Here is a 123656-nt window from a genome sequence, read left to right on the forward strand (position 1 = left end):
AGTCTAAAATGGAAGAATGCTAAAAAATGCTGTTTTTTGTATACTAATCATAAACATGAACTTACTGCTCCAGAAGCCTAATTAACCCTTTAAGTGCCAGCAGAATTTCACATTTTGGTTACGCGAAATGCCAGCCGTTTTTAAGCATTTTGTACTTGTTCAGATTAACAAGGTTTAATTGTAGGAAAACCTCCACGAAACTAGGAAAATTATATATTGTTTTTTTCGTTACAAATTGGGCTTCGACATGCAAGTGGAATTTTGTGACTTTTCAGGAGATTTAATGTATATTTTGGGTGAAATATGTAAAAAAAATAAAAATTTGTTAAAAAATTGTGTATATCTTGAGTTTTTTTTCCACAGAAAAGTTAATTTTACATGAATTTTTTTTCTGTTTCTAAAAGCCCAGATCCTGCCAAGTCCAACGATACCAAATATGTATCAGTAACCCACTTTCTTTGTCCAGGAGTAACCCCCAAACTAAAACAACAGTTTGTATAATTTTACACCAGAACAAAGTAGATAAGCACACGTGACAGTTGATGCTGCATAACTTATATGTAAATCTAACTTATCCCTTCATGTTTGGTATTTTTAAAAACTACAGACCTTCAGGTTTCTAGGGGTGGTGTAGTTTTCACTCAAAATTCAAACACATTTTACCAGTGCATCATGATATTTAGAGCTTTTTTGTTGCATTTTTAGTTTTTTTCTAAAATGCAAACTAAGACGCAGGAACAAATGTAAATCTGACAAAATAACACCGTTCTAAATGCTATAACTACAGACAATTTGAAAGACAAACTTCTCTTGAATAAAACGATACCCCATATGTATGGATACACATAGAGACGCAGCCCCCAAATACCCCAAAACAGGAGCAACGCATAAGGGCAATTGCAGTTGAAAATCTGGGGGCTGCGCTCTATGTGTACTACTTGCAGTTCTTCAGTCTAAACACCCCCAAACTGTGAAATAACCCCCACAAACCATATATGTCCTAAAAGTGCACTTCTTCAGCTATTCAAAGATGCGATTGTTGCTTTTCTACACGGAAAATTGTGGGCGCAGTCATTCGGAGAAGTCAGCGATTTGGTCTGAAATAAATGAAAAAAGAGTTCCAAAGTTAGATTTCTCCCTAAGTTTCCATGGCAACTAACAAAAACCTGCTCAATAACAATCTGCAGGTTCCCCTGAATAGAACGATACCCCATATGTATGGATAAACATAGAGAGGCAGCCCCCAAACACCCTAAAACAGGAGCAACACATAAGGGTAATTGCAGTTGAAAATCTGGGGGCTGCGCTCTATGTGTACTACTTGTAGTTTTTCAGTCTAAACACCCCCCAAACTGTAAAATAACCCCTACAAACCATATATGTCCAAAAAGTACACTTCTTCACCTATTCAAAGATGCCATTCTTGCTTTTCTACATGGAGGATTGGGTCCGCAGTCGTTCATAGAAGTCAGCGATTTGGTCTGAAATAAAGGAAAAAAGAGTTACAAAGTTCAATTTCTCCCTAAGTTTCCATGGCAACTAAAAAAAACCTGCTCAATGACAATCTGCAAGTTCTCCTGAATAGAACAATACCCCATATGTTTGGATAAACATAGAGACGCAGCCGCCAAACACCCCAAAACAGGAGCAACGCATAAGGGCAATTGCAGTTGAAAATCTGGGGGCTGCGCTCTATGTGTACTACTTGTAGTTTTTCAGTCTAAACACCCCCCAAACTGTAAAATAACCCCTGCAAACCATATATGTCCGAAAAGTACACTTCTTCACCTATTCAAAGATGCCATTCTTGCTTTTCTACATGGAGGATTGGGTCCGCAGTCGTTCGTAGAAGTCAGCGATATGGTCTGAAATAAAGGAAAAAAGAGTTACAAAGTTCGATTTCTCCCTAAGTTTCCATGGCAACTAAAAAAAACCTGCTCAATGACAATCTGCAAGTTCTCCTGAATAGAACAATACCCCATATGTATGAATAAACATAGAGACGCAGCCCCCAAACACCCCAAAACCGGAGCAACGCATAAGGGCAATTGCAGTTGAAAATCTGGGGGCTGCGCTCTATGTGTACTACTTGTAGTTTTTCAGTCTAAACACCCCCCAAACTGTAAAATAACCCCTACAAACCATATATGTCTGAAAAGTACACTTCTTCACCTATTCAAAGAAGCCAGTCTTGCTTTTCTACATGGAGGATTGGGTCCGCAGTCGTTCGTAGAAGTCAGCGATTTGGTCTGAAATAAAGGAAAAAAGAGTTACAAAGTTCAATTTCTCCCTAAGTTTCCATGGCAACTAAAAAACACCTGCTCAGTGACATTCTGCAAGTTCTCCTGAATATAACAATACCCCATATGTATGGATAAACATAGAGACGCAGCCCCCAAACACCCCAAAACAGGAGCAACGCATAAGGGCAATTGCAGTTGAAAATCTGGGGGCTGCGCTCTATGTGTACTACTTGTAGTTTTTTCAGTCTAAACACCCCCCAAACTGTAAAATAACCCCTACAAACCATATATGTCCGAAAAGTACACTTCTTCACCTATTCAAAGAAGCCAGTCTTGCTTTTCTACATGGAGGATTGGGTCCGCAGTCGTTCGTAGAAGTCAGCGATTTGGTCTGAAATAAAGGAAAAAAGAGTTACAACGTTCAATTTCTCCCTAAGTTTCCATGGCAACTAAAAAAAACCTGCTCAGTGACAATCTGCAAGTTCTCCTGAATAGAACAATACCCCATATATATGGATAAACATAGAGACGCAGCCCCCAAACACCCCAAAACAGGAGCAACGCATAAGGGCAATTGCAGTTGAAAATCTGGGGGCTGCGCTCTATGTGTACTACTTGTAGTTTTTCAGTCTAAACACCCCCCAAACTGTAAAATAACCCCTACAAACCATATATGTCCGAAAAGTACACTTCTTCACCTATTCAAAGATGCCATTCTTGCTTTTCTACATGGAGGATTGGGTCCGCAGTCGTTCGTAGAAGTCAGCGATTTGGTCTGAAATAAAGGAAAAAAGAGTTACAAAGTTCAATTTCTCCCTAAGTTTCCATGGCAACTAAAAAAAACCTGCTCAATGACAATCTGCAAGTTCTCCTGAATATAACAATACCCCATATGTATGGATAAACATAGAGACGCAGCCCCCAAACACCCCAAAACAGGAGCAACGCATAAGGGCAATTGCAGTTGAAAATCTGGGGGCTGCGCTCTATGTGTACTACTTGTAGTTTTTCAGTCTAAACACCCCCCAAACTGTAAAATAACCCCTACAAACCATATATGTCCGAAAAGTACACTTCTTCACCTATTCAAAGAAGCCAGTCTTGCTTTTCTACATGGAGGATTGGGTCCGCAGTCGTTCGTAGAAGTCAGCGATTTGGTCTGAAATAAAGGAAAAAAGAGTTACAAAGTTCAATTTCTCCCTAAGTTTCCATGGCAACTAAAAAAAACCTGCTCAGTGACAATCTGCAAGTTATCCTGAATAGAACAATACCCCATATATATGGATAAACATAGAGACGCAGCCGCCAAACACCCCAAAACAGGAGCAACGCATAAGGGCAATTGCAGTTGAAAATCTGGGGGCTGCGCTCTATGTGTACTACTTGTAGTTTTTCAGTCTAAACACCCCCCAAACTGTAAAATAACCCCTACAAACCATATATGTCCGAAAAGTACACTTCTTCACCTATTCAAAGATGCCATTCTTGCTTTTCTACATGGAGGATTGGGTCCGCAGTCGTTCGTAGAAGTCAGCGATTTGGTCTGAAATAAAGGAAAAAAGAGTTACAAAGTTCAATTTCTCCCTAAGTTTCCATGGCAACTAAAAAAAACCTACTCAATGACAATCTGCAAGTTCTCCTGAATAGAACAATACCCCATATGTATGGATAAACATAGAGACGTAGCCCCCAAACACCCCAAAACAGGAGCAACGCATAAGGGCAATTGCAGTTGAAAATCTGGGGGCTGCTCTCTATGTGTACTACTTGTAGTTTTTCAGTCTAAACACCCCCCAAACTGTGAAATAACCCCCACAAACCATATATGTCCGAAAAGTACACTTCTTCACCTATTCAAAGATGCCAGTCTTGCTTTTCTACATGGAGGATTGTGTCTGCAGTCGTTCGTAGAAGTCAGCGATTTGGTCTGAAATAAAGGAAAAGAGAGTTACAAAGTTCGATTTCTCCCTAAGTTTCCATGGCAACTAAAAAAAACCTGCTCAATGACAATCTGCAAGTTCTCCTGAATAGAACAATACCCCATATGTATGGATAAACATAGAGACGTAGCCCCCCAAACACCCCAAAACAGGAGCAACGCATAAGGGCAATTGCAGTTGAAAATCTGGGGGCTGCTCTCTATGTGTACTACTTGTAGTTTTTCAGTCTAAACACCCCCCAAACTGTGAAATAACCCCCACAAACCATATATGTCCGAAAAGTACACTTCTTCACCTATTCAAAGATGCCATTCTTGCTTTTCTACATGGAGGATTGTGTCTGCAGTCGTTCGTAGAAGTCAGCGATTTGGTCTGAAATAAAGGAAAAGAGAGTTAAAAAGTTCGATTTCTTCCTAAGTTTCCATGGCAACTAAAAAAAACCTGCTCAATGACAATCTGCAAGTTCCCCTGAATAGAACGATACTCCATTCGTATGGATACACATAGAGACGCAGCCACCGAACACCTCAAAACAGGCACAATGCATAATATTGGGGCTGTGAATTTATGTGCAGTTCTCAACTCTTTTCATTCTAAACTGCCCCTTACCTGTGAAATAACCCCCACAAGCCATCTATTTCCTAAAAGTACACTTCTTCAGCTTTTCAAAGATGCCATTCTTTCTTTTCTACACAGAGAATTGTGGCTGCAGTTCTTTGTAGAAGACAGCGATTTGGTCTGAAATAAAGGAAAAGAGAGTTACAAAGTTCGATTTCTCCCTAAGTTTCCATGACAACTAACAAAAACCTGCTCAATGGCAATCTGCAAGTTCCCCTGAATAAAACGATACCCCATATGTATGGATACACATAGAGACGCAGCCACCCAACACCCCAACACAGGCACAATGCATAATATTCGGGCTGTGAAGTTATGTGAATGCATCCATATTTTATCCTAAACTGTCCCTAAACAATAAAATAACCCCCACAAACTATAGATTTCTTGAAAATAAACACCTTCAACTATTCAGAGATGCCATTCCTGCTTTACTACGTGGATAATTGTGGCCACAATCCTTTGTAGAACTCAGTGCTTTGGTCTGAAATAAAGGAAAAGACAATTTACAAAGTTAGATTTATACCCAATAATTTTGGGACTACTCTGATGGATCTGCATCTGGGCCCCACTACCCCAAAAATATATTTCACTCACCCTTTTCGATTTAGTGGAGCGTCTGAGTTTCATCTGTCCTGTTGTGCAACGACTTCATCTGTCCTGTTGTGCTTCTTCCTACACTTCACCAATGACAAAATCTGTACCACATTTGCAAATATATTTACCAACAGAATCCATAGTAATCATGCAAAAAATGTAGGATAGGAAGGAGCATTACAATCCGCAGACTTGGCTGCAAAATACCTTTATTGTCACAACATGTTTCGGATCATCATGGATCCTCACTTGAAAAAGGATCCATGATGATCCGAAACATGCTGTGACAATAAAGGTATTTTGCAGCCAAGTCTGCGGATTGTAATGCTCCTTCCTATCCTACATTTTTTGCATGAGTAAAAGTTTGGCCTGGCTGGTGTGGCCTGAGTAGGAAAGTGAGCTACACAGGTGGAGATCGTTTGGACAAAACTTAATTTTTGCAAGAATCCATAGTACATTTGACCCATAAATTATGCAAGTGTCCTAAGAAGTGCACACCAGAAGTTTGTAAAAAAGCTGGTGCCCTACTGGTGGCAGACATGGCACGTGATCAAAGTACTATTCCTATTCAGAGAGCCACTGCAACTTGTCCAACCTAATTACTGCATAAATATTCAATGTGCGCTACAAGTACAAAAAAAATGGATTGTTCCAACCACAACTTTCGGGAAAAAGATTCTGAATGCCTACACTATAAACAATTCTAAATGGAAGACCATAGTGTTCCGCCACCCTGTGCTCAAAAACCGAAAACTGAAGACATGCTACCCACAAATCCAGAGATGCCTAAATCTACAAAAACAAATGCAAATGTTGCCCAGAAATACAGACAAAACTATAGATAAATGCGCTGATAGAGGAGCTTTTGAGGTGCCAGTAAAAAAAAAAACTTGTGGCATCAGCATTAGAGATGCACATCATCCCATGTATTCATCACACACCACAAGTTCTATCGTGCGCCCTCTCGACCAACCAGCACCTCAGTTTGCTATAGCACCAGCGCAATACAAATGCTATCCATAAAACTACAACTGGCCTAAAGCACCATAGCTCAACACAAAAGCTGAATGCATAGACTAAGAACAAACCTACATACAATTGTTTTTACTGCTACACTGCACAAAAAAATTGCTCACCCTGTGCCAAATTCTACACCATAAATCACTACCAAGATCACTACTATACAGAAAAAAAAATGCCAACTTTTGCATCGTCAAACTTTTTTTATCAATATCTATAGATTACCAATATCTATAACCTAGTTATAAGCCAAGTAGGTACCTGCCAAAATGTTAAATCTCAAGGGGGGCTTGAATCTGAAAAACCACTGCACAAAACAAAAGAAATGCACATCATTTTGCCAGCACATATAACCAGTTATTGCTAGTTCATGCATAAAAACCTAGAGCGTGAAATGTTAGAACTCGATGGGGGGCTTGAATCCAAAAAACCACTGCACAAAACACAAAAAAGCGCATCATTCTGCCAGCACACCTAACCAGTTATCGCTAGCGTGTGCATAAAAACCTAGAGCGTAAAATGTTAGATCTCAATAAGGGGCTTGAACCTGAAAATAAAGAACAAAGAAGGACCGCTACTGCTCACCGCTCTTGCCTATATCCAGGTGCTCAGTCAAACAGTGTCCCCACTGTGGACGCTACAAAACTCGACAGACAGGCGGCACTTCTGGAATAGGTTTATTGGGGTTGCTGCTGTAAAAACCTAACGCGTTTCGGGAGTAGATCCCTTAGTCATAGGACCTATGACTAAGGGATCTACTCCCGAAACACGTTAGGTTTTTACAGCAGCAACCCCAATAAACCTATTCCAGAAGTGCCGTCTGTCTGCCGAGTCTTGAACCTGAAAAACCACTGCACAAAATACAAAAGAAAAAGCACATCGTTTTGCCAGCACACCTAACCAGTTATTGCTAGCGTGTGCATAGACACCTAGCGTGTGAAATGTTATATCTCAAAAGGGGCTTGAACCTGAAAAACCACTGCACAATCACAACTTCAAAAAAACACGAAATAAAAAGCATCACTTTGCCAGCATGTGCATAAAAACAGAGCATGCCAAGTTTACTACATCCTTTTACCACCAACAAACCCAGAGAACCCTAACCTACCAACACAACTCATGGCCTCTCGTAGTGTACCACAGTGTGGTACACCTCAAAACAGGGTTGGAAACACAAAGCAGGCTTGCTAGGACACTTGGGACAAAAATATCGCACATCTTTTCGAACACCCCTGGAACGGCAAACCTTACAAGTTCTCTGGGCATATCTTTTATTAGGAGTTGGTGGAATTTGTGCAATGAAATGCTTACCCACCATTCGGGCAACATTGTCATTGCCAGGCATTTCTGGAACCTCCTGTACATCACCAAACAAAAGGGCAGGGAGCAGTTGCAGCAGATAATTGTATAAAGACAATTTTGGGCCTGGTACTGCCGCCTTGTAAACGACATAGGAATTATAAAGGGCCATTTGAATCATGTAAATTGCTGCTTTTTTGTACCAGGCCCTGGTTTTTCTGGTGGCGTCATAGTAAGTTTGAATTTGGTCTGTTTTATCAACGCCACCCATATGCTTACTATATTCTTTACAACAGAGTGGCTTTGATTTTGCGGGCCTGCCACGTCTGTGTTGGACAACTACACTCTCATTGTGGATAGTAGTAAGCATACAAACATTTTTTGTGTCTGCAAATTTTAGTGCCAGGAGCTCATCACTTCTAACAGCATAAACTTCTCCACGTTTTAATTTCTTTTGCACCAGTTCCTTAGGCAGTCCTTTGCGGTTTTGCCTAACGGTGCCACAGGCTGGGGTGTCCAACCAGTAAAGCGTTCTAAATAAGGGGATGCTAGTGTAGAAGTTATCCACGTATAAGTGGTAACCTCGGCCCAACAGTGGAGATATGAGCTCCCAGACAATTTTACCACTGGCAGTCAAATCAAGGGGACAACCGGGGGGGTCCAAATTAGTGTCCTTTCCCTCATAGAACATGAAAGAATTAGTATAGCCCGTGCTGCTTTCGCAGAGTTTGTAAAATTTCATCCCATAGCGAGAACGCTTACTAGGGATGTATTGGCGGAATCTTAGGCGCCCTTTGAAGAGCAAAAGGGACTCGTCCACACATATATTTTGGGAGGGGGTGTAGACCTCTGCGAAGCGCTGAGACAGGCTATCTATAAGGGGCCTCAATTTGTAAAGCCTGTCGTGACCGGGCTCATTAGGGGGAACAGCCGCTGCATTGTTGCTAAAATGAAGAAACCGCAGTAAAATTTGGTAGCGGTTTCTTGGCATAACGGCTGAAAAAAGAGGGATGGAAAGGACTGTAGTGGTATCCCAGTATGAAGCTAAGGTATTGCGTTCTACGAGTCCCATTGCCAATGTGAGCGCCAGGAATCTTTTGATTTCATTTACAGTAGTGGGATACCACGCCTGGGCTCTTGAATACCCTGGTAAAGGGTGGCTGGCAAGATACTGCTCAGCGTATAAATTTGTGTACTGGACCATGTCCTGTAGGATGGCCTCTGTGATAAAAAGATTGAAGAAATCTATGATTTGAAAGTTAGTGGTGTCCACCTTGACGCCCGCGACTGCAGTGAATGGGGGAATTTCGGGGGCATAATTACAGGGAGGCCCCCACATAGGCGCTCCAACTGCTGCATCATCACTACCCTCACCCTCTTCAACCTCCATGGGTGCATCTGGCACACTGCCACCAGCCTCTGCCTCTGCCTCTTCCTCTGCTTCTTCAGCAGTAAGCGTGCCGCCACTACTAGCCTCTGCGCTAATAGTGCTGCTATCACCAATCTCTGATTCCTCACTAGAGTCATCAGATGGGACATACTCAGAATCGGAATTACTAAATTCCTCTGAGCTGGAGTCCTCGCAATACCTAGCCGCTTCCTCAGCGGTATAAAACCGTTTGGCCATTGTGCCAGAAATTTACAGACAACTACAAAGCTAAGAATCAATAGGCAAGTCAAACAAATAAAAAAAAAAGCTAATACAATCAACCACAAGAAAAAAAAAAAAAAAGCAAGCCAGCAAGATGACTGAGACCCCTGCTAATATAAACAACCAGAAGAAAAAAAAAAGCAAGGCTGCCAGATATGACCAACAGTTAACCCCTGCTAACAGAAACAACCAGAATAAAAAAAAAAAAAAAAGCAAGACAGCAAGATGACTGAGACCCCTGCTAATATAAACAACCAGAAGAAAAAAAAAAAGCAAGGCTGCAAGATATGACCAACAGTTAACCCCTGCTAATATAAACAACCAGAAGAAAAAAAAAAGCAAGGCAGCAAGATATGACCAACAGTTAACCCCTGCTAACAGAAACAACCAGAAGAAAAAAAAAAAGCAAGGCAGCAAGATATGACCAACAGTTAACCCCTGCTAATATAAACAACCAGAAGAAAAAAAAAAAGCAAGGCTGCAAGATATGACCAACAGTTAACCCCTGCTAACAGAAACAACCAGAAGAAGAAAAAAAAGCAAGGCAGCAAGATATGACCAATACAAACAAGCAGAAGGAAAACACCTTGAGCTTGAACAAATGAACCTTATGGAATGCTATGGAATAAAGATATGGCACAGTTTACAATCCACGTAATCCCTGACTTTCTGGAACAATCACCTAAAATCAGAAAACAGAATAAGACCACTAAATGGTGTCACAGCAAAGGGAACTATCTTTTGGGGCACTAAACAAGCAATAAAGTGTGCAATAAACAGTGCAAAGAAAACTCCTGAAAAATCACTAAAATGCAACACTACTCAAAGCAATAAAAGAACAGCGAATACACTAAAATCAGCGGTCAAGGGTCCTAGATTCACTAGTGACCTACAAAGGGAACTTTTTCGGGGGAACTAAGCAAGCAGTAAAAACAGCTAAAGCAATAAAAAAACTGTTATTGGAGTGAAATTGGTGGTCAGAACTATAGATCCACCAGCGTCACTGCAAATGGAAAGTTTTTTGGGGAACTAAACTAGCAGCAAAGAACAATGCAAAGGGTAAACGTAATAAAACCACCAAAAGCAATACAGTGAACAGTTATTTGGGTAGGGGAAAACTTTTCTAGAAAACTAAACCAGCAGTAAAGAAAAATATAAAGAATAAACGTAATAAAATCACTAAAAGCAATAAAATGAAGTTATTGGAGTGAAATCGGTGGTCAGAAATCTAGATCCACCAGCGTCACTGCAAACAGAAACGGATGAGAACAAAACAAGTAATAGCGCAATAAAAGTGCAATAAAATCACAAACCAATGATGAAAATGGCCAAAAAACAGTAAAACGCAATCAAATCAGAGCAGAAATAAAGTTTGAGCAACAAATAAAGACAAATGACTAAAGAAATCAAAGTAAAAAATAAGTAGAGATAAAAAGTAAGAAAGTAAGTGTGTAAGTGTGAGTGTGTGTGTGTGAGTGTGTGTGTGTGAGTGTGGGAGTGTGGGAGTGTGAGTGTGAGCTTGGCAAAGTTGCCTGTAAGTGTGCTAAGGCCAAAGACAGAAGAAAAAAAAAGAAAAAAAAAAGATTTTTTTTTTTTAGAGAGAATATGTAAAGTAAAGGGTGTAGAGAGGTGCAGTTCAGCTCACAATGTTGAATCCAGGCAATCCAGGCGACCAATCCAGCGATCAAAGCTCAGACAGGCAGCAGGGGGAACTCCAGCAACCATAAGTGCGCAGCAGGAGGGAAGGTGTGACAGTTGGGGGGAGTTATTTATAGGGGGAGCAGTGGAGACGTCATCAGTGTGCTCCTCGTGGTCTCCACTGCTCCCATTGGCTGCCTGCGACGATCGACGAAGGGATCCGGTAAGTGGACTGCCTCTGCTCGTTGCCTAGGGGGATCTGTGCCTGTTAGAAGCGATGCGCCGGTTTTTTTTGCGCATCGCTTCCTGGCCTGGGGGAAATGCTGCAGAACGTAGAATCTACGTTCTGTGGCATTTCAAGTTACTTTGCCTCAGAACGTAGATTCTACGTTCTGTGGCACTTAAAGGGTTAAACACATGATTTACGTTTTCAAGGTTGGCAGCAGGGGGTCACCATCTTGTAACTTTGTTATACATCTTTGCAAGACATGTCGATCGGGCAGGTTTAAATATCCCATCGGATTGCAGCCCCATCTGTTCGTAGGTGCGGTCCTGCAATCCGACTGTCCATTTTCCCATTTTTTTTGCCCTAGGGCCCAAGATCGGATCAGAGCGATATCGCCCACCTCAAAGTGGGCATGTCGGGGAGAGATCCGCTCGTTTGGTGACATTGCCAAACGAGCAGATCTCTCTGTGTATGGCCAGCTTAGACAGGATAGGAATTAGTTGGTTCTTATATAAACTGACTAGTTTCTATCCCTTTACTTGACCTGTCAGGTATTTGGCCAATACAGATGGTCCCTGTACTGTTAGAGAAGGTCCTTAGATAGGAAATAACTTGCTCATATATGAACGGACTAGTTTCTATCCCTGTACTGGACCTCATATGAAGCAGAGGTAAAACAGCTGAACACAGGATGATGGATTTCACACATCTTATATATGAATAACTAAGTACTAACTCTAAAAATGGCAGAAATATGTCCTTTAATGAGTTTCTATCTATTTAACATACCAAAAGGTTACTATATAGTGAGGTCCTTTACAAGGATGGGAAATAGCCAGCTCTATTAGAACAGACTAGATTCTATCCTTATTTGCGACCTTACTTTGTACTGGATGGCATTTAGCTTTGTTAGTGTAGACTGGACTAAAGGTGGCCATAGACGCACAGATAATATCGTACAAAACAAATTTTCGGCTGATATTCGGTGCGTGTATGGTGGAAAAAGAGCCGACCGATATTAGCAGAAGACTTGTATATCGGGCTGGACGGAAAATTTTGATAGGGTGCCTTTGAAGGGACTTAAACATCGGCCATTGTTAGTGCTGAATCATCAGATACAGGTAAAATTGTATTGTTTCTTCCCGTATATCTACCGGTATATCTGATGATTCAGCTCTACACGTCTGTATTGAAATGAACGTTCTATCTTGGAAACATCTTTTCCAAGAAAGATCGTAATTGTTAAGTCTGTGGCCACCTGAATTCCTGTCCTTTACTGGTACCTCACCACTAATGGCATTAGGTCCTTTCTGAGGATATAAACTAGCTCACTGCCATGTGACTCGTCTATTTCCTATAACTACTAGACTATAGGGACGGTCATTTCCAGGGATAGAAACTAGTCGCTACCACACAACATATGTAACGGCACTGCAAAATATTGCAAAAAAAAAAAAAAACCCCCACTGTGGAGATACAAGTACGCTGCGTTCCAGACCCCACGTAGTTCAGGCCAGATCACATGATTGTCTTTTAGCGCCTGCTGTCAGACCGAAGTCCAGAAATGCAATACTCGGTCGCGCCCTATAGCTTGCGCATGCGCCATAGCTTCCTGCAAGCCGCCGTAATCTTCCCGAATGGCTGCGCGTTGACGTAAGCTCTGCGGAAAGGAGAGGGTGGGAGAAGTAGTTCGCCATCTTGGGCTCTGTTCTGAGGCGCTGGGAGAGAGTGAAGGTAACCGGGGATCTTATTATGCACTGAGAATGAGTGGTAGTCCGGCTCCGGGCATCTGTCACGGTGTTTTCCTTATTTTTACCTTGTTCCCATGAGCAAGCGGAAAAGCTCCGTTATTTTAGTGATCATGTTATTCTCTCAGCAGTGTATCATTGTGTTTCTGTCCAATTCTGAATATGTCTTGTACGGCTCGGCTATAATTTCTATATGAATGTTATATGGCTGCAATGTGTCCTTCTATAAAGTAATGTATTTCCTATATATATATTGACTTATGTATTATATGCCCATTGCTACAAATTATTATTCGTCATACTAAAAGTATTGTTACTAAGTCAATTCATTGGTGGTGTTTCCAGTAGTGCCATCATTTTTCTTTGATTGTTTTGTGGGTGCCTCTGTTTATATGCAGTAACTGAGCCAGCTGTAACATCTGTATGTCAGGAGGATCTTTAGACTTCCACATTTGTATCATTTGTACATGCTTTTATTATATCAGGATTGTACAACCTGATGTCCTCAATTTGATGCCGGACTGCAGATCTCAGAATCTCTTGGGTCGGTGCTTGTAGCCTTCCTGAATTGGCCTTTCGTCTATAACAGTGCCCCTGACTTCTGCACCAGCTTCATCATGGCCTTTCTAATAAGGTAGTTGAAAAGGAGCTAAGGGGTCTTAAGTCTGGCTCAGGGGTGGGCAGATGTGGAGTCTTAAGATCGCACTGTGATGAGAGCAGATCTACTGCCTAGCCCTATATCCTTCATCAGAGCAGTATTTGCTAGAATATTAGTACCAGGTGCATTTTTGTACTGTTCTGTTTGAATGTACTTTTGCCATCTGTCTCCATTTTGGGAGCACTGTTTTGTTTCGGTGTGATGTGGGTTTATAGCTATACAGTTTCCCTGTACTGCACAACATTTCTGTACTGTAATGCTGACCATATATGTACCAATATTATCTGTTTGTGTATGGTGACACACTGAATCTGGATATTGGATATGTCCTTGGATTGAACATGGTGGAAAATCTTATCTGCCAGTTTACTATCTGTCGGTGTATGGTACATTGACAGATGAGGAAGAACCACAGCTCTCTGCCAGAACACTCAAAATAATAGAAAGGTGACCATCCAGCATATGGCCCCTTATACCATACACATCTATTAAGCCAATGAGCGAGATACTTTTGGGATTGAGTAATAGACCAAATTGAGTAACCTGTAATAGCCCAAATGGTCATCTATACCAGTGTATCCCACTTTTTTATTTATTTTAAGCAACTGGCAATTATTGATCCTAGCTTGTCTGTACTACATACATTTCTAATAACACATCAGCCATTCACATAAAATATTTTATGTAAGTTCAAGGTATATGCAGTGTGCTGCTCAGAATTCAGGCACATCTCTTTGCACTTTTGGCCAGATCCTTTAATCTGAAGCCACACCCTTAAGGTCATGTGACTTAAGCACTGGGCAAGTGAAGGTCACAATTTTTTTTTTTTTTTTCAGGTAATGCAATTATTTGGTTGAATTTCGCTTATTATATTCAAGATGGGCAGCAATATTGGGCATCCCTGATCTGGCCAGTAATACACTCTCATATGATACTTTAAGGATTCTAGTATTTAGTTAGACATTTTCTACAAATACGAATATACCTGCACCTTATTTTTCTTTAAAAATGGTGACCTTTCGGTAGTTTTAACCTTGGGACATCTCAGGGGTCACTTGGCCAGCTTGAATATTTTGCAGTATACAGGCAAGCAATCCTGTTTGTTTAAAAGGAGAGGATATTTTTAAGTAGCATTTTTCACAAAATGTCTTTATGTCATAGTTATATTAATATGGCGAGAATATAGAATCTCTCTTTTTTTTGACACATTCTGTGTTCACCCCCTTATTTTATCCCTTTTAATACACCATGGTTTTTGTTCATAGTTCAGCTTTGAGTCCCTAAATATTTATTATCAGGTCTTCATGTATCAGCCATTTGGCTACAAAGAACCTAGTAAGTTTTTTTTTTTTTCTGATGCATTGTTAGAAATGTTTATTTTTTTAAACAAAAATATCTAAGCATCGCCATCATATAAAATAAAATGTTTGACATTTTAAATTTAACAATGTATCACAATATTTAGACAAACCTCGTGAAGTTCAGTCATTGCCAGTAAATCAAATGAACGACATTGGTTAAAGTATCATAGAGGTAGTTTATCTTAAAAGTAATTGTTCTAGAATAAATATATCCAAATATATGAAGGAATTGTCTTTCTTTGCTGATGCTTTTCAACAGTCGCCTGAAAATGCCTCGCCAGGCTTTTTCAGGCGACTGTTGAAAAGCGCATCGCCTCGTGTGGTTAGCACAGGCGTTTTTACATAGGCGCCCATACAAAACTGTCGCCTGCGCCGGTCGCGGCTACTGTCGCGGCGCTTTGTCGCCGCGACCGCAAACGCGTCGCTATCTCCCCGTGTGGCCTAGCCCTAAAACAGGAAGGTCCCTGTCCCTTTAAGATTTAATCCTGTTTGGTGGCAAAAAATAGAAGTGTAAAAAGTATGCATGTGAATAAGGTTATTACTTGATTTCTAACACCCCTGGTGACTTTCATCTCAGATTTACCTCTGCTCTTTCCAGTTTGCTGCATCTGGAATGACTTAATCCTGCTTTACCCCCATCTGTCTGTTATTCTAACAGTTATTTGCATCAATTTAACTATTTCGTCTACCATTTTAAAGTTTATTGCCATGCGTATTTAGGTGCAAGGCTAGAATGTAAAATCTGGTACATTTTCAAGTAAAAAGTGGTGGTTGCTGATATTTCATGTTCAGGTCTTTGGGGTCTGGGGGCTATGGTTTGCTGATGTGCTTTTTGTGTACTGTACACCACCTTTTCATTCTGTACACCACCTACATTAAAAAGTTTTTCGCCAATTATATTCAATTCAATGTATATATTAGTGAGCAAACTATATATTGTGCAAGGTAATTGCCAGGAAAACGCCTTCGTGGGGGTTGACATCCTTTCTAATTTCCTGTTAAGGAAAAAGTCAGCAAATTCCAGTGGTTTCTCGTTCATCAATCAAACTCTTCCTTCCTCACACAAAATTATATCCATGAATAGTGCTGACTCCATTCATTTGACCCCTGAAGCACTTCCATCTTAAATTTCCCAAGTCACCCATGGCAGACAATTCACCAACATGGGTTAATCCCGCCTATCAGGTCACTGGACAGGAAAGTGTTAACGATCGGTTTAAATACCTTGCTCCTCCCAGCAATCCTCGTCTTTTTTCCTGTCCAGGTCACGACAGGCTGCTACAGACTGCTACAGGCTGCTACAGATAGCTAAAGGCTGCTAAAAGCTTACCATACCAGAGTGGGTCTCTCTCTCTCTCTCCCCTCTGATGCCTCCAAGTGCACCCTATACGGGTTGTGGTGAGAAGAACCCGTTGGGCAGGGTTGTGTGCTGGAGCTGCTGTAGGAATTCCCTCCTAAGGGTAGAGAGGAGGATGAAGCAGTCCAGAGGATCAGCCGTTTCAGGTGAATTCGAGGCTGTGTAAATTGTTTGTTCCATGTGGAGAGCACACGCGCCAATACTGACGTGGACGCGCGTCGAGTACGGACGCGGAAGCGCGTGGAAGACGCGCGCCTGAGTTGACGCGAACGGAGTGACGCACGTGGTAGACGCGCGCTCAAAGGGGACGCGCGCCCGGAAATGGACGCGCGCCGGGAATGGCGCACACGAAAGACGCGCTCCCGGAAGTGACCCGCGGGAAAACGGCGTCAGGAAGTGACGCAATGAAGACGCTGGCAGTATGTGCAAGACTGGCGTTTTGGCTGGATGTGATAGTACACTTCGCTGGAAGTTGGGGAGCGTTGGTTCACTCGGCTACAGATTGTTACTATGGATCAGCCTGGCTCTGGAAAAGGATCTCAGCCCAAAGGTCCTAGGTAAGCTGGCTGTGGATATATGGATGTAATGAGAGAGAACGATAATTAGTGGCTGATGGTTGTCTTTCCTTTTTCAGCCTACATGTGTCAACTGAATTGCAGAAAGGGGAGCCTACTCTCTCAAGGAAAGCGGCTTCAGCTACGGACCCAGTAGCGTCTGCAGACCCTCAGCCTTCAGGAGCCCCACAATTGGATGCTCTGGTCTCCATCATCAAGCAAGCTGTGGTACAAGGCATGCAAGAGGCTACTGCTTCTACCTCTGGGGTACAGAGAAAAGCTAAGAGGGTCAGAGATTTGCCATATGAGTCTCTATCGGATGTTTCAGATGAAGAATTATATTCTCCTGGGGGGGCACATTCAGAACTCTCAGAGGAAGGAGAAGTGTTTTCTGAGGAAGAGATTGCATTTGATCCTACAGCGATAGAGAATCTGGTAAAGGCAGTAAGGAAGACGCTATGTCTTTCAGAAGAGCTACCTAAGTCTAGTTCAGCAGATAAGTTCTTTCCATCGGTCAGGAAAAGACAGGTGACTTTCCCGGTGCATGATTCAATTAAGGAAATCATCAGCTCTGAATGGAAGAGAACAGAGAAAAAGTTTGTTATCCAGGGGAAGTTTGCAAAAAAGTATCCGGTGGAGGAGTCTTTCTCTAAATTGTGGGACAATCCGCCTAAGGTCGATGCTGCAGTGGTAAGGTTGGCAAGAAAGACGACGCTGCCAGTGGATGGTGCAGCAGCTTTCCGTGATCCAATGGAGAAACGGATCGAAACTAATCTTAAGAAGACGTTTATAGCGGCGGGAGCAACTTGTAGACCGGCAGTAGCTATGACCTCCACATCAAGAGCTATGAAGGTGTGGTTAAATAACCTGGAAGATGCCATTTCTTCTAATGTCAAAAGATCAGGGTTACGTGAAATGTTGGAATTGAAGCTAGCGGTGGATTTCATGACAGATACCTCTCTAGATCTGGTACATCTAGCTTCAAGAACTATGGCACTTTCGGTGTCCTCAAGAAGGGCTTTGTGGCTGAAGCCATGGCTGGCGGATTCAGCCTCTAAGGGGAACTTATGTCAGTTGCCGTTTGAGGGAGAGATGCTCTTCGGTGAGAAACTCGATTCCATCATTAAGAAGGCTTCCGGGGGCAAGAGTGTATTTTTGCCGCAGGAAAAGAGATTCAGGCGTCAAGGGGGTAGGCCTAGTTCCCCCATTAACAGGTCCTTTTGAGGTTCAAGACAGCCTAGGTATGGAAGGACTGCCGGAAGACAGACGAATTGGAAGCCCACAAAGGGGGAAAGTAGGCCTCCCAATAGGAGAAGTTCTACTTTCAGCTCAAGCCATACAGAGAAGAAGCAATGAGATCAGGCCGGCTCAGACCAGCAGAGTGGGGGCACGTCTAACATCCTTTTATGCGGTCTGGGCCTCAAAAATCAGAGACCAATGGGTCCTGAGGGTGATTCAGGAAGGATATCGGTTGGAATTCCACAGGGTGCCGTCTCGCAATGTGTTCAAGATGTCTTCAGTCCCGCAGGTACCAGGTTCGGACCAAGTGTTACAGGAGTATGTAGATCAACTCCTGAACTCAGGGGCAGTGGAATGGGTTCCGAAGTCCCAACAGGGCTTAGGTTTCTATTCGAAGCTCTTTCTAGTCCGGAAGACCTCGGGGGCATTCAGACCGGTACAGTGCTACGCAATATGTTGGCGCTATATAAATACATGTTAATAATAATAAAATACTGGATTTACGCCCTCTGAATCAGTTTGTCAACTGCAGGCGCTTCAAAATGGAATCACTGACGTCCATCCTACAAGCAGTTCCGCCACAGTCACGGCTAGTAAATCTGGACTTGAAGGACGCATATTTCCATGTACCAGTGCACAAGACACACCGGAAGTATCTTCGGTTTGCTTTCAGAGGTCAACATGTCCAGTTTACCTGCCTTCCCTTTGGCCTCTCAACGTCCCCAAGAACATTCACGAAGGTCCTGGTCACGGTCGTGGCTTTTCTAAGAGTAGAAGGTGTGCCTATATTTCATTACCTGGACGACATTCTGTTGGTGGCTTCATCAAGAGAGGAAGCTCTGAAATTCAGGGACAGAACAATCCTGGTACTCCAACAGTTCGGTTGGATAATAAATTGGGAGAAGAGCAACCTACTTCCGTCACAAAGGATGGTCTTCTTGGGTGCACACCTGGATACGCAGGAAGGCATAGTTTGACTTCCTCAAGAAAAGATACAGCATATATTGAGACAAATAAGACAGTTCAAAGAACAACAAAGAGTCTCAGTAAGGTCATGCATGTCGGTCCTAGGTCTCATGGCATCTACGATCCAGATGGTGAAGTGGGCCAGGTGGCACATGAGGCCTCTCCAACAATTCTTCCTGAGGGAGAATGCTTCAAGACAGTTGAGACTAAATTCACGGATTGTAGTTTCAGAGGACGCCAAAGACAGTTTAAGTTGGTGGCTGGTTGTAGGAAACTTGACTCGGGATGGTCCTTGCAAACCCCCCGTATGTGGTGATCACGACAGACGCTTCAGAGAGAGGCTGGGGTGCAGTACTGGAAGACCGCAGTGTTCAAGGTCATTGGAACCTGCAGGGTGTCTCCTCAAACATTCTGGAACTACGGGCCGTGAAAGAGGCGTTGCTGGCCTTTTCAGAAGAAATTCTACATGCCTGGGTAAAGATTCAGTCAGACAATGTGACAACGGTATCTTATGTGCAGAAGCAAGGCGGCACCAGAAGCGCCCGACTGCTAAAAGAACTGGCCCCAATAATGACGTGGGCAGAGGGAAATCTAGAAGGGCTGACAGCCTTACATATTCCAGGCAGTCAAAATACGGAGGCAGACTTTCTCAGTCGCAACACCTTGCAACCAGGAGAGTGGAGTTCATGTCTGCTAACCTTTCAAGGCGTAGTACAAAGGTTCGGAAGGCCAGAAATCGATTTTATGGCCACAGACAAAAACCACAAGTGCAGCAGGTTCTTTTCCAGGGCACCATGTCCTCTGGCAGAAGCAGTGGATGCACTCCTCCAGGATTGGAGCAGGATATTTGGTTATGTCTTTCCGCCCTTTCCAATGATTTGGAGGGTGTTGAAAAAGGTGGATGTCGAAAAAGCCTCAGTCATAGCCATAATTCCGTATTGGCCGAGGCGCCCTTGGTTTCCGCTCCTGCAGAGTTTGGCAGTAGAGCCACCTCTGAGACTGCCTTTTCGGCCGGATTTGTTATCCCAGGGCCCAGTGGTCTACGAGGGAGTGGATTCCCTGTCACTGACGGCATGGAAATTGAAAGGCAGAGGCTAGCAGAATATGGTTTCCAGGACGATCTGGTGAATTTCTTATTGAAGGCTCGGAGGGCTTCTACCTCGGCTCAATATTACAGGGTCTGGAAGTGCTTCGCAGAATTTGCAGTACAACACAAGTTTGACCCAAAAGATCCTACTGTCCAACAAGTGGTTCAGTTCCTGTTTGTGGGTTTCCAGAGAAAACTTAGCACAAGCACTCTGCAAGGTCAAGTCTCCGCATTATCTGCATTGTGTGGCCATTCCTGGGCGGAGGAGCCTCTGGTTAACCGGTTCTTCAACGCAATGAGAAGAGTGTGCCCTTTCAAGAAATCCAGAGTTCCACCTTGGGACCTTACGATTGTCTTACGAGCCTTAATGTCTTCGCCTTTTGAGCCTTTGCGGAAAGCCTCGGACTGGCATGCGACGTTGAAAGTCCTGTTCCTGGTCGCTATTACCTCAGCTTGCAGGGTTGGAGAGATTTCTGCTTATCAGCAAAAGAGCCGGACACAGTTGTCTATCCGGACAAAGTGATTATGAGACCATCTTTCGAGTTTCTTCCAAAAGTAATCTCCCAATTTCATGCCGATTTTGGAAGTTACACTACCTTCCTTCTGCCCTTCTCCAAAGTCTGACAAGGAGCGAGAATGGCATACTTTGGACCTGGTGAGAGCCGTTTCGCATTATCTGACGCGAATGAAGGATTGGCGAAAATCTGACAAGTTATTCCTGATTCCGAGGGGCCCTAGAAAGGGTATGGCGCCAGCTAAGTCTACGATTGGCCGCTGCATTGTCTCCTGCATTGCTCTAGCTTATCAGTTGACAGGCAATGAGATTCCTAGGGACCTGAGGGCTCACTCTACAAGAGCCATGGCTACTTCCTGGGCGGCGGAAGCCAGGGCCCCGCCAGACCTCATCTGCAAGGCTGCTAGATGGACGTCTTCCTGTACCTTCATTCGTCATTATAGACTGAATGTGATGTTGTCTCAAGATGCAAAGTTTGGAAGAAAGATTTTGCAATCTGTTGTTCATGCTAAATAAAAGTTTTTGGTTGATCAATATGGTCCCTCCCTTCTTTAAGCTTGGGGAAATCCCATGTTGGTGAATTGTCTGCCATGGGTGACTTGGGAAATATAGAAATTTTTTCATACTCACCGTAATTTCTATTTCCAAGTCACTTCCATGGCAGCATTCACCAACTTCCCTCCCTTCTTCTGGAGCTTGTTACTAGACGAGGATTGCTGGGAGGAGCAAGGTATTTAAACCGATCTTTAACACTTTCCTGTCCAGTGACCTGATAGGCGGGATTAACCCATGTTGGTGAATGCTGCCATGGAAGTGACTTGGAAATAGAAATTACGGTGAGTATGAAAAAATTTCTATATTTGTGACATCACAAAGTTCTCTTAAAGTGATATTGAAAGTGATAATTTAGAAATACATTTTCAAAATGATGCAGTAGTGCTATTCCCATGATCTGATATCCTGGAGTGGCAGTTTTTAAAAGTGACAGGCCTACATTAGCCAGAATATAGAGTCCCGGCTATCTTCAGTGCAGTGGGGTTGCTGTGCCTCCCCCATAAGAAAGAATAACAAGCGGAAACATTACTTTTTGTTGTGCTCTGAGAAACTGTAGCTTTAAAATTACAGTACTTTGGGGCCAAAACAAATTGCCGTCCTTTGGATCAGATTCTGGGGGGGGGGGTCTACTGCATTATTTGAAATACAATTTGACCATGTCAGTAGCCTGTTATAGCTTTAAAAGCCCGTTCTTTACTAATAGAGTGCAGGCTCTCTGGAAGCTTATTTTGACAGCTGCAGTGTACAGTGCAAGGCCTCCTGGAAACTAAAGGTTATAGAAATTGCTAAGTGGAAACATGGAATGTTGCACAACTATGCTTTGAACTGCAGATTTAGAGACACTTGGACTTTGGTTTAGGCCAAATCTTTGGCTGTAGAGGGCCAATTTCTTTTAATACCTTATGTTTGAGGGGCAGATTAGTTTAAAACTATAATGCCATACACAGAAGCATTCATTCTTTTGCTGATAAAATGCATGAAGCAAAGTTTTTATTTGTACTTGAAAAGCTGTATCCTTTTGTGTTCTAGATCTAGCTTTTTAAGCATCATGGGAAGGAAAAACTAAGAATAATTCACCATGATTGGAGGACTGTTCATATATAATCATAAGGGCGAGGTCCTTATCTCCAGGGTGTACCGAGATGACATTGGGTAAGTAGTCTAATATGGTATAGTTTCATTGAGTACATTTGTAAAATGAGCCAGCTTCTCTGTACCACGTTTGTTTAACTTTCTGAATGTGTCATTTGCACCAAAAAAGCACAATATTTTTAATTAAGCATAGTAATGGGGGGGATAACCACCTACTCTTCTCAGAAAGAAGAGACATTTGTACGCAGAATAGTTATTTATGGAATTATTATTATTATTATTATTATTCTTTATATAGTGCTGGTATATTCTGCAGTGGTTACTTATAGTGTGCGCAGTTAATTTGATTGTAAAGCAAACTGTCCATCAGTTTGAAACCTTCACTGTAAGAAGACATGAGAAGACATCCTAGACTTTTTTTTTTCTTCTTTTCTGTCATAGCACCACTGGCAGCATTATACAGCCTCCCTTTCCATAGGGCAGGGCCACATGGGGAGATTTAGTCGCCTGCCGACTAATCGCCTCTTCTTCGGGAAGACAATATTCCCAAACTGCCTTCCACCTGTTATAATGAGAAAACTACAGCGCAAGGACACTCGCGGCACTTCGATTTCCGAAGTGGCGTCATATGAGAAAACTTTGGAAGTCGAAGCACCGCAAGTGCATTGGTGCAGGCGATTTTTCTTTTTAACCCGGGGGAAGGCAGTTCGGGGAGATTGTCACCCTGAAGAAGAGGCGATTAGTCGCCAGGCGACTAAATCTCCCCAAATCTGCCCGTGTGCCCCTGCCCTAACAGTGAAGAAGCATTTGCATTGCTTCTGGTTACAATTCCATTCCATTGTTTTGTTTTGTGTAAAAAAAAAAAAAAAAAATTAAAGACCCCCTCACCACCACAATATCGTGTGCCATTTAATTGTAAAGGGATAATACCTTTTCTGAGAGAACATACCAAACTGAGTTTTCCCTGTTAATTTAAATGTACCTTTCACCTGGCCATAGACCCGCAGATATTATCGTTAGCCGACAGAAATCTTCTAACCTTTCCAATCAACTAAACAACTGATATCTATGGCACAAAAAATGCCAAGACAAGCCAGACACACAGTCTAGAAATCGCACTAAACAAAGATTCGTACAACTTTGTTTGAATCTATGGCCAGTGTCTCTGTAAGCTAGCTCATATCTATTGGCACCAAAAATTTTAGTTTTACCAAAAACCAATTGGCATTGCTTAGAATCACAAAGCCTGTCTGCAATATCCACAATAATCTCTATATTCTTCATTAAGGAGGGCCTTATTACAAATATGTTATGTGTATAAATCACACTCATGTTTTGTGCAAAGTGCATAACCTTGCATTTAAGAATTGTATCCGTTTTTTGGTCTAAATCTTTCAGGGATCGGTCAGTAGCATTATTATGTGTCTGCTTAATCCGTGGTACCTATACTGTAAATAATTGAAAAAGGAGTGACAAATAAAGATGATGTCCACAGAAGTTTATGATTTAAGAAACTGCTGGCTTATAGGCCATCAAAACCATTGGAGAGCCATTCAACCCTAGTGCCCCTTGCTGGGCATCCCAAATATATGACAAGTTATCGAAAATGTGCAAATATTCACAATTTTTATGACTGTATCCAGGGTTATTTAGCAGAAGTCTTTTCTGGATTGTAGCTGAATGTCTTTGGTTTTCTCTTATAATCCAGAAATATATCTTGTGCAATCAACCCACTACCAACAAAATATTGAACAGTGTTGTGCAGACCATGCAAACCTATATGGCTTCATTTTCCTTTTTAATTTTTCCTCTGACCACTTTTCCTGTATAACTGATTTGCACTTGGCGAATAGCTTAAACAGAAATGTTTCTGTACACCATCTGCCCTTCCTGTTATTTGACTGATGACTATGCATTGCGATTCTGCAGATCACGTGTTCTCAATGGAATCGAATTAATGTTCATTCGGCACAAAATGTGGTTGTTTGTCTATACCTGCAGCAAAGGCATCCATTATATGTCATACTTATTTATGAGCATTAGATGATTTTGCAATGGCGCAGTACAAAGCAATCCATAGTAATGTAAAGACGAGAGTTAGGGGTAGGTTTACATTGGGAAAAATTAGTTACAATTTATTCCTTTTAAGATTGCATTAATCCTGGATAGGAAAATGACATTAGTATCTGATACCAGGGGTTACTGAACTGATAATCTTTAAAAAAAACTTCGACTTCAATACTTCGCCAAATTAAACCTGCCGAAGTGCTATGTTAGCCTATGGAGACCTTCTACAACCATTTTCTAAATCTTTCAATTCGAACGATTTAATCGTGCAATTGAACGATTTTACTTTGATCGTTCGATGGCCAAATTCGGTGAAAAATACTTCGATATTCAAATTTAATGTATTTTGAAGTATTTTACACTACGAAATTCGACCCTTGATAAATCTGCCCCCTAGTGTTTAAGACAAAGTAAGATGGTAGCAATGATGTAGCTTGCTTACAGATACAAATGTAATGGAGATTTAACACTAAAAAGGAATGACAGACATGAGAATTAAAGACAGACATTAGAATTTATAGAAGGTGTCATGCAGTTTGTGACTTTTTTCTCTAATATTCTTTATACTATTTGAGTTACTTTTTTGTGTTTATATACATTTTAACTGTACCGGTAACCTAATTATGAATAGATTATGCTTCAAAATGATGCTTGCGGTATAGCAAGCAGATTACTTTTTACTACATTTTCTCTGTATTGGTGTCACTCTAGATAAACTACAATACCCTGGAGCAGATGTGGTGTTTGCCTGTGCAAATCCAATATCTGCACTGTGTCCTCTGTGATTGCATTGCCATTTAAGTCCTTGGCATGGTTGCTGTCTGGCAGCATTGGCATTATGCCAGCTAAGAAAGCATATTGCGAGCCTTAAGATCTTACTCATTATCCGTGTTATTCTTCCCTACATTCCATTAAATCAGAATCAGTGATGTTTAGACAAGGCACGATCGACAGTACTGTCCATTAAAGGAATTGTTCAGTATAAAAATAAAAACTGGGTAAATAGTCTGTGCAAAATAAAAAATGTTTCTAATATAGTTAGTTAGTCAAAAATGTAATGTATAAAGGCTGGAGTGACTGGATTAGAACACGACTTCCTGCTTTTTTCAGCTCTCTAACTCTGAATTAGTCAGTGACTATAAGGGGGACCTCATGGGACATAATTGTTCAATGAGTTGCAATTGATCCTCAGCATTCAGCTCAGATTCAAAAGCAACAGTTATGACCAATGTGCCCCCCCCCCCCCGTCAAGTCTCTGACTGGTTACTGCCTGGTAACCAGTCAGTGGAAACCAAGAGAGCTCTGGCTATTATGTTATAAATATGTTATATATGCATCAGTTTACGTTTATCTAGCAATTTGTTGCTTGCTTTAGTGAATAGTTTGGTATGTCCATTTTATTGCTATTGATGTCTGTTAGATGACCAGACTCAGAGATTCTTCTGTCTTTAACTTGTCTTAATTAATCAATTGCTGGCCCTCACCCATGTGACCCTCTTGCTGTATATCAGGACGTTCATTCTAGGGGAAGCATAGCAGGGGTGAGCATGGCAGGAGAGCTATGGCAGATTTAACAACTTAAGTCCATCAAGTTAAAGTACAGAAAGTTTAAGTACAACATATAGAGTTAGACAGAGTTGGACAGCAGTTGGATCAGAGTTGAATTGGAATCTCCAAGCAAACATTGGACATCACTGCTCAACAATTCTTCTATCAACAAGATAAACCGGATTATACTGTCCAACTATGTTTAATCTGATTGCCTTCTTTTTCTCTCTCTCCTCTATACTTGCATATATCCTCTGCACTCCAACATCCATCAAACTATCCTGAAATTGAAATCTCCTCTTCACTGCTCCCATCACCCTCTCTCAATCTAAGCACACTATCTTGTATTGTTAAATCTATTATCCCCTCTCATCCCATCAAACAATACACTGCTCGCACTGTCAAATCTAGGTCACACCTTGTCTCACTCTCATTATTACTGTTACTTGCAGCTGGGGATATCTCCCCAAACCCTTGTCCAACTCACTCATTTGTACCCTCACTTATTCCTACTCTCAGGCATTCAACAAGGTCTTTTCCAGTGTCTCAGACTTTACGCACTTCTAATATTGCAAACCTAATTCACATAAAACCAGCACCCTCCCTGCCTTTCTCATGTGCCCTCTGGAATGCACGGTCAATCTGCAATAAACTAACAGCAGCCCATGACCTCTTTATAGCTAAATCCCTCACCTTCTTGCAATCACTGAAACATGGCTCTCCCCCTCAGACACTGCTTCACCTGCTGCCCTCTGCTATGGAGGCTTCTCACTTACTCACACTCCTAGACCGGATGGCCGTCATGGCGGTGGGGTGGGATTTCTTCTCTCCCCCAAATGTAGGTTTCAAAATCTAACTACACCGACTTCGCTCTCCTTCACTTCTTTTGAAATCCACAGCATACGTTTGTTTTCTCCAATCTCTCTGCGTGTTGCTGTCATATATCGCCCCCCAGGTCCCTACTCCACCTTCTTGGATCACTTTGCTGCCTGGCTTCCATACTTTCTCTCCAGTGAGACACCTGCTCTCATTTTAGGGGACTTCAACATCCCCATTGACAACTCTGTTTCTGCTGCCACCTCTAAAATTCTCTCTCTAACAGCTTCTTTTGGTCTCTCTCAGTGGACCGACTCACCTACCCACATCGAGGGTCATGCTCTTGACCTTATATTCTGCCACTCATGCTGCCCATCCAACTTTATTAACTCTCCCTACCCTCTGTCTGACCATCTTCTACTCTCCTTTCAGATACTGCTTTCACCTGCACCTTCACAACCATCTCTCTCTACCCACACGTACAGAAACCTTAATGCCTTTGAACCACAACAATTATCAACAGTATCAGCACAATCCATATCTCATATTAATACTCTCTCCTGTCCCAATATGGCAGCTTCTCTCTACAACGATGCCCTTTCAACAGCAGTTGACTCCCTTGCACCTTTTACCACCCGTCACAGCCGGCCAGCTAAACCCCAACCCTGGCACACTAGTGTAACACGGTACCTCAGAAGATGTAGTAGATCAGCTGAGCGACGGTGGAGAAAGTCACGAACTGATCCTGACTTCATCCACTTCAAATTCATGCTCTCCTGCTATAACCGAGCTCTATCATTAGCCAAAGAACAATACTTCTCTTATCTAATATCTACTATGTCCTCCAAACCACAGCAGCTGTTTGCCACATTTAACTCACTCCTATGCCCCCCTCCACCTATTAATGTTACCGCCCAAGACCTTGCTCATTTCTTTAATGAAAAAATCGATCTCATTAGGCTGAGCATACCGTCCGACAACAATCTCGGACCAACGTGCAGTCCACTCAGATCTACTTTGCACTCCTTCACCCCTGCAACTCTAGATGAAGTTAGCAAACTTCTAGCCAGCTCAAAACCCACCACCTGCTCCCTTGACCCCATACCCCCTCGCCTTCTCCACCCAATCTCTGATACACTCTCTCCTGCACTTACCCACCTATTCAATCTTTCACTCTCTAGTGGTACCTTTCTATCATTATACAAACAAGCACTAATCACTCCTATCCTCAAAAAACCTTCCCTTGATCCCAGCTCTCCCACTAACTATCGACCGGTCTCCCTTCTTCCATTCGCATCCAAATTACTAGAAAGGCTTGTTTACAAACGCCTGATCCAGCATCTCACTCACAACTCCCTCCTCGACCCCTTGCAATCTGGCTTCCGCCCATCACACTCGACTGAAACTGCACTCACCAAAGTAACCAATGATCTTCTATTGGCAAAGTCTAAAGGTCATTATTCCATTCTAATCCTTCTAGATCTCTCTGCAGCCTTTGATACAGTTGACCACACACTCCTCCTTGACATTCTACACTCATCTGGCATTCGGGACACTGCTCTTTCATGGTTTACATCTTATCTGTCTGACCGTTCCTTTAAAGTTTCCTTCTCTAAAGCTGGCCATAGATGTACAGATTTTCAACAGATCCAATCCACATCGTGAGACCAAGATCTTCTGAGAACCATCGTACGAACGTTCGAACTGTCCATCAACTAAAACGACCAATTTACCAGGAAAACAAAGGGGAGCTGCCTGCTTGGCCCTGCAAACATCCATAGATTGTACTGGGACCGACAAAGATTTTTTAACCTGGCCGATCAATTTCCTGGCAAATGTCGGACGAAAAATCGTAAGATGTTCGATCGTTTGAATCCCACTAACCGCACGATAATTTGACGAATCGGTCGGGCTGCGCTGAAATCGGTCGTTTCGCAAAGAAGAATCGTCGCGTCTATGGGGGCCTTTACTCTACTTCTACTACTTTCCCACTCTCTGTTGGAGTTCCTCAAGGCTCTGTTCTTTGCCCCCTGCTGTTCTCGCTCTATACAACTTCACTAGGAAAACTCATTCAGTCATTTGGACTTCAGTATCACCTTTATGCTGACGACACCCAACTCTACTTGTCTACTCCTGATCTTTCTAATTCTGTCCTTTCCCAAGTCATAGACTGTCTATCTGCTGTCTCCTCCTGGATGTCACAGCGCCACCTGAAACTGAACCTTTCTAAAACAGAACTCATCCTATTTCCTCCAAGATCTTCCCCTGTCCCTCAGATATCACTCACCGTAAACAACACCACCTTTCATTCCACCACACAGGCACGCTGCCTAGGAGTCATCTTAGACTCTCATCTGTCTTTTTCACCACACATTCAAACACTTGCAAAATCTTGCCGTATTCAACTGCGCAACATTGCTCGAATACGGCCCTATCTCAGTTCAGAATCTACTAAAACACTGATTCAGTCTCTCATCATCTCCCGCCTTGATTACTGCAACTTACTCCTCACAGGTATTCCAACAAGTCACCTTTCACAACTCCAATCTATTCTAAAAGGTGGCTGCTAGACTCATTCATCTAGCTCGCCACTCAACATCAGCTGCTCCCATATGTATGTCCCTTCACTGGCTCCCGATCTCTTCTAGAATCAAATTCAAATTACTTACACTCACATTCAAGGCCCTTAACAATGAAACCCCTCCCTATATTTCATCTCTAATCTCCAAATACACTCCTTCGCGAAACCTACGCTCTGCTTCTGATCTTCGCCTCACTTCTCCTCTGGTCACTTCTGCCCATTCACGTCTACAAGACTTCTCTCGGGCTTCTGTTTTTCTCTGGAACTCTCTGCCACAAGCTGTCAGACTTTCTCCTTCTTTCCAAACTTTCAAGCGCTCCTTAGACCCATCTGTTTAAAGAGGCCTATTCGATGTACCTTAATTAATCATTGCTGTATCAAAAATAACAAATTGTTTATACAATCCTAATGTCTCAATTGTACCTTAACCTTTTAGTTTGTAAACCCTATTGTACGCTGTAATCCTTGTCTGTTATCCACCATTTATTCCCTGTTTGCTATAACTGCAGTAAAGCACTGCGTATCTTGACAGCGCTATATAAATTGATGATGATGATGATGTTAGACAACCAGTCACTCCAGCCGTTATACATTACATTTTTGGCTAACTAACTATAGTAAAACATTTTTTATTTACACAGTTTTTATTTTTATACTAAACCATTCCTTTAAATAATCAGATTTAAATTAAGGTTAGAAAATAGGGCTGATATTTCTTAATGGTGTTTTATAGCGGTGAAAATAGGTTAGTTGATATGTTTCTCAAATTAGAGACTTAGTTGAGCTAGTATGACAAATCCATAGGGAAAAAAATGTTCCTTATTGCTCAGTGTTTCCATGTGGCTACGTGCTTGTGGAATACATTATGTCTGTGTTGCACAGAGTTAATCCATATCAACAAGTAAAACAAAACTGAAAAGCAGTCAATCGGGCATGCATTTCTGTGTTTTAGTGTTTATATTCTGGGTGCTGTCAAAAGTCTAAAAACCTCTACCTTTTTGTGTGTGTTGTGTTTATTAAAATCACTCTTAGAGCACTTTCTCTCCTGTCCGTACAGCCATATCACTTCTACATAATTTGCTTTGATTGAATAAATATAAACTATATTTCTCTCTTTCCAAAAACCCTGTGACCCCCATGATGGCAATAAAATGTAGAGAGAGTGAGAGCATAGCATTCAGAAACTACAGTCTTTGCAACACAATATATATAGCAACCAGCAGATTTGTATGATAGGGAAGGAATTTTTGCAGCTGCTAGGGTTTTGGCTGTGACAGACACCAATCAGAACTCTGCTACCCATTCCCATTCCATAGGTCACTTTAGCTCCACTGACAATTTATAGGAATTGGAGCCTCTCAGCATGCTTTGCTTCTTATTCAAGTGTATGAGAAGTGAATTAGGCGAGTGTAGAATATGGTAGCTATACATAGATATTTCCTAATCTTTCTTGAGCTCTGTTGAAAATAATGTCACATTAAGGAAGGAGCATGTGCTGTGGTCATGTGTCCCTGACTTTTGACAAATTTAGTCAGTGATTGGTGACCGCAATTTCCTTAGAATGCAACCTATATTCTATCCTGCTGTCACTTCTTATTTCCCACACTGGGCTCTTCTGTTGTGCTGTGTTATTGTTTTACTGTTTTATTTCTAACCCTTTCTTTCATTGCTGTCACTGTCCTTTTCCTTGCTGGTACCATCTCTTTCCATCTCATCCTCCCATTGGCTGCTGTAGCAATAGGTAAGATCACGGTTGCACATAGATTCATAGCGACTGCTGTATGCTTGTGCCAATTCTACTTTTATATTTTGAGATGTTCTGTTTTCAACCAGTGACAACCATTCTCTATCCAGATACTATATTTAATTTCTGTATATTGGCCTTCGAAAGCAATACACCACATTGTAAATATCTATTAACTGCTAAAATGTTGTAGAACCAAAATCAGTATAAAAGGTTTTACCACAGTTTATTTCAGCTGCAGCAAGTTATGCAGCTGGGCATTCAGGTTGTCAGAATTTTTTTTTCCCCCCCCCCCCCGTCTGTTTTCTCTATTTTGCACTTTGATACAGAGCATCTTGCTGTTCATAGTTGCCCGCACTGCAGAGTTCTCTGGCAGAAAAGGGTTCTTTTTCTTTAGCAACAACTACAAAATATATATTCTATCATAACAGACAACCTGCAAATTTTGCCCCTTTAAAGTTTTGGACCTTTAATTCAGTTCATGTTTTAACAATAACCCATGCACAATACTTATACCCAGAATCATCACAAATTATAAACCCATTTTCTTATGGTTAACCTTTTTTCACCAGAAGAGCTATTAATGTGGTGCACAGTTTCACAATTATTAAAAAAAAAAAAAAAGAAAAATTCCATAGTTCATTTTAATTCTCTTATCTGCAGGCGGAATGCTGTGGATGCCTTCCGTGTTAATGTCATCCATGCCCGGCAGCAAGTGCGCTCGCCTGTCACTAACATCGCCCGTACAAGTTTCTTTCACGTTAAACGTTCAAACATCTGGCTAGCTGCAGTCACCAAACAAAATGTCAACGCTGCCATGGTCTTTGAGTTCCTTTACAAAATGTGTGATGTCATGACTGCATACTTTGGAAAGATCAGCGAGGAAAACATAAAGAACAACTTTGTGCTGATCTACGAGCTGCTAGATGGTAAGCGAATAATGGCAACCAATTCATTGAAAGGGGGAAAAACAGTTGCCCTTTGGCAGCAATTTACCCATTGTAATAATTGATGTCAGTCGTGCTAATGATTAAAATGCTAATTTTAAAAATAATAGGGATGCCCTGAATCCACTATTTTAGGATTCGGACAAATTCTTTACAAAAGATTTGGACAAATACTGAACCAAACCCTAATTTGTATATTCAAATTAGGTAAATGAGGGGTGAAAAAGAACTCCGCACACATCGACGGTTTACAAATTCTTTTACTTACTTGGTGTGTGACACAGTGTCACATGATTTTTTAGGATTTGGATTCAATTCGGCCGAATCCTGGATTCAGCGCATCCCTAAAAAAAATAGAATTTAATAAGCGGGGAAGACAGGATTTTGTTACGCAAAAGGTTTACAGTTACTGCATGACAGCTTAAAGGAGGTCTTTATTTACTCTAGCATTTCCAAATCACTGCCATAGGTGAGCAAGCAGCATAGTTAGCTGTTAACTTTTGTCCAAATAAAGGCCCATATCTCATATGGTCTTCACTATTTTGCAGAAATCCTAGATTTTGGTTACCCTCAGAATTCTGAAACAGGAGCACTAAAGACTTTCATCACCCAACAAGGGATTAAAAGTCAGGTAAGAGCATAAATGAATAGCACTCGGATATCTGTACTTGTCTTTATATGACTGCCCTTGTTTTCTGGCAATCTTGATGTATACAAAAATCTATTTCAAGGTATCAGATTCTCCTTAAAAATGCACCCTATTACATGGAAAGCAAAAGATAGGGTTGATTACAGATGCCTTTAGTAGCCCCAGGCTACTCCTTAAGAAGTAGTATTTGAGTTCTTAGGAGAAGGAAAGTCCTTTTATACTTTTATACTCACCCCAAGTGATTGCATTTACTTACCTGAACCTCGGACCGATGCTCCTATAAGAGGATTTTTCCAGTGAGCACCACAGATATATCATCTTCCTGCATTTTCTTTCTTCTCGTGGCTGTGCATGCGATGTAGATTGAAACACTGACCTTAGCAAAAAAGCCAGCTATTTCGTTCTACTGGGCATGCGTATGCCCCGGGAAATTTGAAGAAAGAAAAAGCGGGAAAACAATCGCTCCGTGGTTCCTGCTGGAATAACCCCGGGGCGGTGCAGTTTTATCCTGATAGGTGCACCGGCCCGGGATGTTGGGTAAGTAATTGCAATCACTTAAAGTTAGGCACTCCCAAGTAAAAATGGCTTTCCTTCTCGTTTAATACAACATTAATATTCCAATTCACTGTAGCCAATGCAGTTTTAATCAACTTTACATATAAAGAACTATTATGTTAGTAGTCCACTTTCTACAAAATTGGTGTTGCTTTTCTGTGCTATGTAAATGGTGCTCCTTCCTGTTTTTAAAATGTCTCCACTAGTTTTACTTAGGAACTAATTGTGCCTTTCAGCCTTAGTAGTTTCCAGTGACTCTAACTGGACTTTTCTTGTTTTTGTTCCTGTTTAACCTGATGCGCTTCTCTGCACCCCTTACATATTCATCCTGTTGCTTCTTCACCTTTCTGCGTGTGGCTGGACCTCTGTAGCATCAGGTATGCGTAGTTCTTATGAAGTGCATTTGCAAGTTCATATGTTAGATCTGTTATAACCATCTTCCTTGTTATGTTTTGTGTGTTGTTTTTTTGGTTAAGGTTTGCGTGTAGGCATCATAGCATATGCATTACTGACTCTTTTTCAGTGTAGTGAATTGTAACAGCTACTGTTGATTTTTTTTGATGTTGGTACTACATAAGGAGACTTGTTAATGACTACATTTATGGATGGCAAATGTTCCTGCATATTTTTACTTTCCAGTAATGTGGGGAAAATATTTCACTGTAAGATCACCCATATAGCCCAGTAGCTACTAGTTATTAATTGTGCATTTATCCTCTACTGGTTGCTGAATTCAAGAATATACACAGGACACACCAGCACAACATGGATACTCCTAGCAGGCTTCAACCTTGCTCGTTTATTTGCGGATGCAACGTTTCGGGGCGTGACCCCTTTCTCAAGTCATGCTTGCATCCGCAAATAAACGAGCAAGGTTGAAGCCTGCTAGAAGTATCCATGTTGTGCTGGTGTGTCCTGTGTCTACGCTGAATCTGAGGTCGTCCAATTCCTCTAACACTTAGCACCTGGAGTTCCTGCTATTACGGACGGCCAGGGTGTGCGAGTGTAAGTTTTTCTTCTTTTGAATTCAAGAATATAACTTTTCTTTCTGTTTTTTCAGACCAAGGAGGAGCAGTCTCAGATTACCAGCCAGGTGACTGGTCAGATCGGGTGGAGACGTGAAGGAATTAAGTATCGTCGAAATGAGCTGTTCTTAGATGTGTTAGAGAGTGTCAATCTGCTAATGTCTCCTCAAGGTGAGACTGAAGTGTTGTGGCAATTTTGTGTCTATCTGAAAGCCAGCATCTAGACAAGGCCTGTAAAGAGTGCTTGTAACTCCTTAGTTCTTTCGCAGTAAATTATACATTTGGGGCAGACTTAGTAAGGATTGAGTTGTGTTTTCTTGGTTATTTTTTTGGTCAAAAATTCAGGTAAAAAAGGAAGGCTTAAATTTTTGGAATTTATTATACCCTAACCCTGGAAATAGCTGGAATTGAAAAAAACACATATACTGCCATTGACTTATACATGACCTCAACAGGTTTCAGCTGAAGTATTTTAGGATTCAGGCTTTTTGGAGCTTCAGGGCATTATAAATCGAGTTTTTTTTTTTATAATCCCCAAAAATTTGAGTTTTTACTGAACTACCCTTGAAAAACTCGACCTTTAATAAATAACCCCCTGAGTGGTATGCTAAAAGTTTGCCTATAGTAGAACAGAATTTTATAGGTAATGGGTAAGCATTATAGCAGTTTACTATCAATTTAATGAGAACCTATCAATAAAAAATGCCCTTTTTCTGTGCGGGTGGGTTACCAGATTAATTTAAAAAGCAGGGAATGGCTTATTTGCCTCTCCTTGGATTTGTTAATGTGATTATTTTTGAATTACTTTCCATTTTGTGTTGTACATTTGTGTGCGATATGGAGACGGCAAAGAAATGTAACAAAGCAAGACACTTAGGGGCGGATTTATTTGTTTTTTATGGTCCAAATTCGTATTGTGAATTATCCAAACTCAATTCGAATTTCGAGGTTTATCAAACTCTGGCCCTTTAAAAATCGATTTAGTCTATTTGCCACCTAAAGTTTTCGAGTCGGTAAAATTTGTGTGAGTTTTAAATTAGATTTTTTTATTAAATAACCCCCCAATCGAATTTCAATTATATTCAAATTTATTTTAGTTTGAAAAAACTCAATGAATTCGAAATTCGACCTTTGATAAATGTGCCGCTTACTGTATGAAGGTATTGGCTATGATAATAAATCATTCATAATCTGAGTAAATTTATAAAATCTGATGTCTAAAATGGTATTTAATAGAGACTAGATAAATAATTCACAGAAATCTACCGAGCTCCACAGATATTTGTTCTTATACAATAAAGTATTAAAAGTAAGTCAAATTGTGCACACAGTACCATCTGAGTAATGGCAGTTTCTTTATTCTATGTAGCAAAACTATAATGTCTAATCCCTACCCTCTCATGGTTACAGGGCAGGTACTTAGCGCTCATGTGTCTGGGCGTGTGGTGATGAAGAGCTACCTCAGTGGAATGCCAGAGTGCAAGTTTGGAATGAATGATAAAATAGTAATTGAGAAACAAGGCAAAGGAACCGCCGATGAGACTGGCAAAACGTGAGTATTAATTGGTTAGGAAGGTGAATTTGCTCAGTGTGATACTTCCCTCGTCTTTACAATGTAGATGGGTAGAGTGCATCTTGAGCTGTCTGTGGTTTGCATGTATAGGCTCTTTAATTCAAATCCGCATATTTCATGGAAGTGCCTGAACACCTTTGAAACACTGGAATGAAAGCTGACTAAAGGGATACTGTTATGGGAAAACATGTTTTTTATAAAATGCATTCATTAATAGTGCTGCTCCAGGAGACTGCTGCACTGAAATCCATTTTTCAAAAGAGCAAACAGATTTTTTTTTTTTTTATCTAATTTTGAAATCTGACATGAGAATAACATTTTAAATGGTAGAATGAATTACTTGCAATATACACAGTGTAATTTAGTAATAAAAACTACCATAAAAATCATAACCGAATCCCTTAAACCTTTTTTTTTTTTGTAGAGGACACTCTATTTTGGAAACATTGCCTTAAACCTTATTAAATTATTGTAAGTCCTTCTTATGAGAATGTATTTTATCCCTTGCCCAATGTGTAATCTCTAATCAGCCATGGTGTAAAACCTGACCAATTTATTCCATGGCAACGTCAGTTGATTTTGAAAAGGCTAATGCCATACGAAGCTATTTATTTTTCTTTGAAATGTAGTGGCAAACAAACATGAAATATTCTTCAATTATTTCCCATCTTGGACTGTGTAAACTGCCACAAGTACAGGTTACATGCATACATGTTGCATCAACAAGTCTCACTATACTGGACCTGGTCAGATTGTCTATGGTGTAAGCAGTGGCTCTAGACCCCAAAAATCACTTAATTTATTCTTATTCTTTCATATTTACATTAATATTCAAATGTTAGCAGTTTCTGACGATATCTCAAATACCACTTAAAGGGCTAGTTCACCTTCAAATAACTAGTTGTTTTCTGACAGATCACTAGAAATAACGACTTTTTCCAATTACTTTCTATTTTCTATGCGTGACGGTTTTTCTAATATTGAAGTGTAAAGTGTAATTTTTCACCTTCTAAAGCAGCTCTGGGAGGGGGGGGGTTGCCGACCCTGTACCAAATGGATACATTTAGTTGATACATTTAGGGACAGATTTACTAAGCTCGAGTGAAAAATTTGAATGGAAAAAAATTTGAATTTCAAAGTATTTTTTTGGGTACTTTGACCATCAAATTGGTCAAATTTGATCGAATCGAATGATTCGAACAATTCAAAGTAAAAATCGTTTGACTATTCGACCATTCGATAATCAAAGTACTGTCTCTTCAAAAAATACTTCTACTTCCTACTTCACCACTTTAAACCTACCGAGGTGCAATGTCAGCCTATGGGGACACCAGCACTTTTCTAAGTTTTTTTTTTTTTTTTTTTGGTCGAATAAAAATCCTTCGATCGAACGATTTGTGCTAAAAATCCTTCGAAATCGAAGGATTTTACTTTGAGGGTTGAATTCGAGGGTTTTTAACCCTCAAAATCCGACCCTTGATAAATCTGCCCCTAAGTTGATACATTTCTTATCATTGTCCCTGCTGGGTAGAATCTCTGGGTTTCATTACAGGCAGCTGTTAGAATTGATACAATAGTTACTAATACTCCAGAGATGCTCCTGAGAAATGTATCAGATAAATGTTGCAAAATTGTAACAGTTTAGAGTCTGCACCTGAATTACTGAGCTGCCAGACTCAAACACCAGAGACACGAACATTCAACTTTAAGCTTAGATTGTGGAAAAACAGAAAAATATAAATAATGGAAAGTAGTTGAAAAAGGTCATTATTTCTGGGGAGCAATCTGAAAACAACTGAACTGAAAAAAGTGTTTGGAAGGTGAACAACCCCTTTAAAACAGAAAACTGCTCAGTGGACTGCTATGATCTATAATTTACAATTCATTTTTGGGTCTTAAAATACCCTTAAGCATTGTAATGATTTGTCCCTGTGTTTTTTGTCTTTGTCCCTTTTTATTTTTTTAATTTTTTTAAATTGTCAACATAGGCGACTCTGGGTTGGTTTTCTCTGGTAAAGTGCAACAGGAACCACATTTAATGAGAATCCATGCAATCAAAATGGCCTTGCTCCCCCAAATGTTATATGTATTTTGCATATTTAGATTTGGCTTATATTAAAGGAACAGTAACATCAAAAAATGAAATTGTTTTAAAGTAATACAAATATAATGTAGTGTTGCCCTGCACTGGTAAAACTGTTGTTTTTGCTTCAGAAACACTACTATTGTTTATATAAATAAGCTGCTGTGTAGCAATAGGGCAGCTATTCATAGAAGAAAAGGCTCAAGTTACACAGCAGATAGCAGATAAACTCTGTAGAATATAATGTTATCTGTTATCCACTAGTTATCCTGTGCCATATAGCCCTTTTTCAATTTCTGCCATCGCTACTCAGCAGCTTGTTTATATGAACTATAGTAGTGTTTCTGAAGCAAACAGATCAGTTTTACCAATGCAGGGCAACACTACATGATATTTTCATTACTTTAAAACACTTTTATTTTTTGGTGTTACTGTTCCTTTAAGCATAGGTATATATTCCCCTTTAATAATCTCTCATGGGTTATCTGAGCGTTAACATATGTAATATGTGAATCTTACCTATACTTCAATTGCAGGGGAAAACAATCAATTGCCATTGACGACTGTACATTCCACCAATGTGTCCGGCTTAGCAAATTTGACTCTGAGCGCAGCATTAGCTTTATACCTCCTGATGGAGAATACGAGCTTATGAGGTTGGTCTTTATTGCTATCCATAAATTTTATTTTTTTTGAGACAGGGTTGTCATTGCCTTAATTTAAATGCTTTATGAATATAATGTTACAGATATCGAACCACAAAGGACATCATCCTACCATTCCGTGTCATCCCTCTTGTTCGTGAGGTGGGACGTACAAAGCTTGAGGTCAAAGTGGTCATCAAATCTAACTTTAAACCTTCACTTCTGGCTCAGAAGATTGAGGTGAGCAGTAGGAGAGTAAAGTGGGCATCCAGTAATCTAAAGAGGCTTGGCTAAATTGAGCCCAAGTTTTATACAATTGTATGTTTAACACTACTTGTGTATGTTGTCCTTTAAACCTAATGGTAAAGTAAAGGTGCAGTAGCATGACTACAGTATGTATGCATTTTTACTACCAAAGTAAGTGAGTGAGAAAAATAAATTCATACAACGGGGCCAGCCTATAATTAATGTAACATTTTGTGCATTTTTCTAACATTATGGTTTTGCTTGAATTAGGAAATAATAATAATAATAAAAAAAAAAGATTCATATGGAAGAATAATACTGTTGGATCTATTTGACATGCCAGAGCCTGTTTTGAATTTCAGTCCTTAAACATAGCCATTCACTTGTGTGATCAAAATATAAACATTAAATGGGTTTTATATGTTTGAAGTCAGTAATTGTACTAATGAAACAGTCTCCTCCAATTTATATTTGGGTGTGTGTGTCCATAAAATGTCCTTTGTATGGACTCTGTGTATGCAGAGAGGTTGGAAGCCTTCAGTAACTACTACAATAAATTCGGTGTGCACTGGTCTCAATTTCTGCATATAGATGTGGCTTAGATGAAAGATGGTCTCCTCTAGTGGTTAGATGATTATAAAAATGACTTGCACTACCCTGTCTTGGGTGTAGGGGAAACTAATACATAGCTTGAATGAGAGACTGTCATATTAATAGGAGAGAGACTACATAGGATGATAAGTAATAAAAAGTATTAATAACTGACCCCCATTTTCAAGGTGGAAAGAGACAAGAGGAAGACACATAAATCAAAAACTACAAAAAAAGAAATAATGAAGACTTGTTAGGACTAGGGCATTCTAAGATGACCCACCCTTTTAAAACCTGTACAAGGTTTCTAGCAATACAGAATTGTAAAGTTGACGGAAGATTGCATTATATTGTACCTCTGGTTGGCAGGAAAAGGGAGAAGAACTTATAATTTATAACCTGGTTCAAATGTTTTTATACATTTGGGTTATGCATTTTTGTGTCTTTTCACTTTGGGTAGAGGATTATGGCATTGATAAAGGGCTGAAAGATAATGTGGTTATCTCTTTTGTAGGTGAGAATTCCAACTCCACTCAACACCAGCGGAGTACAGGTCATCTGTATGAAGGGAAAAGCAAAGTATAAGGCCAGTGAGAACGCCATTGTCTGGAAGTAAGAATCTCTAATGCACTTTCTGACTTTACAGATCAGGTTTGGGGATGTGAGTGTATGGAACGATGCAAAACAGGTCCACATTGATGGTTCATGCCAGACATTTGCTTCCAACCCCATTTTATGATTTAATACTTTGTAGCAGTGACATGATTTGCCATTTATTTATGCTCCCTTGAGTAGTGTGATAAATGTAAGGACATAGACATAAAAAAGAGGCAATGGATGCCGTACAGCTCCAGAATTATATTTATATAATAACAAATATATATTTGTGAGATTAAAACTTCATTTTTGTTCTCTGGTTAAAATACAGTTTCTCTGTCGTCTTAGGGGGACACAGGGAACCATGGGGTTAAGCTCCATCCTCCAGGAGGCAGGACACTTGAAAATTAATTAATTAAGGGGCGTGCCCTTCAGGCTTTACCCCCTACACTGTACCTTCCTATTCAGTTTTTTAAGTGTCCTGCTCCCGGGAGGTTGGACCGACGTGTGATTCCACGTTCAGCCCATGGCTGATACCCGGGGTGAGGCCTGAAAGCAGGGTTACCTGTCTTTTAATAGGAAGCCCCCTACGAGGTGAAACGCACCGGGGTCACTCTCTAGCTATTGCTATATCGACCACCCAGACGTTGCCTGCACTGACTGATTCAGGGCAGAAGGTTTGGCCGGTGTGGGGGTAAGTGGCACATCTCCTGTATTCTGCAGTAACGTTGCCTTATGGTTTGGGGGCCCCCCCCCTACTGGGCTACCCCCACCCCTGGGGGGGCTACCCCCCTCCTCTCCCCCCCCTCCCCCCTGCTCTCTCTCCCGCTCCAGCACCTGCTCTGCCTGCTCCTCGGCTCCTTCTGCGTCTATTGCGCACTCTGGGCTTGACTCTGGAGGGAGGTGGACGGGTCCGTCTATCTGCGCAATGAAGTGGAACGCAATGCGTTCCACTTCCTCTGTTCGCCGGCGGCCATTTTCTTGGGCGCGAAAGTGAGCGCATGGGCGCACGGGTTGGAACGCAACTTGCGTTCCAGCGGCCATTTTGGAACGGAGATCCGAAGGGAGAGCAGCAGGCAGCTACTCTTTCTGTCTAAAAAAGTCTGGAGGTGATTTAGGCAGTGCCCCTTTCTCTCTACCTTCCTATTCTATGGCAGAAGGTAGGTCAGTGGGACTGTTCACAAGGGCAGGGGGGAAGAAGCCCTTAACAGCACAGGTGAGATACCTTGCTTGCTCAAAATGCCAGAAAAAGTTTCCAGGGGGCCAGGCTGAGCCGCTTTGTGGGTCCTGCTCCTTGGAGCAGGGGGATACTACTGCTCATGGGGGCCTCTCAGCTGCGTCAGCTATGACTGCTCCGCAGACGGTTTCTCAGGATTTAGACTCTGGAGCTGCAGCAGAGCCTCCTCCCCCTCTTTGGGCAGTCCAATTATCTCAATCTCTGGCATCATTACAAGGGTTGCCTGCCATTGCAGATAACCTTGGAAAGGTTCTTGTTCAGCTTAGCCATAAAACTGGCGCCAAGCGTAGACGGGTGAACGACGCAAGAGGGGACACTGTCAACTCTGCTGTGTCTGACGAATCTTCCCCTGAGCTCCACTCTTCTCACTCTGAAGGTGAGGTTGGATCTTCTGACTATTCATCCGCAGATGAGGAAGAACATCAGGATGAGGGAAAGGATCGTGACAGTTTTCATGATGTAGACGGGATTATTAAGGGTGTCCTTGAGGTTCTTAATATATCCCAGAAGCCCAAACAGACAGGAGAGGCATCTAGCCTATTCCAGAGGCAACATAAGTCAGCTGTATGTTTCCCAGAAAATGAACAACTTCAAGGTTTAGTTCAGAATGAGTGGAATTCCCCTGAACACAAGTTTCAGGCGACTAAAAAATTCTCTAAATCATATCCCTTTCCAAAAGAGCTAGTTGATACTTGGTCTAATCCACCATCAGTTGATGCCCCAGTGTCTAGACTGTCAAAGTCCACCACATTACCAGTTACTGACGCAGCAGCATTTAAGGACCCTTCTGACAGAAGGCTAGAGGGGTTCCTTCGTGCAATTTACACCTCTGCAGGGTCAGCTCTACGCCCTTGCCTGGCTTCAGCGTGGGTCTCCAGAGCCATACAGGCATGGTCTGAGTCGCTGGCCAAGGACATTCTAGACGGGGTTCCCCGACAGGAGTTGTTATCGTCGGTACAGACTATTGCTGAGGCATCTAGTTACCTTTGTGACACAACCCTTGATACTTCACAAATTACTGCCCGGACTTCAGCATTGTCCGTAGCAGCACGCAGAACATTATGGCTCAAAAATTGGTCTGCGGACCTTAGTTCCAAAAAGTCACTCACTTCTCTGCCGTTCAAGGGACATCGTCTGTTTGGAGAAGAACTGGAGAAGATTATCTCCCAGGCGACGGGGGGGAAGAGTACCTTTCTCCCACAGACCAGAGGCCGAGCATCTACCTCAAATAGAAGGGGGAAATTTTTTCGTGGCCAAAGTGGCAGATTTTCAAGGCGTAACAATTCTCCACAAAGGTCCCACTTTCGGGCCAAAGTCGGTGAGAAAGGCCGGCCCGCTTGGAAAAACAACAGGCCTCATAACAAACCCTCAGGGGAGAAGCCCGCCTCAGCATGACGGGGCATCACCTCCGGAATCGTTGGATTGGATAGGGGGCAAATTACTTCGATTCCGGGAGGAATGGATGAAGCATTCTTCAGATGCATGGGTCACAGAAATAGTGACAGAGGGTTATCATTTAGATTTCTCAAGCACGCCACCCGGAAGATTCCTCATGTCCAGAGTCCCCCACTGTGCTCAGAAGGCTCAAGCCTTTGTACAATGTATAGAAAAGTTGGAGCGATCCGGGGTAATCAGTCCAGTACCAACCAAAGAGAGATTCTCCGGTTTTTACTCGAACCTATTTACAGTACCAAAGAGGGACGGTTCTCTCAGACCTGTGCTCGACCTCAAGGGTCTCAACAAATTCATCCGATCAGTACGGTTCAAGATGGAAACGTTGAGATCTGTCATTCGAGGGATGGAACAGGGGCAACTGATGATGTCCCTGGACATAAGGGACGCATACCTGCATGTTCCAATTTGGCCCCCCCATCACCGCTACCTACGATTTGCCTTCCAGAACAAACACTATCAATTTGTGGCTCTCCCATTCGGATTGTCGTCCGCTCCCAGGGTTTTCACCAAGTTGATGGCGGTGACAGCTGCAACGTTGAGACTGCAGGGGATTTCCGTGACCCCCTATCTGGACGACCTCCTGTTAAAGGCCAATTCAGAAACGAGGGCCAAGGAGCATCTAAACCAAGCAGTTCGGCTACTCCAGAGTTTCGGATGGACCATCAACTGGTCGAAGTCCAGCCCAGATCCCAGTCACAGGATGATATTCCTCGGCCTGGAATTCGATACGATCACACAGACTGTAACATTACCCATGGACAAGCAGGCCAGGATCAGAGATCAAGTTCAACATCTTCTGTCCAGTCAAAGCACGACAGTACACAAGGCGATGCAAGTACTGGGAACAATGGTTTCAGCCATCGAGGCAGTTCCATTTGCGCAAATACATCTTCGGTCTCTCCAAGCCAACATTCTAGCAACGTGGAAAGGGGGACCTCTATCCCGCCCCATGTCCTTGTCACGTCAGGCGAGGGCGGAATTACAGTGGTGGATGAGATCGGAGAATCTAGCTGCAGGTCAATCGTGGGCAACACCGGAGTGGATTGTGATATCAACAGACGCCAGCCTCCAGGGCTGGGGGGCAACATGGGACGAGCAGTCTGCCCAAGGGCTTTGGTCTCCAGAGGAAGCCAAACTACCAATAAATATTCTAGAGCTGAGAGCGGTAAAATTGGCCCTCGTCCAGTGGACAGACCGATTCAGAGAAAGGCCCATACGCGTCCAAAGCGACAATGCTACGACAGTAGCGTACATAAATCGTCAAGGAGGAACAGGAAGTCGGGCGGCCCTGGCAGAAGCCAGACAGATTCTTCTCTGGGCGGAAAACAACTCAGTGAAATTATCTGCAATACACATTCCAGGAGTGTCCAACACAAAAGCGGACTTTCTCAGTCGGAATCAGCTGGATCCAGGAGAATGGGAACTGCATCCAGAGGCGTTCAATCAGCTGACAGACCAGTGGGGAATCCCCACCATAGACTTAATGGCTTCCAGAAACAATCGAAAAGTACCAAGATTCTTTGCCCGCCGCAGGGATCCGTTAGCAGTGGGGGTGGATGCAATGACTCAGAGCTGGCACTTCAATCTAGCATATGTCTTCCCACCTCTTCCAATGCTACCAAGGGTCCTCAAAAAGATAAAGCAATCTCAGTTGATAGTCATTGTAGTGGCACCGTATTGGCCCCGGAGGACCTGGTTCACCGACCTGCAGGAGATGTCAATAGAACAGCCGATCCGGCTGGACAGCAGACCAGATCTCCTCCTGCAGGGACCCATATTACATCACAATCCCGGACTCTTCGCTTTGACGGGATGGCTGTTGAAAGGTCCATCTGGCGACGCCAAGGGCTAGATGAAGAAGTCATTCTCACTATGATAAAAGCTCGAAAAGCCTCGTCTTCCAAATCATACCACAGAGTGTGGCAGTCTTACCTCAATTGGTGCAAGGAGTCTCATTTTCCATTCCTTGAATTGCAGCTACCACGGATCCTTTCCTTCCTACAAAGAGGACTACAATTCGGTCTTAAGCTCAGCTCGCTCAAGGTCCAGGTGTCAGCCTTGTCAATCCTGTTTCAATCTCGTTTGGCGAATGAAGACTTGATACGCACGTTTCTGCAGGGAGTGGCCCATATCGTGCCGCCATTCCGTACTCCGGTGGCTGGCTGGGATCTCAATGTAGTGTTGGAAGCTCTGCTGGATCCACCATTCGAACCATTGTCTTCTATTTCCGATACATGGGTCACCTATAAGGTAGTGTTCCTCGTGGCGATATCATCGACCAGACGAGTTTCTGAACTTAGTGCCTTATCGTGTGCTCCTCCTTATCTCATATTCCATAAAGATAAAGCCGTTCTTCGTACGCTTCCAACCTTTCTACCCAAGGTAGTTTCAGACTTTCATATGAATCATGAAATTGTGGTTCCTTCTCTATGTCCGGAACCCAAGAATGATAAGGAACGCAGACTTCATAATTTGGACGTGGTCAGAGCATTACGATGGTATGTGGACAGATCTAAATCTTTCCGAAAGTCGCAGGCCCTGTTTGTTATACCATCGGGCCCTCGTCGGGGCCAGGCAGCCTCAAAAGTGACAATATCAAGATGGATCAGAGAATCAATCAAGCAAGCATACTCTGCGAAGGGAAGATCGGCGCCTGAAGGACTTCGGGCTCACTCCACCAGAGCAGTGGGAGCCTCATGGGCTGTGCGAAACTCTGCTTCCTTGGAGCAGATCTGTAAGGCGGCTACCTGGTCTTCTGTTCACACTTTCTCTAAATTTTACAATGTTGACACCTTTTCCTCTGCCGAGGCTGCCTTTGGGCGACAGGTGTTGCATTCAGTAATTAAATAATTTTGCAGTACTCTTGTACATAGTTATAGCTCGCTCCCACCCTGCTGTTTGGGACTGCTTTGTTAAGTCCCCATGGTTCCCTGTGTCCCCCTAAGACGACAGAGAAAACAGGATTTTTGATACTTACCGTTAAATCTGTTTCTCTGTAGTCATAAGGGGGACACAGGGCTTCCCACCCTTGTCGAGCTATTGACATTTGGTCTAGTTTTGTTCAGTTTCACTGTTTACTTTCTGCCTGTGTATTTTCAGTGATTACGTTCGCAGCTTTGGGACAAACTGAATAGGAAGGTACAGTGTAGGGGGTAAAGCCTGAAGGGCACGCCCCTTAATTAATTAATTTTCAAGTGTCCTGCCTCCTGGAGGATGGAGCTTAACCCCATGGTTCCCTGTGTCCCCCTTATGACTACAGAGAAACAGATTTAACGGTAAGTATCAAAAATCCTGTTATCAAATACAATTATAAGTATTATGGAGTATCATCAGGAAGCATTTTGAGGAACCAATGTTAAATAAAGAACCCATGTAGAAAAATGCATGTTAAAAAAAAAAAAAAAAAAATGTGAGAAAATGCAACATTTGTTAATACTGCAACAAAGCTAATATAAAATGTGGCCCAATATTTTTAGGGTCATAATTTGTCGAGTAGCTCAGAGTTACTCAAGCCTGTCTCTGTATTAGGTACCATAAAGGAGAACTAATGCACAACTAAAGAAGTAGGCTAGAAATGTTGTACATCTTTTGGGTTTCTGTAAACCGCACAAGGAAACTACAGCCCTTTAGTAGTAAAGATCTGCGTGCCCCTGTAGCCCCCATTTTCTTTTCTGCTGATTCACTACACATGCTCTGTGCTGCTGTCACTTACTGAGCTTAGAGACCCACTCACAATATACAGTACACATAGAATAGAAATGTCACAATATAAGGCTGATTAGTGATTAATACAGATAATTACTACATGGCAGCACAGAAATCAGTGCAATTAGCATCAGAATTTAATAATCAGCCTTGTAACAACAGCTTATATTACAGGAAAACATAATTTTCTGCTTGATAATTTGCAATGACCCTTAAGCTTAGCTTCTCAACAGCTGCTCAGAGCCCACTGAACATGTGAATGTCACAGACACTTTCCAAGATGGTGATCCCTGTGACAAATTTGAAATCCTGGATCATTGCTGCTATTGAGAAGCTGAAACATTGGGCTGGTGCAATAAGTTCAGTAATCACATTTTAGCCACATTCATTTAGGGTTTAGTTCTGCTTTAAGGCAATACATCTGGCTTGCTTTCTTGTGTTTGCAAAAAGGGAAAGAAAAGAATTGGTTTGTCAAAACTGACCCCCCAGAATGACATGCAAGCCCAGAATGGTCATTATCGATGACCCCTCATAAGTATGTGGAGAAATGTTAGCCACTCTAAAAATTAATATATCTGTTTTAACACTTATTTTGCAGAATAAAGCGCATGGCTGGTATGAAGGAATCTCAGATCAGTGCAGAGATTGAGCTGCTTCCTACCAATGATAAGAAGAAATGGGCTCGGCCTCCGATATCCATGAACTTTGAGGTGAGCAAGCTAAGCTTCTTGCATGTGAGCTACAAGTATGGATGCTAGATTCCAATTAAAGAATGCATATTCCTCATCTGGGGACCCATTGTCCAGAGTGCATTTTAAGCAAAGAATTCTCTTTATCTCTGTAATAATAAAACAGTAGCTGCTACTTGATAGTAACTAAACTGCATGAATTCATATTGGTTGAAAAACAAAACTATTGGGTTTATTTAATGTTTATTTTTTTAGTAGCCTTAAGATATGGTGATCCAGATTACAGAAAAAAATCCCTTATCTGAAAAACCCCAGGTCTCAAGTGTGGATTATAATAGAACTGGTTCCTGAATTTTGTTGTATCAGGTAGTTTTAGTCTCACAAGGTTTACCTGCATGTCTGTAAAGCAATTATCTGTTTCTATTTTAGGTCCCATTTGCTCCATCTGGCCTCAAAGTGCGTTACCTGAAGGTGTTTGAACCAAAACTAAACTACAGCGACCATGATGTGATCAAATGGGTGCGATACATTGGCCGCAGTGGGATCTATGAGACACGGTGTTAATGCTTCACAAAGCTGACAACGGAGTGGCCCCAGCTCTAAATCTGAATTCCTTTCATTCAATAAAGGAAGTCAACACGCTAACCAAGGGGTCTGAATGGGCAGGATTTGAAGGTGTCAGATAGCCCTTCCTTTATTCCCACCTGAACATAATAACAACCTTTGCTCCATTATACTTTTACTTTGTTCCATTGTTTAGCATTGGAGGGCATCATCATTTATAAGGTGTGCTCCCTTTGATATGGAATATCCTCTGGGCCATAGTTTCAGCCTGGTGTGTCAATAACCACCTGACATGCTGCCCAGTCCGTATCTTCTCTAATGCCCATCTGTGAATATTGATAACAGATAGTATTCTTGTTTAGTCTAGTGCTTTCCACTACCATCCCAACCCTACTCATCATGGAACTGGCAACCTTCTTGGGTTGACTGTTCCCTAGTATTTCTTTCATATATACAATTTTCACACTGTCAAAGGCCAGCAGAATCTTTCCAGAGCAGCAGGAACAACTGAGCAGAAGTTTTAGAGCATTCGGCTGAGTATGTGGCATGGAAGGTTTCGCACTGTTTTTAAATGTACCGCGCTATTTTATGTGACCAAATAAGAGGTGAGGGATACTTCTACAGGTGCTTATGTTACTGCTGAAGGTTGCATTAGAAAGAATAAATTGTGTACACATTGCACTTCTGTGTCCTTTGGCTCCTGCAGTAACGGGGAGTGAATGGATTTAACCATATCATGGCCAGAGTTGCACAGGAATGGTTTTGCTATTTGTGGCAGTGTGACTTCCCCTCACATTTCTGTGCTCCTTGTGTTGTGATTTGCTCTGTTTTTCTTTGTGACTCTCAAACTGTACAAGTAATAAACAGTGTAGAACTCATCTGTCTGTCTAGTGGTTATTTTGGTAACATTATCATATGATCCTGGCCTATCGTGAGATTAAACAATACGTTATGTGTACACGAATAAAACATTTTGTATAAAAGAGAAGACTCCTCAGATTACCATTCAGAGTAAAATCTGATTTACACAACATAACTTATTACAAATATAATATAAACACACTTCTCAAGCACCAACATCTTCTGCAGTGATGTTCAATAAATGGGATTAATAAACCGAACATACTAAAATGCATACAAACAAAAGCTGGGTAAAATGGGCCCTGCCCCAAAAGACCTTACAAATAATTTCGCCAGCTATATGTGTTATTTTATAACTAACACAAATCAAATGTACAGCTTTACATCTCACACATGCTCTTGGTTTCAAATACTATATTCCAGATCCAAAATCTAAAATATTTATTGCAAACAGTTCTGGAAGTTGGTCTGGGTGTGATGAGAGGCTTTTCCTCCACTTTTCTATCATTTTACATACCCAGGAGCAATTGTGTTTGTGTGTCTGCTTGGGGGACAGTGGGGTATAGCTAGTACCACTAGGAGGCAGGACACCCCAAAAAGCAAACTGGCTCCTCCTCCACTGGCTATACCCCCAGCAGGCAAAGCCCAGCTCCGCTTTAGTTGTGTCCTCAGGAGGTTAGGACTTGTTTTTTGTTATTTTATTCAAGAATTCTTATTGTTCAATTAAACTGACACCAGGGGATGGCCCAGGGCTTCTACACTGAGTATAAAAACCTTTTAGGCATCCTTCAGTGTGGGACTTGTCTCTGGGGACTTGTAAGTGCTGCATGCACAGACCAACTCCCTTACAGGAGAGTGTGCTGGCCAGAGGACAGATGAGAGCGGTTTCTTCACTGGTAAGTAGCGGTTCCCCCCCCCGTTCCCCAACTGGCAAATACCTCCCTCTTGCTCCTTCATTGGAAAGCCAACCGCCCCCTACTCTAATACTGCATGTCTGTGATCAGAGAGGACAGAGCCATTTTCAGCCAAGCGCTGTCTATGCGACTCCGCTCCTGGCTCAGAGGAAGGAGGCGGTTGGTGTTCCACAGTGCGCAACTATGGTATGGGCACCATTCCTCCTTCCGTCTCTTCCCTGCGACGCTGCTTCCATAGCAAAGCACCGGCTCAGAGGGAGGAGGCGGGCATTGTTCTGCCGTATGCAGCAACTTGTATTGGTGCTTTTCTTCCCTCCCCGTCTCTCGCTGGTTTCATTCCCATATGCGCGCATGCCATTTTGGGAGAGCTTCCTGCACATTCTCCCGATACCAGTGTCCAGTGCAGAATTCTGCTACGCTGAGATACCATCACTCCAGCTCCCGAAGCAGACATGCCCCCCCCCCTTTCCTGGCTTGTACTACTGACACAACAGGCACTCTCAATTAGCCATAAGGATTCCAAGTCTGGCACAGTCTTTGAACAAGCTATACTCTGTTTTCTCTTCAAATCGAATAAATCTTTTGCCTTTTACTAAAGATTTCCATGGAGAGGAATGACCATGAGTTTCATTAAATTTTTTGAAGCCTGGTTCACACCAAGCTAAAACCTGTCCCGCCTCGATATTCCCAAGGGAAGGGCCTCAAAATGCAGAGCACCCTCCCCGTCTGACGAAGACAGTGATTCTCCATCTAGAATTGCCTTTCCACCCCCCACTAGATTCCGGGGATGAATGTGATCGCTCCGAGGACGAATTATCCTCTGCTTAAGAGAGGGAGCAGTCATCTAGAATCTCTTCTGAAACAGTGGCTATCTTAATCTCATTGATTCTAGAGACTCTTCACCTTCAAGAACCGGAATTTTGCGGCTGACTCTTCCAAAGTACCTTCAAACATCTCAACAGGACGTCACCAGTTTTCACTTTCCACTCCCAGATCAACAGATCGTCCAACAAGAGTGGGACGAACCTGATAGACAGTTTCAGAAGTTCTATCCTTTTTCCAACAAACTTAGGGAAAAATGGTCGGTACCACCCTCAGTGGACGCGCCTGTATCTTGGTTTCCAAGAATACAGCCCTCCCGGTCCCTGACGCCTCCTCCTTCAGGGACTCTATGGACAAGAAACTTTAGTCATCTAGCACTTCCCCGCACCCCGTGTTAGCCACAGCATGGGTTAGCAGGGCCTTCCAATCCTGGTCAGATTCCCTCCTCAATTCAATTCTGCTGGGCTCCTCGCCATGAACTTCTCAGGGGGCTTCTCAGATCAAGGAAGCAAATGACTATATATGTGAGGCCTCATTAAACGCAGCTCAAGTAATCAGCTGATCCTCGGCACTCGCAGTGGCAGCCCGCGGGTCCTAATGGATGAAATTATAGTCAGCCAACTTTTCTTTCAAAAGATTTCTGACCTCCATACCCTTCAAGGGTATACTTCTCTTCGGCCCTGATCCAGATAAAATCATCAGCCAAGCTACAGGAGGTAAAGGAACCCTCCTACCGCAACCAATAGCAAGCTCCTCCTTTTGTAGAAGTACTTTTTTTCGTAGCTCGCAACTTAAGAACACGAGAACATCCCCTCCAAAACAACCCTTCGCTGCTCAACATTCACTCAAGGTAACCACGGACATACTCCAGGAACTAGGCTGAGTCCTGAACCTGAACAAGGCTTCACTGACGCCCAGCCAAATCCATGTTTTTTTTTTTCTCAGCATGCAGTTCAACACACAGACTCAGAGGATTTCTCTCCCACAAAAGAAAATCCTTCACCCTTGATCATTGGTAAAATCGCTTCTGCAGAAACCACTACAATGAGGATGCTGGAAGTCATGGTCTCCACCATAGAAGCGGTGCCTTTCGCCCAATTCCACCTCAGGGAGCTTCAATGAAACATCCTGGCGTCCTGGAAATGGAAATCCCTACTTCAGGAGATCCGTCTCACCCACAGGACGAGGACGTCCCTTCTCTGTTGGCTATGGACCACCCATCCTCACAATGGACGGCAGTCTGTTCGGCTGGGGCGCAGTCCTCGAAGGACGCACAGCACAGGGAATTTGGAACCCAGCCGAAAAGTAAGTTACCAATCAACCTTCTCGAAATCCGAGCCATCCGGTTAAGTCTTCATTGGCAGTGAGAGCTGACAGGTCAGGCTGTGAAGATCCAGACGGACAATTCCACACAGTATCCTACATCAACCACCAAGGCGGCACAAGAAGCAGAGGGGCCCTAAGCGAAGGACGCACAGCACAGGGAATTTGGAACCCAGCCGAAAAGGAAGTTACCAATCAACCTTCTCGAAATCCGAGCCATCTGGTTAGGTCATCATTGGCAGTGAGAGCTGATGGGTCAGGCTGTGAAGATCCAGACGGACAGTTCCACAGCAGTATCCTACATCAGCCACCAAGGTGGCACAAGAAGCAGAGGGGCCCTAAACGAAGTCAGGCTCATCTTCTGGTGGGCAGAAACAAAGTGAACCCTTCTGTCAGCCATCTACATAACAGACTTGCTAGACTAGGAAGCAGACTTCCTAAGCAGGCAGTCCATATGCCCAGGCGAGTGGTCACTGATGGACGAATTTTCCAAGAGATAGCACAGAGGTGGGGCGTCCCAAAGGTGGATCTCATGGCAGCTCGACACAATCGCAAAGTGACATTTGCTAGCTCGCTACAGGGATCCTCTAGCTCTATAACCAACGACGCTCTCACAGCCGTCTGGCATTTACGGCTAGTGTACGCTTTCCAACTTTTTCCACTTCTGCCCACTCATACTGATAGCATCAACGTGGCCTCGGCACTCTCAGTTCACAGACCTCCTCAACTTGTCAGTAGCAAGGCCCTGGACCTTGCTGTCACTTCAGGACCTTCTTTCCAAGGCCCTATCCTACATGCAAAATCCAGCAAACCTAACGGCATGGCTCTTGAGACCCAGAACCTAACTCAGAAGGGATTCTTTAGGGCTGTGGCATACACGATGTGTGCCGCCCGAAAACCGGTTTCAGCCGAAGCTTATCATAGAGTCTGGTCCATTTACCGTCAGTGGTGCGACCGTCACAAAGCAAGATTTAGAGTGTTCTCAGTTCCCAACTTCCTCGAATTTCTACAAGAAAGTCTATCCATGGGTCTGTCCCTTACTTGTCAGGCCTCAGCACTATCGGTACTTTTCCAGAAATGCCTGGATTTCCTGCCCAATGTCAAGACTTCATACAGGGAGTTGCACATGTGGCTCCCCCAGTCTGAGCACCAGCTCCCCTCTGAGACCTCATACTGGTGCTACGAGCTCTGTAAAGCCCACCTTTTAAACCATTGGGGTCAGTGCCCTTCCAATGGCTCATCTGAAAGACAGTAAGTCTCCAGGCCATCACCTCAGCAAGGCGCGTCTCGGAACTCAACGCCTTGTCATGCAGATTGCTTTTTCTCGTCTTCCATCACGACCGGGTGGTCCTCCGTACAGTTCCATCCTTCTTGCCCAAGGTAGTTTCAGAATTCCATCTGAATCAAGAAATAACAATTCCAACCTTCTGTCCTTCACCTGCCAATCCTAAGAGGCGGCACTGCACACCTTGGATCCTGTCCGAGCTCAAAAGTTTTATCTGCACAGAGTTCACGATATTCGTAAGACCGACCGTAAAACTTCCATTCCCGATGGATTAAACCAGCAATTCAGTGAGCCTACATCGCACAGAGACAGACTCCTCCAGCCAGACTCACTGCTCACTCCACCAGAGGAATAAGTATGTCCTGGCCGTTCAGAAACTAGGCAGAACAGCTGTGCAAAGCAGTTATGTGGACCTCTGTCCATTCCCTTTCAAAATTCTACCATTCTCTTTCAAAATTCTACCATTCTGACACCTGGCGGCTTCTGACACTCACTTTGGCAGAAGGTGCTTCAAGTGGTTACTTCCACGTAGGCCTCATTCTCCCACCCGGGTTTTAAGAGACAGCTTTGGTATGTCCCCACTGTCCCTGTGTCCCCCAAACAGACTTGGAGAAAAGGAGATTTTGTGTACTCACCGTTAAATCTCTATCTCTTTAGTCGCTTGGGGACACAGGGCTTATCTCCCTGGATTGAGGCTCTCGTTGTTTCCGTCAGACATGAAATTTCTTTTTCTACAGTTACATATTATACTGTTTATGGACTTAGTTATTATTCCTGTTGACTTTATTACAAACTGAGCTGGGCTCCGCCTGCTGGGGGTATAGCCAGTGCCGGAGGAGCCCGTTTGCTTTTTGTTGTGTCCTGCCTCCTAGTGGTACCAGCTATACCCCACTGTCCCTGTGTCCCCCAGGTGACTGAAGAGAAAGAGATTTAATGGTGAGTACACAAAATCTCCTTTTTTTTTAAATTAATTGAACCAGGAAGAGGAATCAAAGTGTAAAATGTGTTTTGAGGTTTTTTTTTCTCGTTCTTTACATATCGTGCTCTGTCCGATGACCGGGTGCTGCTCGACGCAAACAAGCAGAAAACAGTGCAGTGATAGTGGAGGGAAATACAGAGATTAGAACAAGACTGCCTTCCTTGACCCTCACTATAGGTGGGGCTCCCTTTCATCAGACTGCTCTTGGCCCTATTTATTAGCATTTCCCAGAATATTAGTACCAGCCCAGATATGTTTAGCTTATCCTGACCGATAACTGTGTTCTCAAATGCTGAGGTTTTGTCAACACTGTGTCATAAATAGTTTTGTGGCATATATTTCTAGGGCAACTGTGTCTTACAATGCAAGTTCATACTGTTGTGACATTCTGGGGCCACTATTTTATAAGATATAGGGGCTATAACCTCAGACTAACTTTCTATATGGGAAAAAAAGCTATATTGGGCCTTCTGATACTGTGAGCAGATTTCAAGTTCTCCTGCTGCACAATGCATGCACTACACTGCCTTCAATTACGTCAACCAATGTTTGCAAATAATATAACCCCACAAAGTAGGGGTTAAAAATGAACCCTACTTTGTTTCATGTTTCTTGAAAGCGTCTGTAAAGTACAAATAACACTACAAATTATACAGTCATGGGCAAAAAATATTGGAACCTTTACTTTTTCAAATGATTATAAAATTAATCTACAGAAAAATATGTTTGTAGTTGAAAACCAGGTTTTCATTCTGTGTTTTACCGAGGTCTGAACATACAGCTGGCCACTTCAGAACACTGCAGGCTTTAACCATCGAGACAGTCACGATTTTGACATATCAACCCACAGTCCAGGATTATTACTGAAATGTCCCGATTATCTCTTTGATCTCCTGCACTGAACAGCCAGAAAAAGATACAAAGTTTCTAACTTAATTGGCTTTTGGCAGAGAGCCAAGAATATGTGGCAGGTGCACTTGGATACTTTTGTAACAATTTAAGATAAGCAAAGATTGCCTGAAGTGTCATGGGCCTTAAACGTTTTGGGCGAATTTGACCCGTTTCGTTTTGCCTAAAATTCGCTGCTGGCGAATTGTCGCAGACGCCCATTAAAGTCTATGGGCGACAAAAAAATTTTGTCGCGCGGCGAAATTTTTTTGAAGCGCGTCTTTTTTTTTGGACGCACACTGCCATACAAGTCTATGGGCATCATTTTTTCGGCGAAACGAGGCGAAAAAATTCGCCCATCCCTAGTTTTAATAACTTTGCATATGGTAGACACGGGGACATTTAGGATTATGGAGATGCACTTGTAGCCTTGAGGTCCCATACCTGTACCTAGTTCTTGATCCTAACTAAGTTATAATTGATCCTTAATGGAAGCAAAATCAGCCTGTTTAGTTTATTTAATGTTTAAATGGTTTTCTAGTAGATTTAAGTTATGGAGATCCAAATTATGGAAATATCTATTATCCAGAAAACCCCAGGTTCCGAGCATTATGGATAACAGGTCCCATACCTGTGCAAGATGCAATTTGTTTTATCCAGTCCATTTTAAGATTTTTGGGTGGATTAAGATATTTAGTATTTTTTTCCAGCATAACAGATGCATATATCGTAGAACCCTCATTTTATATTTTTAATGTGACCAGAAAAAAACGTGTAAAATCAGGGCAATGTATTATATATTGGTGAGACCAAATTGAGAGAAAACTTAAAATCAGGAAATTTAAAACTGAGGTTAAATCAAATTTTTTGAGTTTTTTTGAAAAAAAAAACAAAAAAACACAAGATTTATTATACCCTGACCCTGGAAAAAGCTTGAATCCAAAAATGCACCATCTAAAACCTGTCAATAGCAGAAGTCCCTTGAACGATTTGAAGATGTTAATAGCCTTCATCATGTTCAGGTGTTGGCAATGCGCTGCATTTCAAACACTTAGGGCGGAGACACGTGGTCAGATTCGGGGAGGTTAGTCGCACGGCGACAAATCTACTCTTCTTCGGGGCGACTCAACTCCCTTCCCGCTGGCTAGAATGAAAATTGCCGGCGGGATGGCAATCGGATCACTTCGTTTTCCGAAGTCGCCTGAAGTTTCCTCATGAGTCAACTTTGGGCGACTTTGGAAAACAAAGCGATCCAAGTGCCATCCCACCGGCGATTTTCATTATAGCCAGCGGGAAGGGAGTTGAGTCGCCCCGAAGAAGAGTAGATTTGTCGCCGTGCGACTAACCTCCCCGAATCTGACCATGTGTCTCCGCCCTAAGTGTTTGAAATGCAGCGCATTCCCAACACCTTCTAAGAACTGAGGGCTATTGGGTGATACATAGAGTTGTAGTTCAGCAACACCCGGATGGCCGCCACTTACCCGCCTTTTATTTTCCCTCCCCCAGTGTTGTGAAGAGGTGAGAGGAGGGGAGGTATGTGTGCAGTCTCACATATGGTAGAAAAAGCCAAAGTAGACAAAGAGGGAGCTGTTCTTACTTTCACGTGTCCTCTATAAAACACACATGGTTGCGGCATCCCCTGGTTTAGTTGTATCCTCTTCCTCCTCTGGTCTTTTATCAGACATATGCTTTTCCTTAGATCTATAAATTAGCTTTATTTCTTCTTTCTCTCCCTCTTCCTCTCTTGCCTATTTGATCTCCCAGATTTCCAGTGTTTGTGTATTTAGGGATTATTTATAAATCTTTTAGTTTGTCATATTAACTAGGTAACAAACCTGTCCATTCCTTGAAGCACTTCAGGTCGCTAACACTGTTGCATTAAGACTATTTTTATTACTGTGCAGAATATGGACTGGGGTCTGGCTGACAGACGTTACGGCTGGATTTGTGTCTCTGCTGCTGTCTCTTTGCTGTTTCTCAGCAACTGGTTTTGTTACCAGCAGAAAGCTCTGATTTTCCCAAAGGTGAGTGAGTGACTTGGCTTGAATCTTTGCTACAGAACATGGTTGCCTAAAGCTAATTTGTGATGCAGCATTGTTTCCTATTCTGTCTTACAATGAAGAGTTGTAAACATAGTGAATATCAGGTTATTCTAATGGATATTGCTCCAGTTTCAGAATGAAGTAGTGGAATGCGGCACTAACTGTTCCTTTAGCAGCAGCTTACTAACCAGAAGAAGAAGATACACAATTAATCCTTTGGGGTACAAGTGGGATCATTTAAATCTGACCTACAAGTAAGTATTTACTGTATACATCAAATATTATGTTTAGTTAAACATGATACACAAAAAGACATTATTACCCCTGTTACAAGTGCAGGAGCATTCAGGGGTGCAAGCTTATGTAACTCAATCCTATCCCCAGCCTCTCCAATTAAGAATACAGTGTTGTCATCATGGGGCTGACGCAGGTGTGTATGTTCCAAATTGAAGTAGAGACCTGCAGCATGTTAACTATTGTGGAAGGCAGGGGGGAAAGTATATAAATATGGTAGATTGTTCCCTTCCTTATTGTAAATAAAACGTAATATCGTCAGCACAATAAGACCTACTAAATTCGCTAGCAGTATTTTACTTTGAAGGATTAAGTTGTTTTGTTAGTCACTTTAGAGCAGTTGTCACCTTCTGTTCATGCTCCATTGAAGGTCCATGCTTTGGTCAGAGACCTCATAACATTGGTGCAGAAAAATATATCAGTCTTTCGCAAATATTTTGGAGAACAAATGCATATTCATCCCAAATTCACCCTCACGCTAACTGACGTTCAGGTGTATCTACCGTATCAGACAAATGGTCATTCTCCCTAACTGGCCTTTAGACTAAACCCCCACAGTTTGGGAACCACTGCTTCAGAGGATATTATTTTGCAGGATCGTTCAGTTTCCCAACACCCTGAATAAAGATGATACAGAGAGAGCACTGGCCATTGCCTTCCGCATGTGGAGTAAAGTTTCCTCCCTCAGTTTTCAACGTGTACAATCACACCAGGTCTCTGACATAAGTATAGGTGAGTGCATTCAATTCAAGTATTTCCAAAGAGGCAACCTGAAATATAAAGAGAATCAAAATATTTCCAGTTAAATTGTATTTTCCCTGGCAAGAGCATGTCCCTGATTATTTCATTGGTGTATTTCATCATATGGGTGTAATGTAATAACAGGTGAAAAGTGTGTTGTAGGTCTCTGAACTAATAACAGCCAATCACCAAGTCTGTGGTTCTGCAAATATCTGATTGGTTACTATGATTAACTAAACCTAGACCAAACTTTATGCCTGTTACATTGCTATTAAAGGAAGGAAAGCCACGGAGGCATTTTATTGCCAATAGATTAGCTGCAATAGTGCAAGCTAAACTGCTATATTTATTCTGTAGAATCTTTTACCATAACTGAGTAAAAAGCTCTAGAAGCTCTCTGTTTAGGATAGCAGCTGCAGTATTAGCTTGGTGTGACATCAATTCCTGCCTGAGTCTCTCCCTGCTCACTTATAGCACTGGGCTCAGATTACAGCAGAGAAGGGAGGGGGGGAAGAGGAGCAAAGTGAGCATGCTCACGCCTGGGGCAAAGAGAGGCAGGAAGTCTGATACAGAAGCCCATGTGTACACAATAGAAGGAAAGAAATGCAGTGTTTCTTTTGACAGAGGACTCAGTGCAGCACTACTTTGAGGGTTTACTGGTAAATTTAGGTGGACCTTTCTGATAAGACTTCTTTCCTTCTCCTTTAAAGGGGCTGTTCAACTTTAGTATGATGTAGATCAGTGCTGTCCAACTTCTATGGTACCGAGGGCCGGAATTTTTCTAATCTACATGGTGGAGGGCCGATAACGGAAGCCAGTGTTAGCCACTCCCTGTTTTTAGACCACACCCACTTTAAACCACACCCATGTTACCACAAGACCATGTCCATATTAATAGCACACCAAAAAAAGAAATGGTTGGTGCTCACTGCAGGGATCAGGGCCGGAACTAGTGGTAGGCAGAGTAGGCGGCTGTCTAGGGCACCATCATTGATGGGTGCACTTTTAACTGGATTTTTTTTGTTTTTTAATTTTTTCGGTTTTTTTTCAAGCGATCATTTGTTTCAGTAATCATGGTCACCCAGTTGGGTGGAATCCATCTCCTTCACCGTCTCCCTCTTGCCGTCAAGTAATAGCTCCTTCTGTGCGGTGCAGCGCGATGTGTATATATGCGTCAATGATATCACTGATGTGTTGGGTGACAGAGAGGGGCAGAGAGCTGGTGGGCTGCTTGGTGTGGCTCTCGCTGCTCTCAGCCTTGCACAGTTACACTGAACTGAAGACTTTCTTTCTATTACTGTAAAGTGTGAAGCTTCCTGCTGGCACAGCCACATACATATTTGGGGGCCATATGTTTGCTGTTGCTGCTGGGCACTGGCACAGGTACATAAATACTCGGGGGCAATATAATGTGATCAGATTTATTTTTGGCTGCTGCTGGCACAGGTAAAGATTGGGGGCAATATGATGGCTGCTGGAGGGCTGTATGATGGATGGCAGCTGGGCTTGCTGGTACAGGTATAGGGGGCAGTAATATAAATGAAAAAATGTTGTACACTTTCTTGCTCTCTTTATTTAAAAACCATCATGGTAAGGAGGGAAATGGTAATGCAGGATAGGGGGCACTGATTGAAGCTCTTGCCTAACTACCTTGGGCCTGCCCTGGCAAGGATGTCACTCATATGTGAAAAAAGCTAAGTCATATTAAGACATACCCATAAATCCATATGCCTCCTCCTCCCCTGTATATAATACAGTACCCCAGCATATGATTAAACACCTTAGGGGCCACTAACAATAATTTTCAATTGCTAACAAACTCCCAGAACAAATACCAAAGTATGACACACACAGGGAGCATAGGAAGGGCAGAACAGAGCAGGAGACAGGAATCAGGACCAGTCTAATATTTTCTACATACAGTGACACAGTGCTGGTGCCCCATTAGCAGTTTGTATAAAGTGTGAACAGGTGAACAATGTGGGCAGTTTCAGTCTGGTTCTCAGGTGTGAACAGTACAGGGTTTTAGGGGTGTGTGAACAATAGAGGTGTCACAATTGTGAACAATACAGGGGGATCACAGGTGTGAACAATGCAGGGGGTTACAGTCTGAATTTGAGGTTTAAACAATGCAGGGGCCAGTCAATCTCTGTAGTGATACCTTTTAAAGTTTACATATGGTAAACAGACACAGCAGGCAGACTTTGATGTGGAGGGCCATATAAGGGGGGGTCGCGGGCCACGGCCAGTTGGACAGCCCTGATGTAGAAGATGCTATTCTAAAAAAATGTGCGGTTGCAGTTTTGTTTTTTTTTTTATTATTATTTGCGGATTTTGAATTGCATTCAGCAGCTTTCCAGTTTTGAATTTAAGCAGCCATCTGGTTTGACCTAGCAACCAGGCAGTGGTTTGAAAAAGTGACAGGAACATGAATAGAGGAGGACCTAACTAGAAAGATAAGTAATAATAAAGATAAAATTGTAGCCTCATAGAGCAATAGTTTTTGCTGCTGGGGTCAGTGACTAGTTGAAAGCTGGAAAGAGTCACAAGGGGAAGACAAAAAAAAAATAAAATAATGAAGACCAATTGAAAACTTGCTAGGAATAGGCAGTGGGGTTGAATATCCCTGGTCCAGCGAATTAGTAGTGTATAAATTCATATGGTGACCATACTACATTTTTGTTGCTTTAGTGTTTTATAAGATCTAAGTTTACATATGCAGCAGTACAACCAGCAGTTGTAGTTGTTTTCATATCACAGTTGGCTAAATTAAACAGTTATAGCGATTATTTATAGAAAAAAGGCATACATATTTCCAAGCCACTGTACACATCTATATATACAGATCTATACATTGTTTCCTTTACACAGATAAAGGGCTCAGAGAATCAATAATACCTGTAGTATGAACCTTAATTTCAAGTGTTGATGGCACAGAACTGGTTCTCTAGGTCTCTGTAATACCATCTCTCTCTGATTGGGGTGATATGGTATTGGTGAAATTCCAAGGCCATTTTAGCAATGCAATATCTTGGTTACTTCGAAACCAACTGATAGAAGATTAGATGTTGACTGGGTGCTAATATTACCAGCTTTTTACAGACTCTTCCAGCTGAAGTTATAGATGACAGAATATCTTCCAACAGAGATATTCAGAGGTATTGTTTATAGACGTTCAAATAGATATTCTCGGAGGGGCTTGCAAAACCAAATTTAGGAGGAACTTTGTCATTACAATGGGTTTCCAGAGTTTGGGACATTTTAAAGGGTTTCATCAATGCTGTTGAAATTTGATTCTTTAGTACTGAAGTTCAGTGTACTATGTAATTTGTTTATTACTTCCTCTGATGTAATACCTGCCTGCCCGTGCCACAGAAGAAAAGTTTTCCAGATATTGTAATCCTTCTGTAAATGAGCCACCTTTCTGGATAGAATTAACTGACAATCATCTCATCCTTTGCCTTTTAGGGGGTTATTTATTAAAGGTTGAGTCGTGTTTTTCCCAAACAATTCAAGTTTTTTGAGGGTAGTTTCAGTAAAAACTCAGATTTTTCAAGATTTATTATGCACAAAGCTGCAAAAAGCCCAAATCCTAAAATACTCCAGCTAAAACCTGTCAAGGTCATGTAGAAGTCAATGGCAGAGGCCCCTTGAAATGTTAAGATGTTAATAGCCTTCATGATGCTTTTTTGGTGGTTTTCGCTCGTAAATTCAATCAATTTGAGTTATTCAAGGTGTTTTTTTTGCCAATAACTCAATCAATTTGAATATTCAAGTTTTTCCCCCAGATTGTATTCAATTGAGTTTTCTATATTCAGTTTTTTTTTCATAAATAAGCAAACATTCGAGTTGTGAGCTTATTCGAGGTAGAAAAAGCGTACAAACTTGACCTTTGATAAATAACCCCCTTACTGTCCATGCTGTCAAATTCATGGATTATGGATTTAGATGGAAGACTAAACTTGATGCGTGAGTTGTGGGTCCACTGTTGAAATGCCACAAGGAAGAGCTAATACTACAATAGTTGTTTCTTCCCTGATCTTCTTTAAGAACCTTGGGATTAACTGTAAAGGGGGCTATAATATTGTATCTATCAAAGCTTTGTAGTGGAATACCTTCTGAGTCAATACCCTTTTGCCTGGGTGGAAACACTCTGCTCATTTGCTCAATCTCCCTGACAGACATTGCAGTTGATATATTTTTCTCTAACATGTATATTTCTGCTTTTTGTTCCACCTGCTAGAATTTTAATTTGATGACAGTCTGATTCTTGGGAAGTCTCTGAAATCTTATAAGGCTAGTTGCACTAACTTAAGCTCCTTTTAGATAATTCCATATATGTTTTTTTCCTTGCCCCATTTCTTCCAGCAGATTGCTGAAGCACATGAGCCCCGGCCCCCAGCCCACTGAGAACTGGGTAATGATTTCCATTTGGAAAAGTCGGACACTCTTTGCGGCACATTTACTAAGCTTGAGTGAATAATTCGAATAATAAAAAATTTGAATTTCAAAGTATTTTTTTGGGTACTTCGACCATCGAATGGGTCAAATTCGATCAAATCGACCGATTCAAAGTAAAAATCGTTCGACCATTTGATAGTCGAAGTACTGTCTCTTTAATAAATACTTCGACTTCATACTTCGCCACTTTAAACCTACCGAGGTACAATGTTAGCCTATGGGGACCTTCCCCAGCATTCTTCTAAAAATTTTTTGATCGAAGAAAAATCCTTCGATCGATCGTTCGATTTGAAGGATTTTATTGTTCGGTTGAACGATTTTTACTTCTATCGATCGATTTGCACTAAATCCTTCGAATTCGAAGGATTTAAATTCGAGAGTCGAATTCGAGGGTTTATTAGGTCTTGATCTGATACATATTCTTCACCAGCATCCAAGTGTAACATATTGTGCATAGTTTTAGTTAAAGTCTATACATCAGCTATATTAAAGGTGCTCTCCTCATTCCTGAGCCTCAGTTAGTTCCTGAGTCCTTTTATCACATTGGTCTAATGATGAATAACATATATGTATATGATATAACGACATTAGCCGGGTCTAGTCTAGTGACTGCCACCTCACTTGAAATGTTATCAGCCATTTTTTCTTTTCAAAACTTTTTATTAGACAGCAAAACAATATATATTTTCCACAAAACAAAGATTTTTATGATTTCTTACGTGTAAAAAGTGTATATCCTCCTACGCAGAGGGGATTATCGTCATTACAGTCAAACGTCATGAGAGTGAAGGAAAAACATTGGTTTCAGACACTCCACATAATTACACATCGGAAAACAACATGTACCAGCAATAAAGACAATTTATTTAAGAAAATAAAAGAAAAAGAAAAACCGAACAGTAAACCTAATCAACCGTGTCCGTGGTTATTATACTAACATCAATTAGCTCGTAATTCAGGAAGTGAAGCTACCATAAATTCCATCGTATAGGTTGCAATTCAGCACAAATCAACAAGCGAAACAGGTGGTGAGTAATACAGGGGAATTGTAAAACTGTAAAGCCTGCATTGGATAAAAAATTAGCATAGCCTGGCGTACTGCAGCCAGGGAGTCCAGACCTTAGTAAAGTTAGCATAGGTATCGGTAGTTATACTCAATAATCTTTCATTTACCATGATCCAGTTCATTTTCATACGAAACATAACCAAAGGAATAGATCTTTTCTTCCACGCGGCGGCAATAGTTTGTTTCGCCGCTATAAAAATAAACTGTATCAATTTGCGATGATATTTGTCTGAAATTGGGATAGTAGTATTGAGCAAGGCTAACAAAGGATCTTTTCGGAGTCTAATCCCCAAAATTGAATCAATTAGTGTAAATATTCTGGACCAAAATCTGAACGCCTGTCTGCACTGCCACCAAACATGTAACATAGTACCGCCCATTCCACAATGACGGAAACAGAGCGGACTAACAGTGGGATAGTATTTATGTAGCTTGGCAGGAACCAAGTACCATCTAGAGACCACCTTGTATAAAGTTTCCTGCGCCAGTGTATTTATGGAGGATTTGGCCGTATGCTCCCACGTTTGTTGCCAGGAAGTGTCATCCATTACAGTACCCAGTTCCCGGTCCCATTGGGTAGTATATATCGGAGGAGAGGGAAATGATGAGTTTAGAATATCCTTGTACAGCATAGAAATTATACCCCCACTACAAGGGAATTTAATACACATTTGTTCCCAAGCCGAAGAGGAGAGGATATCAGTACACCCTTTAGTCACCTCATTAAGAAAATGTTGGATCTGTATATACCGGAAACATTCCCCTCTAGGAGGATTAAACTGTTCAACTATAGTGGACCATTTCTTGAGGCCTTGCAAGCCAAAAAACTGAGCGACAAAGAGCATGGTATGGGAATGCCACCATTGAAAATCACTACCCTGTAGACCTGGTGGAAAAACAGGGTTACCAATAATAGGCATAGCTGGACAGTGTGGCGATTTTAAAGGGGCTGTCAATATAACTCGATCCCATACGGCCAGCGCCATTTTCAATATTGGGGTGGAAATAATGGGCCTCTCACATTTAGAAATCTATGGTAACACTGCAGGATTAATCGGGTTGAGCAGTGCCACTTCTATTTGCGATCAGCCATTTTTTCAATGGTTGACAGGACATTAAAAGACTCATTCATCCAATTAAGATGAGCATTAAACTGCTCAAGTGCTTGAGATATTATAGACTGCTCCAAACAGGGCTAACAAAATGTTGTCATGTTGAGCTGGATTAGAACAGGGTGCACATTCTGTCCTGTATAAATTTTATGTTTTTTTTCCTTTTAAACTTCATCAGAGGATGAAGTGCCAGAAAGAGGCATGAAACGCGTCAGGTGACCTAACATGTCATAGGGTAGGAGTACATCTGTAAAGGATGCCTGTTTGTTGTTTTAATTACCCCAATAAAGCTGGACAATTATTTTTATTCCATACGTGTGGAATGGTTTTGTCACCCACTAAATCTCCTACTTTGGAATGAAGGCCCTACAGTTTGCTGAAAGTTCGATTTAGAAGTCCTGAAAAATGAGGAGTTTCAGCTCCTGACAATGAAAGCCATTGTGCTTGCGGTAAGCCTTCAAAATCCTTATTAAAATTAAGTGGATTGGTGTAGCATTATTTAGTTAATTTCTGTGGTCATATGCAGTAAGCACCTGATGACGACTGGAGAAAACAAGTCAATGCCCAAGTCTTTTGGCAGATTAGTTTAAACTCCTCCAAGTGTTTCCCCTGTTTTTTTTCAGGGATACAAGTTCTTCATACTTGTTTTTAAGGTCATAAATCTTCTCAGCCAAAATCATAATTTGTTAGATTTTGAGTTTGATAATTAGCCTTTTTCAGTTGCTCCTCTGCAGTTGCTGGGCTTTCGGTAGCCTACTAGTTTGTGCAGATAGTTGCTTTAGGACCTCTAGAAGTTTGAGATCATTCCAGGCAAGATATTGGTGCAGGAGTGGGTGTATGATGTTAGATAAAGCATCTGAAAAAGAACTACCAAGATTGGTTAAGAAGTCACTGTTTAGCTGAATGAGTAGTTTGACACTGTCCACTAATTGACCTGAGTGAGGTGAGGTTTGGGAGTGTCTTTGAAGCTTTGTTTCTCACTTTCCTTTTTTTTTTTTAAATGATTGTTGGCTCATATCTGAATGCTTTGTTAAGCTAGATATTTTAAACAAAATCCATAGTGGAAATAAGTCAAATAAAAATGTTGATAAATCACCAGTTTTGACAGCCCAGCTAAAAGGCAGTCATAAACAGTAAATATCGCAATGCATCTGGGCGGACAGTCTACAACTGGCAAGAAAGAGCCCACACTTTTATGGTATGTCTCCTGAGTGTGGGAACGGTATGTGCCTAGCTACAGTCCAACACATGCATGGCAACTGTATATAGAGTAATATAGAACCGAGAGGCTTTGACCTCTCCTTTTATTTCCCCTGCATTTCATATGGCTTCTACTGCCCAAATGTTAGCAAAATGCAGTTTTGTGTTGTGGTCCAGTGTTAGCAAAAGGCAATTTTGTGTTGTTGTCCTTTGTTATAGATCCTTTCAAATTTAATGCGTGTGTGGCTTCAGCTATTGTGGGAAACGCAGACTTAGTAAAATGAGACACTTGCCACAATTGAAATCTATCTTGTTCAGATGCATCAAATATATCTTTAAAAGAGTCCCACGGGATTAGCTTCTCTAGTTGGATAAATTGATGTTAGACCAAATGTCCTTAGTGGCCCAGTGTCTATATCAGAGTCACTAAACCCGGGGGAAAATGTGGGTTATAGTGAATAGGAATGATAACGCTAGGTATTCCTCAGAGTTTACATTTGGACTGACAATGGTGCCAAATTTATAACATGTGGTAGATATAGAGGGACAAGTGCTTTGTCGGTGAGGGTCTGTGCTTTTTGGCTATCCAGGGAAGATCATAGACTCCTAAGGGCAATGTTAGAGAGTGTTCGATATCTACCAATCTGTTAGTCAAACCCGTGGAGTTCCACTGTACCATTTATGTGAGTCTGGCTGCTATATAAAAGTGCTAAATATTCTTAGATATTCTGGCTCTTTTATTGCACCACACAATGGAGAAAATTTGAAATTGGAGAATTCTGAGCTCCTTCTCTGGGATACTGATCAGGAGGGCTTTTTAAGATTACCATTTTTATTGCATTAACCTTCCCTAATAAAGATATTGGGTACGACATCCATGTATTCATTTTGCTTATGTGTCACATTTCTACATCATATTGTGTTGTGCTCCTGAAAGATCAATACAAGCAAACTTGGCAAAAGTGTAGGACAAAATAAAATGATAAAACTGTGTAGTTATGATAAAGGGAAGGAAGAACAAACAAGAGAAATAAAAATAGGGACACGAGAATGAAAAGAATTATGAAAATACATGGGAGATGTAGAGAATGGAAGATAAATGATATGGTGTAAGCAGAAGTTCAAAATATGAAAGGAGCCTTAAATTGACATTTTGAAACACAGAAGGTGAACACAATTTAACAGATATGATCAGATGTGAGTGTGACAACTTGCAATGCAATACTATTACATCAATATCTACCTTTTTTTTAGGATTTTACACCTTTAATCACAGTGATTGTTGGGGATCTCCACTCCACCCCTGCTTTGATGGCCTAAATGGGGAACTAGCTCATGCTTTTTTGCCACCACTGGGGGAAATTCATTTTGACAACCATGAGTTCTGGGTCCTTGGACCTTCACGTTTCAGCTGGAAACAAGGTAACTTTCTGCTGTAATCATCAATATGACTATTTTTACAATACTTTAAAGGGGTAAGTTAACTGTTAGTATGGTATAGAATGGCCGATGCTAAGCAACGTTTCAATTGGTCTTCATTAGTTATTTGTTATAGTTTTCTAATTATTTCACTTCTTGTTCTGACTCATTCCAGCTTTCAAATAAGGGTCACTGACCCCTTCTAAAAAACAAATGTTCTGTAAGGCTACACATTTATCGTTATTGACACTTTTTATTACTTATCTTTCTCTTCGGGCCTCTCCTGTTCATATTCCAGTCACTTATTTATATCAATGCATGGTTGCTAGGGTAATTTAGACCCTAGCAACCAGATTGCTGAAATTGCAAACTAGAGAGCTGCTGAATAAAAAAAAGTCAAAAACCAAATATAAGGTGATTAATCCCTTTAAACTTTGCTTACTATAGCAATTACATAATCCGGTTATATATTGAAGAAATAGGAAACTCATACTCTTCTGAAAAAAAAAAAATCACTTTCCCTACCCTGCTGACCACTTCCCATTGTAACAACACAATGGACATGTCATTGCAGTCGCAAAGGGGTGATGCTCTTGACGCAATTGCACTGCGCCTACTGCAATCATTTCCAATTTGCCAAAATGAATGCAACTGCGCCTCTGTTTTGTCCTATGGCATGGCATCCTTACCAGTGTTTGCTGGTGTTTTGGTGTTCAGCGTTGGCACCCTACTTTTATGACTCATCTGAACTGGCAATTGAAGCAGGGCCCTGAGGAAACCCTGGAGCTACCACTGGATTTTAAAGGGATTCTGTCATGATTTTTATGATGTCGTTTTTATTTCTAAATTACACTGTTTTTAATTATATTATTAAAATGTGTATATGTTTCCTTAAACTGGTTTATACTTACCCTTTGTTCTTTTATTCCCACCACTGATCTTTTATTAATTAATTTCCTCTTCATTAGGCGTGTGGTACAATGATCTTGTCCAAGTTGCAGCACATGAGATCGGTCATGCACTCGGGTTGTGGCACTCTAGTAACGTAACTGCTCTCATGCATCCCAATGCTACCTACACCAGGATACGTCATGTCACGAAAGATGATATCATGGCCATACAGAGTCTCTATGGTATTGCTTGTCAATAATAATGATCTACTGATTTACCTTTTTTATTTGAGATCTTATATAAGGCTACGTAGAAGGACTAATTAATGATTCTGCAGTGAATTTTCCCAAACATGAACAGTTATTTAGTAAAACATTACATTTAACAACAAAATAAATATATATTTCCCCATTGGAACACTTTGTCTAAAAACATTGTTTTTAGTCAGTTAATCATTAATCTCTGATCCTTTATTCAGGCTGTCCTTCTTCTAGCTCTAGATGTGATTCCAGCAAGGTTTCAGGATCGTGTGGAAATCAGTGTCATCTGAAATGTGACAGTTGCAGAGGTGAATCCTTCTTTCATTAATGAGGCTATTGTGCAAAATGTTGGAACTTCTGTTTCATTTTCTTTTGCACGAGAGTGAAAAGTCTTATTATTAATAAGTTGATTTCTCTGTGCTTTTAGGGTCTCTTGGCAAAGGACCAAAACATTATAGGATTAAAATAAAGAATCGCTATGTTTCCCAGGGTCGATCTGTTACCTTTCATTGCTCCCAAAAAGTCTCCCAAGCACACAAGAGGGTGAGGTAAGAGGTACAGCAGCAGGATTGATAATCTCTGGCACTGGTATAATAAATTAATTAAAATAATTATTCAGCATCTATCAATTTGGAATTGTAACTGTTATCTGATTACTTGGGTCCCAGTTGACCTTCCAACCAATTTGTGGTTTGAATGACACACTGGAAGATGCAAAAATACCCCTCTAATTAAGGAGACTAAAGTTCTGCCAAGGAGAGACAGTGGGCTTAATAAATTGGTGCTATACACAAGTTTAAAGGACAAGGAAAGCAACAAGATCTCAGCAGCTAGGGCACAATAAAAGCCTATGTTGAAACGTACTGCACGACTTTATAGCAATCATTTCAGATGACTTCTGATATAGTACAAGAAGGATAAAATCAGCTGATTTTCTCTGTAGCTGAGAATTCCCCCAGCCAAGGCACGAGCAAGCCATCATCTCCAAGCCCTGTGCCAGCTCTCTCATTCATTGATTCTTTCTCTCTACCTTTGAACAAAATGGCGCATGCTCAGTATCTGGGAAGTGACTTCTGGTATTCTCAGATGGTGATGGCAATGTAAGTGCCCACTTTGATGGTAGAAAATAGAGAAATAACTTAAGCAACCAAAACTCATGGCGTTTTAAAAGAACTTGCAACCTATTAGTAAGTAGCAAGTTGTTTAGATAACCTTCTTTCTCCTTTAACGCTCAGTTCACCAAGCTTAAATGGGTGGTTCAACTTTAAGTTAAGTTTTAGCATGTTCTAGAAGGGGTATTTCTACATAACTTTTTAATTGGCCTTCATTTTTTTTTTTTAAGTAGTTTTTCAATTATTTCTGTTCTTCTTTTGACTCTTTCCAGCTTTCAAATGGGGGTCACTGACTGCAGTGGTTGCAAAACTAGAAAACAAACACTGTAATGTAAAATCTATAAAAAATACTGAAGACCGAAACAGCAACCTTTTAATTAACTTTAGTTAATTGAAAAGTGATATAACTAAAAGTTAATGAAAAGGTGAATTATCACTTAAAAGCAATATGGCTTCTTGTTTTTATGCATCTACATTCAACAGTCAATGTATTTCAAAGACAGACAAACGTGTTTGGGGATTGATTGTTAATACTGGGCTGGACAGTAACCCATAGCAACCAATCAATGATTATCATTTGCAGGTAGAACAATGAAATGATAACTACTAGTGCTAAGTTGCCTGGTGTTAGAATGGGCATTCAGTGCTTCCTTCTGCCAGTCATGTTGAATACCAAATCTTTCATGTTATTTACAGATCATTTTTTAATAGATTTTATTTTTACCATTTTTTGACATATGCAACTTCATCTGATTTGTAAGATGCAATCTGCCACATTAAAACCCCTATGTAATTTTTTTTTGTTCACTATCATTAAGTTAAGTTGATAAATTTAATTAAAAAAAACATTGTATATTTTATTGAAATTAAAAATGTAATCTAAAAGAGAATAATTCCAAATATGTATTCTTTCTCTGTCTCTCCTTACTCCAACCCTGATCCTCCTTATTTTCCTGTGGTCCATTGTTTGGTTCGTTCAGTTGGTATAAAGATGGAGCTCGTCTTTCCTCCTCTACACCTGGGTTAGTTAACTTGTCCCTAAGCAGCCTGGTTCTAAAAGCAGAGGATGAAGCCCAGGGCCGCTACACATGTGTGATTCGCCAAGGCAAAGTCATTGTAGGAGGAAAATCTTGGAACTTGCACATCGCATGATGGGAAAAAAGAAACAAGCCATTGCACTACCTAGTCATGCAAGAGAAACATGTCTGTGTTGAAAAATAAAAGAGCAATTACACTGTGTTTAAATTGTCATTTTTAATCAATGGTCTCCTTACTAGATTGAAAACGACATTAGGGACAGCTCAATAACAGATCACACATGAAAGAAACATGACTGCAAGAGATTAATTATAGCTAACATGTACAAACATGTACAATACAATTATATTTTATGTGAATTAAATGCCTTATTATGAGTCTGAGCCAAGCAGTCTTTCCTTATTAAAGGGGTGGTGGCCTATTAGAAATGTTGTTCTGGCTCTGCCAAAATTCAGGTATTATCAAAGGTCCTGGGAATGGGAGATGTAACTCATCAGATTTTGGTCCCTGCTTTTAACATAACATCCTCAAAAGAGATAACATAATAGGCAAATGAACAAATTAGGGGAAAAGTCATGCTCCTGAAAATATTAAAGCTTTCACTGGAGAACCCCTCAGTTCTATTAAGGGATGAGGAAAGATGAAGTCTCCATAGCTTGAAGCTTCAATTCGCCTTACTGCCAGGTCTCAGTGTCTTCATGGAGGACATTTTTGTGCTTTATGTGCTCTACAAGATTCAAATATAATTACTAGATTTTGGGGAAAAAACAAAAAACCTTTAAGTAGAGCACTGACTTTAATATTCCACTGCAGACTGGGACAAGAGTTGAACACAAAGTTTCACAGTGCAGGTCAGCTTTCTTACATATACTTCCTTTATACTTCAGGGACACTGAGGACCAGAAATACATTTTAGAGAAACTGTAGGGTTCATTTACTATCAGCAAAGCAAATGTTGCTCTTGGTGCCCTTGTACCAATTGAGTTCTGCCCATAACAGAGCCCAGAGGCTTATTTTTACAAAAAATACATGCAGCCTGCTATCACTTTCACTCACAATTCCAACATAGTTACCTCCAGCATTAAGCAAGTATGATTGCATCTACTTCTATTGCTAGACCATTATTAATTAGCTAGGTTACCCTCTTTCCTGCTCAACCAGTATGTAGGAAATCCCTATGTACTTGAAAAAGAAAAACATTCATCTTCTGTAGTAATTGCATTAGGGTAGAGTCCTGCAGCGGGTCAGGTACCCGCGGGTTACCTGAAAAAAATGTGGACACCCTGCGGAATGAGGGGAGGATTTTCAGGTGCGGGTAAACCCAGTCTGCGGGTCAGGTTGTGGGTCTCATCTAAATTTCTTATCTTATGTAGTATTGTCTATATTTTACTCTTTTTAAAGTTTTACAAAACTTTTTTCTGTCCTGACCCACTTTTGATGTGTGGAGAGTCCCGATATTCTTTGTCCCATGGAGATCGGTCGTTTAGTCGAGGATACGAACGATCGGATCTTTGAGTCTATGGCCAGCTTTAGTCGGTAGATAAGATATGTAAATTGGATCATTAGACTACCATAGATAATCCCCCGCATAATGGACGTCTGTTTATCTGTGCACTGAAATCAAATTACCTACCTCGAAAGAACCAAACATGAAGTTGTCAGTTTCCCTGTTTGCCCCATTTTAGCTCAAGAATAAACAAAATCTGTATATTTTTTCAGTGATTAAATCAACAGGCAAAAGTATGTTTAACAAACGCTCTCTTCAACAAGGGGGTGTAAGGCTCCCTTACCTACACCACTTGGTAGCAGCAAATCCATTCCTACTCTCTATAGCTATCACAAAGTGACAAAGCTCAGTATACACTTTTGCCAAGGAAATTGCTAACATTAAAGGGGTTGTGCACCATAGTGTTAACTTTTACTATGATGTGGAGAGTGATACTCAGACAATTTGTAATTGGTTTTCATTTTTTATTTGTAGTTTTTGCACTATTTATCTTTTAATTCAGCAGCACTCCAGTTTGCAGTTTCAGCAGTCTGGTTGCTAGGGTCCACGTTACCCTAGCAACCATGCATTGATTTGAATGAGGGACTGGAATCTAAATAGGAGAGGGCCTGAATCGAAAGATTAGTAATAAAAAGTAGCAATAACAAAAACTGTTGTCTTAAAGAGCATTTGTTTGTTAGATGGGGTCAGTGATCCCCATTTGAAAGCTGGAAAGTCTGAGAAGGGCAAATAATTAAAATAAAATAAATATATATTGAAGACCAAGAGAAAAGTTGCTTAGAATTGGCCATTTATATAGGGTTGCCACTTGGCCGGTTTTGCCCCATACAGCCTGCTATTTTGAAGGGCCTGCCCATAGAATTCTCTATGATTGACTCTGCGATTGACCAATCACCCCCCTACAGTCATTACCCTCCCACTTTGAATTGTGTCACCACCCGCACCTTGCCCAGTCTCCCCCGGGCTAAAAGGTGGTAACCCTAATTCTATAACATGCTAAAAGTGAGCCCTAACCAAAAAAAATGAGTTTTTACTGAACCTACCCTCGAAAATACTCGAATTTTTCTAGAAAAACACAACCCGACCATAGATAAATAACCACCTCAATGAATAGTACGGGAACAGGCGAGTCGAATTGATTTGAATTACAGCACCTTCATCCGCAAAGCAAACAAACTAGAGAACTATCATTCAAGCTCAACAAAGGTAAAACTAGCGATCACGCGTCTGTCACACTAGAGCAGCTGACTAGCACTCAACGCGGCGAACTACAGATCCCTATAGTGTTGCCGCTTCCGGTGCGTGACCACTTCCTTTACGCAAGCGTGTTGCCGGCCGGCCAACATGGCGACCTTCGTGGACATTCTAAGGAAGGAGTTCCCGCAGCTGGACGCAGAGCTCTTACAATATGTAACAGGTTAGAAAACCAGGTTTAAATCTGTGTGTGATGCACTGGGGTAAAATTAGCCGGCAGAGTGCCAAGTACCTCGATCGCTCTCCTGTCCTGGTACCGAAATGTATTCACTCTATGGATCGGTCTGTAGTTGCATCTACTCACACATTTGGTACCATTCGCTCATACTCAGTGACGTCTACTCAGTGACTTTGTAATCACCGTTTCAGGCATAACTGGCTTTGTCTGTAAAATGTTTCTTTCCTTTTTACATATTCTTGTACTGCCCCAACAGCACGTTTATCTTTTTGAAAGGATCAGCACAAGATAGATTCATCTAAATTTGTAACTTGTCGACTTGATTCTGTCCCAAGTTTTTTTTAGATGTTAAGGGAAGCTTAAAGGAAAGTCACATGACTTGGGGCAGCTGGGAAATTGACAATATGTCTAGCCCCATGTCAAATTTCAAAAATGAATATAAAAAAATCTGTTTGCTCTTTTGAGAAATGGATTTCAGTGCAGAATTCTGCTGGAGCAGCACTATTAACCGATTCATTTTGAAAAAATTTTTTTCCCTTGACAGTATCCCTTTAATTAATACTTCTGGTTTTACTGTACATGAACCTTATTTATATTGATTCTGAAAAAGACATTAAAAGGGTGTTAGTCAGTTAAGGAACAATGAAGGTTCCACACTCCTGTTTTGCTGTACTGCTGTATTTTGTTATATAACAGATGTGGCTGCCAGTTAAGGATTTATTATAATAGTGTCAAGTATTTCAGTCATTGGCAGGGAAGCTATTGAGCCTTCTTCTTCTCAACTGCAGTGTGGATGCTTGCCCCAAATATTACAGATCAAAGGAGCATTAGTTCAATAGCTGTATAAATGCTCTTTAGTTACAGTTCACTTGCCAGTTCAATGCCCCTTCACACTTTATTACTTTAGCACTCTGTTTTCTTTAGTGCAAATATAAGTTAATGGAGGGCACTCCCTATATTAGAAAGGGAAAAAAGCTATTTTTTAAGAAATATGAGGTGCAGATAACCCCGGGATAACCCCACAGTCAGTTACCCAAAAACATATATAAGAATAGAGAGGGGATGCACACTCAATAAACAAAATAATACTTAGCAAACATATCTGTGCTAATACTGTTGTGCATAATATACCAGTTTGTCTGATGTATATTTGTTTGCTATACACTATATAAAATCTATATGCAGGCAATTGCAGCACTCACAGGATCTTTTTAAGTTGAAGCAAAAACAATCTTTATTAAGCTTAACGTTTCGAACCCTCACAGGGTTCTTCGTCAGGCGTTTTATACTCCTAACGAATAACACCCTGTTAGGATTCATAACGTTGAGCTTAATAAATATTGTTTTTGCAACTGAAAAATATCCAGTGAGTGCTGTAATTGCTTATTCTAAAAATGTTCTTATGACCACCCCGGTCTAGCTAAAAGGTTTGAAGTAACTATTGCTTTAAATATAGTGGTTTAATTATTGCGTGTACTTCATGTTTGATAGCCAGAGTATGTTACTATAATGATGTCTTTAAAAAGTCTGTGCAGCTATACAGTAGAGCACTTCTAGGCCATGTGCCTTTAGTTGAAATGCCCTTCTGTCTAGTATAAAGATTGTTTCTTGTCACTGTCCTGTTTTGTAACAATATAGTAAGGTATAACATATAATTTAACAATATTTGCTTGATGTATGATTTCTCTGTTAACTGGTGCATAAAACCCAAGGATTTGTTTTAATCTATAGGATCAGGAGTTTTTAAACCTAGACTTCTTAAGCAAATATAATGTAATATAAAATGCTTAGAAATACTCTTACCCCAAACCATTGTATTCAAGTAGTACTTCCTTTCTTACATTTATATTGCCAGATATACTTGACAGTGGACGTGCAGACTTTGAATCAGAGACTGATTTGTTTGAAGCTGTGGGTGAGCTGCTGCAGGATGTTTCCAGGGATACCAAGGATGATGATGATATCCGTGATATCTGTCAGCGCATTTATAGAGCCATGCATCTGTGAGTTAAATGTGATATAAGGATTATAGTTTGCCATAGGCAGATAATAGGGTTTATTGGTAAGCAGATAATCAAATTGACAGGATTCATGGTTTGGAGGAATTCAAGTATATAATTACTTTGGCTGCATAAGGGAAGGCAGAGCGCGGAAATGGGGGTATGCGGATAGGATACATCTCGTTGTATTGGGAGATACTGATATAGGAACTGAGAACCAATATATACAAAGGGGCGATCAAGGTTTCAACAAAAGTGGAGGAGCTATTTAGGAATACTTGGAACAGTGAGAATGAGTGCTGAAGTTCTTGGGCACAATTTACCTGGGTAGGCAGTCTGAGCACTTCAGTCTGCCATCAGTCGGTGACCCAGTATAAATAAGAACCTGTCAAAAATTAACCAGATTTCCTACTATTTCATTTTACACAGGGATAATCATCAGCTACCTACACAGGACCAAGTCCTTCTGCAGGCCCCCATTCAGCTCTCCAAGATTTCAGAGAGCTATGGTGAGAGTACAAAAAGAATTGTATTCCTTTCCTTGATTTCTTTCCATTCCATCAATCTACCTTAGGACTCTTCAGTGAAATTTCTGCATTTTGATTTCCCAGCATTATGTCTTTAAATGTAGGTACCTGTTTTTCAGATGCTTGTTATTTCTGTCTTTTCTTTGTAGAGGTAGATGATAACATCCAGAATGTGATGTTACTGAAGAAGGATCAGTCATCGGTATGGTATTTCCTTACTTTCTAATAAAAGACACATTTTCACGTTGGGAGGGGCCACAAAATACTTGTTTTCAGGGGTTGGCAATTCTAGTAACTATGCTGTTTTTTTTTTTTACATTTTATTTTTTTATTTTTTGCAAATAATGACGATAACTTACCTCATACCCTCATAACCCCTTTTAAAGGTGCACTTACAAGGTTTTCTGCAGGGCTGGCCATCACCATCTATCCCCAGTCTCCCAGGTATCTCTTGTTATATATGTATAAGAGATACCAGGGAGACTTTAGATTTTCAGACTTTTCACAGAACTTTTCTATAGAGATTTGTTCTGCTTTCCCTTAAAGTCTGTGTAAGTATTTGGGGTACCTGGGAGGCAGTGGAAACTTGGCAATTGGAGGCCTAACCGAAAACTACCCTAGGCAGTGCGTTTTTTTTTTTTTTAGAACAGTAGCACTGGCCTCAGGTCACAGAAAAAGTCACTGAGGGAGGGGGTGCTGGGCATCCAAGTTACCGAGGCTGTTCTTTAATTAAAAACATGTTTGTTTTGTTTATATTCTGTTATAATTTTTTTTTTATAAAGAAGACATGCATTGATTTGAAAGCTTTTGTGATATTATCCTGTATTCCCAGATAGTGGATGTGAAGAGACTGGAGAAAGCAGAAGCCAAACTGAAGTCTAAGCTAGAAAAACGGACTGAGCGAGATTTTCAAAAAGCAAGTGGTAATGTGTAAGTATTAATTAAGTACAGGGCTGGTTACAAACTTTGGTGCTAACATGGACTTGTCCATTTTTCAATTATTAACAGTTGGGTCTTTCCTTTTTTTTTGCAAAGCAGACTGTTCAAACTAATTACTGATTGGTTGCCTTTGGCATCTGCACTTGTGCAATTTTCCTCACATGTTTGTAAAGCATCAATATTGTTGGGATTAAGAGAGACAAGATACTCCTAGTGGGAGCATTACTGGGGAATTACAAAATAAAATAGCTAGGTGGCAGAAATCGAAGAGAATATAGGTGCAAAATGAAGTTCATATCCTTTGCTTACCTAATCCATTTCTGCTTAGTACTGTAGGTTGATCATGATGCCTTTCTTATTATTTGTAGGGTAATGGAGGAAGCATCTGCCAGTCAAGCTGCAAGTAAAAAGGAGAATCGGATAGAATCTAGTGGAAAAAACAAATCATACGACATCCGTATTGAGAACTTTGATGTATCATTTGGAGAAAGGTGGGTTTAAAGTCATAGCATTACCGCTATCTCCCAAGCTTCATATTTTGCAAACACCTTGCTCTATTTCATAGAAACATGTCAATGACCCTATTATTTTAATTGCTTCTTTTACAGGGTTTTGTTGACTGGAGCAGAGCTGCATTTAGCTGCTGGTCGTCGATATGGATTAGTTGGGCGAAATGGTTTGGGTAAGACTACCCTGTTAAAAATGCTTGCAGGGCGCAGTCTTCGTGTCCCCTCACATATCAGCATCCTGCACGTGGAACAGGAGGTGGCTGGTGATGATACACCTGCATTACAGAGTGTTCTGGAGTGTGACACACTTCGAGAAAGTCTTTTACAAGAGGAAAAGGAACTTAATGCAAAGATTGGTGCAGGCAGGTAAGGACTGGAACATTATTTAACAAAATTTAGCATCTTACATTTTTTTTTACATTTGTATTGTTTTCGTTATGCATGTTTTTTTCATAATTGTAACTTCTACCATTAATTAGGATATGTTATGATATTCAGTGTGTGTGTGTGTATGTGGGTGTGTAGGTGTGTAGATGTGTGTAGGTGTGTGTGTGTGTAGGTGTGTGTGTGTGTGTAGGTGTGATCACAAAGGGTCCCAATCCTTTTAAACTGTTTAGTTTTTCATATAGTCTTCAAAATGTTTCCATATTTCATAGGTCTGCCTAATTAAGGCATACATCTAGTATTTTGCAGCTCTAAAAATCCAATAATCTATTTAGACAAATGCAATCAGGATTCTTTTCATGATGAAAACTGCCATTTTATTTTTATTTTTTTTTGCCAACATAACCTTCAGCCACACGTGTTAATTTTTGTGGTTTAGCTCACATGTTTTTTATAACCTGCTTGCCATAAGTCATGTTATCAGCCTTTCTTATATGATCTGTGGGCTACTAACAGTTCAGGTTATAGAAGATAATAACCAGGGTGCCACCTCAACTTATAAAAGGGCAAGCATTAATTTCACATCTTGAATTTTAAGATAATTTCAGATTTGTTCGATTTGTGTTTTCAGTAAAGTGCATTTGTTTGCTCAGCTAAGTGTTGCATTGAATTTATTTGTTCCCTCTTGAGACTCGACCCAAGAGGGAAATGCAGAAAAACGTAATTCCTGGTATATGCTCCTGTGGATACAGAAATAGAGCAGGCTGTTAACAGATCTGCTTGTTTGGCAAACTTGCCAAATGAGTCAATCTTAAAATGTATAGCCAGTTTACCACTCTTGGTTACTTTCTGACTTGCTCTGTTTCACAAGCTATTTTAGTCCTGCAGGGATTCTTAAAGGAGAAGGAAAGCTACCAAAACAGTTTACTGCCAATAGATTAGCCACAATAGTGCAAGCTATAACACTATATTTATTCTGCAGAATGCTTTATCGTACACGTGTAAACGTCACTAGAAGCTCTTTCTGTTTCTTTAGGATCGTAGCTGTCATATTGGTTTGTGGGACATCACTTCCTGCCTGAGTCTCTCCCTGCTCACTCATAGCTCTGGGCTCAGATTACAGCAGGGAAGGGAGGGGGGAGATGGAGAGAGGAGCAAACTGAGCATGCTCATGCCCTAGCCCTGGAGGTTTATGCTTAAAACAGGAAGTCTGATACAGGAACCCACTGTACGCAATAGAAGGAAATAAGCTGTGTTTCTTTTGACAGAGGACTCAGAGCAGCATTACTTTCAGATTTACTGGTGTATTTATATAGACCTTTTTGATAAAGCTTACTTAATTTTAGCCTGTCCTTCTCCTTTAATTGCCTTGTGCGATTGCCAGTGGCAACCAGTCACTAGTTAGTTTACTATGGTTAAGAAAAGCGATTGTTTTCTATGTGTAGATCAGCCCAATAATGTGTTTGTCAACTGCCTGTTAAATAAAGTTGTTATTATGGATCCTGTTGGTAAATGCTGTAGGAATTTATTTTATTGTTTTTTGTTTTTTTTAAGTGTCTTACTAACTTTCTGTGGAACCAACGTTCATCATTTAGGTATGAGTTGCATGTTTTACTTATCTTCAGTCTTCTGATGGGATGTGTATCCACAGGGGTGATGGATCAGAGAGTTCACGTCTCTCTGAGATCTACAGCAAACTGGAAGAGATAGAGGCTGACAAAGCTCCAGCAAGGTTTGTTCATGTCTGTATATTGAGAACAAATCACCCAGATATACATTTTCACTGGAAACTAAACTTTTCCTTCCTTATCCCTTTTTTGTTCTACCCCCACCCCACTCATGTCCACAGAGCCTCTGTAATCCTTGCTGGTTTGGGATTCAAGCACACTATGCAGCAGCAATTGACTAAGTGAGTTGATAAAATTTAATTAAACGTGAAAGGGATGAGTTGACAAGCTATATTGTAGTTTAGCTCGACATGTTTGTGCTAGCAGAACTGTTATTTTCACTTTTTTTACTATTAGGGAATTCTCTGGAGGGTGGCGCATGAGATTGGCCTTGGCTCGGGCTCTTTTTGGCAGGTTAGAGTTGGTGGTTGTTATTATTGTTGAAATTTTATAGCTCTTTTATGGATGGATGCATACAAAATATTTTTTTATGTCTTTTCCATGTAAGGCCAGACCTCCTGTTGCTGGATGGTAAGTGAGTTTTCATAAAGCTGTTTATTTTGCACGCTTTTCATCAGCCTTTTATTTCACTTTACTCTTCTTTTTTCTAATATCTCAGAACCGACAAACATGTTGGATGTCCGAGCAATCTTGTGGTTAGAAAGTTACCTTCAGGTGAGCACTGTGTGTTCATCTTCAAACCCTTCTTCCGTTTTTCCCTTTAGTCTCTGTAAAATAATGATTTGGTTAAAAGAGAAATATTTAGTTAAATATTACATTGGGTGTTTCCAAATGATATATCTTAAGATATATATCTATTCTTATGTACATGAAATAGGTTGCACAATGTATTCTTGCAGTAGACATATCAACCAATCAAATATTTCTTTTAATTTTCTTATGTGTAGACTGATTAAAGCAAATTGCTAATTAGTTGTTCATGGCATCTGAACCTGTTAAATTTGTCACTTTGTCCCCTTTTTTTGTCACTCTGTCTTAATTCTTTCATTATTCTCTTGTGCTTATTTCTAATAGACATGGCCCTCCACAATCCTTGTTGTTTCCCACGACCGTAACTTCTTGAATGCTGTGGCCACAGATATAATGCATCTGCACAGCCAGCGTTTGGAAGCTTACCGGGGTAACTTTGAGAGTTTTTTGAAAACCAAGGAAGAACGTCTTAAAAACCAACAGCGGGAGTATGAAGCACAACATCAATACCGTGAACACATACAGGTAATATATGTGGACGTTATGACCATACTGAATTAAGATGAGTGTGATATCACTTATAGATCTAAAAAATTCACTGTGTTTTGGTTCTTCTCCACACTTGTTTTACCACACTGTGGGACCTCTGGGTTAATTTTTAACAGGTTAATTATCCTTGTGGGTGTGTTGAATTATAAATTCTGCAGGTATGACAGCAGCTCCTGCTTTACCTGCATTTTTTTTTGCCTTGTTAGGAAAGGGGGTTAAAAGATAACCATCATCTTCTGGGTACACAAATACCCTTTTTTGTATGGTTTAATTGTAGAACTGATCAGATCTGAGATCCAAAGTAAGCAGTACTGCTCACTTTTGTTAAAGGAAAACTAAAGCTTAATTACTAAAGTAGGCTAGAAATGTTGTACATTACGTTTATACCAGCCCAGGCAACCACAGTCCTTTAGCAGCAAAGATCTGTGCCTCCAAAGATGCCCCAGTAGTTCTCCATCTTTTTTTCTGCTGATTCACTGCACATGCTCTGTGCTGCTGTCAGTTACTAAGCTTAGGGACCGACTCAAAATTTACATAACACATAGAATATACATGTCACAATATAAGACTGATTAGTAATTAATAGAGATAAATACTACATGGCAGCACAGAAACCAGTGCAACTAACTTTAGCATTTAATAATCAGCCTTGTAGTATCATCTTATATTACAGGCCAACCTCATTTTCTGTTTGATAATTTGCAACAACCCCTAAGCTTAACTTCTCAACAGCTGCTCAGAGTCCTGTGACCCCATGTGAAAAGTTTGAAATCCTGGATCATTGCTGCTTTTAAGAAGCTGAAACTTTAGGCTGGTGCAATAAATGAAGTATATAAAATATGGCATTTTTAGACATATTCAATTTTAGGTTTTAGTAATTGTGAGACCAGAGTATGTGCCAAACACTTGCAGGACATTGTATACTGCGCTTAGCATTGATCTTCCATATAATGAATATATTGGGAGGGGGCCCGTTCTTTTAGTAGAGAGATAATGAGCTTTGTATAAATGAGCCCCTCATCCCAGATGCTGCCGTGTCACAGTTTACACATAAAAGTAATTTCTTTAACAACCTGATCTACTTCCCACAATTGCTCTGAAGAACCAAGTAGATGGGATCAATGGAAAGTTGAAGTGCTTTCAGTTTCACTTTCCTTCGCTTAATAGTATAAGAAAAAACAAAATCTATAGATAAAAAATTTTTCCCAACAATTGCGCATTGCTGTAAAGTGCAGTCACTGGACATTTCCCAGCAGTAACAAATATCCATAAATAATTTTAATTTAATTTAAAAAATAGGCAGAATGCATTCCTAACAGAATCCCTATTTATTGTTCTCATGTTGAATTTTGCAACAGCACTGTTCTTTTCCATGCAGGTTTTCATTGATCGTTTTCGATATAACGCTAATAGAGCCTCACAGGTTCAAAGTAAACTCAAACTTCTAGAGAAATTGTAAGTATTTTTACTCTATCTCGATTTTATTAGGTCTCATACATGCAGATGCTTCTTACACATTCATTTTCTCCTAGGTCTGCTTGGGGGACACAGGAACAATGGGTATAGCTAACACCACTAGGAGGCAGGACACAACAAAAAAAGAACTAATCCCTCCTCCTCCTGCTATACCCCAGCTCCCAGGTGGAGCCAGCTCAGTTTTAGTTGTGTCCTCAGGAGGTTAGGACATAGGCTCCTTCAGGAGTTAGTTTTTATTTTTTATTTTCCATTTTTATTTGTTTCTTTGTTTTCTATTAGTCTTATCACTATCTGAGGATGGAATGGGCTTCCACACTGCGTGTTTTGCCTTCATTACCTCCTCCAACTGGATGTCTCCGGGGTCTATTGTGCCCTGGCACTGACCACCCAGACCCAGGTTTTTATTCCCCCTTACACTAATGTGGGGATGAACCGTCTGGCCGGCAGACTATACAGAACTGGGCAGGTAAGCCTCTGTTTGTTTTACCTTGCCCTGTTCCTTCCATGGTGGAATGTAACACTGCTGGGATAGGTGACTCTGTGTTGTGCCTGAGTACTACCTTCCATTATGCGCAGGCATTTGGGGTCTGCTGTACTCATGCAGCTCTCCCCTCTGCCTTGGCGCTTCTCACAGCCCCTCTGCCAGACGCATTCGGATCGGTAAGGGACTTGTCTCAAGGCGCGCAGCGCGCCTTCAGTTAGCTCGCGCCGCATGGCGTTTCCTCCACTTCCGCCCAGCAGTTCCTCAAACCGGAAGTGCGCGCGCATAGCGCGTCACGCTGGGAAGGCGGTCTCTGTTGCCTCGCGCCCTTTCTAGTGTGGGACATACTGCGCACCTCTCCCACACGGAGCAGTTCCCTGGCATCTCTCCTTCAGAGCACACGGGTCTCCCTGCCTCACAGTCCCCCCCTCTCTTCTCTGCTGGGCTATTACCTTTAACCTCTGCACTGCCTTACCTTCCACACGGCCTGGTTCAGGGGTAACCTGTATTCATTAGGAGGTTTAGTGTTTAGGGTCCTCCACCCTACTCCTGGGACATCTAGCTAGTGGGATTAACCCCTGCTCCCTTGCAGACTCAGTGTTTTTTCAGGAACAGTTTTTTTCCTTGACTTAACTTCTGAATTCTTTATTCTAGCACCATGTCTGAGGGTTCCAGTGACAACCTTTTTCCACGGACGGCTGTATCTGCTAAAGTGACCTTTTTAGCCTGTGCCAAATGCCGCAAACGATTACCACTTGGTAACAAGGAACCTCTCTGCTCCATGTGCAAGCCACCTGAGCCTGCTCCGGAAAATCCGGTACCCAGACATCAGGTAAGTCTAGAAAACCAAGGGGCTCCAGCTGTTCCTGCTTCGGACCCCCCACCTCAGGGTTCCCCTCCACCGCCTCGGTGGGCCTCCCAGTTAGCCTCTGGCATTCCCAAACTGGCCGATTCTTTGGACAGACTACTCGCCCGCTTGGATAATCCCAAGCCATCTAAGCGTAGGGCTCCTTCCCCATCTGCAGTGGACAGCGATGAGGAGTCATTCTCTCATTCTCCCCTCCACATAGCCTCTGGAGACGATCAGTCTCTCTCCGACGGTGAACTTTCCCAGGCCTCGGATCATGAAGACGAGGATTCCCCAAAGCTATCCTCTGAGGCTATTGATTCCCTTGTTTCCTCTGTTTTGGAAACCTTACACTTACAGGAACCTGGAACCAGCTCCGGTTCGTCCTCGGGCCTCTTCAAGCGGAAGAACCGCCCTTCTCCCTCCTTTCCTTCCCATGATCCGCTCGATCAGATCATTCAACAGGAGTGGGACAAGCCCGAGAAGCGGTTCCAACCCAACAGACGCTTCCTTAAACTTTATCCCTTTCCTTCGGATCTCACTGAGAATACAGCCCTGCCGGTTCCTGACGCAGCGTCCTTCAAGGATCCCATGGACAAGAAGATTGATGGTCTCCTGCGTTCTCTGTTCTCCGCTACCGGCACCTCCTTACGTCCGGTCTTCGCTTCGGCATGGGTGGCTAGGGCCATGCAGTCCTGGTCGGATGCTCTGTGTCGAGCTATTGCCGCCGGGGTTCCGCGTGAGGAACTTTCAGAACTTGCTTCCCAGATCAAGGAGGCCAGCGACTACCTTTGCGAAGCATCTCTCGATGCAGCTCAGGTGATAGGCCGTTCTTCCGCTATTGCGGTAGCCGCCCGTTGATCTCTTTGGATGAAGCTTTGGTCTGCAGATTTTTCATCCAAGAAGTCCCTGACTTCCATTCCTTTCAAGGGCAAGCTCCTCTTTGGTCCCGACCTTGACAAGCTCATCAGTCAGGCTACGGGGGGCAAAAGCACTCTTTTGCCCCAGCCTAAGACTCGCCTTTCCTTTCGCAAGGGGAGGAATTTTCGTGGCCCCCAGAACAAGTCTTCTAGGTCCTCCCCCCCTAGACAATCCTCCAACTTCAGAGGGCGTTTTGGGAATAAGGCCAAATCTTCATGGCATTTCCGTAAGCCCTCCTCTAAGCCTGCCAACAAGACCTCTTCCGCATGACTGCCAACCCTTCGGGCCTCTGCCCGTCGGGGGACGACTGCAGCATTTCGCCTCTGCATGGACCACCCTGACTTCGGACTCCTGGGTACACGAGGTGGTGACTCGGGGTTATCACTTAGAATTCTCTTCCCCGCTTTTTCATGTCCAGGCTTCCCCTAGATCCATTCAAGGCTCTAGCGCTCAGGGCGGCCATCGACAACCTTCTTCGTTCGGACGTCATCATTCCGGTTCCACCAGGAGAAAAATTCAAGGGCTACTATTCCAACCTTTTTGTGGTCCCCAAAAAGGACGGTTCTTCACGCCCAATCCTGGATCTCAAGGAACTCAATGCGTTCATCCGGCCGCGGAAGTTCAAGATGGAGTCCCTCTGCTCTGTCATTGCTGCGATGTCTCCGGGCCAGTTCCTTGCTTCCCTCGACATCAAGGACGCGTACCTGCACGTCCCCATTTTCCCTCCCCATCAGAGGTTCTTGCGATTTGCTGTCCAAAACCAGCACTTCCAATTTTCAGCCCTCCCGTTTGGGCTCACTTCAGCCCCGCGGGTCTTCACCAAGATCATGTCGGTGGCCACGGCTCTGATCCGGACTTCAGGGGTGTCCATCACTCCCTACCTCGACGATCTCCTCATCAAGGCTCCGACCTTCTTAGCAGCCCAACAGGCAGTCCAACTGACCTTGGACCGGCTGCAGGAGCTGGGCTGGTATATCAACCGCGACAAGTCTTCCCTATCGCCAAGTCAGTCGATGGTTTTTCTGGGGATGCTCTTCGATACACAGACACAGACGGTGTCTCTGCCGCTGGACAAGGCCCTTCATCTTCGCTCCCTGGTGCTGTTGCTTCTCTCGAAACCGAGGCACACGGCGAAGTTCTGCATGAAAGTCCTGGGGGTCATGGTGTCGACCATAGAAGCAGTACCCTTCGCACAATTCCATCTCCGGGAACTTCAATGGAACATTCTCTCAGCATGGAAACACAGATCCCTTCTTCAGGAGATTCGCATATCACACAGAACGAGAGTTTCTCTCCACTGGTGGACTCTCTCCAGCCACTTGACCAAGGGCAGGCCTCTCGGGGACCCGCGGTGGCGCCTCCTCACCACGGACGCCTGTCTCTCCGGCTGGGGAGCAGTCCTAGAGGGACGGTCAGCACAGGGTCTCTGGTCCTCCGCGGAGCGACGTCTCCACATCAATCTTCTGGAGATTCGGGCCATCCGCCTGGCCCTGTTCCACTGGCAACCTCTTCTATCCGGCCAGGCGATCAGAATCCAGTCCGACAACGCCACAGCCGTGGCCTACGTGAATCATCAAGGCGGCACCAGAAGCAGGAGCGCTCTCAACGAGATCGGCCTCATCTTTCGCTGGGCGGAGACACACCAGGCACATCTTTCCGCGATTTACATCCCAGGGCTTCTCAATTGGGAGGCGGACTTTCTCAGTCGCCAATCCCTGGACCCGGGCGAGTGGTCCCTAAACGACGACGTTTTCCTGCAAATATCCCAGAGGTGGGGCACTCCAGAGGTCGACCTCATGGCCTCTCGCCACAACCGCAAAGTGCCTCTCTTCTTCGCACGTGCAAGGATCCACTGGCCCTAGCGGCGGATGCCCTGACGGCTCCTTGGGAATTTCGTCTCGCCTACGCCTTTCCCCCTCTGCCCCTTCTTCCCAGAACCATAAAGAAGTTACAGAGGGAGCACACAGCTCTCATCCTCATCGCCTCCAATTGGCCTCGGCGCACTTGGTTCTCGGACCTAGTAAACCTATCTGTCGACGAGCCGTGGCCTCTTCCCGCCATCCCAGACCTTCTTCATCAGGGACCAATTCTTCACCCAAGCCCCGTCAAACTCCAATTGACGGCGTGGCTCTTGAAACCGCTATCCTAAAGAGAAAGGGTTTTTCCGACGACGTCATCCTGACCATGAGAGCTGCGCGCAAGCCTGTCTCCGCCAGGACTTACCACCGGGTCTGGTCCACTTATCAACAGTGGTGCCTGGCTCAGGGAGCGGAATTCCTTCGCTTTTCCGTCGCCAACGTGTTGGCTTTTCTGCAGGAAGGGCTTTCCTTGGGGCTCTCCTTGGGCTCTCTGAAATCCCAGGTTTCGGCTTTGTCTATCCTGTTTCAGAGGCGTCTTGCCTTCCACGCTGATGTCAAGACCTTCCTGCAGGGAGTTGCTCATGTTCGGCCTCCCGTTCGGTCCCCCGTTCCGCCCTGGGATCTCTCTCTAGTTCTCCGTTCTCTTCAACGGCCTCCGTTCGAGCCCCTGTCTTCCATCTCTCTTCAATGGCTCACGTGGAAGACAGCTTTTCTCGTGGCCATTGCATCGGCTCGACGAGTTTCTGAGCTCTCTGCCCTTTCATGCAGATCTCCCTTCCTCATTTTTCACGAGGACAGGGTGGTTCTCCGTACCATTCCTTCCTTTCTTCCTAAGGTGGTTTCTTCCTTTCATCACAACCAGGAGATCACCATTCCCACCTTTTGCCCTTCCCCGGCTAACCCTAAAGAAGTGGCACTCCATTCGCTGGACCCAGTCCGGGCTCTCAAATACTATCTTCAGGTGTGAGTACGTCCTGGGCTTTCCGGAATCAGGCTTCAGCTGAACAATTGTGCAAGGCTGCCACTTGGACTTCGATCCATACTTTTGCCAAATTCTACCACTTTGATACCTTTGCGGCATCTGACACCCGCTTCGGTAGGAAGGTACTGCAAGCCGCGGTGGCGGGTTCCACATCGGCCTCTACCTCCCACCCGTGATTTTTGGGACAGCTTTGGTATGTCCCCATTGTTCCTGTGTCCCCCAAGCAGACCTAGGAGAAAAGGAGATTTTGTGTACTCACCGTTAAATCTCTTTCTCTCCAGTCGCTTGGGGGACACAGGACTTCCCTCCCTGGTGAGGCCTTCACGTGTTCTTTCAGACATGGTCTCTAGTGCAAATCTTTTATGTATATAGTTGCAGGCTTCATGTTTTTTGGTAACCTCCTGTTCCGTACTTTGGTACAAACTGAGCTGGCTCCGCCTGGGAGCTGAGGTATAGCAGGAGGAGGAGGGATTAGTTCTTTTTTTGTTGTGTCCTGCCTCCTAGTGGTGTTAGCTATACCCATTGTTCCTGTGTCCCCCAAGCGACTGGAGAGAAAGAGATTTAACGGTGAGTACACAAAATCTCCTTTTCTGCTCCCTAGCCTTTAATATTTATATCTACAGGCAACAACTGGAGGCTGAAAATGTAGGTTTTCAGCAGCCGGTGTCTGTATGCAGCTGAACAGCTAAAATAGCAGAGCAAAAAATCAAAAGCAGCATTCATATGTAAGGAATCCTTAGAGAGATAATTCAGATCACTTAATTTCTGTATTCTCTTCTGCCCTCCACCCAGACCAGAAATAAAGCCAATAGAGAAAGATACAGAAGTGATATTAAGGTGAGAATGTGCTTTTCTGCTTTAAAGTATCACTTGACTTTTTTGTTTTTGGGATTTTGGCTCTTATTCATATTTCTCTCCACGTTCTGCCAGGTTTCCCGATGGGTTTGAAAAGTTCTCCCCTCCTATCCTTCAGTTGGATGAAATTGATTTCTGGTATTCCTCAGATCAGCCAATCTTTAAGAAGCTTTCTGTATCTGCAGACCTTGACTCTCGAATTTGTGTGGTGAGAACAATTTGCAAAAGAAAGGCCACATCAGGAAATAGTTTGGTGGGATGAGGAATGGAGGTGGGGAATTTTACACCATAAATAGTTTGCCAGTTTCTGAGAATGCAGCATATGCTTGCTTGCCGTAAATATACAGTTCCAGATGCTAACCAATATTTGTAAATGTGTAAGCATTTTATTAAAGCGTATTTTCTGTTGGGTATAAGTTGAAATGCCCAACAAATGTTCCCCATTAACTCCAGCTGCTGCTCCCATAATGGTCCTGGTGTAAATTAATACAGCAACAGCTCTTATATACAATATTTTCAACAGAGAGAAGCAGGCTGAGAAAATAGGCCATTATGCAGAGGACACACAAAATTGGTTAATCACTGTGTACGTTCTTTACACGCTTAGATTGGCCTTCTATTTAATCTTGATGAAAGATTGTGCCTACGTACAGTAAAATTCATATATGTGTCCGGAATGGGGCCAGTATTTTCCTTATTTTTTTTTTTTTACAGGTGGGGGAGAATGGAGCTGGAAAATCAACTATGTTAAAGCTGCTCATGGGGGAACTGTCTCCAGTAGAGGGAATTCGAAATGCACACAGGTAAGTAGTATACTGTACTCAAGAATCTGATATTTCTATTACATCCTATTTGAACCATAGGGGATAAGGGAATTCCTTACACTGAGAAGCACTGCCTGCTAGTTGAACGACTTTTAATTCTTGTGATATGGTTCCTCAGTGGAGACAGCAAAGAATTTATGGATATGTTAGAAATCTTTTATTGGTTCATAATTATTTGGATTAAAAGTCCTCAAATCCAACCTTTTGGTTTACCACTTGGGCAATAACCAGTTGCAACCAAATATTTGCTGTTGTTGTTCTACCTGCAGCTGACTGAAAAGATCTAATCACTGATTGGTTGCTATGAGCTACTGTCCAGTTCCAAATTTACCCAGCAGTGATAAATTATTTCTTCTACCTATGGTGTCTGTGTCCAGTCTGGTTGAAAAAAAATATTCCTTAATTTCCGAAAATGACTTCACTACTAGAAGCTAAGAAAGATGTGTCTGTGTGACAGAAGATGCTAATACATGGTTGTGGTTATAAGATGCAGACACCATTTGAGTGATTATGGATGGAGAGAGACTTGGAGTACAACCTCAGCATGGCAGCATTCAGAGCAGTTTTTTTCTTATAAGCCCTTTAAAGGGGTTGTTCACCTTTAAATAAACTTTTAGTATGATGTAGAGAGTGATATTCTGAGATAATTTGCAATTGGTTTGTTTGATTAATTGTTTGGGTTTTTTGAGTTATTTAGCTTTTTATTTAGCAGCTCTCCAGTTTGCAAGTTCAGGTATTTGGGGGCTAGGGTCTAAATTACCCTAGCAACCATGCACTGATTTGAATAAGAGACTGTAATATGAATAGGAGAGGGCCTGAAGAAGGAGTCAGAAGCAGAATGCAAATAATGCAAAAAATATATAAAAAATATAGGCCAATTGAATATTTGCTTAGAATTAGCCATTCTATAACGTACTCACAGTCAACTTAAAGGTAACCCACCCCTTTAACATTTTGTAACATTCATTCTAGAGTAGTAGTTCCTGTGCTTGAAATAGAATTCGGGGTTCACAGATATCCTTGTACAGTTCTGCCTTTTCCATTAAAATTGCAGAAAGATAGAGTGTATATAACCAATCCAGGCTTTTAGCAAGGTAGTTGAGAAATGTTGTGCCAGCCAGTTTAATTGGTATTACCGAGCAAGCTGCAGACAAAATCTGGGAAGCCAAGTTATTCTGTTTTTTAAAAAGTTTATTGGAAGGAAGTAATAGCAGCAAATAAAAGTGACATAACATTATGGGCTTCACATTCTGTCTGGATGAAATAAAACCTCAATCTTGGCTGTTTTGGTTATAAATGCATGTAAGTTCCTGTTTCCATTGCTATCACTCCCCCTGCTGTGTTTAATCCTTTTTTCTTTTTTTAGGAACTTAAAGATTGGTTATTTTAGCCAGCATCATGTTGATCAGCTGGATCTGAACATCTGTGCTGTGGAGCTTCTAGCAAAGCGATTCCATGGTATGGCTGCACATAACACTTACCAGAACTCTTAATTCCCCTCTCTATTTCACCTCTATTTCACACACCCATCAGCAGACTAATTTGTTTTGAGACATCCCTCTAGTTTTTTCTCCCCCTCTGTTACACATCTGTGCAACCCTTTCCTTTTGTCTAAGGGGCCATCATAACATCATTACTTTTCCTGTACATTCCAAATTACTGCATCTTCCTAATGGTTCCAATGGTAAGGATTCCTCTTGTCAATGGAAAGGGATTTGTGTCCCCATGAAAGGCCCAGAATGCCCCTTGTCCCTTTACTTTAAGTCAAAATGAATTAATTAAGCAGTTGCTTAGCATAAATTGTGGTGGAAATGTGAAGCACACATGGCTCAGAGATATCCCTTCCCTTACCCTGTAAATGTGGAATGATGTCTTAGAATTGCAATGCAGGGTTCTAATCAATTCAGGTAACTCTTAAAAATGTACCTGACTCTCCATAGACCACATCTGATTAATTCAGAAATCCCAGATATCTGCCCAAAATGTCAACATTCACCAGCAGATTACATACACATGGTTTGGAAATGCGTGATGAGGAAACTAGCAGCCTCTTGGCACTTTATATACTGCCTTCTTATTACTGATTCAGGGGGGAGAAACAGCCCCTACTACACCAGAACAGTCACTTCTGTGCTTTCTGTTTATCAAAGCAAAAAGGGTGATAGCTGTTAAGTGGAAGTCTGATCAACCCCCCCCCCCAAAAAAAAAGCCAATGGATTAAACTGGTTCATTACTCAGTCCCCTTGTATGAACTAATGAATTTCCATACAGTTTGCCCAAAAATTTTGAAAGGGTTTGGTCCCCTTGGATGGATGAGCAACTCCCCTTCCTTATGAACATATCGAACACCCCCACCAACCCCTTGACTACTCCACTTAGAAACAACAGTAGACACCACAGTTTGGGAACGTTGGTTTATTAGTTGTCATCATATACAGATAATTTGAATATTTGATGTAAAGCTAACTGCATTACCTTGTACTGTCACTCTCCCTGACGTGTTGGAAAATTAGATCTTTTTGTGGTTACTTAGCATTTGTAATCAGTTTGGGAGTTAATGTTTAATGTCAATAAAAACAATTTTGAATGACATATGGAGCACTCACACTATCCTTTCTCTTCAGCCATACAGCTTGCTTTGTTTTAATGTTGCTCTTTCTGTGTCTCATAGGTAAGACTGAGGAGGAATATCGCCACCAGCTTGGAAGTTATGGGATATCTGGCGAGTTGGCAGTAAGACCAGTTGCTAGTCTTTCTGGAGGCCAAAAGAGCCGAGTGGCATTTGCACAAATGACCATGCCCTGGTGAGTTCATAAACCCCCATATTATGTGCTCCATAAACAGTTGAAAAATGAAATTGGAATTATAGAGGATATTTGCTTTGCAGATTCAGCTTAACACCTTTAGAGAGAAATTTCGCTGAAAAGGATTTAAAGTTTATGAAACAATCCTGCACTTCAATTCCACCTGTGTGTGTTTCTGTACAACTTGCTTTCAGAAAAGCATATATGTTACTGTAGTATCACCATTTTGTAGACATGTATAGCAGTTCCTCATTTTGGAACGTGTTCTATGTACATTTCATTTTGTGCAAATATTTTTTTTTCATTTTTTATTAGTAGTGCGTTATTGTAGTACATACAGTGGTTTTCCAGGTACAGCTGGCTGTATCAGAGCCAATAAGAAGGTACTCATGTCACTCATATTGCTGTGCTGTATGAATATCTCCAACTGTAATCTCAATTTGTTTTTTACAAAAACAAAATGCGCTAAAAGAAAGCCTAAACATGAACTGAGCATTGCTTACATTGTATTTATTATAACAGAGCATATATGGCACTGGCAGATGTCTTTAGAATACAGGATATTTGGTACATATTCCACTATGTAAAATTACATATTTTACATTACATTATTTAAATAATTTTAGGAGTTCTTTGTCTCATATATTTATCTTTCAGTCCCAACTTTTATATTTTGGATGAACCTACAAATCACTTGGATATGGAGACCATTGAAGCTTTGGGGAGAGCCTTGAATAAATTCAAGGTAAGTGTAGCTTTCTTTAACTTCTTGTAATCCACTTATCATTGGGCTCTGCCCTCTTATCCCCTCCTAATATGTTATTCTCTATTACAGGGGGGAGTGATCTTGGTATCTCACGATGAACGTTTTATTAGACTCGTGTGCCAAGAGCTCTGGGTTTGTGAAAATGGTGGTGTAACACGAATTGAAGGTGGCTTTGACGAGTACCGAAACATCTTACAAGAGCAGTTTCGCCGTGAGGGATTCCTATAGAATGGGCTCTGTGGGATCCTGGCATTGCTGCTGTCTGCCTACCAAGCCTGATGCTGCGCCCTAAGCGTTGCCATGGTAAAATGTTGGGGAGCAGAGGACTGACCGTGTAATGGAGCAAGATGCTATACCAAACTCAGATACTCCAGTTGTTTGATCTGAGACATTAATTGTGAGATATAAGGGACTGTATTTATTATAAGATTTTAAAGAGGAATAACAATAAAGATCTAACAGTTCTGTTTTACACAGTAGTGACTGAGGCTGCCATCTTTTCCAACTACATTTTTCCGTGTATCCTGGTCCTGCACCTGAAATGAATCTGAATATCATTTGCATTTTCCATATAAAACTGCCCTTACACCAAAAGCCTTTCTATATTATTTTCTGTTTAAACAAGTTTCTATTGTCCCGCACAGATCTCCAGGTAGAGTAAGCACAGCTATTCCCATATTCTTGGCTTAAAAAAACAAATGTTGCTTCCATGCCACAATACTCCAATGGCTGCTTGATATGTGTGTGTCCTAATATATTGGCCATACATTTTATCCATTCAAACCTCCCAAGTTTTTTCCGCACCCAGTAGGTTACTATTGATTTTCAAGATGCCATTTGTTTGCTACCAGGATCAGATACACCCAGTATTGCATCAGTAGACATTGTTGCCAGCCAAATTAATGTAACTATTGCCAAACACAGAGCACACAGCTTCCTTTAAGTTATTGACCGTGTTGACAGATGTGAAACGAACATGTAAATAAAGAGCAGAATCCCCCTTATGTCTTGTTTTGAATTCTGTCTAACCCTCTTGCTGAATGTTTTTCTGCCTGCACCAGCTTGCCAGTCTAATGCTACATATGGCAAATCCAAACCCCAGGGGGAGTATTTGGATTCCTGTCTATAACATCCACAGTTCGTCTTGGGCCTGGTCATCAGCTACTTAGCTAACAGGTCTTACCAAAAGGAATCCAGGGGCAGGCAAGGAAAGGAGCAAGTAAGGACAGGGCTGGATGTAGTCAAACAGGCCAGGTCAGAACCAGATAACCATAGAATTGTGAGACCTTTTCAAAGTCAGGAACAAGCCGGGGTCAAAACCAAGGAGTCAATACAAGGATCATGGCCAGGGAAGCAGGAAACCAACAGGATTCAGAGGAGGAGAATGGCAGACTGTATAATCAGGCTGAAATAACTAATACAGATTTTGGGGGTCATCAGTCACCACCTAAGGGGATGGGAGCTCTCTGCCAAGGAAGTTGTAGTTCCTGAGGGACCAAGGCAGCAGTTGTGGGAGTGAGATTTGAAAACTCCTGTGGAGAACCTGGTCTGTAAATGGTATAGGGCTGACTATAATGTTTCATGGGATTATACATAAATGTTATATACTGTTGCACTGTAACAAAAAGTCTGTTGTAAATAAAACAGACAGTATTCTGTTTAAAGTTACACTGAATGTCAATGCCTTTTACTTTGGGAGGTTATTGCCAAGGCTACCATTTCAGTCAAATCCCACAGGTAGGGATGTAGCGAACGTCGGAAAAAAAGTTCGCGAACATATTCGCGAACTTGCGCAAAAACGCGAGCGGTTCGCGAACGGTTCGCGAACCCCATAGACTTCAATGGGAAGGCGAACTTTAACATCTAGAAAAGACATTTCTGGCCAGAAAAATGATTTTAAAGTTGTTTAAAGGGTGCAACGACCTGGACAGTGGCATGCCAGAGGGGGATCAAGGGCAAAAATGTATCTGAAAAATCTGCCTGTGTGTGCTTGGAAGAGATAGTGTAGGGGGAGAGCTGTTAGTGATTTCAGGGACAGATGATAGTAAGTTTGCTGGCTAGTAATCTGCTTGATACTGCTCTGTATTGGAGGGACAGAAGTCTGCAGGGATTTGAGGGACATTTTAGCTTAGGTAGCTTTGCTGGCTAGTAATCTACTGTTCTCTTTAAACAACTGCCATACGTTGACCTTGTAGGCATTGTTTGCCCAGTTTTTTTGGACGCAGCCACTGAAGCACAGTTGCCAGAAAAAATATGCCATATAAATGCTGAAAATAGTCATTTTTCGCCATTACGTAAAATATATTATGGCTGCTTGAAAAAAGTGACTCCGGTGTTTTTTCTGGAGACGGTAATATTATGGATATTTAGACAGAATGGGAACAAGGTCACACAGCTCGATGGCGGGTTGAAGAAAACAGTGTGCAAATAATGCCTACAAGGCCAACGTATACACTACTACAGCGGTGGATACGGATTACGTAAAATATATTATGGCTGCTTGAAAAAAGTGACTCCGGTGTTTTTTCTGGAGACGGTAATATTATGGATATTTAGACAGAATGTGAACAAGGTCACACAGCTCGATGGCGGGTTGAAGAAAACAGTGTGCAAATAATGCCTACAGGGCAAATAATGCCTAAAAGGTCAACTTATACACTACTACAGCGGTAGTAAAATAAAAAAAAGTAAAATAAAAAAAAAATGAATATTAAAAAAAAAAAATTAAAGTTGGTGCTGCTGAACTACTAGGAGCAGCAGATTAGCACACCAGTCCCACTTCCCAACACTGCTAGACTAATAGCACTGGGCTCTTATAGTAGTAGTAGTAGTAGTAGTAGTAAAACAACAAAAAAATAAATAAAAGCAGTCCTTACAAGGACTACTGTTATTGCAGCAGTCAGCAGATGAGATCAGAAGCAGGACAGCTGCCCACTGCAGCTACATACAGAGCACTGCAGTAGAAGGTAGATTACTAGCCAGCAAAGCTACCTAAGCTTAAATGTCCCTCAAACCCCTGCAGACTTCTGTCCCTCCAATAACAGAGCAGTATCAAAACGATTACTAGCCAGCAAACTTTCAACTGTCCCTGAAATCACTAACAGGCAGCAGCTCTCTCCCTACACTATCTCTTCAGCACACACAGGCAGAGTGAAAAAACGCTGCAGGGCTTCGGTTTTTATAGGGAAGGGGAGTGGTCCAGGGGAGAGCTTCCTGATTGGCTGCCATGTACCTGCTGGTCTGGGGTGAGAGGGCAAAAAAAAGCGCCAACAATGGCGAACCCAAAATGGCGAACGTTGCGCGACGTTCGCGAACTTCCGGCGAGCGCGAACACCCGATGTTCGCGCGAACAAGTTCGCCGGCGAACAGTTCGCGACATCTCTACCCACAGGGCTGTATCCACCCATTTTAACATGAGTTAAATAAGTAGGAATTGTGCTGCAACAGCATTTGTCTATTTTTTTTTTTTTTTTTTTAAATCCTGATAAACCCATAGCTTTTGTTATTTCGTGAGCTAAACAGAGAAACTGAAGCGACTCCATTTTTGGTCCTTGTGAGAGTTATAATTAGATTACCAGTGCACAAATAAACAGAAGTACCTTGTGCAGGGAAGTATGTGCACTGGCACTCCCCCGGAAAGGACTAAACATGGAGTAGCTTTACTTTTTCTGTTTATTCTGTTTAGCTCAAGAAATAACAAAAACAATGAATTTTGATTGAAAACAAAAGGCACAATGTATGCTTAGCACAAACCCTGTACATTGAGCTCATGTTTAAAGGGGTCTATACTGTTTAGGAAAGGACATTTATGTTTTGGCACCAGAAAGCTTCACCTACCTTTCAGGTAGGTCAGTGTAGGGCATGACATTTGTAGAAGTGCATATCTATCCCATGGACCTCCGGTTGGAGAAAAAGCCAGTCTAATGGTAAATCAGTACAGTAACCCAAACCCCAATAACAGAAAATGTTAATTATCTTGAGAGCATTTTTCATGTGTAGAAAGAGTGAATGTAAACTGAAGATATTACAAAGGAAGTAAAGCCCTAGATCCAACTTTTTCTTTTGAATATAATCCAATTAGTGTAGCCTTTGCAAAGCCTAAAAGTTTCTTGGTAGGCTGCAAATTGGATAAAGATGAGTATATGTTTTTGCACAGAAGCAAACACAAATCTGCACTATACTTTACAATGGTCTGTTTTTACTGGAAAAAACCCCCATAGTATCTGCCCTTTCCTTTCAGATCATCCTGTTGGGAAATTATTGTAACCAACCCCCTGTCAAGCTAAGGAGCTGTCTGGGTGCTCATTTAAAAGAAACTAGCAACATGGGAGCCATTGTTTTTGGTAAAGAGCAGTTGTAGAATAACTAAAGAAAAAGAAGGATGGCGTATGAGATACAAGGTGTGGTGTTGGGCATGATCAAGAGTTCGCAGATGTGACAATGAGCATTGCATTTAGCAAGTGACAGTGGCATTTACTGTATAGGGACCCATGAGGTTAATGTCCCTTCAAGCTCAGGAAGTCCCAGTATGTTGTTATACTGTATATGTCCTAGAGAAGAATGTGTTCCCATAGGACATGGGGTAGAGTGACTGGTTCCTGTCCAGAACTGATATAAGTGGAGGAAGCATGTGGCTCTTCCTCTTTAGGAGATTCTGGGAAAGGGATCCTGTGAGCAAGGTTTTGACAGTGAATAACAATACACACCTCAGGAGTGTTAGATAGACAGGGTAGCTAGAAAGAGCAGCACATACTCTTTCTACTTTTCCAAGTGGTACTCACCAAGTTACCGACTCAGGTAGGTATGGACTCAGGGAACTCTATGGGGCACATTTACTAAGCTCGAGTGAAGAATTCGAAGTAAAAAAACGTAGAATTTCGAAGTATTTTTTGGGGTACTTCGACCATTGAATAGGCTACTACGACCTTTGACTTCGATTCGAACGATTCGAACTAAAAATCGTTCGACTATTCGACCATTCGATAGTCAAAGTACTTTTCTCTTTAAAAAAAACTTTGACTACATACTTGGGCAGTTTAAACCTACCAAGGTACAATGTTAGCCTATGGGGACCTTCCCCCTTAGTTTTCTAAGGTTTTTTTGATCGAAGAAAAATCATTCGATCGACCGATTAAAATCCTTAGAATCGTTCGATTTTTCCTTTGATAGATCGATCGTAGGATTTGCGGTTTATTAACCCTCGATATTCGACCCTTAGTAAATGTGCCCCCAAGTGTAACATGTTGAGGCAGGCAGAGAAGAATACCTGTGAAATTTGAGTAATACACTAAAATTCCACTAAGGAAAGACCAGGAATACATTCTAGAGAATCCATCATATAAATCCACCAGATTTATCACAATCAGTGGATCAGTTCAGGACATAATCTAATACTTTTATTAGACCTTCTATAAGTAAGGGACTATGCTCTTAAACACATAGCTTGTAAACAACAGTGTATCTAATTAGTTTATCCCCTGAGATAAATATACTGCTACTGAGCCACCCTCAACCACCCAATTTATTCATATTGAGAGTTATAATTCAGCTGTGTCAGACCCCATTGCCTTTTTCAAGGGCTCATTTTTTGAGAGAGTCATAAATGTGGACAGTATTCTGTCTTGAGTACTGAGAGAAAGCTGATAAGTCAGTTATAAACGAAACACTTGAGTGGAGATAAAGGGAAGCCAAGAGATGGGATGGAGATTACTTTGTTATTGAGGTGGTCGGTGCATGTTTTAATTGAGTGAGGAAGATGTCAGTCAAGAGAGAGAACTTGAATAGACACATCAGAGAGCTCTGAATTTGCAGGGGATGGAACTGTGGAGAAGTTTGATAGTATGTGGTTTTAGAGCACATGAATGATGTAGTCATTTTTGAGGGAACCAAAAGTTTAGAACCTTCATTTTCATTCACACAACAGACTGGGGGTTGTTTAGGGAGGGAGGTGCAGGTACAGATGTACCATGTTAGTTGAAAAGATTATAGGATTAAACTTTTGATATGAAGCATAATAAATATGTTGTAAAGGCAATGGGTATATTTATCAAAGAGTGAAGTTAGAGATCACCACAGTCCTCTAGAGTGAAATTTCGCCACTCTCCATTCATTTCCATGGGATTTTGAAAGGCGTATTTATCAAAGGATGAACTTTCACTTTCACCCTTTGATAAATATGCCTTTAAAAATCTCATAGAAATAAATGAAGGGATTTAATTTCACTCTAGAGGACTGTGGTGATCTCTAACTTCACCCTTTGATAAATATGCCCCAATATCTTTATTGGCTAACTAAGGTGATAATCACATCAAGCTTTTCAGCAAAATAACAAGCAAAACATTTCAGTTCTTTTTATAAAAGCTTATTACAAAGATCATTTATATATATCTATATATCTATATATATATCTATCTATATATCTATATATATATATATATATATATATATATATATATATATATATCTATATATATATAGCATTTTGTTTAAAACAACTGTTAGCAAAAGGTAAAAACAGCATAATTTGTATTGCAAGCATAAATGGGAAAGTGGCGTTATGCAAATGGATCCATACTAGGCCCAAATTAGACCTAAGTTGTGAAACAGATTCTTGATTATTGTAGTCGTTTGTTGTTTCTACAACTGTTTTTTTTTCATTTGTACTTCATTTTCTTTAAAAAACTTGTAGTAGGGGGTGTGGCTTGAACGCTGACCAAAATGGCAGCATAATTTGGGAGCTCCGCTCTCCCTCATCCCCAATAGCCATCAATTAAGCAACAATCAGCCACAAACGATACACCAAGCCAGGACCTAATATTGTGAAGGGGAGAGGAGTCGGAAATCAACGGCACTGGGATACGGAGCTCGTCGCTGCCATAGCTGACAAGAGACCTAGGCCCAGAGTGTAGGCCGTGTAGCCGCAGAGGCAGTGACCGCATCGCGACCCAACTTACCCTGCAGCAGGAGCGACGCTGCCGCACACAGAGAGAGCCGAGTTTCCGGACAAACGCTGGCGGATCCTCAAATCCGGGAGAGGAAAACTAGACGCCAGTCGCCCTAAAAGCATAACCGGTAAGAGGCCGCACGGACCCCCACCCCTCCTACCGACGCCACTCTCCCTACTGCGCAGGCCCACAACACGGACGGTCCCGTTGCACTCCGAGTTATCTCCCTTCTGGACACTAATACCAGAGACGCAGCATCTAAATAAGCGTCACTCACATCCCTTCATTTGGAGGCACATTTGGCGACGCCTACACGCCTGGTAGGCCTCACCGGACAGCACTCCACACAGGCCTGAATATTGACCGTACCTGAAGGGTGCGCACAACAGGGAAATACAGATAAGGCACTATCCCCCAAGCCAGACGTCTCTCCAGTGGTAATGATTAAGCTTTATTGGCTTTACAACAACAGGCACTGTGCAGATTCACAGCTCTTCTATGCAGCGACAGACTCCATATCCTACAACTTGAGAGGGATACAGTCTGTTATTCTGAACTCGCAGACTGTCATTTTGCAACACCCTACAATGACGGGGGGCAAGAGCAAGGCGAGCTCCGCTGATCAAGGAGCGGATTTTTTTAAAAGTAGAAATGCAGCTAAAAAACAGCTAACAGGTTCCCAAGGTGCAGACTCGTCAGATCAAGAATCATCCAATGCCCCCTGCACGAAGAAGGACATTCAGGAACTAAAACAGTTTTTATGTGGATTTAAGGAAGACATCCAACCAGAACTCAGGAACTCACTAGCGGAGATCACCTCTGAACTCTCTTCCCTAGATCACAAACTGTCCAGACAGTTACACAAGATCAGGAAGACGTACAAGAGAGACTAACCAACTCAGAAGCCCAGATTCAAGATTTGCAACTCTAGCTAAAGGAGCTGCGGGACTCACAAGAAGACTTGGAGAATCGGTCTAGACGGAACAATATACGCATCAGAAATGTCCCTGAAACGGTTCAAATCGAATCTTTCCTGAAACGATACTTTAAACAACTGATTCCGGACATACAGGGGAGTGATCTACTGATAGACAGAGCTCACTGAGCACTCAGAGCACGACCAAAGAACAATGCACCCCCTAGAGATATTATCGTGCGCTTTCACTACTTCCGCACAAAAGAAGCAATACTCAACGCGGTATGGAAGAACCCAATAGAACTAGATGGAATTAAGCCGCAATTCTACACGGACCTTGCTCCATCCACCTTACAAAAGAGAAGAGAGATGAAACCGCTTACGGAGGTGCTACGCCTCAGAGGTATCCCCTAAAAGAGGGGCTTCCCCTTTAATCTTATCTACACCTGCGACAGGGTCACATATACTCTTCGAGACCCAACTGACATTACGGAGGCCCTTAAACATTTAGAAGGAACTCGAGAGCCGCCTACAGAAGGTGAACAATAGATTGACCGCAATACTCAGAATTGTTGAAGTCAACCAAAAAGCAAAAGATGGACATGACCTAATTTGACCCCTTACCTATGTAGTCTATATGGATCACACAAAGGAATGACTAGCATATAGAGATGTCTGTAGAAGTTCCAAGTACAGGCTCATCTTCACCTCTGAATAAGACTACATAGGAGGAAACAGACTTACACCCATCTATCTGGAGATGTGACATAGAAGGCAGACAAGATTCCCGTCACACAGAAGGCAGACTCTCAGGTTTTTCATTTGCATCGTTTGTATAAGTTAACTGTTTAATCTTTGTTTTCTTGCTATTCTTGCATGATTTACTTGTTGCATAATTGAATGATTACATGATGTTTAAATCTGCATACAACATGGGGCTGGGGGGAGGGCATACCCGACAGTCCATCTACTAGCCTCACTCCGATTTGGGACATCCCGCTGGACACAACCTACTTTGTCTCCAGATAGTGGACCCCACGATACCTTGAGTTCCTGTTCCACTCCGGGTCCCCTCTCCTTCTCTCTTATTTTCCATTCTCTCCCCCTATTCTTTTCTACACTGTAAACAGTGGACACTTCCCCAGTTATACCCTTACCCACACACACAATGACGGAGGAGCCAACCGTGAGTCACATCAGTGACCATGACCTGAATCGCCCATTCCATCTAAAAGTGATAACACACAATGTTAGAGGGCTTAACTCACCAAATAAAAGGAAAATGGCGCTCACTGATTATGCAAAAATTAGAGCAGACGTAATCTTATTACAAGAGACACATTTCTCACGCAGCTCTTTTCCTAAGTATATGTCTAAAGCATACACCACCTGCTATCAGTCTAATGGTGACACAAAATCAAAAGGAGTGGCCATTTTAATTCACAGACTTGTGAAATTCCAACTGCAACGAAAATATATTGATCAGGAAGGCCGCTATGTGATAGTTACTGGCCTGCTACAAAATCAAATGGTCACTATGGCATCAGTCTACACACCAAACACTAAAAAGACAAAGTTTTTTCTGACATTTTTTGAAAAGCTGGCAGAGGTAAAGGAAGGCAGGTTGATAGTAGGGGGTGATTTTAATACAATTTTACAGAACAACCTAGATAGAACTAGAGACACCCTGGCAGCAAAACATCCCCTGGAACTATCATCCGATACCGAACGCTTAACAAAACATCTGAGGAACTTGGCCCTGGTGGATATATGGAGGGAAAAGCACCCCATGGACAGGGATTACACATACTTTTCTCCAGTGCATAATTCATACTCCCGCATTGACTTTCTGTTCACTAATTCAACTCAGGTTGCTAAAGTGGGGGCAGCCAAGATACATGATATAACATGGTCGGATCATGGGATAGTGGAGGCTGTGTTTGATCGATGGGATGCAATAAGGGGCAGAAGCAACTGGAAGCTAAATGACTCCCTTTTTCTGGACCAGACAACTTGTGCAACTGTGAGGAAAACCCTGATAGATTTCTTTAAAGAAAATGATCCCAAAGACACCTCCTTAGCTGTGAGATGGGACGCTCACAAGGCAGTGGTGAGGGGGGTTCTAATCAACATTGCAGCAAGGGAAAAAAAAGACCAACTCAAGAAAGTCTCCACAATAACGGAGGAACTTCACAGGCTGTCGATACAGCATAAACAACACCCTACTCCAGTAATCTTGCAACGTATTAACTCACTGAGGACTGACCTGACGCAGATCCTAGCAGACAAGGCAGCCTTCGCATTAACCAGAACTAATCAAAAATATTTTGAATTTGCTAACAAACCCCACACCATGCTTGCGCGCAAGCTGAGGAACTACAGGGCTGCGCATGCCATACACGCCATGCGAGACTCAAAGGGGCACATCACTAGAGATTCACTAAAGATGGCAGAGATGTTCCGTAGATTTTACTCGGAGTTATACTCAGATGACAAAGCCCCCCTAGCTACACACTCAAGGCAATCCCATTTTTTATCGGATTGGGCTAAACCCATACTCTCACCTATGCAGCAAGAACAACTGAAGGCCCCCATCACACAGGAAGAAATTCAGGAAGCAATCAAAAAAGCTAAGTCCGGCAAATCCCCAGGACCTGATGGCTACTCTGCCAGATACTACAAACAATTCGTGGGAACTTTAGCCCCCCAATTGGTAACACTTTTCCAATCTTTTTTGGAAGGACATTCTCCTATCTCCCATATGCAAGCAGCAACTATATGCATGATTCACATAGAGGGAAAAGACCTGCTAAACTGCGAAAGCTATCGCCCAATATCATTGATCAACCTGGACATGAAGCTGTTTGCAAAAATTTTAGCTACAAGACTGGCTCCACATCTACCCTGCCTGGTACAACCGGACCAAGTGGGATTCATCCCAGGCATACAGGCGGGGGATAACGTTAGGAAAGCCATCACCCTCACTCAGGTCCGGACTGAGAATTAAAATAGGCCCTGGCATTTCAGGTACACAGAGGCCCAATCAGCCCACATAGAGGCCCAAACAGCCCACATCTGCCCACTAAATACTGACTTTCTATGGGACCTTATAGCAGCCCCTCTGGCATTTGCCAGAACCCACAGATTGCCAGTCCGGGCCTGCCCTCACTTACCTGGCAGAGAAGCATCCTACTTCCACAATGCTACTGTCGTTAGATGCTCAAAAGGCTTTCGACAGACTGAACTGGAAAAATATGATGACAGTGCTGGAGGACATACAAATGCCGCTTCCCTTCCTGAGGGGAATCCAACAGCTGTATAACGCCCCATCAGCTAAGGTTGCAATGATGGGCATACTTTCAGGGGAGATCAAGATAGAGGGGGGAACAAGACAAGGATGCCCACTCTCCCCCCTTTTGTTCGCCCTTTCTTTGGAGCCTCTAGCCAACGCTATAAGAAACCATCCACAAATTAGAGGCATCAGAGTAGGGGAAATGAACCATAAAATTAGCTTATATGCTGACAATATTCTCCTGACCCTAAGTTCGCCTCAGACCTCACTACCACACCTTAACGAGCTGCTGGAACAATTTTGTCTGATATCCGGGTTTAAGATCAACAACTCCAAATCACAGGCATTATCAATCAAAATGCATCCTATGGAGAAAAAACAGCTTCAGGCCAATTTTGACTTCCAGTGGCAGGAAAGAGCAATTAAATACCTCGGAATACAATTAACTGCCAAATATGACTCTCTCTATGATAACAACTACGTTCCATTACTCGCTTCCCTGAAATCCAGTTTACAGACTTGGAGCAAATATGGGCTATCATGGTTCGGCCGCATTTCAGCAGTGAAGATGACAATACTTCCTAAGATATTGTACCTGTTCAGAGTCCTCCCAGTACATTTCTCAGAAAAGACAGCTAACTCCCTACAAAAAGCTATCACTTAATTCATTTGGGATAATAACCGTCCCAGAATCAAATTGGATATAATGACGAAGCCAAAAAGCATTGGGGGAATTGGCGTACCACATATATTTAGATATTACATGGCAGCGAGATTATCTGAAATAGTGGCTATGCACAGAACTCCGACTATGCCATGGCTGGATGTCGAAAATGCGGGTCTGGCTCCACTGGCACTAAATCACATAATTTGGATCCCTGACAAAGACAGGGATAGAGACAGAATATTCCTGACCAACTTCCCCCTACAACGATACACTCACTACAAATACGCCATTTTATATCTCATACCTTCTTGCAAGGTAATGCATCACCTCCAGCCCCTTCGCAATTCGAACTCTTGTGCAACTCTTTGAATCAATCTACTCACCTGATCTCAAGACTGTACAATAGGCTCTCTGAAGACAATACCACTCTAGCACAAAAGTATATGGCCAAATGGGAAGTGGATGTACAGGAGACAATTGACAGCGAAAAGTGGCAGACCATCTGGGAGAAGGCTAGTAAGACATCAATCTGTACCATAATACTGGAGAAGGCCTATAAACTGATATTCAGATGGTACTATACCCCCTCGAGACTGGCCCACCTATCCAAAAGCACCCTCTCCCCGCAATGTTTTGGTGGATGTGGAGAGCGGGGTACATTCTACCACATGTGGTGGACCTGCAAGATAGTTAAAGCTTTCTGGAGAATGGTAGCCCACACCTTGTCAGCTATTTTCAAACAACAAATTGAGCCAGAGCCTCTGTCATTTCTTCTGGGCCTGCCTCTTAAAGCGTTGAAAACTTCGGAATCAAATAAACTAGCGACACATATAATTACAGCAGCAAAAACATTAAGGGCGGCCAAGTGGAAGAGCACCTCTCTGCCAACCCAACAAGCTCTCCACACCAAAGTTAAATGGATAAGAAATATGGAAACTATCAGAGCATATTTACAGGGCAAAGACTACCAAAATGGGTTACTATGGCTCCCCTGGGCGGAATTTGAGACAGCCCAGGCAGAAATGAACTGACTCATGGACCTGGCTCCTCTGCATTCACCCTCTGTCCCTCCCCCCATTTACCTCTTTCCCCTTTCTTCTCTGAGAATTATAGAAAAGCACCATTGTTGGATTAGGCAACACTGATCACATGACACAGATTACGTGAAAGAAGGCAATGATAATAAAGACAACAATTTGCTTGCTTAATACTTATGAAGCTTTATTTGCTGCTCAGTTATATTTTCAGAAATGCCTAAGTACTTAACATGCCAATCTGTGATAATGTACCTAGAATCACAACTTATATGATCATACGTGTACTAATGATATGTTTGTAAACGTTTTACAGAAAATAAAAATTTCTAAATAAAAAAACCAAAAAAACTTGTAGTAAAGTTTGTAATGTCAGTAATGGGCCATAAATCCAACACCTAAGTTCAGTCCTGTCTACAGACTATTGAAGTATACATTTGTATTCCCGTACTTTTAGTTCATTTTCTTTTTTTGAGATTTTGAAGTCATCCATTAAAATGTTTTCCTACTGGTGTGTCCAGTTATTCATTGGTTATGATAAACTGGTAGTGAGTGGTCCTTTTTCTGAGGCTTTGTCCAATTTCTCCAATATAAATGAGTCTTATTGGACACTTTTTGCATCTTATTGCATAAGAGGGAGGGAAGTGGAAAGCTACATGAGAATGCTGAGAATCTTTCCATTCCATCTCTTTGCCAATCTCTGCTTCCCATTGTTCACATCCCAACCCTTGCTTGGTTCTAGGTTCAGTACCAAAATGCATCTGTATATACATAAGAAAACTCTTTTTGTACCTTGTGACACTGAGAGAGGGGGAAATTCTGATATGATTTCCCAGCAATAAAAAAAGTTTTTTTCCTCCAAAGTTTTATTAGGTTTTATTTAGTTCTTGTATATAACCACTGGTGCTCATTTAAATTAGCAAATTTACACCTGGGAACCAGTAACCCATGGTAACTAATTAAATATTTGCTTTCATTGTCTAACTGTTTGCTATGAGTTACTGCCCAAATTTGGCCAGTGTTTATAAATGTGCCCCGTTACTATTACTGTTATGCAATTATAATGAGTAGTTCGAGAAATGGCAAAGAATCTGAAGGTAGTAATGTAATCCAGTTATACAGTCAACAAATTAGCAGCCATGACAAAGGGTTAAAGGCACCATACACAGAGAGATCTGCTCATTTGGCGATGTCGACAAACGAGCGGATCTCTCCCCAATATGCCCACATTGAGGTGGGTGATATCGGGCTGATCCGATCATGGGCCCTGGGTAATTATTACTTTTCAGCTGCCTGCACTGCTTCTTCTAATTCTTCTCTGTTGACACTTTGCTTTTGCAACTGAGGGAGCACAGCTTCAGTGTAGAATCTTTCTAATTTTAACTCAGTGATTTCCCAAAACTCTGAACTGAAATGCACAGAAACAATTGCTGTTTCCTTAGTTGTATACACCACAAAATCGGCATTTCTCAACTGAGTAGCTGCCAGCTGGCACTGCACCTGTGTGTAATAGGCATGATCTGGACGCAGCACATATGAGTTTCCATTTAATCTAAGGCAAAACCTGGGATCTGCGCAGGCTTCATGTATGGTATGTATCATGTATGTGTTTGTATGGGCACTTCACTTCCAAGATGCGCAGAGTCTCCCAAGTGCACCCATCTTTCACTATGCCATCTGGGCTTGCCGCCAGCCAGTTCTTCATGGGGTGTATGAACAGGCCACAGTCCTCCACCTTCACCTGTCTCCCATCTCTCTTTGATGCCAACTTCTCATAAGCCAGAACAGCATTTTTCTCATTCTGGATGCCCGATTCCATGGCTGTTGTTTGTACTCTGTGTCCTATCCCAAGAACTGCCTTCAGATATGATTGGGGAATCTCCTCAGTTTTATGATTTGCAAATTTGCTATGTGATATCTGGTGCGCCATAGATGCTGTAATGCGGTTTTTGCGCCAGTTGTGCCATTCCAAATTATTCCTCTGCCCACGGGTTTCCTTCTCTATTAGATGTATGTCTTCACCAGAGAGCTTTGTGTATGGGTAAAACAAAGGTGATTTTTCAGAAAAAAAAGTGCTTGGATGGATTTCTGGAATCTGTTTACCTTTCCCAGCCCTCTGAGAGGAGGTCACTGAGTGGTTCCCATCTGCTCCAGTTCTAGTGCTATCGCTGCCAATATCAGTGTTGGATGAAATTTTACTTTTTTTCTTAGCAGTGACTGGTTTGTTTGCCAGATCTTGGATATCACTGGCATTTAAAGGATTTTGTTTATTTTTAGTTGCTTCAGTTTCACACCTTTCTTTGCCTTGCTTTGATTTACTTCTAATTAGGGGGTTGGCTGGTGGGCCTCTATGCAAAGAACCTGTGTTGTTTTTGAGTAATTTAGATGTATTTTCTGAAGTATTCAGCCCCTTTTCTGCAAGCTCCATTTTTTAATACTGAAGCAAGGACAAATATCTATAAAAGAGGGGGGAAAAAGAAGAGAATAATCAATGTGGCCATCATCAGATAAGGGATGTTACCTCTCTTACAGACAGCAGACTTTAGGCAGACGATCATATTCAGGTAAACGAAGATACCTCTATTAAAATTATAATATCACAGATATCTGTACTTCTGCAACAGTGTGAATTAAAATGACTATGTGAATCAGAGACCTCTTACTTGTCTTTAGTGTCAGATTGGTCTGCCGGGCTTTTGGGACTTTTCCTAGTGGGCCATCATAACCTTTAACTCCCAACATTTTGGAAATAAAAAGAGGGACAAAAAATGTTTTGCACATAGCGCAGCCAAATTTTTTTTGACCACGCCCTTTCTGTGGCCACACCCCCTAATTACCATGTTAATTTTACAAAATTTGGCAGGTTATGAAAGTTTGAAAATATTTCTCCTTATCTAAACAGTTTTTTTGTGCCTCAAATTTGTTACAAAGTATCTTATTTGCACCTGTTAGCTGTGCTCTCTGCTAAAAGCCAGTTAAGTTAGAAACTTTGTTTCTTTCTCTGGCTGTTCAGTGCAGAAAAATAGGGACATTCTAGTACAAATGAGGGACTGCAGGTTGAGCTGTCAAAAGAGGGACTGTCCCTCCATAAAAGGGACAGTTGGGAGGTATGGGCCCTGACTTAAATGAGCCCTTTGCTCTTTCTTGAGCGCAGAGCATAAACTATTTTTTACCTTATCCAGGCTTGTGTTTAATTTATTCCCAGCACTGAGAAAGATATGAAAGTGTTAGTTTAGTGTCAGGGCACACTTAATTATGCCTTTCAAAATCCCTTAGAAATGAATAGAGAGTGGCGGAATTTCACTCTAGAGGACTGTGGCGATCTCTAACTTCACTGTTTGATAAATATACCCCATAATCTGGAACAGGCTAGGCTTCTAGGAGAGACTGAAATAACCAGACAATGATTTACATTCTGAAAGAACCTTAAATAGCTCAGAAGGGTGTCATGACATGAGCTGAGCATGCGAGATGCGTCGGGATGTGATGCCTCAGTGCATATGCGGTACGGGCGGAATGCCACCCCTACAGTCCTGCCCTAGGCCTTTGTGGCCTTTCTACAAATCCTGATGTCTGGTCCCTCCAAATTCATGTTCATGTTCCCCAGCAGGGTGAGCAGCATTGATTGTCAAGGAGAGACATGTGCAATGGAAGCTAATTGGGTCCTGGTTTCTAGTGCTAATGCTCCTGGTTGGCGATTAAATCTTGTATATTCTCTATTTCTGTCCTTTTTACTATGCATGCAAGAGTTCTTCATCTTTAACACTGACTACTTTCACATGTCCTTTTTTGTTCCTTGCATTATTTTTCTCCTTCCAAATTTTTCTCCTTATAGGTGTTCTTTTCCTCCCCCATTTTTTCTATTTCTCTGATTTCTATCCTCCTTTCTATTTCTCTGATTTCTATCCTCCTATATACAGAGTTGTGTAGGGAATATATTGAGATTACCCTTCTGTGGGGTAGTTTCTCCACCAATGCCCTGTGAGTGGCATTTTATCTTGTTGGCCCAAACGTGTTATAGGTATCCCTTTGTCAATAAATAAGATTGGCTCTCATAATTCTCTTTCTTTGAACTCCACTTTGTGAAAGGATTACATCCTGCCTGATGTATGAGGGCTCAGTAGGAATCTCAGATAGAAGCCCTAATTAAGCAGAAGCTTATATTATACGGTAAACCGGACACTTTATTGGAAGTCAGGGAAACTGACCCCCTGATTGAGGGCTTATAGTAAGTGATAGGATAGGTAGGTAATCCCATTGACAAGGTTCTAGAGCAGGTTCCCCTCATTTTTACCTAGGTAGTCTATACAATGGGCAGTGGTGTAACTACTGAGGGTGCAAGCACACCCAGGTCTGCTTCTCCTTTTGGGGCTTGCGGGAGCCTCATAAAGGTATATCATGGGCAGAAATACAAGGGATTTTTCGCACCAGGAAGGCACAGAGATCAAGTCCTGAAGAGGTGGTGGAAGACCCAAGTGCACATACTGCACCAGGGCCTAGCCAATGCTAATTGATATACCAGATGATGCCACTGATAATGGGGAGGTGGCCACTTTCCCTTTGAAATAAGAAGATAAGAAAGGATGACTAGAGAGCTTGAGGTCTGCTACCCCAGATAGCTGTAAGTTATTTCTGTACATCAATATTGATATCATATATCTCTTGTTTGGTAAGGACCAATTCATGCATCTGAAATTCACAATCAATGTGCTTCCAACACTTTTTTCACCAGAAATAATGACTTTTTTTTCAATTACTTTCTATTTTCAATTTGTAACAGTTTTTCTAATATTAAAGTGTAAAGACATATAGGATAAATATAAAACTCCTATTTTGTTGGCAATTATGATGCTAGTTACTTTGGCTGTAAATTAATATTGTCTTTAAAATTATCCCCTTTATTTGAGCTCCTTGTCACTAACGGAATCCCATTGTAAAGAACTTACCTGGTGGTCTAGTGGGGGGACGGCAGGGACGCGCTGCTCCGGTGCCGGCTCCCTAGTGCGTGCGCGCATGCGCACTATGATTTAAAGGCGCAGGCGCGCTGACGTAATGACGTCAGCGCGAGAGGCGCCAAATTCAAATGTATTTAAAGGGCATTTCCTCAGTTTATCATTGCCTGTGATAGGATTTGTTCCTGGTGCTTCTGAGCCTTGTGCTAATTCTGTAAACCTGTTTGATTCCTGTTTTGACCCCTACCTGGCTACTTGACTACTCTGATTTCTGGATTCTGACCCTTGCCTGATTACTGACTACCGCTTCTGATTAACCCTCTGATTGACTTCCTGGTTTGACCCTTGCCTGCCTGATAACGTTTACTCTCTGCCTGCCTCGACCCGGCCTGTCCTGACTACTCCTTTGCCTAACGTCTTGTACTGCGATCTTCTGTCCAAAGACTTTGTATAACTTCAGTCGTGCCCCTTTGCTTGCCAGAACTCCTCGCCTTGCTCCTCTCGAATAGTCCAGGTGGCATCTGAGTACGCTGAGGGCTCCTCCCGAAGCCAAAGGCGGTCACACTACTGGTGAAGCCGAGCCGAGACCAGGGAGCTTGGCATTAGTTCTGGTTTAGGGTGCCGACCGTGACATTATCTACTTTGTTTGCTAATTATCATGTGCAGGGCTATATAATATATTGGTGCTGTATATATAAATGAAATAATAATGTAGAGGCCCCAAAATAAAAATGGTGCATACAAATTGTCATAGCTGTGACTTCAGCTGCTGCAAAACAAAACATTGCCTGTGTTTTATATGCTGTAAAATAAAATTACCCTATGCTTGCATCTCAAACCCAAGGATGTGATGGCATAATAAAAATAAAAAATGAATTTCAAAAGGGGTAAATATGTTTTTCTAGGAATTGTAAGCAATAAGTAATCATTGTGGATATTATAGATTAGCATTTTGTGTGGCGGGGGCACTGACTGCCTGGTGATGTCAATGGGTAAAAGAAACACTGCAGACATTACATGTTATTTCTTGTGTTCAGTCATTTGCACCTGAAACCTAATTTACTTGATCCACTGAAATGCATATGATCATTATCCAAAGTCTATTTAATATCTGTTATAATGAGTGGAGCAGAGAGCATATAGGGTAGTCCGGATGGAGCAGGGGCAGAATGGGGGATGAGGGCAAGATGCACCCGGATCTATTTAATTGGCAACTCTGGCTAATACAGGTGCAATTCTTTGTATTATGTATATTCTCCACTTGTCCTCATTAATTAAAATGATGGAATAATACATGAAAGGCCCTCAGTTCCTTAAATTTGCCAGTTTTACTGACATTCTAAAGAAAAAACGATAATTTGGTAAACTAGCCTGCCTAATAAAAATGTGATACTCTCTTGCTGGTAACCAAACAAATGTTTACATACTTATTAAATATGACTTTGTACCCACTGATTGCAGCATGGTGTGCGCTGATTCCACTTGCTGTGTGTAAGCAAGGAGGGAATTACTGGCCTCTCTGGATCTCCTCTGTTCCATCCAGGGCTGATATCTTCAGGTGATTCCACTTGCTGCACAATGCACTGCAAGGAGGGAAAGTCACCATACGTTGGGAGAGAGCAAAGCATGTCCCCATCCTTGAGTGTAGAAGCTCTGAAGCTAAATAAAAAGAATTAGAAAGAAAGACATTCTTTCTGACCTTCACCTCCGAGGCAGGACAAAGAACTGGCAATGGGAGGTGGAGCCACACCTTATATACCAGGGGAGGGGTCAAGAGTCTTATTCTTCAGTCCTGCCTCCAGAGATGAGATTGACATTAACCCACACATTTGCACTGACAGGAGGGCTGACTAGAGAAAAACACAAGTGACCTGAAATTACACTCAAGCCACTTTTACTCCTCAGGCCTAGAAAATATCAAGCAAGGTTTTTATAGAAATGACTGCCCCCAGCAAAATCGTTATAGGATTTACATTTCCCAGACTAAGTTAGGAAGAAGACCTGTTTTATAAATTACACCAGGCCTGCCATCTTTACTAGACCTGATAAAGTAAAGTGGAGCATTTGTTACCTTTAGTAAGATGGTACAGTGAAAAGCAAAATTCCATTTTCTGGCTATTTTGCTATGTGTTAATTATCTATCAAACGTAGAGCTACTGGAGAGGAATGAATAGACACAATTCCTGACAATTGCTATAGATCAGTGTTCCCCAACCAGTGACTTTTGAGCAACATTTTGTTCATGAACCCTAAGGAAGTTGCTCCCAGTAAACTCAAAGCAGGTGCTTATTTTTGAATCCTTGGCTTGGAGGCAAGTTTTGGTTGTATAAAAACCAGGTGTACTGCAAAGCAGAGCCTCTTGTAGCTGCCAGTCCACATAGAGGCTACCAAATAGGCAATCACAGACCTTTCTGGCACCGACCATGGAACTATTTTTCATACTTTTGCTGCTCCCATGACTCTCTTTACTTTTGAATGTAGCTCATGGGAAAACAAAGTTGGTGACCCTGCTATATATTACAGTTGGGAACAAACTTGCACATTCACAACTCTCTACTAAATATGTCTTTAATTTAACAAGAGCATATAACTAATTGATAAATAAGGATTATAGGTAATGGTATTTTTTTTTACAACATTCTTTATTTCCAGATTTCTTATAAACATGGTGGGGTACAGAAGACAAGAAGGGAGGGGGGATTCAAAAATCATGTTACATTGTATGACATCTCTATCTATCCTAATACAGTAATATAACTAGAGGGGGTGGGCCTGGTGCAAGACATGCAGCCAGACCCCCCTCCCCCCCACCCCTCCCCCTAAGCAACTTTTCAATCAGACTTCATTTTTATATAGTTTTTGAATGATTTGCCATCTTCTTCTGACTCTTTCCAATGGGGGTTGCTGACCCTGTGGCGTTACCTAGACCCCTAAGGGCCCTGGCACATAAATTTAAAAACTGGGCCCCCCACCCCCATGCATTGGGCCTGGAATACAGCATTACTGGGTTGGGGAGAGCCAAGTAGCAGGGCTGAGGATTAGCGTTTGCAGTCCGCTCGTGTCAGCTCTATGTCCTGTTCTGTAAAGAGGGACTTGGTGGCATTGCGCAGAGGAGCCATGTGCCTTCAACATAAATGCACTGAATAGGGACAGCCATGTAAAGGGCACTGCTTCAGCTGCGAATCAGTGGTTTGACCAATCAGGGCCAGAGAGGTTATACCAACTCAAAGTCCAAGAAGTGAACAGCCGATCCGGGGGAGCGTTAGTGCATCGTCTGAACGGAGACCGCTGGTCCCTGTTTCAATGCTCTCCCATTGTATGCTAGCTGAAATACCTGCTCATATCCCAGACAGTCAACACTCCTCTTCCCAGAGACTATTATCCACTGCCTACTATCAGCACCATCTCCACACTCCTACTATACCTGGCTATCCCACATCACATTCCCTTCCCAGAGACTTTTATCCCACTGTTACTATAGGCACCATCTCTGCCCTATTATACTGCTAGTTCCCACAGTCACATCTCTTCCCTTCCAGAGACTATTTATCCGACTGCATATAGACAGCCCCATACTCTCTCCCACATACTTCGACACTTCCCTTCCAGAGACCCTATTATCCCACCTTACTAGTACGCCCTCATTCTCTCCCACTATACCTGGCTACCTTCTCCGTTTACTCCCGCCTATCTATAACCATCTCCCTGACGCTGCCTACTATAGTGGCTTACCTGCTCATCCTTCTCCACTATAGCTTACACACAGTCATACTTCCCCTTCCAGAGAACTATTCCACTGCTACTATAGGACCATCTCCCCCTACTTACCTGCCCAATCCACAGTTCACACTAGTCGATCCCTTCCAGCAGACTATATCCCGCTGTTAACTATAGGCCACCATCTCACCCTACTATACCTGCTATCCCACAGTCCCAGTCCCTTCCCAGAAACTATTATCACACTGTTACTATAGACACCACCTCTCCCTATTATACCTGCTATCCTATAGTCCCATTTTTTGCAATTTTTGGTCCCAAATACTTATCACCGTTGCAGGTGAGACCTGGGAAGTGAAGGGTTATCAGGATGGATGTGTGCGTCAATGCGATGCTCTGATTCTCTTCTGGGCCTCCTGTTTCTGCAGACACAGAGTGCAGAAGGCAGGGCTTCATTTCCCTTGCCGGCCACTTCCAGTTCAACGGCTGGGGGGGGTGGTGTGAAGTGGATCTGACCCCCAGCCAGCACAAAAGAAAAAATGCAAAAAAAAAAAGTAAAAAAACCTAAAAAAAAAGTCAGTGGCGCCCCGAGGGGGAACAGCCAATGGTATAACTGCACCTCCTGCTCCCCCGGTAGCTACGCCACTGCAGTAACCCCATGTGAAAACAAATGCTCTGTAAGGTTATAAATGTATTGTTATTGATTCTTCTTCTTACTCATCTCTCCTATTCATATTTAAGTCTCAATAGAGACATGTAGCAATAATAATAAAGTTGTAGCTTCACAGAGCATTTGTATTATTTTATATGGGGTCAGTGACCACCATTTGAAAGTTGTAAAAAGTAAGAACAAGGCAAATAATCCAAAAACTACAGAAAATAAACAATGAACACCAAATGAAAATATGCTTAGAAACAGCCATTCTAAAACATACTGCAAGTTAAGTCTTCACATCAGGAGGCAAAGCAGATCTCATTGCCAGTCAGAATGAAACTCTGCAGCTCACTTTACCAGGTTCTGTTTAGAAAGGATTAGAGAGAAAAAATAAATTTAGGAAGAAGAAAGTTCGGAGAAGGATAAGAAGGCATGCTTTAGATAGTAGGATTTTAAAAGAAAAACATTGCACTGGATGAGGGGTTAAGTGATGGCCTTTAGTCTAAAAACAACTGGGGTTTTAAATAGAGAAGATAATGCTCTGCTAATTATTTGAGAAACAAGGTTGCATCTATTTACCCTTCTCTAGATGGTCCTCTGTGCCCTAAATGAAGTATCCTCAGGTCAGCAGGGAAAGCCCGGGCACACTGCAAATCTCTTTGCCAGTCAGACTGACACTCCTGCAGCTCACTTTTACCGGGCTCTGTTTGGGGAAAAAGATAGGGAAAAAATATAAATTAGTGACTTTAATTATAACCAGATCATATGAGAAGAAAGTTCGGAAAAGGATTAGAAGACGTGATTGTTCCTAAGTGGATTTTAAAGAAGAGCCTTCAAACACATTGCACTGGATGAGGAGTAAGGATATGGTCTGTAGTTCAAAAACGAATGGATATTACAAGTTAGATTGTAAGGGCTTTTTCAAACATCTATTGGAGAACAAGGGTTGCATTCTATTTTACCTTCTCTAGATGGTCCTCTGTGCCCTAATGAAGTTTCCTCAGGTCAGCAGGGAAAGCCCGGCACACTGCAAATCTCTTTGCCAGTCAGACTGACACTCTGCAGCTCACTTTACCGGGCTCTGTTTGGGAAAAAAGATTAGGGAAAAATATAAATTAGTGACTTTATTATAACCAGATCATATGAGAAGAGAAGTTTGGAAAAGGATTAGAACACGTGATTGTTTCCTAGTGGATTTTAAAAAGAAGAGCTTCAAACCATTGCACTGGATGAGGAGTAAGGATATCGTCTAGTTCAAAAATGAATGGGATATTACAAGATAGATTGTAAGGCTTTTCAAACATCTATTGGAGAAACTAAGGGTTACATCTATTTACCTTCTCTAGATGGTTCTCTGTGCCCTAATGAAGTGTTCCTCCAGGTCAGAAAGGGAAAGCCGGCACACTGCAAATCTCTTTGCCAGTCAGACTGACACTCTGCAGCTCACTTTAACCGGGCTCTGTTTGGGGAAAAGATAGGGAAAATGATAAATTAGTGACTTTTATTATAAACCAGATCATATGAGAAAGAAAGTTTGGAAAAGGATTAGAAGATGTGATTTTAAATAGTTGGATTTTAAAAGAAGAGCTTCAAACACATTGCACTGGATGAGGAGTAAGGATATGGTCTGTAGTTCAAAAATGAATGGGATATTACAAGATAGATTGTAAGACTTTTCAAACATCTATTGGAGAAACAAGGGTTGCATCTATTTACCTTCTCTAGATGGTCCTCTGTGCCCTAATGAAGATTCCTCAGGTCAGCAGGGAAAGCCCGGCACACTGCAAATCTCTTTGGCCAGTCAGACTGACATCTGCAGCTCACTTTACCGGGCTCTGTTTGGGAAAAAGATAGGGAAAAATATAAATTAGTGACTTTATTATAACCAGATCAAATAAGAAGAAAGTTTGGAAAAGGATTCGAAAACGTGATTGTTCCTAGTGGATTTTAAAAGAAGAGTTTCAAACACATTGCACTGGATGAGGAGTAAGGATATCGTCTAGTTCAAAAATGAATGGGATATTACAAGATAGATTGTAAGGCTTTTCAAACATCTATTGGAGAAACAAGGGTTACATCTATTTACCTTCTCTAGATGGGTCCTCCTGTGCCCTAATGAAGTTTTCCTCAGGTCAGCAGGGAAAGCCCGGCACACTGCAAATCTCTTTGCCAGTCAGACTGACACTCGGCAGCTCACTTTACCGGGCTCTGTTTGGGAAAAAGATAGGGAAAAATATAAATTAGTGACTTTATTATAACCAGATCAAATAAGAAGAAAGTTTGGAAAAGGATTCGAAAACGGGATTTTTCCTAGTAGGATTTTAAAAGGAGAGCTTCAAACACATTGCACTAGACGAGGAGTAAGGATATGGTCTGTAGTTCAAAAATGAATGGGATATTACAAGATAGATTGTAAGGCTTTTCAAACATCTATTGGAGAAACAAGGGTTGCATCTATTTACCTTCTCTAGATGGTCCTCTGTGCCCTAATGAAGTATCCTCAGGTCAGCAGGGAAAGCCCAGCACACTGCAAATCTCTTTGCCAGTCAGACTGACACTCGGCAGCTCACTTTACCGGGCTCTGTTTGGGAAAAAGATAGGGAAAAATATAAATTAGTGACTTTATTATAACCAGATCAAATAAGAAGAAAGTTTGGAAAAGGATTCGAAAACGGGATTTTTCCTAGTAGGATTTTAAAAGGAGAGCTTCAAACACATTGCACTGGACGAGGAGTAAGGATATGGTCTGTAGTTCAAAAATGAATGGGATATGACAAGATAGATTGTTAGGCTCTGCAAACATCTATTGGAGAAACAAGGGTTGCATCTATTTACCTTCTCTAGAAGGTCCACTGTGCCCTTATGAAGATTCCTCAGGTCAGCAGGGAAAGCCCGGCACACTGCAAATCTCTTTGCCAGTCAGACTGACACTCTGCAGCTCACTTTACCGGGCTCTGTTTGGGAAAAAGATAGGGAAAAATATAAATTAGTGACTTTATTATAACCAGATCATATGAGAAGAAAGATTGGAAAAGGATTAGAACACGTGATTGTTCCTAGTGGATTTTAAAAGAAGAGCTTCAAACACATTGCACTGGATGAGGAGTAAGGATATGGTCTGTAGTTCAAAAACGAATGGGATATTACAAGTTAGATTGTAAGGCTTTTCAAACATCTATTGGAGAAACAAGGGTTGCATCTATTTACCTTCTCTAGATGGTCCTCTGTGCCCTTATGAAGTTTCCTCAGGTCAACAGGGAAAGCCCGGCACACTGCAAATCTCTTTGCCAGTCAGACTGACACTCTGCAGCTCACTTTACCGGGCTCTGTTTGGGAAAAAGATAGGGAAAAATATAAATTAGTGACTTTATTAGAACCAGATCATATGAGAAGAAAGTTTGGAAAAGGATTAGAACATTTGATTGTTCCTTGTGGATTTCAAAAGAATAGCTTCAAACACATTGCACTAGATGAGGAGTAAGGATATGGTCTGTAGTTCAAAAACGAATGGGATATTACAAGATAGTTTGTAAGGCTCTGCAAACATCTATTGGAGAAACAAGGGTTGCATCTATTTACCTTCTCTAGATGGTCCTCTGTGCCCTAATGAAGTATCCTCAGGTCAGCAGGGAAAGCCCGGCACACTGCAAATCTCTTTGCCAGTCAGACTGACACTCTGCAGCTCACTTTACCGGGCTCTGTTTGGGAAAAAGATAGGGAAAAAAGGAGATTTTTAGTAGAACTTACCGTTAAATCTCTTTCTCTCTAGGCACTTATGGGACACAGGAACCACGGGGTTAAGCTCCTCCCTCCATGAGGCAGGACACATACTAAACAAAACAAAAGACTGGACTCCTCCCTCTCCCTCTATATCCTCTCCTGCTTAACTCCCCCATATCAGTTTCAATAACAAGCCCATAACAAGGACTATATGAAAATAAACAAACTAGAAACAAGAATCAGGGGAACAGTTTCCCCTGTAAACCCTCAACTCGGGGTACGTTTCAGGGAGGGTGTTCCTGTGTCCCCCAAGTGCCTAGAGAGAAAGAGATTTAACGGTAAGTTCTACTAAAAATCTCCTTTTCTCTTACGGCCTTGGGGGACACAGGAACCACGGGGACTTAACAAAGCAGTCTCATAATCCCATATTGAGGGAGGGAAAAAACGAAGCCCAGTGCCTGTGTTAGTCTGAATCTATGACTGATTGCAGGACTTTTCTGCCAAAGCTAGCTTCGGAAGATGAAAAAGTATCGAAATGATAAAACCTTGTAAAGGTGTGCACGGAGGACCATGTGGCAGCTCTGCATAGCTGGTCAGCAGAAGCATCATTCCTCCATGCCCATGAAGTGCTTAGGGCCCTAGTCGAATGGGCTCTGACTCTTTTCGGAGGACTTCTGTGGGCAACCAAGTATGCCTGACTGATCGTCTCTCTGATCCATCGCGAAATTGTCACCTTGGACGCCGCTGTCCCAATCTTGGGCCCTGAGGGAATCACAAACAAGGAATCTGACTTCCGAATTGAAGCCGTTCTCTCTATGTATGTTGACAGTGCCCTGACAACGTCCAGCGAATGAAGACGAGTCTCCTCTTCATTTCTCGGATTCGGATAGAAGGAAGGTACTACAATTGGCTGATTCACATGAAAACTCGATACCACCTTGGGAAGGAAGGAGGGTCTAGTCCGCAAAACTACCTTGTCTGGGTGAAACACTAAGAATGGCGAAGCAATGGAAAGTGCCCCTAACTCAGAGACCCTTCTGGCCGAAGCAATGGCCACCAAAAACACTACCTTCCAGGTCAAGGAAGGTAAATCCGCCGTCCGCAGAGGTTCGAATGGTAAATCCTGAAGAGATTTTAATACTAGATTGAGATCCCACACTGGTGCCGGCTGTTTAAAAGGTGGAACTATATGGGCCACACCCTGGAAAAAAGTTTGAATGTCCTCCTTTAAGGCCAGCCTGTCCTGAAAGAGAACTGACAGGGCTGAAACTTGCACCTTTAGAGATGATAGTTTCAAACCCCCTTCAAGACCCTTCTGCAGGAACAGAAGCACCCGAGATAAATCAAGCTCGTTGAATGGTACTCCCCTGGGTTCACACCATGCTGCGTATGCCTTCCACACTCTGTAGTAGGCCTTGGCTGACGATGTCTTTCTTGCCTTGATCATTGTGTTAATCACGGTGTCATCAAACCCCTTTTATCTCAGGATGGCGGTCTCAACAGCCATGCCGTCAAAGACAGAAGGCCTGGATTGTGATGTAGTATTGGACCCTGCCGAAGTAAATCCGGACGTCGCGGAAGATGGAACCAATTTCCTGCGGATAGGGATATGAGGTCCGTGAACCAGGCTCTTCTGGGCCAATATGGAGCCACGACTACTAGACTCAGTCTCTCGTGCCGAAACTTCCTGATTATCCGTGGTATCATGGGTAAGGGAGGGAAGATGTACGCTAATCGGACCTGCCATGGCATAGTCATCGCATCCACTCCTGATGCTTGTGGGTCTCTGCTTCTGGCAAAAAACCTTGGCACCTTCTTGTTGTGTCGAGATGCCATCAGATCGACCTCCGGTTGTCCCCACCTGTGCACAATCATGTCGAACACTTCCGGAAGGAGTTCCCACTCTCCCGGATCTAGACGTTGTCGGCTTAGGTAGTCGGCTTCCCAGTTTTGAATTCCCGGAATGTGGACAGCAGAAATTTCTGGAATTCGAGTCTCTGCCCAGGACAGAATCCTTTTCGCTTTTTTAAAAGAAGAGCTTCAATAACACATTGCACTGGATGAGGAGTAAGGATATATTCTAGTTTCAAAAAATGAATGGGATATTACAGATAGATTGTAAGGCTCTGCAAACTCTACTGGAGAAACAAGGGTTGCATCTATTTACCTTCTAGTAGATGGTCCTCTGTGCCTAATGAAGTATCCTCAGGTCAGCGGGGAAAGCCCGCACACTGCAAATCTCTTTGCCGTCAGATGAACTCGGCAGCTTCACTTACCGGGCTCTGTTTGGGAAAAAGATAGGGAAAAATATAAATTGTGACTTTATTTAACCAGATCAAATAAGAAGAAAGTTTGGAAAGGATTCGAAAAATGGGATTTTTCCTAGTAGGATTTTTAAAAGGAGAGCTTCAAACACATTGCACTGGACGAGGAGTAAGGATATGGTCTGTAGTTCAAAATGAATGGGATATACAAGATAGATTGTAAGGCTCTGCAAACATCTATTGGAGAAACAAGGGTTGCATCTATTTACCTTCTCTAGAAGGTCCACTGTGCCCTAATGAAGTTTCCTCAGGTCAGCAGGGAAAGCCCGGCACACTGCAAATCTCTTTGCCAGTCAGACTGACACTCTGCAGCTCACTTTACCGGGCTCTGTTTGGGAAAAAGATAGGGAAAATATAAATTAGTGACTTTATTATAACCAGATCATATGAGAAGAAAGTTTGGAAAAGGATTAGAAACACGTGATTTTTCCTAGTGGATTTTAAAAAGAAGAGCTTCAAACACATTGCACTGGATGAGGAGTAAGGATATGGTCTGTAGTTCAAAAACAAATGGGATATTACAAGATAGATTGTAAGGCTTCGCAAACATCTATTGGAGAAACAAGGGTTGCATCTATTTACCTTCTCTAGATGGTCTCTCTGTGCCTAATGAAGTTTCCTCAGGTCAGCAGGGAAAGCCGGCACACTGCAAATCTCTTTGCCAGTCAGACTGACACTCTGCAGCTCACTTTACCGGGCTCTGTTTGGGAAAAGATAGGGAAAAATTAAATTAGTGACTTTATTATAACCAGATCATATGAGAAGAAAGTTTGGAAAAGGATTAGAACACGTGATTGTTCCTAGTGGATTTTAAAAGAAGAGCTTCAAACACATTGCACTGGATGAGGAGTAAGGATATGTCTGTAGTTCAAAAAGAATGGGATATTACAAGATAGATTGTAAGGCTCTGCAAACATCTATTGGAGAAACAAGGGTTGCATCTATTTACCTTCTCTAGATGGTCCTCTGTGCCCTAATGAAGTTTCCTCAGGTCAGCAGGGAAAGCCCGGCACACTGCAAATCTCTTTGCCAGTCAGACTGACACTCTGCAGCTCACTTTACCGGGCTCTGTTTGGGGAAAAAGATAGGGAAAAATATAAATTAGTGACTTTATTATAACCAGATCATATGAGAAGAAAGTTCGGAAAAGGATTAGAACACGTGATTGTTCCTAGTGGATTTTAAAAAGAAGAGCTTCAAACACATTGCACTGGATGAGGAGTAAGGATATGGTCTGTAGTTCAAAACAAATGGGATATTACAAGATAGATTGTAAGGCTCTGCAAACATCTATTGGAGAAACAAGGGTTGCATCTATTTACCTTCTCTAGATGGTCCTCTGTGCCCTAATGAAGTTTCCTCAGGTCAGCAGGGAAAGCCCGGCACACTGCAAATCTCTTTGCCAGTCAGACTGACACTCTGCAGCTCACTTTACCGGGCTCTGTTTGGGAAAAGATAGGGAAAAATATAAATTAGTGACTTTATTATAACCAGATCATATGAGAAGAAAGTTTGGAAAAGGATTAGAAACGTGATTTTCCTAGTGGATTTTAAAAGAAGAGCTTCAAACACATTGCACTGGATGAGGAGTAAGGATATGGTCTAGTTCAAAAATGAATGGGATATTACAAGATAGATTGTAAGGCTCTGCAAACATCTATTGGAGAAACAAGGGTTGCATCTATTTACCTTCTCTAGATGGTCCTCTGTGCCCTAATGAAGTTCCTCAGGTCAGCAGGGAAAGCCCGGCACACTGCAAATCTCTTTGCCAGTCAGACTGACACTCTGCAGCTCACTTTACCGGGCTCTGTTTGGGAAAAAGATAGGGAAAAAATATAAATTAGTGACTTTATTATAACCAGATCATATGAGAAGAAAGTTTGGAAAAGGATTAGAAACGTGATTTTCCTAGTGGATTTTAAAGAAGAGCTTCAAACACATTGCACTGGATGAGGAGTAAGGATATGGTCTGTAGTTCAAAAAAATGGGATATTACAAGATAGATTGTAAGGCTTTGCAAACATCTATTGGAGAAACAAGGGTTGCATCTATTTACCTTCTCTAGATGGTCCTCTGTGCCCTAATGAAGTTTCCTCAGGTCAGCAGGGAAAGCCCGGCACACTGCAAATCTCTTTGCCAGTCAGACTGACACTCTGCAGCTCACTTTACCGGGCTCTGTTTGGGAAAAAGATAGGGAAAAATATAAATTAGTGACTTTATTATAACCAGATCATATGAGAAGAAAGTTTGGAAAAGGATTAGAAAACGGGATTTTTCCTAGTGGATTTTAAAATAAGAGCTTTAAACACATTGCACTGGATGAGGAGTAAGGATATGGTCTGTAGTTCAAAAATGAATGGGATATTACAAGATAGATTGTAAGGCTTTTCAAACATCTATTGGAGAAACAAGGGTTGCATCTATTTACCTTCTCTAGATGGTCCTCTGTGCCCTAATGAAGTTTCCTCAGGTCAGCAGGGAAAGCCCGGCACACTGCAAATCTCTTTGCCAGTCAGACTGACACTCTGCAGCTCACTTTACCGGGCTCTGTTTGGGAAAAAGATAGGGAAAAATATAAATTAGTGACTTTATTATAACCAGATCATATGAGAAGAAAGTTTGGAAAAGGATTAGAACACGTGATTGTTCCTAGTGGATTTTAAAAGAAGAGCTTCAAACACATTGCACTGGATGAGGAGTAAGGATATGGTCTGTAGTTCAAAAACGAATGGGATATTACAAGATAGATTGTAAGGCTTTGCAAACATCTATTGGAGAAACAAGGGTTGCATCTATTTACCTTCTCTAGATGGTCCTCTGTGCCCTAATGAAGTATCCTCAGGTCAGCAGGGAAAGCCCGGCACACTGCAAATCTCTTTGCCAGTCAGACTGACACTCTGCAGCTCACTTTACCGGGCTCTGTTTGGGAAAAAGATAGGGAAAAATATAAATTAGTGACTTTATTATAACCAGATCAAATAAGAAGAAAGTTTGGAAAAGGATTAGAA

At 41.8% G+C, this 123656-nt stretch overlaps 3 protein-coding genes, 1 long non-coding RNA gene and 1 other non-coding gene across 11 annotated transcripts; 4 read left to right on the forward strand and 1 right to left on the reverse strand.

The window, feature by feature from the left end:
* Positions 1-4872: 4872 nt before the first annotated feature.
* Positions 4873-5547, reverse strand: LOC121393549. The gene is made up of 3 exons (XR_005961149.1): positions 5399-5547; positions 5203-5285; positions 4873-4921 (listed from the first exon to the last, which is right to left on the reverse strand). It is a non-coding gene; the product is annotated as an uncharacterized LOC121393549 (long non-coding RNA).
* Positions 5548-12811: 7264 nt separating this feature from the next.
* On the forward strand, positions 12812-48557 carry ap2m1.L (adaptor related protein complex 2 subunit mu 1 L homeolog). Of its 6 annotated transcripts, XM_041562090.1 has the most exons (14): positions 12844-12966; positions 13466-13614; positions 22301-22423; positions 31111-31116; positions 31783-32048; positions 32615-32697; positions 33642-33647; positions 34331-34466; positions 35706-35847; positions 38488-38607; positions 38700-38835; positions 39947-40044; positions 47025-47136; positions 47545-48557. In XM_041562090.1, the coding sequence occupies exons 3-14, from the start codon at positions 22350-22352 to the stop codon at positions 47677-47679; spliced, it is 1314 nt and encodes a 437-aa protein (XP_041418024.1). In that variant the 5' UTR covers positions 12844-12966; positions 13466-13614; positions 22301-22349; the 3' UTR covers positions 47680-48557.
* Positions 48558-50002: 1445 nt separating this feature from the next.
* LOC121393977 lies at positions 50003-50117 on the forward strand. Its single transcript, XR_005961438.1, has one exon. It is a non-coding gene; the product is annotated as a U5 spliceosomal RNA (small nuclear RNA).
* A 6033-nt stretch (positions 50118-56150) lies between these two features.
* LOC108716950 (matrix metalloproteinase-23) lies at positions 56151-71115 on the forward strand. The gene is made up of 8 exons (XM_018263567.2): positions 56151-56775; positions 56923-57047; positions 57683-57819; positions 66922-67089; positions 68055-68219; positions 68456-68545; positions 68665-68785; positions 70330-71115. The coding sequence occupies exons 1-8, from the start codon at positions 56659-56661 to the stop codon at positions 70499-70501; spliced, it is 1095 nt and encodes a 364-aa protein (XP_018119056.1). The 5' UTR covers positions 56151-56658; the 3' UTR covers positions 70502-71115.
* Positions 71116-73211: 2096 nt separating this feature from the next.
* abcf3.L (ATP binding cassette subfamily F member 3 L homeolog) lies at positions 73212-93431 on the forward strand. 2 transcript variants are annotated; one of them, NM_001094740.2, is made up of 21 exons: positions 73212-73311; positions 75182-75329; positions 75756-75835; positions 76003-76055; positions 76686-76783; positions 77161-77283; positions 77401-77667; positions 79337-79417; positions 79535-79594; positions 79710-79766; positions 79861-79883; positions 79972-80027; positions 80388-80588; positions 81991-82067; positions 87971-88015; positions 88109-88241; positions 88748-88836; positions 90224-90315; positions 91529-91661; positions 92319-92406; positions 92497-92899. In NM_001094740.2, exons 1-21 carry the CDS (start codon positions 73239-73241, stop codon positions 92653-92655), a joined length of 2136 nt encoding a protein of 711 aa, NP_001088209.1. In that variant the 5' UTR covers positions 73212-73238; the 3' UTR covers positions 92656-92899. The 2 variants fall into 2 exon arrangements, with proteins under 2 accessions (NP_001088209.1, XP_041418199.1); XM_041562265.1 differs by lacking the exons at positions 73212-73311; positions 75756-75835 and having other exon boundaries at positions 75199-75329; positions 92497-93431.
* Positions 93432-123656: the final 30225 nt, after the last annotated feature.

This window comes from Xenopus laevis, chromosome 5L, assembly GCF_017654675.1.
Source record: "Xenopus laevis strain J_2021 chromosome 5L, Xenopus_laevis_v10.1, whole genome shotgun sequence".
NCBI classification, from domain to species: domain Eukaryota; kingdom Metazoa; phylum Chordata; class Amphibia; order Anura; family Pipidae; genus Xenopus; species Xenopus laevis.

Excerpts from the sequence above, each read along its gene's own strand:
- ap2m1.L (XM_041562089.1), top strand. The coding sequence starts at position 22,350 with ATGATTGGAGGACTGTTCATATATAATCATAAGGGCGAGGTCCTTATC. Across the intron at positions 38,836-39,946 it reads TTCTGGCTCAGAAGATTGAG|GTGAGAATTCCAACTCCACT; the intron begins GTGAGCAGTAGG and ends TCTCTTTTGTAG. Across the intron at positions 40,045-47,024 it reads GAGAACGCCATTGTCTGGAA|AATAAAGCGCATGGCTGGTA; the intron begins GTAAGAATCTCT and ends CTTATTTTGCAG.
- LOC108716950 (XM_018263567.2), top strand. The coding sequence starts at position 56,659 with ATGGACTGGGGTCTGGCTGACAGACGTTACGGCTGGATTTGTGTCTCT. Across the intron at positions 57,820-66,921 it reads GGTCTCTGACATAAGTATAG|GATTTTACACCTTTAATCAC; the intron begins GTGAGTGCATTC and ends CCTTTTTTTTAG. Across the intron at positions 67,090-68,054 it reads ACGTTTCAGCTGGAAACAAG|GCGTGTGGTACAATGATCTT; the intron begins GTAACTTTCTGC and ends CCTCTTCATTAG.
- abcf3.L (NM_001094740.2), top strand. The coding sequence starts at position 73,239 with ATGGCGACCTTCGTGGACATTCTAAGGAAGGAGTTCCCGCAGCTGGAC. Across the intron at positions 76,784-77,160 it reads CAAAAAGCAAGTGGTAATGT|GGTAATGGAGGAAGCATCTG; the intron begins GTAAGTATTAAT and ends TATTATTTGTAG. Across the intron at positions 88,016-88,108 it reads GATACAGAAGTGATATTAAG|GTTTCCCGATGGGTTTGAAA; the intron begins GTGAGAATGTGC and ends ACGTTCTGCCAG.